The 144,179-nt window shown below is 41.2% G+C and overlaps 3 protein-coding genes across 10 annotated transcripts; 2 read left to right on the top strand and 1 right to left on the bottom strand.

Moving 5' to 3' along the window:
* The first annotated feature begins 13,410 nt into the window (after nucleotides 1-13,410).
* Mospd1 (motile sperm domain containing 1) lies at nucleotides 13,411-37,723 on the top strand. Its single transcript, XM_036175414.1, has 6 exons — nucleotides 13,411-13,549; nucleotides 29,091-29,344; nucleotides 29,449-29,524; nucleotides 30,148-30,365; nucleotides 36,201-36,362; nucleotides 37,643-37,723. The coding sequence occupies exons 2-6, from the start codon at nucleotides 29,191-29,193 to the stop codon at nucleotides 37,672-37,674; spliced, it is 642 nt and encodes a 213-aa protein (XP_036031307.1). The 5' UTR covers nucleotides 13,411-13,549; nucleotides 29,091-29,190; the 3' UTR covers nucleotides 37,675-37,723.
* Nucleotides 37,724-62,003: 24,280 nt separating this feature from the next.
* Nucleotides 62,004-103,347, bottom strand: LOC118574596 (protein FAM122A-like). The gene is made up of 8 exons (XM_036175550.1): nucleotides 103,163-103,347; nucleotides 97,112-97,190; nucleotides 94,741-94,743; nucleotides 93,827-93,880; nucleotides 89,988-90,031; nucleotides 89,827-89,881; nucleotides 87,538-87,630; nucleotides 62,004-62,081 (listed from the first exon to the last, which is right to left on the bottom strand). The coding sequence occupies exons 1-8, from the start codon at nucleotides 103,345-103,347 to the stop codon at nucleotides 62,004-62,006; spliced, it is 591 nt and encodes a 196-aa protein (XP_036031443.1).
* An 8,894-nt stretch (nucleotides 103,348-112,241) lies between these two features.
* On the top strand, nucleotides 112,242-136,671 carry Fam122b (family with sequence similarity 122B). 8 transcript variants are annotated; one of them, XM_036174645.1, is made up of 9 exons: nucleotides 112,242-113,215; nucleotides 115,753-115,831; nucleotides 120,925-120,968; nucleotides 121,046-121,100; nucleotides 121,341-121,442; nucleotides 121,728-121,810; nucleotides 122,825-122,886; nucleotides 126,484-126,580; nucleotides 134,778-136,671. In XM_036174645.1, the coding sequence occupies exons 1-9, from the start codon at nucleotides 113,118-113,120 to the stop codon at nucleotides 134,845-134,847; spliced, it is 690 nt and encodes a 229-aa protein (XP_036030538.1). In that variant the 5' UTR covers nucleotides 112,242-113,117; the 3' UTR covers nucleotides 134,848-136,671. The 8 variants fall into 8 exon arrangements, with proteins under 8 accessions (XP_036030538.1, XP_036030536.1, XP_036030537.1 ...); XM_036174643.1 differs by having other exon boundaries at nucleotides 122,822-122,886; XM_036174644.1 differs by having other exon boundaries at nucleotides 121,725-121,810.
* Nucleotides 136,672-144,179: the final 7,508 nt, after the last annotated feature.

The following is a 144,179-nucleotide window of genomic DNA, read 5'->3' as shown; positions in this document are numbered from 1 at the left end:
GATGAAGAAATCAGGAGGATCTCTGAATTATAGAACTATGTTCTTTATTCAAAAGGCGATGAGAATTTATTGAAGGGGTTTAAACAAAGCTGTGCCATATTGGAGCCAGATGTGGTAGTACAGGCTTGTATTTTAGCATTCCAAAGACTGAAGCAGAAGAATTGTAGTGACCTTGAGGCCAGGCTGGGGAAAAAAATGAGTTCTGTGTCATGTGCCAAACTTGGGCTTTGCTATAGAGTAAGAGCCCTTCTCATAAAATTAAAAAAAAAAAAAAATGGGCTGGATAAATGGCTAAGGGGTCCTTGCTGAGTTCAGGTGGCTCACAACTGCCTATAACTCTAGCTCCATAGGATCCAATGCTCCTTTCTGGCCTTTGTAGGGGTGTGTGTGTGTGTGTGTGTGTGTGTGTGTGTGTGTGTGTGTAAGAGAGAGAGAGAGGGAGGGAGGGAGAGAGAGAGAGAGAGAGAGAGAGAGAGAGAGAGAGAGAGAGAGAGAGAATTGTGACATAATTTTTTTCTGAAAAGGATCTCACAGGGCTGGCCCTGCATTTGATCTCTAATGATTAAAAAATACAGGAGATCTTCAGTGGCCTGGAGAGATGGCTCAGTTGGTAAATTGTCTGCCATGGAAACATGAAGATCTGTTTATATCTCCACTGTCCACGTGAAAATGTGTGAGGTGGTGTGTGCTTGTCAATCCAGAAATGGGGGAAGGTGGCCAAGAGGATTCCTAGGGCTTGCTGACTAACTGGTCTAGCCAGTCAGTGGGCTCTAAGTTCCTTAAGAGAACCTGCGTCAATAAAAACAACAGAGGCACACATCCGACATCTTTGGCTTCTACACATATACCCACATGTACACATATGCCACATTACCCCCCCCCCACAGAGAGAGACAGAGACAGAGACAGAGACAGAGAAATGTCTTTAAACTACTATGAAAAATAAAATCATAGGTAGGAGAAGGAGAGAAAAGGGTATAACAGTAGTCCAGATAAAATATAATCTGAAAAGATCAGCATTGGGCAACAAATTTAAGATGGACTGAAGAAATACATGAATAGGACTGGTGATTGATTGTATCTAGAGTGTAGAGAAAAATGGACAAGTAAAGCATGACTCCTAGGGCACTGCCTTGAATAATGAGCTAGGTGGTGGCATCATTCCCTAAGGAACACTAAGGGAGGACCTGGTTTTAAAAAACCATGAGTTTGATTTGAGATGTGATGAGTGAAATGTGTTTGTGATGCCCAAGGGGAGGCATCCAATGACTAGATGTGAATCTGGAGGTCAGAAGAAATATGTAGGCTGGAGGATCAGATTTGGGTAACAGCAATTTATCAATGATAGAAACAATGAGAATGGATGAGGTCAACAGTGCCTGGAAAGACCATTTTGTTTCTCCAGTGTGTTTGATCTCCAATTTATATCCTGCAAGGTATGGGAGTTTAGACCTAGAGCCTTGCCCAGGCTAAGCAAGTGTCCTACATCCTCAGTCCTCTTTTTCTTTTTATTTTGAGACCAGTTCTCACTAATTTGTCCAACCTGGCCTTGAACTCACTCTCTAGCCCAGGCTGGTCTTCAACTTGAGATCTTCCTGCCTCCACCTCCTGAGCAGGTGGAATTATAGGTGCTGGGATTCCAGGTATGTGTTGCCATATCTGACAAGAAACAGGGTCTTAAACTCAGCCTCAAGGTACAGGCTGAGTACATTAGAATGAAAAGTACTCAGGGATGGGAGGGAAGGAAATGTATAACTACTGAAGCTTTCTCTCTTCCAGTTTAGTCCTGACAGGCTTTAAGGGGCAGACTTGGGCCTACCTCTAGATTGCAATGAAGGTTTCAAAAACAAACAAACAAACAAAATCCATGAAGCCAGGGATGGCAGTGTATGACTTTAATCCCAATACTCAGGAGACAGTGGCAGGCAGATCTTTGTGAATCCCAGGTCTATAGAGAGAGAGACCCTATTTCAATGAAAAAGGTCACAAAAGTATCATGTCCTCTGGTCCTGTGAACAGCAGGGGCAGGATGAGGCGAGTAGGAGCTTTGGTAATTGTTAGACTACAGGACACTTCAGTTAACTCATTCATATCAAAGGAACCATTCCTAAAAGGAGCGTGAAGATCTATATTTTCTTCAGTTGGTCCTAGTGATGACCCTGGGGCTTGACCATGCTGGGCAAAGTGTTGAGCTACTGAGGTATACAACTGAGCTACATGGTCCCTGTCCAATTCATACCTCCTTTTTTTTGTTTTAGGGTTTTGTTTGATTGTTTTAAAACAGCTTCTCATTGTACAGGCCTGGATGGCTGGGAAGTCACTACATTGAACAGGCAGGTTTCAAGGTTCCAAAGATCTTCCTGCCCTTGATTCCCAAGTGCTAAAACCATAGGTGTGAGCCAACATACCCAGCTAGATTTTTGTTCTTTGGTTGGTTTGGTTTGAGACAAGTCTCATATAGCCCAGGCTGGCTTTGAACTTTCTATGTAGCCAAGAATGAACTTGAAGTCTTAATCCTCCTATCTCTACCTCCTAAGTTCTAGGATTGTAGGTGTGCACTAATATGCTTGCCTAGCCTTTCATACTTCTTAAGAGATGGACACAGGGCTGGAGAGATGGTTCAGCATGCTTGGCATTTACTTTTATCTGTTTTAGAATTTTAATTGTTTTTTTTTAATTTGTTACATTTATGTGTGTGTATTGTGAGGTACAGAAGACATGACGAGAGTGTGGAAATCAGAAGACAGCTTTTGGAAGTTGGTTTTCTCCTTTCATCACATGGATCCATGGATCCTGGGCATCCAACCCAGGTTGTCAGGCTTGGTGAAAACCCATTTATCTGCTGTAAGGTTCCCTGGGCTGAACTTTAGCTTGCCTCAGCTTCTCAAGTGTGGGATTACACATAAGGGCATAAGGGCACCATACCAGGCTCATCTCCATTTTATAAATAAGAAAACCAGGGCTACCGTGGGCAAACTTGATTAAAGTCACACCCAGCCAGGAAGTGTCAATGACAAAGTGGTAACCCAGGGCTGAATGTGTCTTCTCCAAGCTCTTCATCAGTACACTGCAGTTCAGGACTCCTGCTTCCTGCCATGCACTTTTGGAAACAATGCAACTGGATTACAGGGCCGGTTACTTTGAAGTATGAAATAACATGGGGTGAAGTGGGGTATAATTATACACAAGCTACATCTTAAGTATGTGTTACTGAAGGATCTCCCTGCCTGGCTTACTCATCCCAGTCAGCAAAATCAGCTGTGCCTCTGGGAAAAAACATTCCAGATATGCTATGCCATCTGCGCTGTCCTTTAAAATACATTGCCTTGTAGTTCTCCCCCCAGATATGAGTTCTGATTGTCTTCCAAGTTTGCTTATGGCGAAAACTGGGAGGTGGGTAAATGTGATATATCCCAGATTATGGATGCCCCCCACCCCTGTGTGTGTGTGTGTGTGTGTGTGTGTGTGTGTGTGTGTGTGTGTGTATGTACACGCATGACATGCTCATGCACAGGGATTAAAGACATGCACAGTTTTGTCTTTAAGAATACTCATTTTTATCATTTTTAAGTTGGTTTATGCACCCATGAATGCATGAGTCCTTAGAGGCCAGAGATGTTGAGTCCTCCTGGATCTCAAGTTACAGGCATTTGTGAGCTGCACAACATGAGTGCTGGGAACTTGGGTCCTTTGTAAAAGCAGGATGTACTCCATCCCCCAAGCCATCTCTTCAGACCCCACAGTCTGAACTACTGTCTTGGCATCTCTCCCATTTCACTCTGTTCCTTTATAAAGCCTCTGTCACCTGGGACCTTGCTCTTCACATTTACCGCATTGACTGTTCTCCTATTTGGCAGGCTGTCAGGCTAACCAGGAATTTTCTACCTAGAAATTTAGATGGAATTCAATAAATGCATTTATCTTTAAGACTCCCATTTGTACTTAGCCTTTTGGGACATAGTGTAGAGAACATATCAAAGGGCAACACTAAAATTTCATGGTACATCCAAAATATAAAGCTGGGTAAAGTGGCTAACCCTGGAATCTTTGCACTTGAAAGGCTGATATAGGGACTCTCAAGTTTAAGGCCAGCCTGGAATCTCCCTACCCTTCAAAAAAACAAAAATGGTAGAAAGCTTTTCAGAACACAAAGTGAGACCTTATAATAACTAATTGCACATTGAGGTAAAAGTAACCTGATACAATGGTATACACCTTTAATCCCAGAGGCAGGTGGATCTCTGTGAGTTTGTGGCCAGGTTGGTCTGTATATCAATTTCCAGGGCATCCAGAGATACATAATGAGACCCTGTCTCAAAAAAAAATGTTGAGATAGTTACCTGATATAGAAAATAGAGTATCTTTGGATTTCTTGTAGAAAATGGTAAAACTTAGGATCTGATATATAACAGAACCAAAATGACATTTACAAAGAGCAGGAAGACACAGAAATATGAGGAAGTATAACCTGGACCCTCTGTGTTGAGTATTGAGATATAAACTAGATTTTGGAGTTGAACTAAGACAGTATTTGGGTTGTAGTCTAATTATTATTGTAGACTCCACTTAACTTTTTTTTTATTTTGAGACAGGGTCTCCAAAGACCTTGAACTCATTCTGTAGCCCTAGCTTGAAGTGGTCCATATAGTTCAGGCCCCCAAGTTTGAGAATTTCAGACATGCAGTAACCATAGCATGCCTACTTTATGTAGTACTGGGGATTGAACGCAGGGCCTCATGCAAGCACTCTACCAAACTGAGCTACATCCCCAGCACCCCCACCCCCTGATGCTGTACAACAAAGTTAGCCAGTTTCTGTAACCCTTGACCTCTCTTTCAAGCCCTGGATTCTGTGTAGTGGTATAATGGACTGAAGGTCTTCTATGTTCTAGTCTCTGTACAAACATACATTATTCCCTCAGCTCAGCTCAGTTAAACAATTTACCCTAGTTTCCAGAGGTCATTAGTCCATGTTTTTCAGAAAGTCCATGTGCTTCAGATGCTTCATTTCACAGCTATCTTATACAGTCAGCAAGAATTCCAAACTAGGTGAGGTGGTGCTCACCTGCAATTGCAGCACTTGGGACCTGGAAGCAAGAGAAGCAGGAGTTTAAGGCCATGGGTGATACAGTCAGGATGATTGCCCATGAGTCTGAAGCCAGCTTGGGTCACAGAGTGAAACTCTGCCTTAAAAGACAAAAACAGAAACAAAAGCAACGGTTGGGTGGAGTGGTGCTCATCTTTAATCCGAGTGAGTACCCAGAAGGCAGAGGCTAGTCTGGCCTACTAGCAAGTGAAATGTTATCTCAATAAACAAACAAACAAACAAATAAAAAGTTTTGGGTTTGAGAGATGGATCACTGGCTAAGAATACTTGTCATAGAGCCTGGCACACCAAGTCCCTTCTCACTGCATCAAGGCAGCGCAAGGCACCACACCACAGGCACCAGATTCACAAAAGCCTGCCCATGTACCAGGGACAGATCCCGATCCCCCTGCCTGGCTCTGCTGACTCCCCACGGGAGACCTCGATTTGGGGGATGTGGGGATGCGGGGTGGCTTGGGAGAGGAGGGCTAAAGCGTGGGAGGAGGAAGGAGGGGGGATCTGTGGGTGGTATGTGGAGTGAGTAGAAAATTTATTAATAAAGAAAAATTTAAAAAAAAAGAATATTTGTTTCTTGTGCAGAGGACCCAGGTTTGATTTCCAGCTCACAACTGCCCACAACTCCAGTTCTAAGGGATCCAATGCCCTCTTCTGACCTGCATGGGAACCAAGCATGAACACACACACACACACACACAGAGAGAGAGAGAGAGAGAGAGAGAGAGAGAGAGAGAGAGAGAGAGAGAGAGAGAGAAAATAAAATAATTTTTTAAACAAACAGATGAAAACTAATTCCTATCTCTTTTATCTCAGCACTGTGCCCAAGATATTCTTGTCTTAGTCAACTTTATTTAACAACATGACTTGAAAGCCTGTGTAAATAGTGTTGTAATTTGATGTAATTTGATGGATACAAACAGCACAGGTGCCATTATTGCCACAACAGAAGGTGAAAACACAGGCTCTAAGTAACCCACAGTTCAAGTATGGGGCCCCCCTGCCATCTATAAGCTACCCGCAACTCCTGGAGCATGGAAAATGTTTCTATTCTTTACACAACAAAACAAACTTTAAAAAGTCATATATACATAGTGTGAACATATAGCAGATAATAAGAATTAAAAAAACTGATAATTGTTAAAATGGATAAAGATGTGGAGTGGCTATAAAATACAGGACAATTTCTCCTGTGGTTTGATTCTACAAGTTTAGACAAAGAATCAGGCAGGAGATTCAGATGGTTATGGCCATGCTATATGGGTGGATATTCCACAACAACTGGGCATGGAGCTCTCTCTCTCTCTCTCTCTCTCTCTCTCACACACACACACACACACACACACACACACACACACACACACACACACAGCATCATGGAATGATAACATGAACATGGTATGTGCTTGACATTAAGCTAAGACATGAAGGTTCAAAGTTGAACTGTGGCTGCCCCTAATAAGTTCCTAGTCCTAAAGGGTCCAGGAATATAAGAATAAGATAGGAATATAGAAATAAAATGTTGTAAGCTTAAGAGATGGAAACTGACAGCCATCAGCTTTGCAAGCAAATAGGAATTAACCTTTAACTAGGCCTTTCTTTGTTTTAGATGGGCAGCTCTGTCAGCACCCCAAATGTTAGTTTTTTTTATGATTGCTCTCTGCAGCCCTGGGGTTAGCATTCTTGATAACCCCACCACTCACTACTGAAACCATATTCACTTTTAATGAGTGAGACGTGACAACCCGCTTTGCATTGTTTTGTATTCTCCCTGCTATGGGAACCCAGATAGGTCAGGAAAAGTTGCAGGCTTTGGGAAAACATCAATTAGTGGTCAGGAAGAGTGCAAGGATATACAAATACCAATTAGCTGAAATCCTCTAAAAACTTGTTAATGGGAAATTGTAAATTCAAGAAAGCGATTTGTCTTTACAAGTTTAACTTTGGGGTTGGGGATTTAGCTCAGTGGTAGAGCACTTGCCTAGCAAACACAAGGCCCTGGGTTTGGTTCTCAGTCCCGGGGGGGGGGGGGGGGGACTAAAAGTTTAACTTCGAAATTGTAAAAATTCATTTGTCCATGCCTAATGCTTTCCCCTTCCTATAAATAGGGGCTCATAACCCCCTCCAATTGCCACAGTCCAGTTGGTGAAGTAGATGATGAGCTGGCACTTTGACCAGTCAGCCCTGTGTGAGCCCCACACTGTATAAGGCATAGTGTAACCACCAGCTGTGACAGCCAGTGTGGGTAAGACTAGGTCTAGCTCTTGTCACCCGAGACAAACAGAGACAAACAGGAGAACAATGGCAGCACTTAAACACCAGCAGAGAAGGCTGGGGACTGCGAGAACTCTGGAGAAAAGATCGAAGAACAACACTAGTTGGTCAGAGCCGTTGTAGCACTAAGAAAATTGTGCAATATCATCATCAATTAGTTTGAGGCAGTAAAGATCCTATTTCATCATTTGAGTTCCCTAGTAAGTTAGAGTAGCTGCAATTCTTATGTCCCCTGGAGTCGGGTTCTAGAACATTAGGAGCGAAAATGAGGAAGTGCAAGGAGGTTTTATCCAGATTGGCTGTTGGCATAACTTGCCTGTTTGCAGACTCCTTCCAAGCTGTTGCACGCACCCCCCCTTATCTAAAAGGAATTTTGTTTGTTTGTTTGTTTTTGTTTTTTGAGACAGGTTTTCTCTATGTAGCTTTGGAGCCTGCCGTGGAATTCACTTTGTAGACCAGGCTGGCCTTGAACTCACAGAGATTCACCTGGCTCTATCTCCCAACTGCTAGGATTAAAGGCGTGCACCACCACTGCCTGGCCTAAAAGGACTTTTTCAGAATGAATTCTAAATGAGCTTGTATTGATATATGACTAACTGCTCATAGCAGAATCTCCCACACTTGCCTGAGGATAAGATCTACCTAGTGTCATTCTCAACTGTCTGGTTAGCCTTGCTTTTCTCTTAGTTAGTGGCATTTGGTGGGTCTGGTGTAGGGTCTGGAATCTGCTTTTTAAAAAGTCATTCTTACCCTTAGGCAAATTTGGAAAGTCATGGTCCAAATACACTGTCCTGAAAAATAGAAACCCATATACCATATAACCTAGCTAGACCACTCTTGGATAAGGAGTTTTACTCAGCAACCAAGAAAAATGCAATTACAACTGTGGAAAAATAGATGCACTTGGAGATCATTATATTAAGTGAAATAAGCCAGACTCAGAAAGAGAAATACTGTATGGTTTCTGTCTTCTGTTGATCTTAGATTTAAAAGTGTGTGTGTGTGTGTGTGTGTGTGGAGTGGGAGAGAACAGAGAAGATGATCAGGTGTGTGTGTCATGAAATTAGAAAGGGGATCATGAGAAGGGAAGAAACAGTAAATAGAATACCTGACATGAAAGCAGTGGGGAGACTGCTTACAAGGACAAAGGGAACCAGCCACAGGAGGAGAGAGCAGGAAGGGGGATGAACTAGAACAAAGAATGACACAAATGTACGAAAAAGCCATAAGGAAACCCTTTATTTGTATGCTTACTTAAAAAAACAAATGTAGACATTAAAGTATTGTCCCCAAGATTTGTTATAAAACACTTTGATGCCTAAGCACATATGGTTAAGTTGTAGAACATTAAGAATTTTAATAACAGTGCTAGAGGGATAGCTCAGTGGTTGGGAGCAGTTGACACTCTTCCAGGGGACCTGGGTATATACTCAGCACCCACATAGTGGCTCACAATCACCTGTAACTCCAGTTACAGGGGCTCTGACACCCTTTTCTAGCCTCTGTAGCATGCATACAGCACACAAAACCTCACACGGACACACATATACACACATAAATAAAAATAAATCTTTTTAAAAATTTAAGAATTAAGAAATTAAATAACAAAACAGACCTTATGTTTGAAAAGCATTATATAGTTTATGATATCATATACACCATGCATTTTACCATAATAGAACCTCCTAAGAGCCTGTAAGTCATGTAGGCCAGGATCTTCGTGTTTCAGGGTTAAGGAAATCTTGCTGTTGTAGAATATGATCTTCAGAACAAAACAGCTGCTATCTTCATCAGATCAACTGAACTTGTTGGAAGAGACCATCGCAACCAGGTCTGTAGCCTTACTAGAGGTTCCAGCCATTCTGCCCAGCCATTGCATTTGTGTGCAATTTTGTCTTAATTCTTCTGGCCTCTGTGGTCTCTAGACATGTTAGAATCCATAGGCTGGGAAAGGTTAACTAAGGGATGCTCCCTCCCTTATGCAGCTAAAAAGAAGCCATTGTCCATGTTGTGTAAAGACTTTCCAGAGTGGCTGCTTTGGAGCCACCCACGTATATACTTGTAGGCAACCCTTCAGTCATGCTCTATAACTAAGCCTCATACTTCTTGATTTCCCAGGTCGAACTTCAGTAGAATCATACTTTCGTTTGTTATTGGGGCCTTATAAGGAAATTTCAGGGAAGGAATTTTCTCAACATCTACCATAATATAGTCTATAATACAATTAGAAAGCAACCACACCTTAAATGATGGGAGAACCTATTGTTAGATCACAAAGGCTGCCCCTGGAGAGGGGATCAGCCATGCTTTACATCCTATACAGTATTGTTTCCTAGCTGTGAAGCCTACATGGGACTGGACTAGGCCCTCTGCATGTGGGAGACAGTTGTGTAGCTTGGTCTGTTTGAGAAGCCCCAGACAGTAGGATCAGGGTCTATCCCTGGTACATGAGCTGGCTTTTTGAAGCCCATTCTCTATGGTGGGATACCTTACTCAGTCTTGGTGCAGCTGGGGGGGAGGGGCTTAGTCCTGCCACAACTGAATGTACCAGGCTTTCTTGACTCCACATGAGAGGCTTTACCCTTTTGGAGGAGTGGATGGGTGTGGTGATATATTGTGTCCCTCAATAAAGTTTATTTGAAGATCAGAGGAAAAAGCCAGCCACTATATTGGACATAGAAGTCAGGCAATGGCAGCACATGCCTTTAATCCTATTATTTGGGAGGTAGGGATCTGTCTGGATCTCTGTGAGTTCAAGGCCACATGGGAACAGAACCAGGCATGGTGGCACATGCCTTAAATTCCAACACTAGTTAACTATGGAGGTATGGAGGTCTGTACAGATAGACAGGAAGTGACAGAGCTGGGCAGGAAGAGGAAGTGATAGAACTGGACAGAGAGCAAATGAGATGGCAGAACAGAAAGGCATATAAGTGTGGGTACACAGGACCAAGGTGTTGGTGAGGTGAGGTTAGCTTGTGGCTTTTCCTATTTCTCTGAACTCTCATGTTTTCACCCCTATATCTGGCTCTGGGTTTTTATTTAGTAAGGCCTTTTGAGATTCATCTACAGATGGGGGGTAGTAAGGGGGAGAGGTGAAGGGAGGAGCGGGAGAAGGGATGGCAGGGAAACTGTGGTTGGTATGTAAAATGAAAAAAATTAAGTAAACAAAAAAGACATTGTATCCTATCTAGTACCTTCATTAATCTGCTAGACTTAGAGATCCCTACACCCTAAGCTCAAAGACCACTTGCCTTCAGAAGTCTACACCTGTAAGGTCTTTTCCTTTGTTCTATGGGTGGCTGCTGGGTTGTCACCATATTCCAGCTTCCCCTCAGCACAGCTCTCTATTACACCTGGAAAGAACGCTTTTTATTTTAATGCCCACTTTTGCAAAATACTTTATGTCACAGACAATTCACATACAGTTTGACATGATATGGAGCCCAAGGATAGCCTGAACCAACAGGAATCAAAAAGCCTCCAAACACTAGGTAGTATATTTCTATGGAAACGCCATTATTTTCTATGGCACCATATACTTTTCTACACTGGACTCCGATGTGAGCTGCACCAGTTATGTCTTCCCCAACCACATACTGTACCACAAACCAGTCTGACCTGCAAGAGGAGTACAAGCTTTGGTCCTTTTGCAATGCTCTGCTGCCTAACCAGTTTGTGTTTGCAAAAGTGACACCTGGTCAGGTCAAGATGGAGAGACGTCCTAGTGAAGAAAGAGTGACTAGCATACTAAAGCCTTGCTTGGAATCCTTTCTGGGCCTACTTAGGCTTTCTGGTGCAGTAGAGATGAAGTATCAGAATGAATTAAATTGGGTGCATCTGTGTTGTAGAAGGGGCATTGTGCTGGCAGCTGTGATCTCTTCTGAGGTACTCTTGTCCTAGGCAGAGTAGAAAGAAAGATATAAACATGATTATGTTACCTATGTCACAAATAATTACAAAACAGAATAAGCAGTGTTCTTTGGTGACAGAGTCGGAGTCAATGGTTCTTATGGAAGAATATGCTGGACTTGGTGCATGCTTGTAATCCCAGCATGGCAGAGACCGGAGGATCACTGTAAGTTAGAACTATCTTGCTCTATATAGTGAGCATCAGGCCAGGGCTACATAGTCAGGCCATGTTTCAGACAAATAAGAAACAAGGTTCTTATGGAAGATTCTGAAAGGTTAGTTGCGAAAGTGACATTTCCCCTAGATCCTGAAAGCTAGGTATTCAAAAGACAGATAAGAACATTACACCCTGAATCTGTGAGTAAAGGGATCACTTAGGCTCTAGCCTCTGCTAGCTACTGGATAGCTATCTGGTGGCTACCCATTGCTTGGGTAGGACAAACAGGAAGAAATCTTTGGGTTTTATACTTGTGGGGAGGAGACCTGTGACCATTGTACCCTACTTTTCCTTTTTGACTGCAATTAAGTTTCAATTTATTTTTGAGACAGGCTCTCTCTATGTAGTCCTGGATCTCGCTCTATAAACCAGGCTGTCCTCAAACTCACAGAGCCACCCACCTCTGCCTTCCAAGTGTTAGGATTAAAGGTTCACCACTGGCCCAGCAAACTGTTTTTTTAAACACAGGGTGACCTAGTTAAGCCCAGAAGCTATTGTTGCAGTAAAACACCATAACCAAAGCAAGTTGGGGAGGAAAAAATTTATTTGGCTTATATTCCATATCACAGTTCATCATCGAAGGAAGTCAGGACAGGAACTTAAATAGGGTAGGAACCTGGAGTCAGGAGTTGATATGGAGGCCATGGAGAGGTGCTGCTTACTGGCTTGCTCTCCATGGCTTGCTCAGCCTGCTTTCTTTCTTTTTTTCCCTCATTTTTCTTTATTAAAAAATTTTCTACTCACTCTATATACCACCCACAGATCCCCTCTCCTCCCTCCTCCTACCCCCAGCCCTCTTTCCCAAGCCACCCCATATCCCCACATCCCCCAAATCAAGGCCTCCCATCGGGAGTCAGCAGAGTCCGACACACTGAGCCTAGGAAGGTCCAGTTCCCTTCCCACTGCACCAAGGCTGTGCAAACCACAGTCACTGGGCTCTCAAAAGCCTGCCCATGCACCAGGAACAGATCCCGATCCCCCTGCCTGGGTGCCCCCCAAACAGTTTGAGCCAAACAACCATCTTCCATATCCACAGGGCCTAGTCCAGTCCAATGGGGGCTCCACAGCCCCTAGTCTGCAGTTCATGGTCAGCCTGCTTTCTTATAAAAGCCAGGAACACTAGCCCAGGGACGGCACCACCCACAGTGAGCTGTGCCCTCCCCCATCAACCACTAAGAAAATGCCCTAAAGGCTTGCCTACAGCCTGAGCTTTTAGAAGCATTTTCTTAATTGAGGTTCCCTCCTCTCAGATGACTTTAGCTTGTGCCAAATTGTCATAAACCAGCCAGCACACTACCACACCACACAGGGTCTTGCTATGCAGACTAGACTGGTTTGGAATGCAGTCCTTGGGATCTTGTTGACTTGCCTCTTGAGTGATGGGATTACAACTGTGTTCCACCATGCCTAGGTGAAAAATCTATGTCTGATTGGCTTTGAGACAAGGTCTCACATGTAGCTGGCTGTACTGGAACCTGCTATGTAGACCAGGCTATGTAGAACTTTAGACAAAAGTAACAGTGGAAGGAATGAATCCAAATTGGAGGCTACTGTAGCAGCATGAACAAACAGTCCCAGAGCCTAGAGGGTTGGTCATCAAGACTTGTCTCAAACAAGAGACAAGTGTTGGGTATTCGTTGAGTGTATTCTGCGTTGGGGAGAGGAGTGAATGAGACAGATGTCAATGGTCACCACCAAATGAGTGCAAAGAGACTGCTCTCTGAGACAGCCTCTAATCCTTTCACGGGTTAGAGGAAGAGGAGGGGCAGCCACAGGGCAAAGAAGGAAGTAGTTTGAAGCATCGAGAAGGCAGAAAGCCTAGAAGCCAGGTGGCAACACCGAAGCCCCGCCCTCGGTTAGACCCCGCCCCCGGGTCCGCCTTCTCGTCCTCTTCTCATCCACCCTCCAGTTGCGACTCATCCTCCTGGGCGGGGAGAGGTGGCAGTTGAGTCCTCCCGTATCCCAGCAGGCAGTGCAGTCTGGAGACGCTGACAAAGGAGCAAGGAGCAGTCGCAGCTGCTTTGCGAGGAAGCCTCTGTTACTGAGGTGAGAGTCCCCCAATGTCCCGTCACCCACTTCCTCTGACTTGGGAGGAAACGTGGAACTTACGTAGCCGAGGCCCCCCGTGTAGACAATGCCCAGGACCCGCAGCCAGAGCTTGGCTCCGTGACTGACAGTGAGGCTTTGCGGTGCCTGGCTGCGGTGGGTAGCTGGGACCGGGGAGCGGGTCCACTGCTCTCTGACTGCTGGTGGCCCTTCCGCAGGGTCGGGCCAGCAGATGTGTAGCTGCCCCTGCCTGGGCGAAGGCAGCCTCCCAAGCTTCCCGCTGCCTGCCTGGCAGAGTTCAGTTGCCCTGGGGATGCGGCTCTAGGGACAACTCTTTGGCGGACATTGCCTGGAGGGCTGCGGGAGGGAAGTCAGTCGACTACCCTGTTCGGGGTGACACTGTCCTCGCCCTTCCTGCAGTTCAGCCGGTCCCCCAGGCAAGGAAATGGAGGTGGGGGTGGGGGCTGGAGTCAAGCGTCCCGGGATGGCTTTGCCTGAAGGGACATGAAAGGAAGTGGAGAAACTGGGAGGGTTGTGGTGGAAGCAAACATCTTGGAATTATAGGGGAGAAAGGGGGTACGTGGCCTGTATCCTTACCCCTCCCTGGACCTCTGCACGGATCCTGATGGTTGCACCAGCTGCTCAGCTGTAAACAGGCTCACATGACCAGTTTCACATGGAGCCGGGCAGCGTGGGGAAAGAGCTGTGAAGGCTGGGCCCCAAGCAGGTGGGGCTGATGTCTTAAGGAGGATTTTAGTCTCACCCTAGACCTCAGCCTTTAAAGTTCTGTGGTTCCCCTTTGAGGAAAGACATTTGTCTTTCTCCTGCTGGAGTAGCATTGCTGTCCCAGTAGAATTGAAGGAAATTTCACTTGGGAGAGCCACAGGGCACATATAAAGTGAAATGGGTCCTAGCATTTTGTCCTTCAAGGAAATGAAGAGAAAGTAATCCTGAAAAATTCAAGTTTCCGAATTTTGCCTGTTCTTTTGGAACACATTTTGTTCTTAATGTGAATTCCAGACAGAAGGAGAAAGTCTACTCTTTCGGGAAAGGCACACATGGGATTTAACACATTCATAATGATGAAAATCTTGTCCACACTTCCTGTAAGTATTGGGAAATCTCTTTGCCCATTAAATACTCCATTCAGGAAATTGAGTAAAGGGTAGGTAGACACCCAGCTTTTCGATCACACATATATTTGGTACAGATCATTGGTGAGTTTGGAAAACAGGAAATGGCCAAATGTGTCTTTAAAGTTGTACAGTCTATACACTCAAACAGGATATGAGATTAAACTGGTTTCTGAATTTCCTGACATGCCAGAGTACTTGAAATTTTAGAATTTTTCAAATCTATGAGAAATGGTTGTAATAGATTCCCTTTGCATGTAGTATGTAATCAAGTGTAATAAGCAGTATTTCAGTGTAGAGTAGGAAACCCTTAATAGGCAAAGACAGAAAATAGATACTACACCTATCTCCCTTAAATTGTTCATGTCTATTCTTCTCAAATACTATATACATATATTTTTTTTTCTTATAAGGAATTTACATTCAAGCCCACTGTTTGAAAACATGAAATAAGAAACTACAAAACCCATCCCATTCCTTACTAAGCCCAATAAAGAAATTATGAGCTGAGTGTGCTGGCACATGCCTTTAATCCCAGTACTTAGGTGGCAGAGGCAGGCAGATGGATCTCTGTGAGTTGGAGGCCAGCTCAGTCTTATAGAGAGTTCCAGGCAGCCAGGGCTACATATGGGATGTCTCAAAATATTGCTACTCTTCCATTTTGTGTTTATTTTTGGTGGTTGAGACAGGGTTTCTCTGTGTATCCCTGGCTGTCCTGGAATTCACTCTGTTGCTCAGGCTGGCCTCGAACTCACAGAGATCTGCCTGCCTCCCGAGTGCTGGAATTAAAGGTGTGTGCAGCCACCGCCACCCACCACCATCCTACTCCCTTTTTTGTTTTGAAAAAAGATTTAAGATAAGCTGGGTAGTCTCCTGAGTTCAAGGCCAGCCTGGTCTACATAGTAGAGAGAATTTGTGTCAAAACACATAACAAAGCCAGGTGGTGGTGGTGGTGGTGGTGGTGGTGGTGGTGGTGGTGGTGGTGGTGGTGGTGGTGGTGCACGCCTTTAATCCCAGCACTCAGGAGCCAGGCAGATCTCTGTGAGTTCCAGGCCAGCCTGGGCAACAGAGTGAGATCCAGGACAGCCACAAAAGCTACAGAGAAACCCTGTCTCGAAAAAACAAAACAAAAACAAAAACACACAAAACAAAAACCCCAAACCAAACCAAAAAACAAAACAAAACAAAAAAAAAACTAAACAAATACCCTAACAAAGCTAAAAAGGGGGCTTAAGATAAAAAATAGAGAACATTTTAATCTCTCCTAAAAGCTAGAAATGAAGATTACCAATGATGTTCTAAAGGCTGTCTTAATCCCCTTTTGCTGTCTGGAGTATCTGTTTGTTTGTTTGTTTTCGATACAGTTTCTCTCTGTAGCTTTGGAGCCTGTCCTGGATCTCACTCTGTAGACCAGGCTGGCCTCGAACTCACAGATCCGCCTCCTGAGTGCTGGGATTAATGGTGTGCGCCACTGCTGCCCAGCTTGGGAGTATCTTTACTTGGAATAAATATATTAAGTGATTTATTCTTTGAGTTCTCTATTTCTTCATCTCCATTACAAGGCTTTCGTTTTAATTTCTGTGGACCCCTCTAGGTCTCAAGTTACCTAAAAGTGTACAGTTTGAGGTGGAGAGGTTGAGACAGTCTTGCTGTGAATCTCTATCTAGCCTGGAGGTCATGTAATCCAGGTCAGCCTCAAAGTCTAGACAGTCTGTCTGCCATAGGCTCCCAAATATGGGGAGGACAGGTGTGAGGCACAAGATATTGGTAACAACTAAAAAGCATGAAATAGCAAGAGGGATCCAGAACCATGAGGAAAATAGGAATTGTATCCTGCAAGAGTCTTGAGGCAGGTGGGTCTATGTGAGTTTGAGGCCAGCCTAATCTACACTACCAGCTGAGTTACATAGTGACACTCTGTCTCAAAAACGCAAAAGCCTTTTAGGAGGTAAATTAGCCATATAGGTTGACCTGTACCTGACTTGCTTTTCATCAGGTAATTGAAGATGGCCCCAGCTAAATCATGCCTCCCAAATTAGAAATAACAGCTCTGCTTGGCTTTCTTGACCTTCAGGGTGTATGTAGCCCAAAAGCTAATTCTTTCACTCAGTTCAGTTTAAACTTCCTGCTGAATGAACCGGGTCCTATGAGTTTAGTGCAGTGTTAAGAAATGAGGAGGTCAACAGCTTCCCTTTGACAGTACCTGACTTTGATCAGCTGAACCAGTGCCTGCTCACTAGCCTTCTCAGCACATCCTAATATTACCAGTCTCAAAGATTAGTTCATACCAACTAAATGCACAGAACATACAAATATGTTAATACGTCAACATACTAGCTTACAGTGAGAATCAGGATAACCAAGTAGACTAGAAGGCTCCTTTACAAACCAGGACACCCTTGCTCTTTTTTTGTTTGTTTTTGTTTGTTTTTTTTGAGACAGGGTTTCTCTGTGTAGCTTTGAAGCCTGTCCTGGGACTCACTCTGTAGACCAGGCCGGCCTCTGCCTCTGAGTGCTGTGATTAAAAGTGTGCGCCACTACCGCCTGGCCTTGCTCTCGACTATAAAGAAACACATAGGAACTGCTCTCAGCCTCCCTTTTTCTGGGGTCTATAAATTGACAGATTCAGCAAGACTACAGTTTTTATGTAAAAGCCACTTCAGTGACACATCTGTATGACTGTCCTTTAGTCACCTGATTGACCTTTGGTCACTTGAAACATCTCTTAAATCTGATTCCATTCCTACTGCCTTAGCCGCAGCTTACATCACCTCCTCATGGCATACACATCCAACAGTTTTTTTTTTTTCTTGTATCTACACTGCAGTAGGTGTTGGAGTTGGGTAGTCAATGGCTACCACTCACCCACCTCCAAACTCATCAGGTCACTTCCTGTGGCTTCAAGCTCCTTCAAAGGTCTCCTACTGCCCACAGCAGTGGTTCTCTATGTTGCTGAATCTGACGGCTACCCACACAGCTCGTTAAAAATTTGACTCCCATCATTCCCGATTCAGTAGGTCTCAGGTGGGGACTAAGAATTTCCATTTCTGACAAGCTCCAAACATAGGAAAGATAATGATCTTCTACAGTCCACCTCCAGCTTACCTTCCTAGTTTTCCCTCTGCTTGTTACTATGTCTATACATATTTTTCTTCCTTCCTTCCTTCCTTCCTTCCTTCTTTCCTTCCTTCCTTTCTTTTTTTTTTTTTTGTTGTTGTTTTTTCGAGACGGGGTTTCTCTGTGTTTTGGTGCCTGTCCTGGATCTCACTCTGTAGACCAGGCTGGTCTCGATCTGCCTGCCTCTGTCTCCAGAGTACTGGGATTAAAGGCGTGCACCACCACCTCCTGGCCACCCATACATATTTAAATCATATGCAGTGTGCTCACTGTGAAGTACCCCCTGTCCCTTTTATGCCTCTGCACATTTTTCTTGCCATTCATTCTTTTCACTCCGGATATAGGCCATCATTTTTGGCTCAGAGCACACTGTGTCAACTGGCATTTAAATATATGTCCTAATATCGCAATAGCATCATATTCTAACACCTGTTGTATGTTTTTCTTGCTAGTCTGGGGTTTATGAAGGATGAAAGTATTGTTTTCGTCTTTCCTTCATGTTCCCTACCATAATTTCTGATAAATAATAAGGCTGAGTATATGGTGAAGAAATTAAAGATATTGTTATTTCGTTTTGTTTTGAGACAGGTTCTCACTATGTAGCCTTGGCTAGCCTGGCACTAGCTATGTAGATCAGGCTGGCCTCCAATTCAGAACTCCTTTTGCTTCTGCCTCCTGAGTGTTAGGCTCAATGATGTGCTCCCCCAAGCCTGGAATTAAAGATCTTAAAACTCCATGTGCCACATGTAGCAGCCTACATATTCTATAAACTGAATTAATATAGATTTTTCTTTGCACATCTTGTAATAACCAAAGATACAACAATGTTGTAAATTGTGGAAATAATGCATTTATTAAAATGGAGAAATAAAGCTGTCTTTGGTTTAGAGGGGTATTTTATCGTGTGTGTGTGTGTGTGTGTGTGTGTGTGTGTGTGTGTGTGTGTGTGTGGTTTGTTGTTGTTGCTTGAGATAGGGTCTCACTATACTATGTAGGCTTAGCTGACCTAGAACTTACTATGTAGACCAGGCTGCCCTAAAAGTAGTAGAGAGCTGCCTATCTGTCTCATGAGTTCTGGAATTAGAGTAGTATACCGTCACACCCAGCTTTGTTTTCTTTTTGAGACAGGATCTTGCTATGTAACTCTAGCTGGTCTGGAACTCGCTATGTAGACCAGGCTGACCACAAACTTGTAGTAACCCTTCTGTATCTATATGCCAAGTGCTGGCGTTGCAGGCTTGTGCCACCATACCCAGCCATATATTTACAAAAAGACATTTATTTTTGTGAGGTACTTGAGATCAATTCCAGTGTTTTATGCATACTAGGTAAGGTCTCTACTATCAAGCCACACTCCCAGCCCTTTTAAGTTTTGTTTGCCTATATATTTATTTATTCATTTGCTTTTTTTTGAGACAGGGTTTCACTCTAGCCCAAGCTGACTTGAAACTCACTATGTAGCCCAGGTTAGCCTTGAATGTACCATTCTTCACTAATTTTACTTATTTTTGTAGCCCAGGTTGGCCTGAATATGCTAGGTAGACCAGACTAACCTTGAACTCTCAGAGTTCTATTTGCCTGTGCATCTCAAGTGCTAGGATTATAGGCATTATGCCACTAATTTTATTTTGATATGGGGTCTTGCTGTGTGGCTCAGGCTGCCTTGAACTTGTGATCTTCCTATCCCAGCGTCCTAAGATGCTGAAATTTATAGACCTGTCCCACTGCTGACTAGGGTGTTCTTTTAAAGTCTTTTATATATACTACTCAGCTTCTATTTTTTAATGTGGATTAGTTCATGACTCTATGATTTGTAGTAGTCAGCTCCACAAGGAAGATAACATGTTATACCAAAGCCCTAAAAAATATGCTCTTGAATAACGGGCGTGAAGATATAAAATGAGCATTATGATTTCATTTCTGGCATTAAAACTCTGGTAGGTGATGCTGGAGTTCATATTTCATTGCTGAGTTTATAACATGGAGGAGAAAGGGCCTAAAGTAGTACAACCTATTGCTCTGACCTAATTTGCATTTTTCTCATATTTTGGCAAAGACTACCCAGTGTGGAGGACTAAGATAGCCCCTGCACTCAGATAAAAGGGGCCTGACTTAAAGGTGGAGCTGAAAAACAGAATAAATGTCTAGAGGCAGAGACATGTAGTTTAAGTAGGTGGCCCTCTGTGGCTAAGCAGATAGCTCCTTAATTCCTGCTGCGTGGAGGCTAGACTTTGAATAATACTGAACTTTTTTTAAACTTTTTTTTTTTTTTTTTTGCGGAGCTGAGGAGGGCCTTGCGCTTGCTAGGCAAGCATTCTACCACTGAGCTAAATCCCCAACCCCTAAACTTTGTTTTATGTGTATTTGTGTGTGTCTGAGTGTATGTATGTGCACTACATGTGTGCTGGTATCTAGAGAAGCCAGAAGAGGACATTGGATCTCATGTTGACTGTGGAATTACAGGTTGTTATGAGCCACCAAATGTGGGTGCTGGCAACTGAACTGGGGTCCTCTGCAAGAGCAACAAGTGCTCTTAACATCTTTGTCATCTCCTTAACTGGTTTTAAATTGGAACAATAGTAGTACAAGAATCCAGAAGGACTGCTTGTGCCCTTCTGAGAGGCTCCATTTTCCCAAAAGCAGAGGGATGAGAAGATACTTTTACTATAGTTTGAATGCTTGCCAATGGTCTCAGTGTTTGAAGTCTACAGTTTTGAAGTCTTCTGAAACTCCCCTGTCTGTCCCTGCCTCTAATTTTTCCATTCCTCTGCTCAATGCAAAGAGAAGAAGACAGCAAATGATTGGAACTGTGGGCAATAGTTTGGACCAACAGCAAAGAGTGGGAAATTTCCATGTTGCCAGAAATGGTGGCATCCACCTGGGATCCCAGCATTCAGGAGGCAGAAGTAGGTGACCTCTAGTGTGAAGCTAGCGTGGGCTGCATGGCAAGACCCTGCCTCAAACAATCAGGAGAAACCATTCAGGGTTGACATTGCTTCCCATGGAGAGTAGTTTGTAAATTGGTCACAAGGTAGTGTGCACACATAAGGTTCTCTTTCTAATTTTATTCAAGAATGTTCTGTACTTTTAGGAGAGGGTCAAGGACAAGCCTTTATGGTCAGGACCATGTGGGAGCGTCATGATTTATAAACACTGCTGGTGCAGATTGACTCTGAGGAGATGAAAGGAAAGCAGAAGGCAGGGGGAGAAGAGAGGCAGCTGAGAATGTGGATTCCTTCTTCTTTCCTCTCACCCTAGTCTGTGGTCAGTAGCCACCTAGCTGTATGTAGTGCTGTCTTAGTCAGGGTTTCTATTGCTGTGAAGAGACACCATGATCACTGCAACTCTTATAAAGGAAAACATTTAATTGAGGTGGCAGCTTACAGTTCAGAGGTTCATTCCATTACCATCATGGCAGGGAACATGGCGGCATGTAGGCAGATATGGTTCTGGAGAGGTAGCTGAGAGGTCTATATCTTGCAGGCAACAGGAATTGGTCTGGGATACTGGGAGGTATCAAAGCCCCCATAGTGGCATACTTCCTCCAACAAGACCACACCTATTCCAACAAGACCATACCTCCTATTAGTGACCTTTGGGTGCCATTTTCTTTCAAACCACCACAAATGCCTTTAACTAATAACCTTTGCCTGCCTTCTATGTAAACAGCACATTCCATGCATGCTCACAGATGGAAGAACAGATTGTTAGTAGACACCTGTAGGAAAACCTCAGTGTCTTCCAAGTGCCTGCACTGAACTTGGGTTTTTCATGAACTTAGAACAAGATAAAAATAATGTGATATTAGAACTAATATATAACTGAAGAGACCAAATATCAAAATACTGGATCCATACAAGTAAGAGCATTAAAAATACAACATTGGTCCCAGGCATGGTAGCACAGACCTGTAATTGTAGCACTTGAGAGGTAGAGGAAAGAGGATTAGGACTTAAAGGCTAGCCTGGGCTGTGTGAGACCCTGTTTCAAATACAGTCCTTATACAATGCCCTGGGTTCAATATCTGGAATAGGAAAAGGAAAAAGAAATGATAACGCAGTGATCATTTAAATTTCATTTGGGTCCATATAACAGAGTCATGACGGTAGGACCTTCCAGTTGAGATGCAGAGGAGATAAATACTATAAAGAGAGTAAGTGGACCATATAACTGTGCCTTTAATAACCTGTGCAACTCTGGAAAAAATGTCTTAACCATCCTGGGCTTTTTTTTTTTTTAAATCTGTGAGGCGCTATAACACACTTTGACTTGGTGTACACTAGACTTTCAGACAACACCTTCATAAACTGATCTGCAGGAAGGCTTTTGCCAGTTTAGTATATAATCTTCCCCCTGGATTTTTGCACTTTATCATTTTGTAATATGGAGTAGGGCAAAGAGAAAGTGTTACTCTTCCCAGAAAACCATCCATCAAAGGTAAGTGTTGTGCTTCGTGATGCTTGTTGGCAATGCTAATGCTACTCTGCTGACCTGGTGCTAATTCGTCCCTATCACCCCAGCTTGGAGTTGAGGAGGCAACTTCTATCTTATCCAAGATAAGTGATGGATGGGAAAAGAGATATGAGAAGAAACACTAAACTGCTCAAAAGCAATTAAACACTTCTTTAATGTTGACAAGGAGATAGCCTGTGTGTGACTCATGGGGAAACGAGGAAGGGCATCTTTAACTCACAAAGAGAAAGCCTCAAGATACAAAGGATAAACATTTGTAAGCCTTTATTCCAAGCTAATAATTCTTCCTCTGACCTGTGCCAACTAAATTCTCCTTAAAATTACAACAGCAGCTTAGCGCTTATCTGTTCGGTTATTTTTGACTTCACAGTAAGAATCCTCTCATGCTCCTCTTTTTGTTGTTGTTGTTGGGGATAGTCTCATTCTATAGTCCTCCTGCCTCAATTTCCCTACTAGGGTGGATTTTGACACCACACCTGGCTTCAAAGACTTGAAAAGTACATATTTTGTTATTTATTTACTTGTTTGGGATGGGATCTCATGTAGTCCATGCTGGTATGGAACTCCCTGTGTACCTGAGGCTGCCCTTGAACGCCTGATCTTCTTGCTTTAGACTACAAAATGCTGGGATTACAGGCATGTGTCATCAAAGCCCAATTTAATCACTCATTCTTTTATCTTTCCTTACATACAAATGATAGCATGTACTTCACAAGGCACTCCTGGCTTTTCTCATTCAACTCTATATCTTTTGGTGGGGCAAAGCATGCTGGGAATTGAATCTAGGCCCTACCACTGAGCTTTAATTTGGTACTGGGGATTGAACCTGGGACTTCATACATGTTAGGCAAGTGTTCTACCACTAAGTTATAGACCAACCCACTTTTTGTTTTGATACAGAGTCCCATTAAGAATCCAGGCAAATCTTGAATTTGATATCCTTCTTTTTTAACTTCCTGAGTAGCTGAGATTACAGTTCTATGTTAGCAGGTCCAGCTTTATCTTACATTGTGAGGCTTGATTCATGTCCAGCTACACAAAGAACTTTCTCTATTTTGACAGGTATCTTGTATCTCAATGAGTGGATATATATATAGCACACTTTAATAAATCCCCTACTAATGGATAGCTGGGATGTTTCCAGTCTTTTGCTGTGAACAACTAGTTTATATTGAGTACCAAGGTCTTTTCACCAAGCTTCACATAAATCATTTCCTTTAATCCTTAACTCATCATATAAATGCTTTCACGTATGTAACTTTCCATAAGTTGGTGGCGGTGGTGGTGGTGGATATATGTTCCAGAAATATTCTGAAAGTAAAGTTAGTGGCTCTGAGGATGTGAGTATTTCATTATAGCAGGATAGTAGTTGTTGCAGTTTATATCCCCATCATTAATATAAGAGTGTGCCTGATTGCTGATTTTTCTCATCATGTGCTAACAAGGTTCCCCCCCCCCAATCTGATATCTTTTTAAAAATGTATCAAAGCATGGCTTTAGTTTGTTTCTCTTGTGAGGTTAAATTAAATAGCCTTTTGTAAGATAAGTCCTTTTCCTATAAAATAATTTGCTTTTGTGTGTGTGACAGGCTTGCTCTCATGTTGTTCAGGCCGGTCTCAAAAATTGCTGTACAAGTAAGGCTGACTTTGAACTTCTAATCTTCCTGCCTCCACTGCCCAAGTGCTGGGATTATAGGCCAGCCATGTGTACTTGTAAAAAGTTTATATAATTAAATTTGTCAATATGTCTGGGTTTAGTTTTATGCCATTGCTAGCCTGAGAGTTTCTTTTTTAATTTTCTATGGTTTCTTCTAGTACTTTGGCTTTTCTTTCCCTTTTTAACACTTAAAGTCTTAATCTGTTTGGAATTGGCCATGGTATTAAGCAAAGGCTTATTTCAACTTTATTGGTTTCTAGATGGCTCTGCCTGGTTATGTCTTCTGTAAGTCAAAGCTGCTACCTTTTAATCCTAAACTCTTTCCCTCAGAACTGAGTTTTAGAATGAGTCAGAGCATATTACTGAGTCATGTCAAATTTGGCTCTTCCTAATAGCCAAGTTTTTCAAGAGTCAACTTACAGAGCTCATTGTTGTATTAACAATATGTAGCAAACTTCTGAGAGTGAATTATCCAGATAGCCATGTGTGTGACTTAGCGTGAAAGAGGAATGCAGAGCCCTGTGTGGCTGCTGCCTGCAGGCCCAGAACTTGGGGAGCTGGTGCAGGAGCATGGCTGTGCAATTGAGAAAGAAGGTGGGAGTAGGATGGAAAGGAAAGAAAAATAGATTCCAAGAAAATATGTATAACCACTTGAGTCAGATGCTTTTCAAATATTCTTTCTCTTGTGAAAATATTTTAGTATAGTGCAAAGAATACTGGACTAGAAGGCAGGAAGCCTGCTGATATTGGATTTTCTGTTTGTTTGTTTCAGGCTGGTCTATTCATAATTAAATATATCACTATGACCAATAATAGTAGGAAATACTTAGCACTTAGTATAGTCCAAGCAACACTCTATCTAAGAGCTTATTAATCATTCAGTCTATGTAATTAATAAAAGTCTGGGTAATCTGTTATGAATTATACAAACATTAGATATTGTTACTCATAAAAATGTCAACAGGCTCAGTCAGCTTACTGAAAACCAAACTTAGGAACAAAGCCAACATTGCCATGAACTATGTACATGCTCTGAAGTAGTGGAGAGAGCTGGAGGATTATCTGAGACAGCCTGGGGCTCGCTGCCTCCCCTCCTGCCTTCGGGTTTCCATGCCTTTGCATATGGTCTCAATGTTGCCCTCCCAGTGCTCTTGTGTACACTTTCCTGGGATTTTTTTTTTTTTTTTTTTTGGTTTTTGAGACAAGGTTTCTCCGTATAGTTTTGGAGCCTGTCCTGGATCTCGCTCTGTAGACCAGGCTGGCCTCGAACTCACAGAGATCCGCCTGCCTCTGCCTCCTGAGTGCTGGCATTAAAGGCGTGAGCCACCACAGCCCGGCTCTGGTTTTCTTTCTTTCTTTCTTTCTTTCTTTCTTTCTTTCTTTCTTTCTTTCTTTCTTTCTTTTCTTTTCTTTTCTTTTCTTTCTTTCTTTTCTTTCCTTCTTTCCTTCTTTCTTTTTTTTCTCTCTCTCTCTCCCACACACACACACCTCTCTCTGTCTCTCTTTTTTGAGACCAGGTCTCACTTGGTAGCCTAGAATAGCTTTGAATTGTGGGTCCTCTTATTTCAGCCTCCCAAAAGCCTGAGACTACAGGGTACACCACAATATCTCACCTCCAGGGTTGAAATTCCTTTTTCCTTGTTTTCTTTTATTCTATTTTTGGGTTTTTGTGTTTGTTTGTTTGTTTGTTTTGTTTTTGAGACGGGATCTTACTTATGTGCCCCACCTGGCCTAGAACTTGCTATGTAGTCCAGGCTAGCCTCAAAATCAGAGAGGCCCGTCTGTCTAGGCCCCCTGAATGCTGAGATAAAAGGTGTGAATCACTAAGCCCTAGTTTAGAGTGTCTTGATGGCAGGGCCTGTGTATGACATCCATCTACGTTTTTATATATGATGGTATCATACCCTGTCTTAGTGAAAGTTCAGAAAGCCTCATGAAGGATCAGAGCCCTGGCAGCTGATAAAGCTAAATAATGTGTTCATTGGTTGTAGTCCTCTTTGAATGTAATGGCTTAGAGCCTGTTTAAAAAGTATGTTCTACAGAATGAAAACTGGACGTTTTCTTTTCTTTCTTTTATTTAAAAATATTTTTATTCATTTTACATACCAACCACAGATCCCCTCTCATCCTTCATCCTACTCCCCCTGAGCCTTACCCCCCCACCCCTACCCACTCCCCATCCCTTCTTCCAAAAGGGTAGGTAGAGCCTCCTATGGGGGGACAGAAAAGCCCTGGTACATTCAGTTGAGGCAGGACCAACACTACCACCCCCCCCCCCCCCCCCCCTCACCCCCCCCACCCCCACGCGCACCCCAGCATCAAGGGTGAGCAAGGCACTGGATGTTTTCTGAGTGTTAGCTTTTCCACTTTGTTGGGTTGATTGGTTTTAGAGAGAGGGCTTCAGTGTGTTGCCCAGAAACATGAGCTTCAAATTTACAAGCAGTCCTCTTCCCTCAGTCTCCCAAGTGCTAGAGAACAAATATGCATCACCATGCCTGGCCCAATTTTGCACTGGGTGGGGTTCTGGGAGCCTTGAATCTTTTTTATTACTTTTTCTTGAGACAGAGTCTTCTCATGTCATTCAGGCTGGTCTCAAACTTTCTATGTAGCCATGGAGGACTTTGAAATTTAATTTTCCTGCCTCTGCTTCTTTTTTTAAAAACTTTCATTCTTTTCTGATAGATTACATCCTCACTTCAGTTTCCCCTCCCTGCACTCTTCCTAGTCCCTTCCCCCCCTTCACCTCTCCCCCAGATCAATCCCTCCTCCATCCCCCCCCCAAAAAAAGAGCAGCCCAGGGATATCAACTGAACATGGCCTAACAAGATACAGTAAGAGTAAGCACAAACCCTTATGTTGAGACTGGATGAGGCAACCCAGTAGGAGGAAAAGGGTCCCAAGAGCAGGTAAAAGAGTCAGAGATACACCCAACTCCCACAGTTAGGAACCCACAAGAACACCAAGCTGTGCAACCATAGAGTACATGCAGAGGACCTAGCCCATACCAATATAGGGTCCATGTTTGTCACGGTGGTCTCTGAGCCACTATGAGCCCTGCTTAGTTGATTCTGTGGGCTCTGTTCTCCTGCTGTCCTTGATCCACTCTGATTCCTACAATCCTTCCTTCACCTCTTCTTCAGGGTTCCCCTGGCTCCTCCTAGTGTTTGGCTCTGCATCTGTCTCTGCATCTGTCCCACAAGTTGCTGGATAACAATTGGACTAGGCACTGATATACAAGTGCGTGCAGCACAATATCATTAGGAATCATTTCACTGATTTTTTTTTTTTTGCCAGTCATGTTTGGTTCTATCCTGGGTCTCTCTGGACTGTCCTGCCTCTGGGTCCTAGCCTTCCCAGCAGTGTCAGGCATGGGCTCCCTCTCATGGCATGGGCCTCAAGTTGCACCAGTCATGGGTTGGCCACTCCCACAAGATTGCCTGAGCACATCTTGTAGGCAGGACAGATTGTAGGTTGAAGGTTTTTGTGACTAGGTTGATGTCCCTGTCTTATTGCAAGGATCCTTTCCTGATTATAGAAGAGGGTACTGGGAGAGATGAATGGAATTGGGGGCATTTGGGCTGTGTGTGTGTAGAAACCTAGTGATGTGGAAACTCCCTGTCTCTGCTTCTTCAGTGCTGGGATTGTAGGCATGTGTCTCCACAGCTGGCTTTATGCAATCCTGGCGATTGAAGCCAGTGTTCTGTGCATGCCAGGTAGACACTCTACCAACTGAGCCACAGCCTCAGACCGTGTATTTTTATGTTACTTTTAGGAGGTTTGCTAAATAAGAGTATTGATTACAATGAGATTAGAAAATAGAAGCAGAAGCATGACATTTGACAGACGGCCTTCTGCCAGCTCCAGCTACCTGGAGCACATTCAAACACAGCCCAGAAGGAGTCCTGAAGTGCCTCTGCAACTAACTGCAAGACAGCAGCACTCCTGATGCCTGTGTAACTTGACATACAAGTGGAAGAACCGAGCCACGTGGGCCAAAGAGCACTTACTCACTCTGAATTTTCAAAGGAAACGCCAAGGACTGCTTAGCGAGGACAGTCATTCAGCTCCCAGACAGCTTGGGTGTCTTGGTTTCAGTAGGAAAAAAAGATGAAGAGAACCATCTTCCCCATCCTTCTACACAGCACTATATAAATCATTGTTAATGTCAGTGTAAAAGTGATTCTTAAGTTTTCTACAAGAAATAATGGAAAGTTTTAGTTTTTTTAAAAAGAGACTATATTTTTTTAGTGTATGTGTGTGGGTATGTCCATGTGTATGGGGGTGTCTGAGGAGGCCAAAAGAGGACATCAGATACTCTAGAGCTAGAGTTACAGGTAGTTGTGAGTCATCTGAGGTGGGGTCTGGAAACTAAACTCTAGTCCTCTAAAAGAGCAGGAAGTACTCTAAACAACTGAGCCATCTCTCCAGACCCAAATTGGTTCCCAGCACCCACATAGACCACCTATAACTCCAGCTTCAGGACAGAGAAGCAGACACACACACACACACACACACACACACACACACACACACACACTCACACACTCACACACAAATACACACAAATAAATAAAAATCAAATCAATCTTTAGGGGCTAGAGAGATGTCTGCTCTTCCAGGGCATCCTGGTTTAATCCCAGCACCCACAGCATCTCATAACTATGTAGCCCTGGATGGCCTGGAACTCACTATGTAGACAAGGCTGACCTGGAACTCACACAAGATTTACCTGCCTCTGCCTCCTGAGTTCTGGATTAAAGGCATGCACCACCACACCCAGCCTGCTGTAACTTTTTTCTTTTCTTGCCTTCCTTCCTTCCTTCCTTCCTTCCTTCCTTCCTCCCCTCCTCCCCTCCCCTCCCCTCCCCTCCCCTCTTCTCTCTCTCTCTCTTTCTCCCCCCCTACGTGTGCACGCGCACGCGAGAGGGAGAGGGAGAGGGGGAGAGAGAGAGAGAGAGAGAGAGAATTGGGAAGTTGGGACAGCTTACCTGACTTGGTTCTCTCTGGGACTTGTGGATGGAATGTGGACCATCAGGCCTGGTATGGCATCAAGTATCTTCACCCACTGAGCCATCTTGCTGTTTCCTAAATATGCTATTTTTGCAGAGTGACTGTAGATTGCTGAAAATTGGTATCATGCAGTTTCTTTTTCTCATTTCTAGATTGCCAAAATGGTTTGGAGTTTTTAACTGAATCTAAGAAAGTCCGAAATAGCTTTGAGACTGTAAAGACAGAGGCCGCAGCAAGGGGGATTCAGTGCCAATGCATCAACAAAAAAGACAGCCAGAGTTAGTGGAAGGAAACCTTCCTGTTTTTGTGTTTCCCACGGAGCTGATATTTTATGCAGATGATCAGTCAACACATAAGCAAGTGTTGACGCTGTACAATCCCTATGAGTTTGCCTTAAAGTTCAAAGGTGAGTCTCCTAGTCTCTGAATTTTAACCAGGTCCTACTAAATTTTTACTTGTAAAAATGAATTGATTTAATCACACTAATGGCATTGTGACTTTTTCTTTCAGTTTTGTGTACGACTCCAAATAAATATGTTGTTGTTGACGCTGCAGGTGCAGTGAAGCCTCAGTGCTGTGTGGATATGTAAGTCAGACTCATGTAACATGCTCTCAGTGTGTGGATATGTGTGTTTGAACTTTAAAACGGTCTTCTCAAAGTGATTCTCAAGTTTGTATTTCTACTCTTTTTTATTTGGGGCTGAAAGTTTATCAAAATTTAAGACGTTGCTGGAGAAGTCTATATAAAGTAATCAGATACTTAAACAATTTGGGCCAGCATTTTCTTTAATAATTCCTCATTGTTTTGGTTGAGGCAATGAAGTTTATGGTCAAGTTCTGGCTTATTCCTTTAAATTTCTCCAGCTATAATAGAGAATTTAGCTTTCTTTGAGACATCCTGCCTTCATTTGCACACACACACACACACACACACACACACACTCAAGACTCTTATTCTGTGTTTTGGACTGTATACTTTCATCTAATAGTTCACAATTGCCCATTTTCTTCCTTAGACTGTATGATTAGTATTTTTCAGCATCATTAGCAAATTTTGAGTATTTAGTTATAGTCAGAAAGATTATTTTTTACCCTATTGAAATTTCTGATGCCTTCTGTTTGATAGGTCCCATACACCTAAACAGACTTTGTAATTATTTATTATTATTATTATTATTATTATTATTATTATTGTTTTGCTGTTTTCAGTGTGATTCGCCATAGAGATGTTCGATCCTGTCACTATGGTGTGATAGACAAATTCCGCCTCCAAGTTTCTGAGCAAAGCCAGAGGAAGGCTTTAGGAAGGAAAGAGGTTATTGCTACTCTCCTCCCATCTGCGAAAGAACAACAAAAGGAAGAAGAAGAGAAAAGAATAAAGGAACATTTAACCGAAAGTGTATTTTTTGAGCAGTCATGTCAACCAGGTAGTATTGTTCTTAAAGCCCCTTAAAGCCTTGTAGACTTCCAACTGTAATTGTGCAGCTAAGACTACTAGCAAGATAACCACTTTCAACCTAGCCAGCAAATGGAGCTCCAAGGAAGAGCAGAGTGCCTGCTACAGTAGGTAGAAGGAGTAGACGATTGCCGTCGTAGGCTTTGAAATGTATGAAATGCCATATATCTCCAATACATATAAACTTAAAGAAGGCTGGTACCAACTTTATAATACCAGTACAATTTAGCAATTATATACTATTGTTTCTATGACTTTCCTATATCCTTTTTCATTTAATTAGTTTAAAAGAGGAGAGAGGTTCATATTGGCAATAGGCCAAGCTTAGTATGCTGTTCATATTATTTTGAAAAAAATCTCATTAAAGTTGAAGTTAATTAAACTAAGTAGATTATAATATCCCCTGTGGGCTATTAATTGAATCCCTCTCCATTCCTCATTTCCTTCCAGCTTAGATACTCAGAATCGCTATGATATATATTTTCAACAATGGCACTCTCCTCATATCCAACTTTCAGACAGCATTCCCCATTTCTTCCGACGTCTAATTATTGTCCTCCAATCCTGGTAGAAAAGTAGGGCGAGAAAAGTTTCCATAGGAAAACAAAGGTCTTTTCAGAGAATGATACATGAATGTGGTACTAGCTGTCTGTCAAACTGAAATGTAAAAGTCAGGAGTGGTGGCACATGCTGGTAATCCTAGCCTGATAGGGGCTGAAGCAGGAGGATTGCCATGAGGTAGGGAGACTCTATCCAGACAGAGAAAGGGCTCGGGATGTGACTCAGTGGTAGAGCATGTGCCCATCTTGAGCAAGGCCCTAGGTTCCATCCCCAACAAAAACAAAGAAAAAGCACACACCTTTAATCCCAGCACTCGGGAGGCAGAGGCAGGCAGATCTCTGTGAGTTTAAGGCCAGCCTGGGCTACCAAGTGAGTTCCAGGAAAGGTGCAAAGCTACACAGAGAAACCCTGTCTTGAAAAAAACCAAAAAAAAAAAAAAAGAAAAGAAAAAAACATTTTGTAAATATAGTACATGTATATGAAGTTAAAAGATTAAAACTAAAAAGTAAATTAAAACAAAGACAAAAAGGAAAGAAACTGAAGCTTATGTTGGGGATATTTTATAAATGTCTTTGTCATTATATCAACCGTGTATCAGTATGTTCATCTTCAAATATTTGTTTTAGAAGACAGGAAGTACTATCTTTTTTGGTGTGGCTCTGCAGTTTTTCCATTCTGCACAGGGAGTGCCTAGACTTTCTGCTTAATACCAGAACTATGGACTAGGAATTAGCTTCCTAGCAGTAAGTGTTCATCGATAGGACCATCTTTTTATCTTTGGATGAAAGAGAACATTTGACTGGTATGGCGCTCCTAGGCCTTTTAATCTCAGCCCTTCCTTGGTAGGTGATGGAAGGTAGAGTCAATAGGATTAGGAGTTTAGAGTGGTCCTTTGTCGGGGACAACTTGTAGGAATAGGGTCTTCCCTTTTACCATGTAAATCCCAAGGATGGAATGCAGGTCATCGGACTTGGCGGCCATCTTACTGATGGTCATCCTCTGTTAGAGAGTTTAAGGCCAGCCTGGGTCCCATGAGAACCTGCTTACCTCAAATAACAAACTACACAGCACTAATAAATTTTCAAAAGAAAAAAGCCACCTACAGTTTCATACACTTAACAAGTTTGCTTATGTAAGTGTTGCCTGCATAATAAAAATACAGTTTTATATTTTATGGATCTTTTCATGTAATAAAAATAAACTGTAAAATTAAGAGAAATACATAAAATATGCTTTCATAAAATACCAGCCAAGGCTATTAAGGACATTTTTAAAGCATAGAGCTGAATATTGGTAGATTTTTCTTAATTACAAACATTAATAATGAACTGCAAAGGCTTCGTCACACACATCGGAGTCTGCACCTTCTGGCTTCAGAAAGTGATGTTCTTTATTATTGTTTGTAATAATCAAAAGCTAATAGTGACCTGAAAGGCCATCAGTTGAGAACTGATTATGGTATGACTGAGGAAAAGGAACGTCAGGCAGGCATTCGCAAGGATCTGTTAGAATGAAGTGCAAAAAGCCTCATCAAATATGGGACTGGGGAGGTGGCTCAGCAGTTAAGAGCACTTGCTGCTCTTCTAGAGAACCCAGGCTGGATGCCAAGCACCCACACGGTGGCTCACAACTGCCTATAGCTCCAGTTCAGGGGATCTGACACCCTCTTCTGGCTACCATACTCACCAGGCACACATGTGGTGCACAGACATATATACAGATGAAACACTCATATACATAAAATAAAGGTAATTAAGTCTTTTTCGAGTACCTTAGTAAAGGTTTTATATATATATACACACACACATATGCATATACATATATATGTATATATATATATATATATATATATATATATATATCATGCTATTTATATAAAATTGTATAGTTTTGTCTCTGCATGTGTCAGATGTGTATATGTGGGTGGTTCTTCTGTGTGGATGCAGGACTATGTATGACGTAGTATATGTAGAGTCAACCTCAGGTGTCAGTCTACCCTGTTTGAGGCAGGATCTCTGCTCTTGTTCACAGCCGTGTTCAGCAGGTCTCAGCCTCCCATCATGCTGTTGGAATTACAGACAAATTTCCTGTAGGTTCTAGGAATTCAAACTCAAAATCTTCATATTGATACAGCAAGCACTTTATCCATGGAGCATCTTTCCAGCCCCTATTTTACATGTTTATGTGGGCATTTATAAAATCTGGAAGTTGTCAGTAGTGCTATCTATAGGAAGTGATGATGGAAAACATTATTTTGTCTTTATTATTTTTCTCTAAGACAGGGTTTTACTCTGTAGACCCAAGTTACTCCTGATCTTCTCACCTCTGTCTCTCAAGTACAATTATAGCTGTGTGCTACCACACCCAGCTTAGAATTTCAAGGCTAGCCTCAAACTCACTGAGTCTTGCCATGTAACCCAAACTGCCTGCAATCTGCTATGTTGAGCAGGCTTGCCTTGAACGTACAATCTTCCTGCCTCTGTCTCCCAAGTGCTTGGATGACAAGTGTTTGCTACCACACCCAGCTCTTTGAAATCATCTTTATTTTAATTTGTAGTCAATGGTATAGTTTATATTTCCCTTAAAATCAGTCTTGCAATAGATGTAAATACAAAGTTTTTTGCTTATGAACTAAGGGTTTTTAAAGTTATTTATGCTATTGTTTCATCCCAAGCAATCATTACTATGAAATTTGACTTTGTTTTACTTATTTAGCTTTGGTGAAGTTCAATTAAATTTCACAATAGCTAAGGTATTAATAATTTAGAAAAGTTCCACTTAATAATAGAATGAACAGCATTATTTCATTAATAAAACACAAATTGTGTTGCTCTTGGCTATTCCTTTTAATGAAAGGAAGATTAGTGGGGAAAGGTACATGGTGGAAAAATGCTGTTACTGGGTTATTAGTCAGGGTTCTCTAAGGAACAGAACTGATAGAATGAACTAATATATATAAAATCTTCTATATATTATAGTGTATGTATACATATATGTATGCTTGTATGTATATGGATTAATCCAGGTGGCTTGCTGTGGTCCAAGTAGTCTGACAAAGGCTGTTTCTTGATAGAAGGGCCAAGGATCCAGTAGACATCCTTGAAACTGGATGTCTCAGCTGTCATAATCGGGCTGGAGTACCGGGGTCATCATAGAAAGCTGCCAGTTTTCAGTCAGTGTTGGAATCCTGAACAAGTAGGTTAGAACACCATCGAAAGACTGGGTCAGGCAGGATACGTGAGCTTACCAATGAGCGGGAGGACAAGCAGACAGAAAGCATGCTCTTCCTTCTTCCAAGTCCTTTTATGTGGGATGCCCCCAAAATGTCTGGCCCAGATTTAGGGTGGATCTTCTGGCTTCAAATGATCTGGAATTAGGGTGGATCTCCCACCTCAAATAATCCAACCAAGAAAATTAACTCAACAGTATACTTAGCTGCTTGGATTTTAGTTACTTTCAGATGTAGTCAAGTTGGCAACCAAGATTAGCCATCACACTAGGTTTCTTTAAAAGATAGATATAATAAAAGATGGATATATACTATAGATATACACTCAGAATGTGTCACATCAGGCTTGACAGCAGGGGTGTGTGTGTGTGTGTGTGTGTGTGTGTGTGTGTGTGATTGGTGATTTTGCATAGGTTCTGGGTCAAATTCAGATCCTCATGCTTGTACAGCAAGCACTTTTCCCAATGAGTCATCTTTTTAGCCCTGTGTTTATTTTTGAGACAGAGCCTCACTAAGTTGTCCAAGCTAGCCTTATAGTTTCTAACCTTCTGCCTCAGCATCTGAAGTAGATGGGATCACCAACTTGTGCAGCCATTTCCTCTGGAGTACATAGGATTACAGGTGTGAGCCACCATGTTTGGTCATATTTCATTTTTTATTTTAAGAATATTCAACATGAGATTAAAGTATGCTATCTATCATAGGCTGGCCTTGAACTTGTGATCATCTGACCTCATCCTTTTGAGTGCTAGGATGATAGGCCTACACCACTACATAGGGCTCTCAACTAATTTTTTGTACAAAAGAGTATTGCATGTTTTGTTGTTTGAGACAGGGTCTTACTAGGTAGTCTTGACCATCCTGGAATTTGGTCTGTTGACTAGGCTGGCCTCAAACTCACAGAGATCCACCTGCCTCTGCCTTCTGAGTGCTGGGACTAAAGGCGTGCACCACCATGGCTACCCCAAATATAGTGTTGTTAAATATAGGTCCTATGTGACAGAGTGTGTCTTTAGACATGTAAATCTCATAGGATTGAGACTTGTGTCAACTGAATTACAGCTCCCATTAGTCTCTTCTCCCAAGTCCTAGGAAGCCACAATTCTCTCGATTCTATGAGTTTGACTAGTTAAAATCCCCAATTTGTCCCAGTTAGCCCATTACAGACTGAACATGTTATCTGTGGAAAAAGCATTGAATACACAATCCATTGCAGGGTGTTGGTGTTTTCCTCTTGGGATGGCTATGATGACGGAATGCTGTAGCTCACTGCCAAAGCCCAGTATCCTAACTGTCATACCATATGCCAGTAAGCCTGAAAACAATCAAAAGTCACAATTTGGGGTGTTGTTTCTGTTATGCCTACTGCATGCCCACCAGTGTCAAGTTGAGCCATCTTAAATCAGGACTTCCTGGGATAGCCAAGTAATCTCCTGGTGTACAGGAAGAAAATGTTGAATGTCCATTCATTTCTAGCACATTCTTTTAGAACTATCTGCTTTCTCTTTGGTGTACATAATAGTACAGTAGTCATCCATACAGTTGAAAACCATTCTTGGTTTGGTGGCATATGCCTTTAATCCCAGCACTGGGCAAACAGAGGCAGATGGATTTTGGTGAGTTTGAGGCCATCCTGGTCCACATATTGAGTTCCAGGACAGCCAGGACTACATAGAGAGACAAAACAAACAAAGGAAATCATAAAGGTATTTATGATACACACAGTCAGGGGTTGGGGAATTTGTAATTGTTCCTGTTGTAACTGTTCTTTTCACTACTTCCCTTTGCCATTTAAGCAAGCCAATGCATAATGACTAAGTGTTAAATTATAGACTTCTATATCAGCGCAACATGGAGGTCTCCATGGGATTAGAGTGGTGAATGGTTGACAGAAATAGCTGAAACACAGTCATGATGCATGCTGGACACTATCTGTGGAGGGACTTTTGACTTTCATCTTATATTGGTTTTAGGAGCAAGCTCAGAGATTATCATCTTCTTCTTTTTTTAATACAGAAAACAGAACAGTCTCTTCAGGACCTAGTTTGCTAACTGTCTTCCTGGGTGTGATATGTATTGCGGCCCTGATGCTGCCTACTCTGGGGGATATGGAATCGCTGGTGCCTCTCTACCTCCACTTAAGTGTGAATCAAAAATTAGTGGCTGCTTATATCTTAGGTAAGGGTTCTACAGATGCTTTGGTACTGATCTGAGGGGTTACTGATTTCCAATGTTATCAAATAGTTATAAAGTCCATCCATTCAAGTTGGGCATGTGTAATTGGGAGGTGGAGGAAGAGAATGAGGAGTTCAGAGTCACCTCACCTCACAGTTTGAGGCCAGCCTCCGCTAGCGGAGAAAAAGTCTTTAAAAAGTCTCTCTCTCCTTCCCTCATATTCTCCTGACACCTCTACTTGCATGCCATTTTTTCATTGTATTTGCACTCAGTGTTCCCTGGAGTGCTCTTTTGTTCCACTTTTCTTTTCCTGAGACAAGGTCTCATGTAGCCCAGGCTTTCCATGACCTCCTGACCTTCCTCACCCTACTCCCCAGTTCTGGGATTGCAAGCATACACCACCACACTGGGCTTTCTTTTTTGACTTTTAATTGTTTGTATGTGTTTCATTTTTTTTATTTGTTCTGAAACAGGGTCTCACTTCAGTCCATGCTGCCCTGGAGCTTACTGTGTCTCCCAGTCATTGATTCTAGAAAAATCTCATCTGGAATTCTGGGCCTCTTGATCATGCTCGTTTCTTGAAATGTCCGCCTTTGTTCTGTATCTTCTTTCCTGTCCATCTTCTGAGATTTAGCTGGTGTTCTGTTTGGAGACAGTGTTTCTGACTGCTTCAGTCCTAGGCAGTCATCTTCCTTCACTGTGCCCCTCTTTATTATTTCCAGACATTCATATAAGACTGAGCATGTAAGCCAGTGTACTGATGCACACCTTTAATCCCAGCACTCGGGAGGCAGAGGCAGGCAGAGCTCTGTGAGTTCAAGGCCAGCCTGGTCGACAGAGTGAGTTCCATGAGAGACTTTGTCTCAAAAAAAAAAAAAAATGAGAGAGAGAGGATGGAAAGACACTGCTGTGTCTTTGTGGCCCTAAAGCCCTGCCATAAATAGGCTGTTGAAGTCTGTTTGGTTTTACAGACACTTTTAAATGGCATGTCTGCTGTTATTACAGCTGATGTGACTAGATAAAGTAGGAGGTATGTTTGATAGTGAAATTAGCTATGACCAGACGTAAGTGATTTCATTAAATCTATACAGTGACTGCCTATTGTTGCAAATTGGATTTCTTCTGTATAATATCAACTAAATTCAAGTCGACGTTGAGTTCTTGGTAGAGTGCCTGCTGTGGCACTATATTTTATTTGCTTGCCGAGCTCCAAACAATTGTTATTGAATGGTAGATTTGGTAAAATGCATTTCTCTAACTGTCCTCCATTTTTTCCCTTCCAGGTCTTATCACAATGGCTATACTTAGAACATGAGCAAGGATTACAACTGACTGTTCTGAAGTAAATTTATCTTAAATATGAATGTGGACTGCCTTTTATCTCTATTTCACTCCATTAACACACTACAAATTATGAATGATTTGAAGTAATTGCAAATGTATAATATATATTTTCAACTAGTCTCTAATTTTATTTGAAGGACTCTAGCACTTTATGTTACAGACAACGAAAAATATTTCTGAGTGGTACATAGGGAATTATTGGAAGACATTCTTTTAAAAATCTATGCCTATTGTGCAAATAATTTTAAATGTTATTTTTTCATCTTTTTTTTTCTAAATCACTTTGATAAGGGTCATGGGTCCTTCAAAGTTTAAGAAAGACCTAAATGAGCAACTGCGCAGCTTGAAAATGAAATGACATTCATTGCTGGACACATGCATCAACATTACTATGTAAATCATGTCTCCCTCTGTCATTGCACAGAGTTGCTGTAGTGGTTTTCAAGCAAAAATGCTCCAAGCAGTGTGTGAGAGGCTTGAGAAAGCAAGGGACTTACTGGGGGGGGGCACACTTACCTTAGAGTCTCACAGAAGACAAGATGGATTTAAGTCATCTTGTGAACTACAGAACAGGTTGTGGTCCAGACACCAGGCACCTCATACAATTAGACTGGCTTCTCTGTTTGGCCTGAGAGTTTTAAAGGAAGGTAGACAGTTTTTAAAATTACTTTGTTCACCAGGCAGTAGTGGTGGCGCACGCCTTTAATCCCAGCACTCGGGAGGCAGAGCCAGGTGGATCTCTGTGAGTTCAAGGCCAGCCTGGTCTACAGAGCGAGATCCAGGAAAGGCGCAAAGCTACACAGAGAAACCCTGTCTCGAAAAAAAAAAAATTACTTTGTTCCTTCTGGCTTTACCTCTGGTTACCCCTTCATGTTATTAAGGGGGAAATCACCTTTTGGTTTTCTCCCAAGTCTCTTGCTTGCCTGAGTGTAAGTGACTTGCCCGGATGAGGAATGTCAGATGAGTTTCCAAGGACATGATTTTTTTCAACTTCAAACTCTAAGCCAAGTAGAGAAAGCCCTAGATACCTGTGTCTGTTTTGTATCCGTCACTGAGACATTTTTTAAGTTTGTATTTATTAAAATAATTTACCAAAAAAGTCCCCTAAGCACAACTATTTTCATTTCTTTATAGCATTTTCTGACCTCTGACATCTGTGCAGTTTTAACTGTTCTTGTCACAGCAACTGATCTTTTTTGTCTTAGGATTTTTATCTGAAAGCACAATGCATTGAGTCTCTTGAAAATCCATTTCTCTTTCAGCTCTTTTTAATAAACTTTATGCACTGCTAATGTAGCATTCTCAAGGATTATATGTAAACACAAATGTATGCCTGGAGTTGATTTTTTGCAGGAAACAGTACTCTGCTTCTAGAAGCTTTTTGTCTAGTATTTCATAGGGAATCATTGTTTAACCATTTATGGAGCATAAATCATTCAGTGGATCATGTCTGTACATTGTATAATGACTAAAAAGCACATAAGTGTAATCAACTTTGAACTCATAAAAACATGTTTGTGAGGCTCTATCTTGTTTCTCTATTCATTTCTTGAAGTGTGTGTGTATGTGTATGTGTGTGAGAGAGAGATAACACATCAGAAAGAACAGACATTACTTTCAAAAAGAAAAGAAAATGGAGACCCGAGTTTTACTGATTTAAATATTTTATTTGCCGCACTTCTGAGGAATGCTAAAGTATTACCTGACCTCTTTCTTCAAGTTGACTCATACTTCTGTGAGTTAACATGGAAATAATAACAGGGAAATAGCTGTAACTTAGCAGTGGAGCAGTTCTTGCTTAGAATGTATAAGGTTCAATTGCCAGTATCATCCCAAAGAAGAAAAACATACTGAAATAAATGATAGAAATATCTTGAGTTTCTAGACATCCCAAGACAGTTGTCTGTCTTTTAAAAGAATTTTTATTTTCTTTTATGTGTATCAGTTTTCATGTATGTATATGCATACAAATATGCTTGATACTCACACAGGCCAGAAGAGTATGTCACTTCCCCTGAAACTGGAATTACAGATGGTTGGGAGCTGCTATGTGAGTGCTGGGAATTGAACCTGTGTCCTCTGGAAGAGCAGCCATTTTATTTGTGTGTGTGTGTGTGTGTGTGTGTGTGTGTGTGTGTGCGCGTGCGCGCGCGCGCGCGCGCGCGTGCATGTGAAAGAGAAAGAGAGAACTGAATGAGTGTATACCATTAGAAGCCAGAAGAGGGGGTTGGATCCCCTGGAGCTGGAGATAGGGATTTGTGAGCCACACTCAGTATGAATGCTGAAAGCTTAAACAGCAGTGCTCTTAAGCCTTGAGCCATCTTTCCAGTGCTTATGTTTCTTGGTTTCATTTGCTTGTTTTTGAGACATGCCCTCACTGGTTCGTGCCCCTAACTCACAGCCATCTTCCTGCCCCAGTCTCCCAAATGCTTGGATTACAGGTGTCATACCCAGCTAGGTTTTTTTAATCAATCATGTTTTACCTCACTTGTTTTTCTATTTCTAGCTCTCTTTGTTCAGGCTGGCCTTGAACTGGCTATGTAACTGAAGATGACTCAAACTGATCTTCCTGCCTCCTACATTCCTAGTGCTACGGCTATAGACCTGTACCCCTATACCTGGTTCAATTTATTTTTAACTTCTTAGGTAACTTAACAGTCGTGTTTCAAAACCTAAAACCTAGCCAGGCATGGTGTTATATGTGTATGAACCCAGCAATTGCAAGTCTGAGTCCAGAGGATCAGAAGTTCAAGGATAGCCTGGGTTACATAATGAGACCCTGTGTCCATAATAAACAAGTAAACACATTAAAAATATTACAAAGTGCACAGTGAAAACATCCATCCTACTCAAATGACTACTTTCGGTAGTTTAAATATACTTTCAGGGGCTGAGAAATGGCTCAGATGGTTCAGGAGTTAGGATCACTGTTGCTTTTTCAGAGGCTACAAGTTTGGTTTCCCACATGGCAGCTGGAAACCATTTGTAGCTCTAGTTCCAGGGAATCCGATGCCCTCTTCTGGCCTCTGTGTGTACTGCATTCTTGTGCACAGACGGACATGCAGACAAAGCAATCCTACACAAAGTAAAAATATACTTTAAGAATAAAACATGTGCCGAGCAGTGGTAGCACACACCTTTAATCCCAGCACTCAGGAGGCAGAGGCAGGTGGATTTCTGTGAGTTCACGGCCTACCTGGTCTACAGAGTGAGATCTAGGACAGGCTCCAAAGCTACACAGAGAAACCCCTGTCTCGAAAAACCTCGATAAATAAGTAAATAAAATAAAGTATTCCTTTATATAAAACCTAAGAATTGTGAGTGTTCAAAGAAGTGGGAGTTAAGCCAGTCCTGTTTTGGTAAATTTGGTTACTGTAGAGAGACAAGTTCACAGAAAGGGCAAGGCTGAGCACAAGGCAAGAGTGGTATGAAACAATGTCTGGGCAGATACTTGAGACTGATGCGCGAGCCATTAGTTCCAGTCCACTCTGAAAGAAACTTCACTCTCAGTGACATCAAGGACTGAACGTGGACTAGTGAAGAAAGGACCCAGGTAGACAAGGGGCTGCTATGTGTATTCCAAAGTGTGGTGCTGTCACTGGAGAAACAAGTATGACTCCTCCTGAAAGCAGCTACCAAACAGGAAACTTGCAACAACAGACAGGGCGATGGTTGTAATTATCTGTCACAGAAGGTGTGTCTGGCACCTCAATATTGTTGGGCCAGCATCATCCTGTCATCCCAGTTCAGTTCAGAAGGAGCTGTGCAAGTCAGTATATAAAGTCTGGGCTTTCTAGAGGAATTCTGGGAAGAAGTTCTAGACAGTTCCATTCGGCAAGCGATTAAGTGGGAGGGCTGTGACAGCTTCTCAGAGATAGCTACGGTAGCCTGTGCACACACGGAAGCCGACTCTGGGATTTAGAGAGTGCTGCTATGGAAAAGATTGAAGATTGCTCTGACATTTATAGAGAGCATGCCTAGAAAGAGCAATTTAGACCTGAAGGAAGTTGGAGATTCTGTGACTGTTCGCCCGTGATAAAAGATTCAAAATGGAGGAGTCCACCAGAGCCTTGCTGCATTATTCTAGCTGCAGAATGTAAGTTAGGATTATTGCTTTGAGAAAATATTTGCTGCACCTATAATCTGGAGGTGATAAACAACATGCCGGAGCAGAACATTAGTCTGTACGAACCAGGGTAACGAAAGTGGACCCAGCTACAGGCGTTAAGGTCCCACTTACTACATCAAAGGCAGTTGAAGTCGGTCCCAGAGAAAGGAGGCATGAACCACAACACTGTCCTCGAGGCTGTCTAGGCCCAAGCTCACTAACTCTGGCTCTTTTCCTCATTTTGTTCATTTAGTTTTTGGCTGATCAATTGGTTAGTCCAAAGATTTTTCAACACATTAAAGAGACACCTACTCTGAGTTCTGACAGAGAAGGGGAGGTGGCTGTGGGGAATGTCCAGCTCACTAAATGCATTTTCTAATTAGCTGGGTAATTGCTTTGTGAATCACTGACTTCATGAATACATGAGGTGGTGGTGATTCAGGCTGCAATCAACACAGACAGCAGACAAACTTGTTTCAGTAAAGTAAAACGAAATGATTTCTTGGGGAGGTGGGCCGATTTTAGTCTATCAAGGGAGAGAAAAACAATATAATTCTGTCTTGAATCAACAAATTGTAAATTGTGCCAATGTTGAGAAAACTGATTAATCCTGACATGAAAGGTAGCTGGCAAAATTGGCACACACACACACACACACACACACACACACACACACACGTGCAAATGAAACTCAACAGTAAATTACTTGTATACAATTGTAAGTCTTGGGAGTCAAAGTTAGGAATTAATTTACTTGGATATTGAAACAGAATTTGAAATAATTTATTTTTGGAGCCAGGCACAGCGGCATACATATGTAAACAACCAGTATTTGGTGGGTAGAAGCAAGAAGATCAAGAATTTGAGAGTTCAATAACATCCTTGGCTATAGTCAATTTAAGGCCAGTGAGTTACATATGACTTCTGTCTCAAAAACTCAAACCAAACAACACAATGTGTATTGGATTTTTTTAAAATTTTATTTATTTATTTATTCATTCATTCATTCATTTATTCATCTATTTATTTATTTATTCATTCATTCACTCACTCATTCATTCATTTATTTGTTTATTTATTTATTTTGAGATGGGAATTCTCACTATGCTAGCCAAGCCAATCTTGAACTCCTGGGCTCTTATCTCTCTTCTTGGTACTTTTTAAATGAGTGATTTAGCCTTGAGCTGTTGCTTGCACCTACCATTCCAGGATGGAGAGGCAAAGGCAACTGAGGGCTGGAGAGATGGTCTAGTCATTCACAGCACTGGCTGCTCTTCAGAGGACCAAGTTCAATTCTCAGCACCCATATAGTGGCCAACAATTCATCTGTGGCTTCAGTTTCAGGGAATCTACCGCCCTCTTCTGGCCTCTGTGGGTACTGCATGTGGTGCACAGGCAGACATACATGCAGGCAAAATAATTATACCCATAAAATATTTTTAAGAGAGAATCAAAGACAGGAGGATTAAAGGAAATTTAAGGTGAACCTAACGTATATGGTAAGTTCCTAGTTAGCCTAGGAGACACAGAGAGACGCTGTCTGAAGAAATAAACAAAATGAATGCTTGAAATATTTTGTGGTAACTGTTATTAAGCACTAACTATGACAAGCTCTTTCAAATGATAACAAGCCCTTTCGTAGGGTTTGGAGTGCTTGTGCATGCCTATATAGCCTAGCACCTGGGAAGTAGAGGCAGAAGGTGGGAGACTAGGGTCATCCTCCTATATACCAAGTTCAGGCCAGCCTAGACTATAAGATTAGCCTATCTCAAAGCAAGGAAGGAAGGAAGGGAGGGAGGAAGCGAGCGAACAAGAAGACTCTTGCTATTCCAAGTGTGGTACCAGCAGCATATACATCACCTAAGAACTTAGCAATAGAGACCTCGAGCTTCACCCTAAATCAGCTCATTCGGGGTCAGAATCTCACCAAGATCTCCAAGATAAAAAGTTGTGTTAAAAGTTGAGAAGTAGCCAGGCAGTGGTGGAGCACGCCTTTAATCCCAGCACTCAGGAGGCAGAGGCAGGCGGATCTTTGTGAGTTCAAGGCCAGCCTGGTCTACAGAGCAAGACCCAGGAAAGGCACAAAGCTACACAGAGACACCCTGTCTCAAAAAAAAAAAAAATTAAGTTGAGAAGCACCGTCTGCCTGTCACAGTGTAGACACTGCATAGCCTTCCAAAAAAAAAAAATCTTGCAACAATTCTACAGTGCAGATATTTGCCCAGTTACAGATGAGATGCCTAGTATTGAGACATAGCATTTGATTTTTCCAAGATCCCACAGCTAACAAATTTAGATCTGTCCAGCTTACTTGTGTATGATTTATAGCATGTCTCTACCAGTTAAAGAGTTCAATTCGATGGCAACTCTGTGCAAAGCAAGCAAGCAAGCGCTCTGCATTCCTGCAACAGGCAGTCCTATCAGGCCACGGCAGAACACCAAGGCCTCTGCTACTGCGCTAGCAATCTTGTGCTCCACTGAAAATCCTTTTCACTGGCAGCCACTTAGTATGTATCTTGTAGACAGCCAAGTATTTCAGTGGCCAGGGGGAAAAAAAACCGGAGCAGTTGTCAAAGTTATTCCCTCTTACCAGTTACTGTTGACCGAACATGCATCAGACTGCAAACTACAAGCTCTTTCAGAAGAAACCGAAGATTTGCTGTAGACCCAAATAACTGGTAAATGCATTCCAAAGCTGTCAGACCAGTTTGGCATCAGGCAGGCAGGAAGGGTAGATGGTTGACTGACGGCTGTTTCCAACCAGTTGAAAATTGTGTACAGGGAGATGGATATTTGAAAGGCTTGGATCTGGCTGGCCAATACAATGGGCCTTTGTATTTCTGGGTAGCTTTTTTTTTTTTTTTTTTTTTTAAATATGACTTGAAAAGGTAGAAAAAGTACGGTGTCAGGAGCATACTTCCAGGTTACCAGGAACTCATTACATCTCAGGAACTTCTATCTGCTAATCCTAGAAGGAGATTAGGTTGTTTCCTTCTCTTTCGATGCCCTAATGATTTGGGAGGCCTGCATTAGTGGATCAGCATGGCCACTTGGTTTTGCAATGAGCTGATGTGATGATTAATTAGCCTGTAGCAGGAGTCTGATGATGATCTCAGCTCAAAGCCCCAGGGATCTAGTACAGGCAGTCAGCCCTCACAAGCATGCACACACACACACACACACACACACACACACACACACACACACATACACACACACACACACAGAGCTGGGTGATGAACTATGAAAATTGAATTAGATTGGTGATAGGCTACCACTGGATTTCTGACTGACTTTTACAATCAAATAATCTGGACATAATTTATGGTTGTGAAACCACAATCCTACTTTGTTTGAGACATAGGAGTCTCACTATGTAGTGCAAATTCACAGATACTCCCCTGTCTCTTCAGTGCCGGAATTACAAGTGTGTACCATCATGCCTTGCTTAGGTGTCCTTACTAAGGAGATAAAATTTTATTGTTATTATATTTTTCTTTTGAGATAGGGTCACATGTAGTCTAAGCTGGCCTTTAACTTGCTCTATATTAAGGATGATCTGGAACTCCTTAACCTCCTGCCTCTATTTCCCTAGTGCTGAGATTACAGACCTGAGCCACACCTGGTTCATGCATTGCTGGGGATGGAACGCAGTCCTGTGTGAATTCTACCCATTATATCCCCAGCACGGGATCAAATTCTATTGGTAAATTATATTTATTCTGTATGTGTACAGAGGTCAGAGGCCAACTTGCAGGAATCGGTTCTCTCCTTCCACCATGTGGGGCCTGGGCATGGAACTTTGGTTGTTAGGCTTGGCAGCAAGCACCTTTACTTGCTGAGCCAAACCCTTCCTGTATCTTTTTTTGCCATTTAAATGGCTATTAGTTTAATTTGATGCCACATTTTAATTGATTTATTAATATCCCATGGCCTTTTCCTTGTACCTGAAAATATAGTGAACAATGCTAAAAGTCAACATAAGAGAAAAAGGACACCAAAGAAACAAACCAAATCTACAACAAAAAACCCCTTAAGGTAAAACATGGAAGCCTTTGTAAGAGTTGTGGTGCAAACCGATATTCCCAGAAGCGCTTGGGAGGCTTAATCGGAAGAGCTTTGCTAGTTTGGAGTCTTGCTTACATAGTGAATTCCAGGTGGGCTTAGGCTGGAATGAGACTTTGTCTCAGAGACAAACAAAACAAAATAGTGTCAGCTCTTTATGATAAGACGTTATTATCTAAATTGTGTCGGGCCTCATTCAAAGCTATCCTGGAATGCATGTGGCCCATGGGCCTCAGGTCAGAGGTGCCTGCAAGTTACTTTAGCAGTGTTTTCTTAATGCTGGAGAGATGACTCAGCAGTTAGGCCAAGTCGGGTTCAGTTCCCAGCAACCATATGGTGGCTCACAACCTTCTATAACTCCAGTTCCAGGGGATCTGATACCTTCTCATGGCCTTTGCAGGCACCAGGCATGCACGTGCTCCACAGTCATATGCAGACAAAACACCATATACATAAAAATAAGTAAGTGAAAACTTAAAAACAAATAAAAAGTCCAGGCTGGGTATAATAACTAATACCTTTAATGCCAGCAATCTGGAGGCAGAGGCAGGTGGAAATCTGTGAGTTCAAAGCCAGCCTGTTTTACAGAGCAAGTTCCAGGCCAGTCAGGGCCACACAATGAGACTTTGTCTCAAAAAAAATTAATTAAAAAAATCTAAGAAGCCAAGGATGGAGGGGGAAAACAAAAGAAAAACAAACAAAAAAACGAGCACTTACTGTTCTTGGTACAGGACCTGATTGTCTCCCAGCCCCCCACATTGGGCAGTTCACAATTGCATGTCATTCCAGTTCCATGGAATCCAATACCTTTTTGGATACCCTTGGTGTGAGCACATGCAGACACACACACACACACACACACATACACACACACTTAAAAATAAAATAAATCTTTGAAAAATAGAGTACTGGGAACATTGTATTTTAATAATGCCTTGATCACTGTATTTTCTCTCCCAAACCTTTTTTTTTTTTTTGAGCTGAGGATCAAACCCAGGGCCTTGCGTTTGCTAGACAAGCGCTCTACCACTGAGCTAAATCCCCAACCCTCTCCCAAAACTTCACACTGATGTTGCAGTTCCCCTTCAACCTCAACATTTATCTTTGGAAAGGCAGAAGAGCTGTTGGTGTCTGGCCCTATTTTGTAGGCAAGGAAAGCAAGGCTCTAAGTGTTCAGATCCCTTGCTCTTCGCAGTAGGGTCTCACAGCAAGTAAGCAGCAGAGGGGACAGCAACATGCTACCCAGTATTGCTGCACTTTCCTACCCCCCAGAAACTGGAGACAGCACAGGACGAGCCACTCAGAGTGATCCCCAAAGAAACCAAAGCAGCTGAGAAAGTGGGAAGTGATGATAGTTCTGGGAGGCAATGGAGTCCTTCCTGAGAAAGCAGGGGACTGGGCCTGATTGCCAGGACTGGAAGTCTCCTCTGAGGTAGATACTAGCCTCTCTGTCTCTGGCCCTGGCTGTGGAGGAAGCCACTAGTCTAAAGCCATTTCTTCTTAAGGGTGCCACATACTTTGTTGTTTTTAATGTTTAAAGTTATGTGTATGGCCACTATCTCTGCAAATGTGTCTGTCTGTGCACATGCATGCAGCACCAGCAAATGCCGGAAGATAGAGTCAGATCCACTGGAACTGGGGGTACGGACAGCTGTGAGCCTCCATGTTTGTGCTAGTATTTAACCCAGATCCTCTGGAAGAGCAGCCAGTACTCTTAACTACTGAGCCATCTCTCCAGCCCAGGACACCACATCTTGAAGGTTCTGAGCCTGGCTTTGTGTATGTACTACTGGTAAGGTAAGGAGACCTTGGAGTTCTTTGTGATGAGAAAGGTGAATTATGCCCAAGTATAAAGATTTAAAAAACAAAAAACAAAAAATCAGCCCAAGAGAGAAGGCTGATCCAACCATGGGACAGTCAGGACTTCCCTTTGGCCTTATTCTTCCAGCCTTTGCATGACTTGGAGTCCTTTCTTGACGTCATTTCAGTGGGCTAGAGTGTCTTGAAGAGATGCTCTGCTCACACAAGTCCTTTTGAGGTGCTGTTCCATTTAGATTATCTCAGAGAATGAGCCTTGTAGATACCGATCAGGTAGATGACATGCACACAGTCCACCTTGGAATTCAAGTCATCCCAGGTACCACAGTCAGTCACTCTGGAAAACTTCAGTTGCTGGAGGCCAGATTATTTGACCTGTTGTTAAAAGAATTCTGGGATTTCCTGTGAGCCTTCCAGGCTTCCTGAGACTCAAACCTTTCCACTAGGTAAAAGGAATGGAAAAAGATGATGCTTGTTTGAGATAGCAGACACTTAAAAAATTGCTTGTGCTGAAAAACACCCACTCTGAAACCCACCATATTGGTTCCCACATCATTCCAGCACTTGGGAAGTAGAGGCAGGAGGATCAACGGTTCAAGGTCATCCTTGGCTACATAGTAAGTTCCAGGCTAACCTGGCCTACATGAAACTCAGTTTCAAACAAGCAATTCATTCCTCAGAGAGCTTCAAAGGAACCAAATATGGGATAAATGGCTGACATCTCTGCTTTATTTTGTGTTTATCCCCTTTACTCAGGCCGAAGGCACAGTGATAAAGCATTTTCCTGAACCTCCAGCCATCTTGGATTCCAGGAAGAAGAAAGCCTCACTGAACGGGCCTTTTCCCAGTTAGGGGCAATTCCGATGACGAGACCACGTAGTTACTGGAGCAGAAGCAACTGTCATGTAAGGACCAGATAGCTGCCCTCAAGCCAAGACTGCAATAAGACTTTGAGCACCTTGGAGAACCAGAACTAAGACAGCCATCAACCAGGCTTCAGCTCATTTCCACATGCCTCTTGTGGCCGCCCACTTCATTCCCTCCTCAAACTGGAAACCCATGCTTTCACCCCAAACATAGACTCAGGAAGCACAAGACACCTTCACTTTACCCTCTTTCCAATCCACCCTGATAAACAGCCTGTCTTTATTTTCGCCATTTGTGGCTGATTGGCTGAATCTGGATTTTTTTCAGGTTGGGGGATTGCCCAGGCTTTTGTCCCCTCTAAACTCCAGCTACAACAGGAATCTGTGATGAGGACATGAGAGTGCAAGAGGGCATCTCTAAAGTTAAGCTAAATAAAGATAAGAGTTTGCTAATCACAGAATGGATTGACAGGAGGACTATCCTTGCTCTAAACATTAACGTTAAAGTCAATACCTCTCGAATGGCAGAGCAGGCTTTAGATTTGTAAAGGGAGCTTTTAGGTTAAAAGTCTAGGCACTGCTAACCCCCGAACACTAGGCTTGACCACCCTCCCCAACATACTAACCTAAGGTGTGAACAATATTGAAAAGCAGGGGAAGATTTATTCAGTATGACCACATTGGAAAAGGAACAAAAGGGGGCAAAATTTCCCCCCTTTTGACAGGAGATTATGTTTAACCATAGGCAAGGCATATTGACAAGTAAGCAGTCCTGGTCAAGGTGTGGTCCTTGTCAACACTGACTCATTGTCTTAGGTGGCTCTCTTCAGTCTGTCTTACCAGGTGGTGTGCTGAGTTGTCAGAACTGTGTGAAGTCCCTTCCTGTGAGCACCTGAGTCTCATGCTTAACTTGCCCCCAGAGTGAAATTTCTGGGAAAATCTCAGTTCTGATAGCTAGAGGTATAATTGTCTCTCTTCAGAGCATTTCCCTTCTTGACAGGACAGCTGCAATTTGCGTGCGGTTTACAGCTGCCTGTACATTCAGCATGGACATTGCAGAAGGGTTGGGTGCATGCCTGAGATTCTATTAAAACTAGAGATGTTGATCTATTTTCTTGAGTAAATTACCTTTTGGGGCTGTTGGTTTTTGAAACAGGATATCACTGTGCATCACATCCATGCTGGCCCTGAATGTATTATACTCCAGTCTCAGCCTGAGTGCTGGGGTTATAGGCCTGTATTACCACACTCGGAAATTGTACTTTAAAGTATCGGAAGAATAGAATGGAGAATATAGTAATAGCAGGGGTCGGGCTGGTGGAGGAGAGTGGGGGAAGACTGTAGTAGTATAGGAGGGAGGTCTTTGTGGTGAGGGAATAGTTCAATAGTTTGATTGCATTGGTAGGTCCACAAATCTATACATGTAATAAGATAGGATAGAAGTGGACACACACTGTGCCTGTGTCAAATGTTCTAGTATATATCCTTTCTAGTATATATTGTGTGCGATATATATTTGTTGAGGGAGATTGGGTAAAGGGCAACTTCTTGTAAATCTATACATTATTTCAAGATACAAAATAAAGAAGAGGGCCCAGGGAGATGGCTCAATGGAAAAAATCCTTCCTGTGCAAGCAAGCATAAGGACCCGAGTTCCAGTTTCCAACACCCAATTCAAAACAAGCATGGTGCCATACGTGCATAACCAAAGCAACAGGTAACAAAGACACAAGACACGTAGCTACTGGGAGCATGCTGGCTGGACACGTTAGCCGAAATGACTCATTCTGGGTCCAGTCACAAGCCCTGTCTCAAAATCTAAGGTGAAAGGCTAGAGGGATGAATCAGCAATTAGAGAGCAGAGGTCCTGAGTTCAGGTCCCAGAAGCCATTCTGAGTGGCTCACAGGCTATTGTAATTCCAGCTCCAAGGGATCCAGTGCTGCTCCCTTTTTTGCTCTCATATGAACACACATGATTAAAATATAGAAATAGATATTTAAGGCAAACAGTGCGATGAAGAAGTGATTGAGGAGGAATTTCTTTTTAGTGGCCTACAAAACCCTTCATTTTCCAATTTCCCCTTTGTGAGAAGTCTTTTCCCCAAATACTCCATAAATTCCTTGCCTCTTTTTGTTGTTGTTATTGTTGAAGCCCAGGCTGACCATAAACTCACAGTGATTCTCCTGTCTCAGTCTCCAAATACTGGGATTACAGGCATGTGCCACCAAGTCTGGCCACTCCTTGACTCAGTGTGTGTTGGGTGGTAGGAGTACCATGGGAGAAACCATGGCTTCAAACATGCTAGGCAATGCTCTACCAATGAGCAACATCCACAGCCTCAAACACTGAAGTGGAAAATGAAAGTTTGTTTCGAAGTCTGTACTTCTGTTTGTCCATTTTCTCAACTTGACACAACTGAGAATCACTCAGAAAAAGAGTTTCAATGAAGGATTTTCTACATTAAGTAGAATTACAGGCATGTGGGTGTGTGTGTGGAGGGGGAGGCTGTTTTACTTAATGGGTGTGGGAAGAACCAGCCCACTGTGGGCAGCACCATCCCTAGGCAGGGGGTCCTGAACTGTGTGAGAGTGGAGAAATTGAGCCCAGTGCAGGCTCATGAACGTTTATGCATTCATTCTTCTTTGCTTTTGACTTGTGGATATGTGACCAGCTGCCTCACCTTCCTGCCACAGAGACTTCTCTGCTATGATGGACTGTAACCTAGAATTAATTGTAAGCTAAAACAAAGCCACTTTTCTCTTAGTTGTTTTTGTATTTCAGTTGGAGATAGAATCTTACCATGTAGCCCTGGCTGGCCTGAAAGTCACAACATAGACCAGGCTGGCTTTTGCTTCCTGGGTGCTAGAATGAAAGACATATGCCACCATGCCCTTGTTAAGTTACTTTCTGTGAGGTATTTTCATGACAGCAAGAGGCAAACAGAAATGTGATGCAAGGAAGTGGGGCCATTGCTGCGATAACCCTGACTGTGTAACTTTTTCTTGTGAGAGCTTTGAAGACAGAGGATCCTGACAGATGTGCAGACCGTGGAGCCTGAGCTCATGGAGTTTTGGAGAGAAACACAGACTCTGTCAAGAACAGAGGCTTCTCTCTTTCTCTCTCTCTCTCTCTCTCTCTCTCTCTCTCTCTCTCTCTCTCTCTCTCTCTCTGTGTGTGTATGTGTATGTGTGTCTGTCTGCCTGTCTGTCTGTGTGTGGGAGAGGCTTAAACAGTATCTCTCTATATGTCCCTGGCTGTCCTGGAACTTGCTCTGTAGACCAGGCTGGCTTCAAACTCAGAGACCTACCTGCCTCTACCTCCTGAATGCTGTGTTTAAAGATATGTGCTACCATGCCTGGAAAGAACAAGGGCTATCTCTGTGATAATTTAGCCAATATTGTCTGTGTGTGCTCATCATGCTAGGGATGAATAAGCAGCTGTAATAATCACGGACATCAGCATCCCTAAGAGAAGCCTCTAGTGCCGCACTGGGACAACAGGAAAGTGTGGTCTCAGAAGCTGGGTTACATGTCGAGCCTGCAGCAGAACTTAGCAATGGAAGCACTGTCCACATGCTACTGGTTTTGAGGGCATGAAAGATGCAAGATTGAGGAAGTTGTGGAGAACATCTAAGGTCTTGTACCCTGTGACTTTCTCGGAGTCCTTGTGGAGAGAGACCTTAAGAAGCCTTTGCAGGGGGCTGTGAAGATAAAACCTAAGTTGCAATGGAGAAATGAGGATACTGGAGATGATACAGTCGGGTCATAGGATGTCTACTAAGGGTAGTAGAAGGTGTAAGGTGGAGCTGGGCTAAGCCCAAGAGAGAAGCTTGTGTGCACAGCAGATAGTGTATATGGAGGGATGGGGCTACCCAAGCCCTTTGGTGACAAAATTACATTAGGAGCCCCAGATGCTGGACATTAGAGATACAGGATTTGGTATTTCCCTTGCTGAATTATGGTTTTGTTTTGATTTGACCATTCCTTGCATTGCCCCAGCTTTTCATTTTTTAAAACAAGAATGATTGCTCTGTGCTATTATATGTTGGAAGTCTATGGCTTAATTTTTATTTTATAGGAGCTCACAAGTTAAGAGACTTGCGGCTTTTAAAGAGACTTGTGGCTTTTAAAGAGACTTGGGACTTTTAATGTTGGATTGTATTTTACACTATGAGAAAGAGACTCTGGGGACAAGGAATGGAAGGCTATGGCTTAAAAGTAAAGTATTGGTGTGTTGTTGACAAGAGGTAGGGTGTGATAGTTAGCTTAGAATCATCTGGAAAGGGAATCTTGGTTGGCAGTGGCTATGTCTGTTGGAGGTTGTCTTAATTCAGTTCATTGATTTGGGAAGACTCAGACCACCATAGGTGGCACCACTCCCTGGGCAGGGAATTTTGAAATGCATGAGTGTAGGTGTATTCATTTCTCTGTGTTCTCCACTATGGGTGTGATATGACTAGCTAAAGTTCCTGCCCTAACTTCCCTACAGTGATGGACTATGACCTGGAAGTGTAAGGTAGATTAAACCTTTTCCTCCCTTAGTTGCTTTGGTCAGAGTATTTTTGGTTTATTTTTAAAGGTCTATTTTTTTTTTGGTATAGTATGGGTGATTTGCTTACTTGTATGTCTGTTCCCTGCACCCGTGGAGGTCAGAAAGGGATGCTGGATCCCTGGACCTGGAGTTATGGATGGTTGTAAGCCACCATGTGGGTGCTGAGAATCTAACCTAGGTCCTCCAGAAGGGTAGCCAGGATTCATAACCAGCACTAAGCATCTCTTCACCCCTTGTCGGAGTATCTTATCACAGCCACAGCAATGAAAGGGGGCCAGTTCGAGAGTGCTTGTATGTTGTGCATGAGGCCTTGTGTTCAGTCCCTAACAGCACAAAAACAAGCAAAACCCCTGAACCAGAGGACAGGGGAGTCAGAGAATGCATGCAACCCTTCTTTTATTGTAAGCTACAGATCAGTTGTTTCCATTGGAGCTATTCGGTGCTGGAGACATGAACAGACTGGGAAGGTTCCATATCTGATTAAGACAACTCTTCTCCCTGCATGAAAAGAACACAGAAATGGGTCAAAGTCTTTCAACAACTCCAATGTGAAAAGAAGCATAAGGTAGGAAGAAGACAGGGAGGCCAGGAGGCTGTGAAGCCAGGCCATGGTTCTGAGATGGTAGGCACCAGGTTACCACGTAATTAGCCTAGAGGTCCCCTGGACTCAGAGGCAGCTGTGCTCTGGAGGTAGAGATGCCGGAGAGACTGCCTCCCAAAGTAAAGCACTTGGAGGAGTAGCAGTTCAGCCAGCCTCCTGAGTGTTGGGATTAAAGGCATGTACCACCATACCTGGCTGGGCATAATTGTTTAATTGTGAAAAAGCCTTTAAATATATTGTTTATACCATCATACTTCAGCATATAAGCATCATATTAATGCATTTTTGGATTGTATCATGTTAGAATGCTTGACTTTTTAAAAAATTGCTGTTTGAGGAACAGGAGAAATGGTTCACCGGCTAAGAGTGCTTGTTGCTCTTTTGGAGGACCCGAGTTCAGTTCCCAGAACCCAGTCAGGTAGCTCACAACTGACTATAACTCCAGCTCCAGGGGGATCCAGTACAATTCTGGCTTCTGTGGGCATCCCTGCACATACACACACAAATATTGAATAAACAATAATAAAAAGTGCTGTTTGAGTTACTGACTTGAGCTATATATTTTGAAAAGTTAAATGAATTTTGACTTGGGATTTTGACCTTTGAAAATTAAAACATCTTGAAAATGTGTGTGTGTGTGTGTGTGTGTGTGTGTGTGTGTGTGTGCATGTGTATGATGTGAATTTGTGGGTTATGTGTATGTATGCTACGGTGCATCTGTGCAGGTCAGAGGACTACTTTATGGAGTTAGCTCTCTCCTTCCACCTCTATGTAGATTCTGGGGATTGGACTCAGGTTGCCATGCTTACGTGGCAAGTGCTTTAATCCACTGAGCCATCTTGTTGGCCCTGGGATAGAATTTTCCACAACTTCTGAAATGGCCCTGAGCATTCATCTGCCACTTTGCTCTATGTATTTGTGGGAAGCTGTTCTCTGAGGACTGATGATTATAAAGTCAAAACATCTATTCACCAAAGATGCTCCATGCCTTAACATATTAAATATTGAGGCAAGATTTAATTCTTTATGTAAAAATAAACAAAGGCATCCATCTTATCAGTATGCAAATTTGCCTTCTTCTTTAATAAATGGTAAAATGATATATTTACCAAGGAATTGTTTAAAACTCTTTATGATTTATTATTGGTAAATGTTGAATTTGTATACTTATTTTTTATACCTAGGTTCCTGTGAACATTTTTCAGATGAAAAAGGGTCCTACATGGTAAAAAAAACAAAAAAAAACAAACAAAAAACAAGAAGCTCTGGTTTAAAATTCTCTGCCCCTCAGTTTGCTTATATGTTAAATGGGGTAACTCCTGCCCTCATAGGATTTACAAAGTGTTTAGCACCGAATAGTTGCTCACACCTGTTACCCTATTTCTTGCTCTGCTCATTTTTTTTTTCCTGAATGTTATAGCACTCATTGCTCTGGAAGCTTCTGTTCTTTGTCTTCCAGTTACCTACATTCGTGCCTGAGACAGTAGGTTGTTAACGTGGCCTTGTTGGCAAGGTTAAATGCACTAGACCATCTAGTGTTGCCGATGGAGACCTGGAACATGCAGGAAGGGATGCTGTGGTAGTTTGAATAAAATGTCTCCCATACTCTCATATTCATTCATGGGAGTTTGAACACTTAGTCCACAATTGGTGGCACTGTTTGGGAAGACTTAGGAGGTGTGACCTTGCGGGAGGGAGTATGTCACTGAAGGCAGGCTTTGAGTTTAAAGACTTACACCACTCACTCTCAATTTTCTCTCTGCTTCCTGTTTGTGGTTTAAGATGTGAGCTCTTAGCATGCTGCTCCAGTCTCCCTGCCTACCTGCCACCATGCTTCCTCACCATGATAGTGATGAACTCTAGTCCTGTGGGACTGGAAGCCCAAATGAACCCTTCTTGGTCATTAATGTCTCATCACAGCAATAGAAAAGGAGCTAACAGAGATGCCAATGTTCCACCCCAGACATATGAAAGGAACATACTGATTTTTTTTATTTTAATATTGAATATTTGCTGTTCTAGGAATTGAATGCAAGGCATCCTAGGCAAGCTGTCTATCTCTGATTCATATCTCCAGCCACAGACTAAATTCTTTGCTTCCTTAATATACTGTTACAGCAAAAATGTTCATGTGATAAAGCCTGCCTTTTGTCCAAACATAATTTTAGACAAATTTATATGACTTAAGTAAAACCATAAGCCGGAGGATTTTTAATATCTTGACAACAATGGCTTCTTGCTCAGCTCAACAGGCACAAGAATCAACTCCAGACTATCATGGTGGAGGTTATCAAATAGAGCACGAGAATCTGAAATGGACCCAGTTGCATCCATGTCCCAGTCTCTGCCTTGGTCCCATACTTCAGCCTGTGGTTAATCATGAGCTACAACGTCACGAGGAATGGATCAGGAAATGAAGGCAAGAGGTGTAGATGAGGTTTTAATCATCCACTCATTAACCAGTAGTGGCACATATTCTTGTTTGAATGAGTGAATGACTATACTATATTTGATAACCTTCAGACATGACTTTTCTCTTGCATGAAATTTACTGTAAGTAGCTGTGTAACCTACAGGAAGTCAGCCTGCCTCTCTGGGACTCATGCTCCCCATATGTCAAAAGGTGACATATTTATTTATATTCTAAAGTAATTATGAAATTTATAAGAATACAGGGGTGAAACTTCTGTAGACTGTGAATGTTCTCTATGATTGCCCTCTATGTAATAGGTATGCAAATAGCTGGTATTGTCATTTGAAATTTATGTCCTAAGTCTATTTCAAGGACACCAGGCATATTCTGACTATCTTGTTTTCCTTCCTTACCTACCGGAAAGCCAACCAAAACTGGAAGGAGTGAGGACGAGAAAATTCTGCTATACTAGACTAAGTATTACATAGAGTTTTCTGCTAGACTGGGGTAAGTATTATAGAGAACAAAGCTGTGCTCTGTGTTCTCAAATGGGTTGGATTTCAAATATGATTCCTGTTGTGCACTGAATAAGATTTCCCAAGTACCTGGGAGGCTGAGGCAGGAGGACACAAGATTAGTGGCTTCCTCAGATATATAGAGTTTGAGGCCAGCCTAGGCAATGTAATGAGACTCTCTCTTAAAATAAAAACAAGGGGTTTTGGGGGATTAGCTCAATGTTAGAGTGCTTGCCTAGCAAGGGCAAGGCCCTGGGTTCGGTCCTCAGCTCCAGAAAAAAACAAGCAAGCAAGCAAACAAACAAACAAACCAAAACAAAAAATAAAAGAAAAACAAAGAGTTGGGGATATAGGTCAATGGTAGACAGCTTGTTTGGCATATACCAGGGCTTGGGTTCAGTTTCCAATGCTACAGAGAAAGACAGTATGAGAAAACAAGAAAAGGTCATTAGGTAGGTCTTTATCTAATAGCTGGCCTGTGATAGTTTGGATGCCTTCATGCGCGCGTGCGCGCGCGCGCACACACACACACACACACACACACACAAGGTGGTGGTGGTAGTGGTGTGGAGAGCACCATGTGATGACACAAACAGAGAAGGGATGAAGGTCACATGAAAATGTAGCCACAGACTGGAATTGTGCAGCTTCTGGTGAATGACCATCTGGAGCAAGCTGCAGCTGGAAGAGGATGCTCCACTATAATCCACAGACTATGCCCTGCCAACATGTTGATTTCATATCCTAGCTTCTGAAAATAAGAAACAATGTCTGTTCTTTATAGTGCTATGTTACAGCAATTTCAGGAAAGAACATAATCCCTACCACAAGCTTCCTCTGCCTTCCCTGTTGTTATTGTGACTTTTCCTATTCTACCCATAAGTACACATGAAAATTGTGCCTTGATCTAATGTGAGTGTTTAGAATGGTGGAGATGCTTAGATACGATACTGAACACCAATTTTTCTGAGATAGGGTCCCACTATGTAGCCCAGACTACTCTAGATTCTCCTGTTTCCACATCTCAAGCACTAAGATTACAGACATGTGACTCCACACTCAGCTTATATTCTTCAAACACATAAAAAGGAAAGGCAAGAGTGTCTTACATTTCCTTCTCTGCTCTCAAATTTGATAGAAAATAGCAAGAGCAGGGGCTAGAGAGCTGCCCCAGCAGTTAATAACACCTGCTGTATAATCGTGAGGCTCAGAGTTTAGATCCCAACACCCAAATAACAAGCTGGGCATCCTTGCAAATGCCTGTAAGCCCAACTCAAAGAGGGCCGGAGACGGGGGTTGCTGCCCTTGCAGGCTTAGAGGCTAGATGAAAAAATGCAAGTCCCATGTTCCAGAAGAGACTCTGCTTCTTCTGGTCTAGAAGGCATGATTTTGAGCAAGGAATCAAAGTCAATATCAACAGCATTGTAGTGTGTCATTCCTGCCAAATGTGCATAAGCTGACTCTCCTGAGGAGGACATACAGGACACCCCCAAACTGAAGGACAGTCTACAAAAGAATTTGACTAGACTCATCCAAAACTGCAACATCATTCCAGGTTTAAGGAGCATTAAGAAAAGAATCATGACAAGTAAATATAATATGTGATTTTAGACCAGATCGTGGATGATTAAAAGCAGTGATAGAGGTCACTGGACAATTAAAATCTGAATATGAAGTGTAAGTTGTATAGCAACATTATATTTCTTTCCTTTTTACTTTTCTTTCTTTGTTGTTTTTGAGATACGTCATTGCTATGTTTGTTCAGAATAGCCTCAAATGTTTTTTAATAATTTATTGAATTTTATTTACATTGGTGTGAGGGTGTCAGATCCCCTGAAATTGGAGTTACAATTTTGAGCTGCCATGTGGGTGCTGGGAATTGAACTCGGGTCCTCTGGAAGATCAGCCAGTGCTCTTAACTGCTGAACCATCACTCCAGTCCCATAGCCTCAAACTTGATATTCTCCTGCCTAACTTCCTGAGTGCTGGGATTACAGCCTAGCTTCTTTTGGCTATGTATCCAATTTTCTATAAATCCAATGTATTTCAAATTGATATTTTAAATACATAACTTAGAGGGCTGAAGTGATGGCTCAGCAGTTAAGAGTATGTAATGCTCTTGCAGGGGACCTGAATTTGGTTCCCAGCATCTACATTGGGTAGTTCTCAACTGCCTATAAATCCAGCTTCAGGGATCTGATATCTTTGGGACCTGCATTCATGTGCACATAACACCTCTGGCACACATACACATAATTAAAAATAATAAACATAAACCATATATTCATATATATATAAAACTTTGGGGACTTAGGGTGCAGCTGAATCACAGAGCATTTAGGTGGCATGTATAAGGCCTTGTGTTTGATCCTCAGTACCTAAAAGAAACATACATATGTGTGTAGACACACACATATAGAGTTTTTACATACATATGTGTGTAGACACACATATATAGTTTTACATACGTGTGTGTGTATCTACACATGTATGTATAGATTATAATTTTGAGCTGTTAATCATGTGTTTGGTGTACTAGGTATTAGATATTCAAGCAAGAACATGATATGGTGTGTATCTTCAAGTGGCAGTCCAGGGCAGGAGGGAACATATAGAAGCAAGTACATGTGATAAAGGCCTATGTGAGAGCTTGAGGATGTATGCTGACCTCAGACTTCGGGGAAAGGAGTCAGAGGAGCTCTTTACAGAGTATACAAAGAGGGCGCTTGGGCTGGGCATTGTGGCACACACCTGTAATCCCAGCACACAGGAGGTAGAGGCAACGAGGATCTCTGAAAGTTCAAGGAAAATCTGGGCTGCACCATAGGACCCTGTCTCCAAAAAAAACAAAAAACAAAAAACCCAGAAGAACTGACAAAATAAGGGAGGAAATAAGAGAGGAGGTTCAGTTGGAGCATTAGTCATTTTTGCTTCTCAGTAAGCGTGTCCCGAGAGAAGCGATATGAGACAGGATTTGCATTAGGCACAGTGAGGAAAGCCAGCGGGATCTGTACCACGTGTGAGGGTAGGGGCATGATGCAGAGGTTCTTCACATCATGGTGAGACAGGGACCAAGGACCAGGCTATCACCTTTAAGGGCCCACCCCTACTGACCTATTTTTGCTAGGTGATTCCACTTCCTAAAATGTCCACAGCCTCCTCCCAAAATAGTGCCACCAGCTGGGAAACAAGCATTCAAAATATGAGCCTTGGTGGGGGGGCACTCCAGATTGAAAACGTTACAGTTAGGAAACCTTGTGAAGCTTTTGGGTGCTGGTGAGACATGCATGCAGAAATGACAGACAGATTTGGATATAGGGAAGACACTTGAGCCTGTAGCAGAAGAAAACCACCGACCTCCTGAGGACAGACAACAAGGCAAAGATTAGTAGTTAGCAGCAGCCAGGCTGAGGCCACTATGGCCTCTTAGGTAATAGAAGAAGAGCAGACATAAGCAAACAACTTGAGGTTGAAAGGTTGAACACGAGTGTGCTCACCTATGACCTTTGCTGTGTTGTGTAACTGAATGTCTAAGAGACATCAACCCCTAGACTGATAAGTATAAGTAACCAAGTTAAAGGAATGGCTACAAATTAGTTAGGGTAGCTAATAATAAACTAGGGTAGAAAGAGAATGTCAAGTGGTCATTAAAACAAAAAAATCTAATGAAGTAATTTTTCAAGAACAAGATGAGCTTTGCAAGCAATAAGAATAAGGTAGTAGCCAATTAACACCCAACAGGACAGGGAGAGATTGTCATTAGTAGGAAAAATCCTGAGAACAGTACCAGGCCCCATAATAAAGGAAAATCAGTGAGGTAATGATGCTGTTTCAGAAGTCAATGGGGAATGGGAATTTCCATTCAATTATGAGATACAAGATCCAGGATGAGAAAGTACCTGAATGTTCTTAGCAAAAGCCTGATAGGAAAAAAGCCTGATAGGAATTGTTTTTTCTTTTCTTTTTTTTAGCTTGTGTGTGTGTGTGTGTGTGTGTGTGTGTGTGTGTGTGTGTGTGTGTGTGTACATGAAGGCACCATGGTGCACTTACAGAGGCCAAAGGACAACTTTGGGGAGTAGATTCTCTTCTACCATGTGGGTTCTGGGGCAGAACTCAGATTCGCAGGCTTAGCACCAGGAATCCTTAGCTGCTGAACCATTTTGGTGGCCCTCTTTCATTGGCTTCTCACACTTGGGAGATAGGGGCAGCAGATCTCAGTGAGTTCCGGGTCATCTAGGACTGTGTAGTGAGACTCTGTCTCTCTCCAAAGATGGCAATTTCAGTAGAGCATGGCAGGTCACACCTGCTGTCCAAGCACTTGACAGGCAACTTTGAGGCCACCTCTGAGTCCCAGTCTGGGCTACAGAGTGATACTTTGTCTCAAAAAAAAGCAATTTCATATTTCAAATGAAAATAAATCCCCATATATCATCACTTAACTTCAACACATGGTCAGTTTCATTTCATCTATACCCTGACCAAATATCCTGGCAAACTGACTGGTGTGAAGCAAAATTCTATTGGAAGTTTTTGTTGTACTTTTATTCTAATGATTTATATCTATAAAGTAGATACAAATTACATACATACCGAAAACTGAGGTTGAGAGATTAAATTCATATATTTTAAATTACTTTCTTAGCAAGTAATATATTCACATGGCTCAAAACACAAAAGGTAGGAGAAAGAGAGGAAAGGAATGGTTACGCAGTGGCTGCATGAATCAAAACGCTTGCTCACAAGCCGGATGACCTGAGTTTGATCTTCAGGACCCATATAATGGAAGAAGAAAACCAACTCCCACAAGATAGCCTCTAACTTCCACATGTATACCATGGTATACACTTGAAAGTGTGCATGCTTCTCATACACACACACACACACACACACACACACACACACACACACACATACACGTTTTAAAACTATACAAAAAGAGCCAGAAATGACAGCGTTCTAACTCCAGCACTCAAGAGGCAGATGCAGGCAGATCTCTGAGTTTGAGGCTAGTCTTGTCTATATAGTGAGTCCTAGGCTAGCTAGTGTAACCCTCAGTTGTTGTTGTTGTTGTTTTAAGAGTGTGTGTGTAGGGGAGGTCCTGTCTTACCTTTTTCCCCAAGCAAAAGTTCCCAGCTGCAGTTCATTTGCCAATAGCTGTCTTCGGAGAAACCAATATCAATGTTTGTGTCTCCTTCTAGAACTATTTTATGCCTATAATGTCAAGTGCACCGCACACTGTTGACACTCTTCTTCGCCTTGCTTCTCCCATTTACTATACAATGATTATTTCACATCAGCACATGAAATGCACCTTCTTGCACAACCATGCAGCCTTCCACTTTATGGACTCTAACTTAACTGGCTATGATTGAGCTTCAGGGTGTTTCTCATGAGCAGCGCTCACAGGTGACACTGCAGTGTCTGCTCGCTCACAATCATCCTGCACAAAAGCACACATATAGGTAAGACAAAGCTCCTTAAGGCAGGGTTGCCGAACAGAAGGGAATGTGTGTGATTCTGAAAGATGATACTAAGTTAGCCTCACTCGGGTAAGTGCTGGCTGAATTCTGCCTATGCTCTTCCCTCACATCTTAGCTGCTTCTTCACACTTCCTTCCAGTGTCCCATAGTGAACTGCTTCAACAGCTCCAACTCAAAGACACGTCTGTGACCTTAGCCTCCTATTGCTGGTCTTTTCTCCTCCCCTCCCCCTGCTCTGTGTCTGTCTCTGTCGCTCTCTCCTGATCTTTGACCTTCACAACTAGCACTCTGCCATTCTTTAGCTTCCTATTGCTAGGCTTCTCTCTCTCTCTCTCTCTCTCTCTCTCTCTCTCTCTCTCTCTCTCTCTCTCTCTGTGTGTGTCTCTCTCCTTCTCTCTGTCTCCCTCTCTCTGTCTCCCTCTCTCTGTCTCCCCTGCTCTTTGGCCCTCACAGCTAGCACTCTGCCCTTCTTGCCCTCTCTTTTCCCAGAAGCCATTAGTAACCTCCTGGCTTCCCTTCAGCTCCTTCCAATGCAGTTCCATGCCTAGCCATTTTAGCTCTGCCTGTGTTGATCTACTCAAGTCCCTCTCCCAGCGACCTTTGGCAGCACCTGCTCTGCCAATGCCCAGCCTTGTGAAAACCCTAGCACAGTGCACATTCTCTCCATCACCCTCTCCTAGGCAGCCTGCTATTGCTGGAGAAGGTCAGAAAGTTGGCTCCACTACAAAGCCTGGCCAGCCAGCCCCCGCTGGGCCCCAAGGGTTATGAGGCACTCCTTTTATATATTGATATCATATTTCTCTCAGTGATTGTTCCAAATCCTTTCCATCTCCTCATATCCCCTACCTGACTCTTGCCTCAGACCCCTCTGTCCAGCACCTCGCTTTGGATTTTAATGAACAGACATAGGTCACCGGGCAATACTCACATATTAGATCCTCCTTTACCTGCCGTCCCCACTTCTCTGCCCCCTCAGTCATGCCTTTCACCTTGCCACCCCCAGCTTCCCCGAAGCCAATAGTTCCTGCTCAGGTTGACCCTTTCCACTTACGCCTTTGGTACTGGGTTCCCTCGCCCTCCCCTCACTTGACCCCAGAATCTATCTCCCTTCCCTTTAGGCTAGCTTTTCCTTTTCGTTAATTTCCCCCTCTTTACTTAAGAGCAATTCTATGTGTGCCATTGTTCCATATCGCCATCTTACCACCAGACTTTTCATATTTAGTAATCTTTAAAATTACACAAGTATCTCAACTGCCTCCTGGCTTCACTTCCTCTTCCTCTGTTTGCCACAAACACAGAGAGCACACCAGCATGGCGGTGCTCATTAGTAACCTCAGCACTAGTGAGGTGTGCAGGGAGGGCTAAGAGCTGAAGGTCAGCGTGGGCCATGTGGAAAGATCCCATCTCAGAAAAATAATAAGCAAATAAATAAAGTAGAAGAAAATAACAAAATCACAATGACATCATCCAACTATCAACATCTTATGTTTTCACACACACACACATGTTTACAAAATTGGATCATATATGCAAAGTTTATGTACAATTTAGAATATTGAAGCCTTGATATTTATTGTCTGGCCCAAATTAAGAAAATTAACTTCTCTGACTGAGTCCAGTAGTAACTTCTTCACCTGGTTTGATGAGAATTAGATGAGAAAAAATATCTTAAGGTATATGTTACAGTGTCTGACATGTAACAAGTCAAATTAATGTTAGCTACATGGTCTTCCACAGCAAATCCTACATCTCTACATAATCATGAGTCCTGCCCTCCTCATGCCTAACAGAAGCAACAACTACTGCAGCAACTCTCCGGCACATACTCACTTGGCACATGGGTAAGCATATGAGGCCTGAGGAGTGCTGAAACATTACAAAAAGCAATGTGTATTTGTGGCTTTGATGTTATCCAGACACTATTTCACTTGTAGCCCAGGCTTTCCTGGAGTTCACTGTGTACCTCAGGCTAGACTCAAATTCATGGCAATTCTTCTGGCTCAATTTTCCAAGCTCCATGATGATAAGTGTGAGCCGCCACATCATTTTTCTTCTCTCTCCCTCTCTCCCTTCCTCCCCATCACCCCTCACGTGTGTGTGTGTGTGTGTGTGTGTGTGTGTGTGTGTGTGTGTGTGTGTTTGTGTGTGTGTGTGTGTGTGTGATGCTGGAGGCTAAACTCAGGGCCTCACACATGCTAGTCAAGCACTCTTGTCATGGAACTGTAACCCTAGCCCTGTGGATTAGCAATTTTGATAGACATTGGCAAAATGAGTGAAAGCTATCACGACCTCCTTCTTGCCTCCATTCCTTCTTTCCTTCCTTGTTCTTAGTAGCCAACGACGGCCTGGAACTCTCTATGTATGAGGATAACCTAGAACTTTTGATCTCCCTGCCTCTCTTCCCAAGTGTCAGGATCATAGGCACGAACCATGCCCAGTTTATTTGGTGATAACTGAACCCAGTGCATGCTAGGCAAGTACTCTATTCACTGGGCTCATCCCTGGCCCTACCATGATTTCTTCAAGTTATAAATTATTGATGGGTGCCTTGGCTGTTTCACATTTTGTCACTTTCACAAGCTCGGGCTGTGAAGCACATTCTCATAACTGAATATCTGCAAATATGCCTGATTATTTACAGGGCAGAGGGAAGAGTATGAGTAAATACAGAGGTGGGGATATAAGTGTTGCATCTGGGAAAATGTTCAATCAAAAGATGCACAGAGGAGAAGATGGCAAAGGGTGGAAGTGGAAGACAGAGGGACCAAATCATAAAGGACTGTGAAGGCCACAGTCCTTCAGTCAGCCGGCTGCCGATAATTATTGATCACTTCTTACAAGTCACATAGTATTTTAGGTATTTTGTTCACTTCCTGGAACAAAACAAGGAAATAGTGCTACTGGAGGAGGTTTATGTTGTAGCAAAGAGAGGCAAACGATCAAAAGGATAGGGGCTGGGTAGATGCTTCAGTGGGAAAATCTCTTACTCTACAATCATGACGACCTAAGTTTGGATCCTCAGCACTCATGTAAAAAGCTGGGTGTGGTGACAGACATCTATAGCCCCATGTTGGGGGGTTCTGTGCAGAGACAAGTGGATTCCTGGAGCCTGTTGTCCAGCCAGCTTAGTGAAATGGATGAGCTTTCCTGTTCACTAAGAGGCCCTGTCCAAAAAAAGCTAAGTTGAGAGCAATTAACTGTGACACCTGATACCCCCTTCTGGCTTCCACGTGTACAGGGAGGGCCTGACATAAGTTTGAGGCCAGCTCTACATAGAATTCCAGACAAGTTTGGGATGTAGACTCTGTCTCAAAACAAACAGAACAAACATACAATAACACCAGTAACAAAACCAAACAAAGCCGAATGGGAATAGAGACAGGCATAAAAGTGCGGACAGGTAAATAGTAATTTGCAGAAGTAATTTTTTATAATTTACAGTAGTAAATACAGTGCCTATCAGGATCATTGTGAGATTTCACCTTATTCTAGTGTGTGTGTATTGTGCGGGGGATGCTGGGACTCAAGCAAGGATTTTGTCTATGTTAGGCAAGTCTGTATCACTGAGCAACACCCATAATGAGCTTATTTTGTAAGAAGGACACAGATAATGATTCTCCTTATATTTATCACCATCTCTAACATATTTACATGTGACCTGATACCCAGTATCTAATGATTTCAATTCTCTACTGTAATTTATTTTAAAGAGAACTTCCCAACACTCACATGAATGAAAACCTAGTATTATAAGCCATAAAGGTCTAGGAAGGGACTCTAGGAGAGATACTTAGCAGCTGTCTGTTTTCTTCCTTTCAGAGACCACTTTGTAAATCACAAATGCTTCCTAAATTGCATGCTTATTATTTCCCGGGCAGCCTACTGTTTTATACACAGAAGATGAATCCCTCTTTACAATAACCCCACAAAATAGGTAACATCATTGCATTGTTCCCATTTTCTTAGGAGGAAACCGGGGTTGTCTTTCAGCCTCCTTTGCCACTGTTTCCAGCAGACAAATAGAAACAGTAATGGGGACCTAGGAGAGAAGGCAGTGTCTGCCCCATTTCCAAGCTCTGGGGAGGATTTCCAGGGCGGGGTGGGGGGTGGGGAAGGAAGATGACGGAGACTCTTGACAACAGCCACCACTGACTCTCCCAGTGACTGAGAGCTGAGCCAGAACATGGCTTCAGAACACTCATGCCTCCCCACAGAGTTCCATTTATTGGTCATTTTAATTGTCCTGTGACTAGCCTAATTTGAATGTTCAAATTGATGTAGGCCTTGTTAGGATGGCAGTTTTGATTAGAAGAAGGAAGACAGTGTGCTGCTGGAACGCTGGCTCCTTTGGGAAGAAGCCAGATCAGGGTAAACACAGTTGAGGAGGATGCTGAGTGACTGGAAGGGAAGAAATAACAAAGAGTAAGGGAGAGAGAAGCTGAAGAGAAGCTGCTGGGCTCCTTTGTCTCTAATTCAAGTTCTTGGGGGGAGAATTAACTGACAGTAACATGTCAGAAGAGAGAGGCAGGAATGAGGCCCTGTTTACCTCTTGAGTCTCACAAAGCATTATGTCCTTCTATTCAGTTTCCTGAGAAATCAGCCTGGTAGCTTAAAAAGAAAAAGTTTTTTGGGGAGGGAGTTGTTTGTTTATTGATAGGTTTCATGTAGTCCAAGCTGGCTTTGAATTCTCTATTTTGCCGAAGCTGTTCTTGAACTCCTGATGTTCCTGTCTCTACCTCTCAAATTTGCTTTTTGAGATAGGAGTTCACCATTTAGCCCTGGATGGCCTTGAACTTACAGAGATCTGCCTGACTCTGTTTCCTGAAATGCCGAGATTAAAGGTGTGCATCACCACACCAGCATTTTTGTAAGGGTTGCTTTATTTTTTTAAGGCTACATGAGTACCTATGCAGCCAAGGCCAGTCCTGATCTTCTCTCAACTCCTGATCTTCCTGTTTCTACCCCCTCCCCCAAGTGCTGAGATTACAAGCATGGCTACTACATCCAACAAAAGTCATTTTCATTCATGCAATTAACACTAGATCTTGCCTTACTAAAGCAAAGACTCTGAACTAGAGGTACATCTTTCTCTGGTTCCGTTTATTATTGCATAATGAGAATTCCAGAGTCACTCGCTGGCAGTCTATAGGCTACCAGCAGTTGCCCAGGGTCCATTAAAGGCTTACAACCAAAGCTCACTGTAATGCAAGAAGCCTGGAATGTGACTTTCAGTGCAGTCCTCAACACTCAGTTTATAAAGGAAAGTTTCCTTTACAGAGAGTACATATTTTTAAATTTCTCAGAGGAAACTGGAGACTAAACAAAAGCTTCTCATTGAAATAGAAAAGCGAAGAGTAGAAGGGGTTAATCTCTGGTACAGAGGAGGCATTACCTAAGAGCCCCAGATGTTATGTGTTATCTAGACCCTATATCACGACAGGAAAGAAAAAAAGACTGTTTATGATCAAATTCCCCAAAGACTGATCCACTAAGTAAGGATATTCCAAGGTTCCTTTTGCTAACAGTCCAGTGAGAGCATGACCACACTAGAGCACAAATGGCTTCTTCGTCCTACTCAACATTTGGGAGGTCCCAGACGAGACTCAGCCAATCCTGGCACTTATGCTATCATTTCTATTTGTAAATCAGGATTAGAAGAGGCTTGTCACTTGGTAACATGTGCTCTATGTAAACCCTTAGATCTTCACTATGGTAAAAACAGAGCAAGTGCGTCTACTGTTTTATTTAGCTTTGTGTTTTCATTTCTTTCTTGTCACTGAGATCCAAAGGGTAATACCATGCTTGGTAGCTTTCCAGATGACCAACAGGATACTGGCAATATCTATGAGGTCAGATTCTTTTCCTGTCAGTAAGTTAGAGTTCAGAAAGCCATGTGCATGTTGAATATGTTACTGGGACTTAAACAAGACACAACTCCTCTTTAATTGGGTCTGATCTACCTTGATTTTCATTTTTGTTTTGAGATAAGGTTTCATGTAGCAGACTAGTCTTAAGTTTACAATCCCCCTGTCTCAGCCTCCCAAGTGCTAGAATTACAAGTATGCCCTACAGTCCCCAGCTTGGATTTTCACTGTAGAAGTATGCCCTCACCAGCAATGGTGGCATATATCTATAATGACAGCATTTGTGAGGTATGAGCCAACCTAGCCTATATAGCAAAATCTGTGTAAAAAACAAAAATACAACAAGGTGTAGGTATGGCACATGCCTGTCTTCTTAATCCTGGAAGGCTGAGGCAGGAGAATCAACAATTTGAGGCCTGCCTGAGATACTAGTAAGACTGTGTCTTATAAAACCAAAACCCCAAACCAAACTAAATAAACTTCAAAATCCCTTTAGCCAGTCATTTTGAGCAGCAATGGATAATTGTGTTTAACCAAATACTAAAATCCAACGCATGCAAGTTAAATTATTTGACCAAAAATATAATTGAATTAGCAATTTTGATAAACATTGAAACATGTTTTGCTGCCATCATTGACAGTTTTCTTATCTCAAGTAACATTAGACACAACATCTTTTAAAATGTAAACCTCAAAACAAAAGCACTGTTTAGTCAGAACATGCATGTGATTCTAAGTCAAGCGACAAAGACAAGATTGCTCTGGAATTTGAGGCTAGTCTGTAATTGCAGGCAAGCCGTGGATACATATGAAGACTGTCACTAAAATACCCATACAAAATAAAACAACATCAAAACAAGTGAACTAAAACCTAAAATAAAATCTGCTTTTTAATTATTTACATAGGAACTATATTAAAGAGCATTCACTGTCGGTGGGAAATAGAATGGTGAATTCATATTGGAAAAAATAGACTGTCTATTCCTTGTAAGGTTAAACATGTATTCATATAATATAACCATTTGTAATAGACTGCCTATTCCTTATAAAGTTGAACATACATTCATCATATAATATAACCATTTGTTGTAAGGCATTTGATTAAACTGTGTAAAGATATGCCACTCTGATTGATTTAATAAAAAGCTGAATGGTCAATAGCTAGTCAGGTTTTCCAGGCAAAGAGGATGCTGGGAAGAAGGGGAGACACCAGGAGATGCAGAGTAAGCAGGATGGGCACTACACAGATGAGATAACAAAGCCACGAGATAGAAAGTAAATTAATAGAAATGGGTTAAATTAAGTTATAAGAACTAGTTAGAAACAAGCCTAAGGTATAAGCCAAGCTTTCATAATTAACAAAAAAGTCTCTGTGTCATTATTGGGGAGCTGGCTGGTGGGACAGAGAAAGAATCACTACAACTATTCTGCTACATTTTTACTCAAGAGAAAGTAAAAGACACATTCATGGGCTGGCATGCTGGCTCAGTAAGGAAAGGCACTTGCTCTCATGTTTGACTGGAGTTAGATTCCTGGGGCCACACAGTGGAAAGAGGGGAATGACTTCTGCGTGTTGTCCTCTGACCTCCCCACACATGCCATGGAACAGAAATGCTCTGCCCCTCACACCCAAGCATATGCACAAAAATAAGTGTGGTTTTAAGTAAGATTAATTCATATAAAGGCTTAAACACAAATGTTCATAGCAGCTTTACTAGTAATATCTCTGAAGTGAATGAGGAGACCCATTGTACCCCACATAGATTCAGTAATAAAAAAATAATGAGCAACTGATACAGGAAACAACACAGGTGGATTCCAAAGATATGATCCCAAGTAAAAATAACCAGATACAAAATTGCACAATTATGATTACATATATCAGATGCTACGTGATAAAAATGAGGTAAGTAAGTGGGGTTGCTTAAAGCCAGTGGAGGGCAACCAGGAGGATAAACTCCAAAGGATGCTTTATGCAGCAATGGAAATGGTATGAATCTTGATTGTAAGCTTAAAGTTGGTGCAGGTGTTTTGTTGTGTTGTTTGAGGCAGCATCTCTTGTAGTCCAGGCTGGCCTCAAACTCACTATGTAGCCTAAGCTGACTTTGAACTCCTGATGCTCCTGCCTCTACCTCCCAGGCATCGGTTTTGCAAACAAGTGCCACTATACATGGTGGGAAATCCTTAAAGAGTTGAAGTTTTCACCTTATTTCCTTTAAGGAAGCCTTATGTACTAAGCATTCTGTATATGCTGTGCATCTGCACCATATATGATGTGACAACCGCAGAGAAGCAGCTACTCTGGAAAACCGCAGGGTACAGGCATATAGGCTTGGTAGAAAGAACTAAGTTGCGTGCTGTTTAGAGCAAGGTGGCATAGTTAAATCAGGCTTTTCAGGAAAAAAAGTAGCTACTGTATGGGAGGACTGATAACAGAAATCAAAAACAAAGTCTTCATTAAGCTAAAAAGACTAACATTAGATAAGTTAAGGACAAGAAATAACAATTCGGAGTACTGTGAACCATGACAGTGCCATCTTAGGGAGTACATCTCAAGGACGAAGACAGCCTGTCTTTATGAACCTTGACTTTATCTAACTGAGCCTCATGGGAATGACTTTTGATTCAAAAGTCAAAAACAACAACAATAACTGATAGCAATGACTGGAGCAAAGAGTAAAAAGTAGTGTATTGCAAAAGGTACTCCATATTCTACGGCTAAGCTGCAAGGAGGCCCTTGCCTTCCTCATCAGTATGGAAGCTCTTCTTCCAGTGTTGGGTAAGCAGTTCTAATAACACAGGGCTGGGCATGGGAGTGCACTCATTTAAATCTAGCACTGTGGAAGCAGAGAGGGGTGGATCACCAAATCAGCCAAAGCTGCACAGTGAGGCTCTGTCTCAAAAACTAAGTTCTAATAACACTTTAATAAATGTAGGCAATTGAATTGGGAATATGTTAGGATCTGGAACATGTTATTCACCTTTAGAAATAAAAGATAGTGGATAATAGGCATGGTGGGATATGCCTTTAACCCCAGTAATATGGAAGCTGAGGTAAGAGGATCCTGAGTTTAGATCCATGGGATACATGGCAAGATTATGTCTCTAGAAAAAAATAAGGTGAATAAAATAAATTTCTTTCAAATACTTACAGGGTAGAATTCAGAATAGTTATACTCAAGTAGGTAATAAAGAAAATGTTGAATTAGATTGTACTAAATCTTTAAGGGGCTAGATATGTAGCAGTTATAAAATCCAAATACAATTCAGAAATCAGTACGAAATTAGACATGGTTTCCAAGATTTGATTAAGACAATTGGTATCCAATTGTCATATATATATATATATATATATATATATATATATATATATATATAAAATTTTATATGTAACTGGAATTATTTAGTAATAAGGATAATACTTTCTTTCAAAAAGAATGGAGTGTTATGGTAATTTCTGGGTGCTACACATTAAGAATAAAGTAGCTACTAGAAAAGACATCTCAAAGAAAAATGACAGGGAACTGGAGAGATAGCTCAGTGCTTAAGAGCACATAGCGACCTTGCAGAGGACAGGATCTTAGCACCCATGTGAGACAACTCACACTACTGTAGCTTCATCTCTGGGGAATCTGACACCCACTATGGGGCCACTATGGCACCTGAACTCACACACACACACACACACACACACACACACACACACACACACGAAAAATGGTGGGAATGGTAAACCCAACAGAGAACAGATTTGTAGAAAGTTGCTACAGATGGCTGGAAGTCTAAAAGTCTATCTGTGGCAGTTCAAGAAAGGGCATCTCCCCATCCACAAAATATATTCATATACAATCTGTCTATATACAATATAGCCAAATATAGAATATCCATATACTTTAAAAAACAAAAACAAGACTCTATTAACTACAGGGTTTTGTAACATTGCAGTCACAAACATCTTGTCATGTCAAAACTTCTTTCCACATCAAGTGATACAGATAGCATCATCATTCTTAGAATGTGTGGCGGTTTCTACAAAATGATGGTGCTGCAATTTATTTAGCCCAGCAATTCCCAAAGGGTATTCTACATAGCACCAATGCCACAAAATGAGTGCTCAGGAACGAGGACATGGGTTAAACAGTTTGAACATGCTCCATACCACATCCCCTTTCTTGTGCTTTCCCAATGACATGGAGTGGAGGCTGCAGGCAGTACCCTATTCCTGCCCAGCTGCCATTTCTGTTGAAAAAACAGAAGCAGGTTTAACTGAGCTGACCGAACTGACTTGTCCCTGGACTCTTCCTAGGTGACCTCTTCTTAATTTGCCAGAATGCTGACTTACATTTTATAAAATACCTAGAGAAATGCTAAACTAATTGATGACAGTGTTAGACACCAGTTCTCATTTTGTTGTTGTTTTTTAACCTAAAACTTACTAACCATTTTAAATATGATACTAATTACATTTACAACATTGTATGACCACCAGTACTGTTTATTTCTGAATCCTTTTTGTTATCCCCAAATGAGAAACTATACTCATTGAGAGTAACTTCCTGTATCCCCTTCCCAGCCACTGGTAAACTCTAATCTACTTTCTACTATTATTAATTTGTTTATTTGAATTATTTAATGTAAGTAAAATTATATAACATTTGACCTTTATGTCTGATTTATTTGACTTAATATACTGTTTCAAGATCCATCCATGTTGTCATTTGTATCAAGACTCAATTGGTTTTCATGGCCAATCACCATTATTTGAATATAGATTTTTCAGCTTCTCCAGCACACCACTTGTTTCTTGTTTAGTTTAATTTTGGTTTGTTTGAGGTTTTTTGGGTTTTTTTTGCTGGGGATCAGAAACCCCAACCTGGCCTCAAATTTGCTGTGTAGCAAGGATAATCTTGGACTCCTAACCTTCCTACCTCCGAACTGCTACCTGTGCTACCATAGCCAGCTAAAAGATCTCCAGGAGGCACTGTTTTTAGTGAACCCACAAGAATATTGGCAGAAAGGAATGCTGCTATCTGCGAGTAACCTCCAGCCACCAACTTTTTTTTAAACAGTCCAACACATTGTACAACAGAGATCCGACATCTTACCTTGAAGGCAATAATCTTTCATTTATTTCACATTTACAAATAATAATAGTATAATGGACTGGACTTGTTGGCCCATGCCTTTAATCCCAGCACTCAGGAGGCAGAGGCAAATGGATCTTTGTGAGTTCGAGGCCAGCCTGGTCTACAGAGCTAGTTCCAGGACAGCCAGGGCTACACAGATAAACCCTGTCTTGAAAAAACAAACAAACAAAAAACAAAAACAAATAATATAATGAATATGATTTTTAAACTTACTATATTTTTGTTTTTTGAGACAGCTTCTCATGTATCCCAGGATGGCCTCAAACTCAACACATAGCCAAGGACAACCTTGAATTTCTGATTCTCTTATATCACCTTCCAAGTGCTAGAATTAGAGGGATGCACCACTGCACGCTGTTTATATAGTGCTGGGGATTGAACTCAAGACTTCTGTATGCCAGGCAAGTACTCTGCCAACTGAGCTACATCCTAAGCCTCAGCGTCAGCCTCATATTTTCCCCTAGAGAAATCTAGATTTGCTGTATTGGAGAATGAAGAGTAGAAATAGTGTGCAGTGCTTAGAATACCTTCCCAGTGTGTGAGAATCCCTGGGTTTTCCTGTCAGTACCAGCAGGAGAAGCATAGAGATGGAGAGGAGGAGGAATGGAGCATGGAGAGGGAGGGGGATGGAGAAGGAGGAAGAGAAAGTGTAAAAAAAATTCACTGCTTGAGTAGTTTTGAGCAATATCAAACTTCCACCAGAAAGAGCATTAGGAATCCAACATAGTGAATTTGAATGCTACTTTCCCCATATTCCCAACAGTTTTGCGTTTTATTAACATTTGAAAAAAAAACCCTGGTAATAATACGGTGTGGGAATGGATTCCAAAGCAAGCTGAAGGGCGGTGTAGTTTGAACTGTCTTTGACATGCTGCCCCTAATCCTTTCATTTCCCAAGCTCTCACCCTTACAGGAAGATAACCCGAGAATAGGGCTTGATGTAAACCCCAGAGGAGCTTCCTACAAGTCTAGTTAAAGAAGCCAACTAAACCCTTCCTTACTGAAAAGCAAGACTAGAAAAGGAAAGTATAATTAGGTTCCTCTGCTGGATAATGACATTTTAAAGTATTTCCTTCCTCAGCACAGTCACAAGCCAGCTGTTTGCAACTTTCAAATGTGTCTTTTTTTTTATTTGTGTTTAATAGAGACTTACCAAGCAAAGGCCCATGCCAAGAAATAAGCTAAATTGACCTTAGAGGGCTTTTCTTCTAGCCATACAGTAATTATTGAAGAAAAAGAAAAGGCTCATTTGCTGGTAGCGTCCTCTTTAGTGCTAGACAAGTGCTTCCCAATGCATAGCAGGACAGCATTTTTATAGCAAACGGCACTTTGGGCCATGTCTTTCTTGATTCTCTGGAACAAACACACCAAGCATAACTCTTATTTTGTTTTGCTCAAGCTGTAGTTACAGTACAAAGAAAATGTTATGGTGAGTGCTCTGTCCATCGGAACTTGTTATTAATAAGGAGAGCCTGAGAGGATCATTTTTTTCACACAAAACAAGAAACCAGGGGGAAATTAGCTTTCTGCATTTCATCATAAATCATGCATAATTTAGGGAATAGAGGAGACTATTGATGAGGCTGAACAAAATTAGTTTCTTGTTGCCGAGAAGAATAAAAATATTTGCAACAACCCTGTCTAATTTCCTGAATGTTCTGAAGTGTTCTGAAATCTTATGCTACCACAACTTTTACTGTCAGTCTTCACTAGACTCCATAAAAATTTAGGAGGCACAAGGGACCTGATAAACGTCCAGTCTGACTCGATTTTACAGACCAAACACCTGAAGTCCAGACAGCTGAAGTGTCCTATTCAAAGTCACTCAGAACCAGGGACAAAACTTGAGCTACAAAACTCAGGACTCTTGTGTTCATTAAGAATACAGTATGACCCTGCCCCTTGCTCATAGAATCCTCCTCCCTCTCTTCAACTGGACTCCTGGAGCTCGGCCTGGTGCTTGCCTATGGATCTCTGCATCTGCTTCCATCAGCTCCTGGATGAAGGGTCTATGTTGACCGAGTATTCACCAATCTGGTTACCAGGGTAGGTCAGTTCAGGCACCCTCTCCACTATTGCTAGTAGTCTAGACTGGAGTCCTCCTTGTGGGTTCCTGGGAATTTCCCTAGCTCCAGGATTTGGGGAAATCTACAGAGACAACTGAACCAAGCTCAAAGGAACTCACAAACTTTAGACTGACAGCTGTGGAACCTGCATGGGACCAAACGAGACCTTCTGCACATGGGAGACAATTGTGTAGCTGGGTCTGTTTGAAGGACCCCTGGCAGTGTGCTCAGGATAAATCCCTGGTACATGAGCTGGCTTTCTGAATACCGTTACCTATGGTCAGACACCTTGCTCACCCTTGATGCAGCAGGGAGGGGCTTGGTCCTGCCTCAACTGAATGTACCAGGCTAAGCTGTCCTTCCATGGGAGAACTTACCCTGTTGAAGGAGGGGATAAGGGATGGGTTGGGTGAGGGAGAGGCAGGGAGGAGTGGGAGGAGGGATGAGAGGGGGATCTGTAGTTGGTATGTACAATGAATTAAAAAGATGAGAGAGGAAGGAGGGAGGGAGGGAGGGAGAGAGAGAGAGAGAGAATACAGTTTGGAGGCAAGAGCTGGCTCAGAGGTTAAGAGCACTTGCTTCTCTTGCAGAAGACCTGGGTTCAGTTCCTAGCACCTACATGGTCGGCTCACAACCACTTGTAATTCCAGTTCCAGGAAATACAATGCCTTCTGGCCTCCTTAGGCACCAAGCATGCATTTAGTGCATGTACATACATGCAGGCAAAACACAAATAAACATGAAATAAGAAGTAAAGACCACAGTCTGGGCTGGGTGTGAAGATGCATGCTTTTAATCCAAGCACACAGGAAGCAGAAGAAGCAGGTGGATCTCTATGAGTTCAAGGTCAGCCTGGTCTACAAAGCAAGTTTTAGGTTAGCCAGGGCTAGATACATATTGAGATCTTGTCTCAAAAAGATACAGGCCGGTATTTTCCCTCAAAAGGCTTATGTAATCTTTGGTACTAGTTTCCTTTAATATCAGTAAAGCCACAGAGATTTCCAAATTGCATTACGAGTAGCTATTGGTCAATTCATTAAGGATCTGCCTAATAAGATCATTCACTTAATGCTTTATTTCTGAGAGACCATGGTCATTAAGTTTCCTGTTATTAAATGTTGAGCATATTTCCAAGATTCCTATGTGATAGATGATGAATCTCTACATCTACATATTGCAGGCTTTTGCAAATCAATTCAGTTTACTTTGTCTGAGACACAATCTCACTATGTGGTCCAGGGTGTCCTGGAATCAGTGTGTGGGGCAAGCTAACCCTGATCTTGAAGAGTCTCCTGCCTCAGCCTCCTTAGGGCTGGGTTTACAGATCTGCACTAGCATCCCTGGCTTTGTTTTAAATCATAGGCTGTCAAGGAAATAAGCTGTATTTGGGGGCATTCATATGGCTTCCTGGTCTTTTCTAAATGCACAATTTCAACTATCTGACAACAAAATTTATCTATATAATAGAATTTTCAAGCACAACTTTTGAGATTTTAAAGTAATTTAAAACACTCGAGGTGAGTCATAATTAGTTTCCCCCCCATAGATATCCAATGCCATAGATGCATTTTCATCATTCATTTATATATAGTTGCTTCGAGGTGAATTAAAATTTTTCATTTAGGCGATGAGATTAAATATATCCTGTTGTGGGAGTACTAATAATTCAAGGAGCAGGGACAAAGATTAATGCAGATTAGAATCTTAACTCATGTGCTTTTAATAGCTTACTTGATTTACCTCCATTCTCAGGAGCCAATGAAACAAGCCGCCCAGCTGAAACTCCAGACCTAAACCGGTCCTCAGTTCTTAAGGGAGGAGATTGCTAATCCTAAGAGATACTTGATAAGAGAGCTGTGCTCACAGCTGCCTCATCATGAGATTGCCAACTGCAGCTGAAAGATTACCTGTCTAGAATCCACTGGAGTTTGGTTATTGTTGTTTGGTACAGTGTTCCTCTCTGGTTTCATCTCTGGTTTGAAGACCCAGGATCGAGAGGAGGGCTCTCTCTTGGTTCTGGGACCCGGGACGCTGGAGGTAGACCCAGCAGAGTTCTCCAGAGAGCACCGCCAGACTGCGCCTACAACCTACCTACCCCTTCATTTGTAAGTTACCCCACAAAATAAACCTCCTTTTTAACTACATGGAGTGGCCTTAATAATTTCACCAATATCTGGCGCCCAACCCCTGCAAGACTCCCAAAAGTTACTTGCATCCTTCTCCCGGTTCTCAGGTAATATTATATCCTTCTGAGGTCTTTGATGTGGTTGAAGACTAGATAGTTATAATTTCCTCAGTTATGATACAAGATAAGTTAGATATAAAACCTTAGACTCACAAATATAAGATAGATAGGATATCTTCTTTAATATTGTAACTGTAATTCTTGCTTGGTAATTGTTTTGTTATATGTAATTGTACTATGTAAAAGTTAAAACATTCCTTTAAAGAAAAAGAAAATGGGAAGTGCTGTGGATATCGCTCTGTAAAATAAAATGCTGTTTGGCCAGTGGCCAGGCAGGAAGTATAGGCGGGACAAGAGAGAAGAGAATTCTGGGAAGTGGAAGGCTGGGGGAGAGACACACGGCCAGCTGCCGCCATGACAAGAAAGAAATAAGGTACTGGTAAGCCATGAGCCACATGGCAAAGTATGGATTAATAGAAATGGGTTAATTTAAGATAGAAGAAGTAGATAACAAGAACCCTGCCACAGCCATACAGTTTATAAGTAATATAAATTTCTGTGTGTTTACTTGGTTGGTTCTGAGCATCTATGGGCCTGGCAGGTGAGAGAGATTTGTCCTGACTGTGGGCCAGGCAGGAAAATTCTAACTACACTGTTTCCTACATCTTCAGAAAGAAATATGGCAACCACACTGAAAATATTTTAGTTCACTTGTCCTTCACCAATTTATAGACTACTGTCTCATTTCAGGGAACTATCACATCACGCAGCTCATACATATTCAATTTAAGGGCTAGAGATGTAGTCCAGTGGTAAAGCGCTTGCCTAGTTTGTGCAAGGCTCTGGGTTCAAGTTTCAATACTACTCAACAAAAATTCAGTTGCATCACATATGAGCATAATCATATGTATCAGGGCACTGTTTAAAAAATCTTAACAGCAGAGGATGGTGGCCCATTCCTGTAATCCTAACCCTTGGGAAGCTAAGACCAGTAGTTCAAGGCCATCCTGTACGTACAACAAAGTGAGAAGGTGTCTCAAATAACAATAAACAAACAAAAGTAAAAGCACAATCATTTCCTCATACCTACATCAGATTCCTATCCTTCAATTATATTCGAAGGTAAAACGTGTTTCATTAATGTTTTAGGTTTCTATTGCATTGACTGAAGCACTTTAAACAAATTCTCAGCTTCATTTCATGATGGCACATTTCCATTGCTCAAAGTGCTAATATTAATACCAAGTTACTTAAAGCATTTACTTTAGATTTAAAACTTTGAACATGATTTTCTCCTATTTAAAATCCTTGAGATTAAAAAGAAAAACAATTGGGGTTTAAAAAAATACAAAACCTTCAGTGAACGTCTATAAACATGATGTTCTTTTGTTGTTGTTGCATAAAAAAAGTCCAAATAAACCTGTATTTAATTAAGTCAGGCAATAGTCATGAAGATGAGCAAAATAATTCATAAAAATAAAAAAGGTTATATTTGCTGACATCCCCCCCCACTTTAATTAGAACGTAACGTTGATGAGGCCTAATTAGGATGAGTACAAATTCAGTGAAGCCCCAATTACTTATTTTCTTTTTATTCAATTAGCTTTTATTCATCTTGCTGTTTCTCTTCCTACACCTTCCCAACAAATTAAACACCCAAGGATTCCTGTGCAAAACAATAAGGATCTGTGGTGTAACTAGCTGCATTGATTTTCAAAATTGCTTTCATAGATGACGTGGTTTCCCTCCTCAGTGGAAACTAGCAATTACTGACTGTTATTTAAAAACTAGTACGGCCATTAGGACCTAATTTGTTATAGTACTAGAGATCAAACACAGGTCCTCAAGCATGCTAGGCAAGCGCTTTACTACTGAGCTGCCCTTCTAGATCTAAGCACATCATTTTAAAAAATTGTTTGCCTGGTGGCTAATTGAATAATTACACTTCATTAAAATCTATACTTTTATGTGTCTAATAATTTCATTTTGTTGTTCCTATAAGAAAATCCAGAACTCAGTGTGGTGCAAATCCTATTTTTAAGAGGTGGCTGTGGCTTGCTCCTTTGTCTCTCTGATCTTTCAGCATTTATCCTGATATCTGGCTCCAGGTTTTTATTATCAAGACCAATTAGGATTCGTGCTACATCTCAGGTCTTAAACAAAATCAAGGGACTAGGAATGGGACTCGGGAGTGAGTAGAGTTACGCATGTGCAAAAACATGGATTCTGTTTCTAATCACACAAAAATCAAATAAAACAAGCAAAAATCAAGGGACAGCCTGAGTATGTTGGAGCATACCTGTAATCACAGCAACTGGGAGGTGGAGGCAAGAGGCATGAAGGCCATCTGGCTAAATGAAACCTTGCCTCAAACAAACAAACAAAAAATTAAGGAGAAAATTTTTCTAGGCATTAACACCTTTGAGGTATATGACTAGATCTTCAACATAGTTTTTATTTGCAAAACCCATAAAGTATTACTGCAATGAATTTAAGAGCACAAGAATCAAGCATGCAAGCTCTATAGATAAACAGAATATTCAGAAACTGAAAAAAATGACAAATAGGAGATAATCTAAACTCTACTATACCGTCCGTTATTGATCTAACTTGCTCTACTCCTCCCTCACCACATGTGAGAAAATCTTGAACTATATGAATCACTTAGTAGAAATCTACTAGAATAAACTAGAGAGCCAGTATCAGAAAATGATGGATGGTGAGTGCTTCTTTTAGAGGGTGAGTTAGAAGAAGATGCAATTAGCCAAGCAGTAGTGGTGCACACATTTGATCCCAGCACTCAGGAAGCAGAGGCAGGCGGATCTCTGTGAGTTCAAGGCCAGCCTGGTCTACAGAGTGAGTTCCAGGACAGCCAGGCCTGTTACGAAGATTAATCCTGTCTCAAAAAAAAAAAAAAAAAAAAAAAACACAAAGAGAAGAAAATGAAGGAGGAGGAGGAGGGAAGGAGGAGGAAGATCCAGTCCTGCTGCTATTTCCATCAAGAGTACAAGAGTGTCTAGATTAGGAGAAGTACATGCTACTTATCTGTTACAACATTCAAGAAACACTGTTTTGTGTACACAGAACATGAAATCCATGATGCAAACATCTAGCATTTAGTCATAAAAATAGTTTCACAAGAGCAGAATGAGAAAAATCAGCACATCTCTTCTATTTCTCTTTATGCAATTAAAGCACGCTTTGTGAAGTATGCTTTTTAATAAAACTCCCTACCAACTTTAGTTTTTGTTTTGGTAATTTTGAGTCAGACTTTTCCTGGTAATTTGGTAATTTTGATTACAGACTTTTCCAGGCTTGCCTTAAACTTTCTATGTAGTTGAGGATTATCTTGAAGTACTGGGATCACAGGTGTGTACCACTAAAGCTGATTTATGTGGTTCAGGGGATCATGCATGCTAGGCAAGCACTCTTCCAACTGAACTATCCTACCAGCTCAACTTTTTTGTGTGGTACTGGGCATTGAACCTGAGGCCTCATGCAAACTCACCATGCTCAGCCACTGAACTATGTATAGTCCCAGATCCAAGTATACATTCTTATGTGTTTCTCTAAACTTTTTAACCAAATGCCTAAACATCCCTTCTAAAAGTGTATCCATCAAACATTAATAATACACGTGCTAGGGAAATGAACAAAAGTTGATAGAGCCCATTTGGAATAGTACTTTGTAACTTTTCCAGATAGTAATGTACCATATTTCTGAATATATATAGTAGTCACAGTATACCCTAAAACAAAGTGGAAAATGGCCAATAATTGTTTTTTATAATTCCCATGTTAATACTCACCAAACATTTTGTTGACAGTTGAGAAGATTAGGGAGGTCATAAGATGGTAACACGTGCAAATTTTACTTGGCTGATCTTCAAGCTCCATTTTACCTATGACAAAATAGTAGGCCAGGACAGACATGTCTTATTTAACCAAATCTGAATTGTGAAAGTAATGCTTATTCACTGCTATTGATGTGTAAATCATAGAACACGTTAATAGAAAAGCAAATTTGAAGCCAGTCATGGCGGCTTACACCAGAGGTTGCAGCAGAAACACTGCCATGAGTTTCAGGCCAGCATGGGCTTTAGAATGAAATATTTCATTACATTTAAAAATAACCGCCATTTTCATGGATAATGAAACTATGGTGTATATTCAATACTATGTATTATTCAGCTGTAAATGAAAGTGAAATCACGGTATGTGCATTAAAATGGATGGACTTGGGAAGTATATTAAGTGAGATGACTGAAACTCAGGTACAAACAAACAAAAACATGTTTTCCCTTATATATGTCTCCTTGTCTATAATCTACAGATGGATAAATTAAAGCAGGTGTAAGTGTGGGTATGTTATACTATGTAGAAAGAAGTCCAGGAGCAGACACTATTAGGTGATGGGAAGAATGGAGAACCAGCAAACTCTGGATACATGATTTATGAAAGCAGATACAGAGCTAGATTTTAAAGTTTCAACTCCATCATAGTTTTCTTTTTTGTGATAGATAGGGAATAAAAATATAATTAATAGTGAAAGTGTAAATCCTAAAGCACAGCACCATTGCTTCAGAATGGCCATTTTACTATGTTTAGAGTTTGAGACTTGGCAAGTGTGTGAGTGCTGCGGTGGTTTGAAAGACAATGGTCCCCAAAGGGAGTGGCACTATTAGGAAGTGTGGCCTTGTTGGAGGAAGTGTGTCACGTGGAGGCAGGCTTTAAGGTCTTTTTCTCAAGATTAACTCAGTGTGACAGTCAGTCAATTGATTTCCTGCTGTCTTCTGGTCAAGATTTAGCCAGCACCAAGTCTGCCTGCACGCCACCACGCTCCTTGGCATGATGATAATGGACTGAACCTCTGAAACTGTAAGCCACCACCTCAATTAAATGTTTTCTTTCTAGGAGTTGCTGTGGTCATGGTATCTCTTCATAGCAATAGAAACCCAAACCAAGGCAAGTGCCTTCTTTAAACCAGCTATGTGATGTTTTTATTTGTGGTTTTGTTTATTTTATATAGTGAGTTAATTAGAACAAAGTGATTTATTCTTAAGAAAATATCATTTTTAGTATTAACCAAGACATGACTATTTACTTATTCATTCATTTATTTGTTTTAAGACTGGGTTTCACTCTGTAGCCCAATATAGCCAGAACTCACTCTGTGGGCCAGGCTACCTGTGATTATAAAGATGTGTCATACTTAGCTTGATTTTCTAGACATACACTGTAATTAAATAGATAAATTCTTCTATAGCACACAATGAACAGTATAAACACATTTTCAAATACTGACCAGAAACATTTGACTGTAAAAAAACAACACTACTAGGCCAGGGGATGGAGGGCTAACTCTGTGGCAGAGCCCTTGCCTGTGTTTAATCCTACTTAGACATATGTAAAAGCAGAATTGCTGCACTCATTACCTTGATGGAAGTGTTCATTTTTGCAGTTTCATTCTTAGTATCTGCCCACGAGAAAAACTGATCCTCAAGTCCATACCATCTCATGTAGGGTATATGTGAATGATAAATCATTAAAGCTACCACTTAAAAATGACCCAAGAAGGGGTGTAGTTCAGTGATAGAATATTTGCCTAGCATGTGAAAGACCCTGGACTCAATTCTCAGCAACACAACAACGAAAGTGCCCATGAGATATTCAATAGACCTTCTTACCATAAACCCACAGCTTGTTCAGTGCTAAAGAAGCCCCATCCTGTTCCTTGCTAGATTATGCTTATATTGCTATAGAAAAATGACCCGTTTCTCCTTTTTCACTTAAATGTGAAACATGGAAAATGAAAATGTATTCCTCATAAAATCAAATTTGAAATGTGCTTTGGTAATCTTAGCATTAGTTTAAAAGTAGTATTTTACATCTGTCTAGTTTCTTCAAATTTCGTGGACTTGCCAATTGAAGCCTTATCAGGTCTTGATTACCCTCCGAGAATGAATTGCTGCTCATCACATACACTTGAGAGCCTAATTTTTATCTCATGTTCTTGTACTTTCCAATGTCCTCAATCTTTTTAACAGTTTCCTCAACCAGAGCCTTCTTTTTTATTTTATTTCCTCTTTCCCTGTATTTCATTTGTGTTGATGGGCTCCAAATAGGACAAAGGTTGTTTCCCAGGTGAATATTAATATTCCAAAATATTTCAATGAGATTAGATTTCAACACACTTGCTATTGAGTTTGATCACTAATGACTAAATGAATTTTTATCGTATTTGTGTAGGGCATGCCTGGGAGAGTCTGACTTAGCATACAGACTCTGTGGCATACACAGAATTCACTTTGGAATTGCCTTAGGGATACACAAACAAATAAGACAGTTGCCCTCTAGAGCAGCTGAAACTCAGACACATGATATGGGTGTGTGTGAGAGAGATGACATAGCATTGGGAGGAGACCAAGTGTAGTATGCCAAAACTAAATGATACAGACAATTTTATGCATGAATCCAGGGCCTCATGCATGCTAGGCCAGGATTCTACACCTCAGCAATACTACTAAACCCAAAGAAAAATTTTAATCAATAAATTCTAAGAAAATGTCACCACGTAATAAAGTATTTTGTGTATAACTGTAGCAAAAGGAAAACAACTCCAATGTGGTATTTATGCTCTAATTTAAGCACATTACTGGTTTATTTATTTATTTGTTTAATGTAGCCCAGGGTGGCCTTAAATTCTCTGTATATCCAAGGACCACCTTAAGCGTCTGACCTTCTTGCTTCACCTCCATCATGCTGGGATTCCAGGCATGCAATGCCATAGCTAGTTTAGGTTGTGCGAGGGATTGAACTCAGGGTTGCTTGCGTGCTAGGCAAGCAGTCCACCAAATTATCTACATTCCCCTATCCGATACTTTTAAATATGCAAATGACTTCCACTTCCTAAGAGCTCTTAGACTGCTAGTATATTTGCAAATATATCATATTAGACTTCTTATATATTTTTCAAAATTTATTTAGCCATTTTTTTTGAGACAAAGTCTCATTCAATAGTCAAGGCTAGCATCAAATTTGCTATCTAGCTAAGGATGACCTTGAAATCCAGATCCTCCTGCTTCTACCTCCCAAAGGCTGGGATTAGAGATATGCTGGCACCATACACAGCCAGCTTTTACCGTGTTCACACAACTGAGTTAGGTACATTGTCGGGAATGTACCTAATTAATTAATTAATCTAAAATACATAAACCATTGTGACATATACCAAACTTTTCCCTATATTTTTTTCTTCTCTTTCTTTAACATAATTGATTTTCACAAACACAATTTTAATTTCCTTCCTGTTTACCCTTTCTTTCATCAGCAGTAGTTAAACTTTGTACTAAACATGTAATTCAGTAGTTGTATTTACAAAGGAGGAAGAACATAGCTTAGTGAGGTAACACTGGAAAGAAAGTTTGTTGTATGCTGAGCTGAATACTAAATACATTCTCCAACTCATATAGAATTTTATAGTTTTCAATATGTCTTTAAATATATTTCTGTTGGGATAAAATGAAAGGCCTAGTGACTTATCAAATATATTTTAAAAAGTAAATGCTTTAAAAACAATTTTTTGAAGGCTAGAGAGATGATCGGCATTTAAGAGCACACCCTGCTCTTGAAAAGGGCCAGAGGTCAGTTCCAGCACCCAAACCAGGACACTCACAAGCACCTTTAACTCCGCTCCAAGAAACATGACATTCTCTTCTTGCCTCTGAGGACAGCAGTCACACGCACATACCCACACACAGATACATATACATACACACAATGAGAGGGAGAAGTGGGAAGTATGCAAACATAGTGCTCTTGTGCATGAATTTCTGAAAAAAATTAAACATTTAAAAATTTTTTAAAGTTTTTAGTCAGGTGTGGTGGCAAACACTTTTAATTCCAGCATTTGGGAAAGGTAGGTGGATCTCCATGAGTCTGAAGCCAGCCTGATCTATATAGCAAGTTCCAGGCCAGCCAGGGCTACTTAGTGAGACTCAGTCTAAAAGAACAAAAACAATAACCAAATTAAAACAAAAAATTTTGAATAATATTTGATATTAGCTTATTTTACAACACAATTCAAAATTACATTCATTTCTACCAGAATGTAAAGGTACCTTTTCTTTTTGATGTTTGCAGAATCCTGATCTAAAAGTCCTGTGAATTATAAAATAAAGCCATCATGATTATTACAAGAAAACTTAGAAACAAAATCAGTTGTGATTTCATTATAAACACTTGAGTCTATGTACTAATGAGAAATCTGTATACTATGTAACATCACATCATTGCATTGCCTTTCTCTAAATATTAATATACGATAAAAAACAAAGATGAAAAAGTTCTTGCAATGCTAGGGATTGAACCCATGACCTCACCCACGCTAGGCAAGTACTGTGGAGTACTACCACTAAACTGCAGATCCCCAGAGATATTTTCTTTTAAGTTCTTTAGAAAGCTGGTGGTGTCTGTCAGTTGGTAGAGTGTTTTAGCTAGCATGTTAGATGCTCTGGGTTTGATCCCCAGCACTGTGTAAACTAGATATGGTGCTGCCTGGAATTCCACTACTTAGGATGTGGAGGCTAGAGGATCAGAAATTTAAGGTTATCCCCTGCTACAAATTGAATTTGAGGATAGCCTGAAGTACATGAGCTTGTGTTTGAAGTAAATAAAGTGCTATAGATACTTATGAACAAATTCAAACTTGGTCAGAGAAAGACTATGGTCACACTAGGGTTAGTGAATTGCCGAATTTATCCCTTGGTCACTTGAGTTTTTTCTTTACAGTATATAAAATGATAAACTGAAACAAATGATATTCAATCTCACTAAAGCAAAATAACTTCATTTTCATAGAATTTGAAAGTCTACTCTCTTTGAAGCTCCTGGAATACTTCCTTGGGGGCCAGATTAGTTCAGTGATGGAGTGTTTGCCCTGCATGCATGAGACCCTGAGTTTTATTCCCAGCATTGCAAGAGGAATTTATTTTACAAGCAATTTAGTATTTTCAGACAACATAAACTTAAAGGAAAATTGTCACTTAACCTGATAGGGTAAGCTTACATACAATCTTAGTTATTCAGGAGCTAAGGCAGGAGGATGTCAAATTCAAGGCCAGTCTGACACACACAGTGAGTTGAAGGCTATCCTGGGCAATTTATCAGCATCCCGTCTCAAAAAGTAAAATAAGGCCAAGGATATAGTTTACTGGTAGATTGTTGGACTACTATGCACAAGACCCTGAGTTCCATCTCCAGGAATGAAAGAAAGGAAGGAAGGGAGGGAGGGAGGGAAGGAAAAAGGAAGGAAGGAAGGAAGGAAGGAAGGAAGGAAGGAAGGAAGGAAGGAAGGAAGAAAGGAAGGAAGGAATTGAAAAAGAGAGTGACGTGAAAAAAAAAAGTGGTCACATATGAGTTAGCCATGGTAGTTCACACCTGTAATCCCAGCACTTGGGAGGCTGAGGCAGAAGGGTCATCACAAGTTCAAGTCCAACCTGAGCTACAGAGAAAGAACTTGTCTAAACAAACACAACAAACAGAAACAATGAAAAGCTGAAACTATCACATGGACTTGTGAATAGGGCTTGAAGGCAAACCACTGCAATTCACATACATTTGTAAGGATGGGGGAAAAATCACTGTTAAAAACATATTGGAATAGAGACTTTAAAAACACTGCTTTTCTCAGTGGCTTCCTGGGGCATGTAGGGGTGATGGGATAAGGCTGAGTACAAAGCATCAAGAGGGAATTAGACTGAAGGCTTCTTCGACTTCCCTATGGCTGTAGTTATAGAAATGTATGTGATTCCAAAACTGTTCAACTATACATTAAAAAGCTGCTGAATTTAGTTGGGAGCAGATAACATGTTTAAGAAAGGAAAAAGAAGGGAAAAGTATTTCACAGGTCATTTTAGGTTTGTGTTTGAAACTGTCTCACTCTGTAACCCAAGCTGGCCTCATACTCGAGATCCTCCTGCTTCAGCCTTGTGAGTGCTGAGATTATATGCAGGCGTCACCATGCTTGACAGGAAAACAATCACACAGAATTGGGTATATACAGTTAAATATATTCCCCTAAAGACTTGAGTGAGTGACGATTAATATCCATCACCATTTCAAGAGATACAGACTTTTAAGCACTCCTTTCTTACCTTCCTAGGTTTCTTGGTGAGAGAAGCCATTGGGGAGACTGGAATCAGTTGGATGTTCCTTATAGTTAATTGCTTCACAGTATTGTTGCCGTTCTGTGTAAAAAGAAAAAAGTGTACAATTGCAGCACCAGCTGCTTACTATTGAAGCCCTTGGCAGAAATAGCTGTTGATAAGCAGGGGTGTTCTTAGGATAGGATCACAGTGCAAAAGTGAGGATCTCTTACTACAAAGCAAGTGGAGAACCCAAGAATCATGTTGATAAAGCAATGGCACCCTTGATCTTTTGGAGGAGAGAACTACATGGTCATTGAGGTGCTTACCCAGTACACCAGAAAGGCATTGTGAACACTCAATATTGAGCTATTACACAATATACTCAGGCCCTAAAATTAATATTTTCCTTGTGGTTGGATCTATTTTTGTGCTATTAAAAACTATAAACTAATATACATATTTATGCCTGATATTTCATTTGTATTGTAATTCTCACTAAATCATTTTTGGTCCTTTCTTGCACAGTATTACTCTCATAACTCAGGATTTTAAAATGCATTCTTTTCCAAAACTGTAGTCAAATTATACTTGTATAGTATGTATTCTCTTCCACCTCCCAACATCCAGGTTCTCTTATTCACTCATGCTAACACCTAAAGTGATGAAATGAATCTGCTCAGTTAAGGAACTCCAACAGCATCTACAAACTAAACCACTATGAAGTCTGAAAAGGTCCACGGCTCTCTGGAGTACTCAGTACTCACCTAGCCAGTACCTTCAAAAGCTATTCTCAAATGAGGGCCAGGTGCCCATCTGAGGCATCTTTCAAAGGAAAAGATGTCTTCCTCCAAGAACCCATTCCCTCATCTAGTGACTTCTCAGTCTGGAGGTTGACATTATCCGGAATCTCTCTTGTTTTGTCATGGATGTTCAGAAAGAAGAGTAAAAGCCATGGAACAACCACAGCTTAGGAACTACAATGTATACAGACATTTAAAAACATAAATAGATATATACCTATAGCCTAAAAGTTGAAATTAAAGGCTGTATGTCAAACTGTCCATGGAAATACTATAAATTATTGAAATAAAGGCCATATTAGCTCAGTAAATCTACCCCTAACAATCTAACCTACAGCTGCTGAATTGTATAGATGGGAAGAAAATTATTTTGTCATCTAAACATTTCAGCACAAATGAACTTTGTGTGTGTGTGTGTGTGTGTGTGTGTGTGTGTGTATGCATGCAAGTGCATGCCAGTGCATGTACCCCCATGGAGCCAGAAGTCAAAGTCAGATGTTTTCTTCAATCACTTTCCACATTATTTCTCTTGTAAATCTGAAGTTCACGAATTCATTTAGACTGACTGACCAGTAAGCTCGAAGGAACTTCCTGTCTTTGTTCTCAGCTCCTGCCAGTACTGATGTTACAGGCACACACTACCAGGTCTGGGTTTTTCACATGGGCAATGGGATTCAAACTCGGGTTCCCACGCTTGTGTGACAAGTACTTGACTAATTAAGCCATGTCCTTAGTCCTCAACCTTTTGTTAAAAACCAGGGTCTCATGTAGTCAGGCTGGCTTCAAACTTGCAGCCAAAGATGGCTTTGAACTTCTGGTCCTCCTGCCTCTACCTACCCAGTGCTAGCAACAACTGAACTTTTCTTGGGCTAATCAGGAAAGAGCAAGTTGGTCCATTGGTACACAACAGAATCAACCTCAATCAGTATCTCTCTGTCTCTATGTGTGTGTCTCTCTGTCTCTGTTTCTTTCTCTGTATGTCTCCCAATGTCTCTTTCCTCTCTGTGTCTCTGTCTCTCTCTGTTTTTCTGTCTCCCGCCTGTGTCTGTCTGTCTCTGTTTCTGTCTCCTGCCCCCACCCCCACTATATTGTCCAGACTGGCCTGATATTTCTAGGTTGGAAGAGTCCTCCTGTTTCTGCTTTTCCAGTATTATATCTATAGAGAGACTTCACAACTCCCAGCTACATCTACAGTTTGGGTCAGAAAACTCTGTTATTTCAGCTCCTCTTTCAAATAATGACATTTATTCTTATGGGTGAAACTGTAAAATGTTTCTTTGTAAGAGTCTTTTTTAATTGTTGTGTGTATGTGTGAGCCTGAGTCAGTTTGTGGGCATCACATGTGTGGAGGAACCCACAGAGGTCACAAGAGGGTGGCAGGTCTGCTGGAACTGGAGTGACGGGAGGTTGTAAGCTGCAATGTGGATGCCGTCAACACAACACTGTATTAGTGAAAACAGAAATTTTCTACAAAATTCAAATGTGAATCTTGTACCAGATGTAGAGTTTCTCCCCAAGTCTGACTTACCTGCATAGCAGTATGCATTTTCCTGCAAAAGAAAAGAAATTATTAGTGCTGTAGCCAACCCATCTGAAGGAAACGATGTAACCAAATATGCAAATGATCAAAATAGTAACTCAAAGCATGGCACTCACCGTTCGTGCATTGCTTCTCGGCTTGCTAAATCCATCCCTTCTTCCTGGAAGGGAAGGAAATAAGAATAAACTGAGGGCCCAACTCCTACTGATTTACTAAATTTCATTTATGTTGGGAGTTTCAAATTTCCCTAAGCTGTACTTCATTGTTATCCACTAGGTTATGGAAGAGCTACATTGTTTCATTAGAAACAAATCTCGAACAAGTGTCTGGCTCTCTACTCGGTTATCCCACAAATCACCACAGCAGGGTCTATTACTTCTGCATTGCAACATATCAAATACACAGAAACTGACTGTATGAGAAACTGTGCCTTTCAGCAGTCAAGGGAGAGAACACCAAGATTCACAAGTCAACGCTTTTCTCTACTAGTAGTACTATGATGATCTTAGTCTATATCAGTATGGATTTTTTAAAATAAATGATAGGATTTAAAGATGATTTAGACCAAACCACTGAAGTTCAAAATATGCATTACAGGGCTGGTGGGATGTCTTAGGAGGGAAAGGTACTTGCCATCAACCATGATGACCTGGTTCTGTTCTATTCTATTCTGTTCTGTTCTGTTCTATTCCACATGATGGAAAGGGGAGAACCAGTGTAGTTTTTTCACTCTTTTTCTCTTTTGACTCTTTCAGGGGGCCCGCCACCCAGCTCCCAAATAAATACACATAGAGGTTTATTCTTACTTATAAGTGCCCAGTCTTAGCTTGGCTTGTTTCTAGCCAGCTTTTCTTAACTTAAATTATTACATCTACCTTTTGCCCCTGGCCTTTTATCTTTCTCTATTTCTGTATGCCTTTCTTTACTTCTTACTCTGTGGCTTGCCTTGTAGCTGGGTGGCTGGCCCCTGGTATTCTCCTCCTTTTCTTGCTCCTGATCTCCTCCTCCCAGATTCTTCCTCCTATTCATTCTCTCTGCCTGCCAGCCCACCTATCCTTTTTCCTGCCTTTCTATTGATAATTCAGCTCTTTATTAGACCAATCAGGTGTTTTAGACAGGTAAAGTAACACAGCTTCACAGAGTTAAACATATGCAACATAAAAGAATGCAACCCATCTTTGCATCTTTAAACAAATGTTCCACAGCATAAACAAGTGTAACACATCCCAAACTAATATTCCACAACAAATCAGCTTCCCAGAGTTGTTCTCTGACCTCCACAATTGCACCCTTGAATGCTTTCATCACATGAGCACACAATAAAATAAATATAATAAAATTTTAAAGCATGCATTACCTAAGTAAGGAAATGGATTGCTTTTATAAAATTGTAAGAGAGGCACTTAGAATATTTATCAAAGAAGTAACAAGTATTAGTGAAAATACGGAAAAACTATAATCTTGGGATATCGCTGGTGGTAATAAAAATGACACAGATTATGTAGGAAAGTCCCAAAAGAGATGAAAACGAGGACTCAGATACTTTTACACCAACATTCATAACAGCACCATTCACAAGAAGTAAACAACCAAGTGTCCTTCAAGGAGATGAGGGGTAAAATGTGCTGTGTCCACACAAAAGAATATTATTCACTATATCTAAAGATGAAGGTGTGAGTTCAGTATGTAGTTCAGTGGTAGAGTGTTTGCTTATCATGTACTAGGGCCTGGGTTCAACTAACAGTAGTGCAAAACAATTAAATAAATAAAGTTCTGATATATACTGTAGCATGGATGAATCTTGAAAACATTATGCTAAGTGGAAAAGGCCAGAACAAATACTATATGATTTGATTTATATGTAGTTCCTAGAATAGTCAAAATTCATAGAGCCAGAAAATAGAATGGAGCTTACATGATAGGGCTGGGGTGGTTGTGAGACTTGAAGGTTATCATTTAAATGGATGCATAGTTTCTTTTGGGCATGACAAGAAAGTCCTAGAAATAGAACCTATTATCTAACATTGTGAATGTAATTAGCAACTGTACTCTTAAAAAATGGTTGAAATGGGGCACAGGATACAGTTCAGTGGCAGAGTGCTTGCCTAGCATGTGTGAAGCCTTATAGTGCCAGCTACTTGCGGGAAGCTGAGACAGGTAGATCACCCAAGCTGGGGAGTTCAAGACCAGCCTAGGCAGTACAGTGATGTCCGGTTTCAAAACAAACAAATAAAATCCTACAAACCTCTGCCTCTTTTGCCTGCTCTGGGGACCTCTTTCGTTTTACTGGGTTGCCTCATCCAGCCTTGACATGAGGGTTTGTGCCTAGTCTTATTGTGACTTGCTATGCCAAGTTCGGTGGATATCCCTGGGGGGCCTGTTCTTTTCTGAAGGGAAACAGAGGAGGAGTGGATCTGGAGGAGAAGGGAGATGGGGGAGAGGAACTGGGAAGAGCAGAGGGAGGGGAAACTGTAATGTAATATATGAGAGAGGAATAAATAAAAAAGAAAAAAGAATCCTACAAAGAAATCTTGGACAGGAGATAATACTAGTAATGTAAAGTTGAAGCAAATATTGTGGAAATTATAGAATTTTATAAATAGGAATTCATGTTTACTATCAGTACTGAGCTTTTATTAATAACACTTAAGAATTTCTAAAAATACCATTTCCTTTTTACCTCATTCTTTAGTATTTCTCTGTTTGTGTGGAGGGGGTACATATTGAGACAAAGTCTCCTGTAGGTCAGGCTGTCCTTGAACTCCTGATCTTCTTGCCTCCAACTTCAGAGCATTGGGATCCCAGACATGCACCACCGTGTCCATTGTATCTTTGTATTTCTATTTTTGTTATAGTCAATGATTCGTACAATCTGCTAGCACAGTGGCATATATTCAAAATGTATAAATAAACATGGTTTTATATGTACGTTTTAGGCACGTATACTCACAGTTTTTATTGATGTTCTGTGTGATTAAAAGTTGAAAGGTACACAGGCGGGAGAGTTGGCAAAGTGAAGCACGTGAGTGTGGAGGAAAAAAAAATGTGTAGCCCAGGCAGGCCTTGAACTCGTGATCCTCCTGCCTCTGCCTCCTACAGCAAATCCTACTGGCGGGATGACTCATCCCTAACAGGCTTGAGGCCAGCTGGCCCAAACAAGTAAAAAAAAGATATTTTCTGAGAGCCAACCTGGGTCTGCCTAGAAGCCTTAGCAACAGCAGCTGAGACATAATCTGGAGATGACCTGGACCAATGAGAGGCAGCCACGTCACACCAGCAGACGCATGTTCATCAGACCTCCCCCCAGGGTGGGGTGGAGGGTATATAAGGCTTGCCTCTTTCTGAATAAACTGAGCTTGTTGTTTCAACAACAACAAAAGAAAGTTGAAAGGTTCAGGTATATAGCTCTATGGTAGAGGATATGTTTAACAATCACAAAACCCTGGGTTCAAACCCAAACAGCAAATAAATAAATAAATTTAAAGATTATACTCTATAATGTGGACACTGAATGTCTTGTGGAGCTCAAGGTATCCCTGAACTCATTATGTAACTAACAATGACCTTGAACTCTTTATCTACCTTCTTCCATCTTACAAGCGCTAAGATTCCTGGCAAGTGATACCACACCTGGCAGTTCAGCCATTTTGTTTTAGGAAAACATTCCTTGAATTAAAATTTTAATTGCACATGATGCTTTTAGAATTATAGAAACAGCAGCTCCAATAATAAATAATAATATAGGGGCTGGTGAGGTGGTTCATTGAGCAGAGATGCTTTTTGATTGCCAGGACCTACATAATGGAAGGAGAGAACCAGGCTCCACATGTTGTCTTCTGACAGCCACACACATGTCATGGCACATTCATATACACACCCACAAATAAATAAAATAAATTCAATAAAAACAATTCAATTTAAAATGAGCAGCTGTGAATTTTTAAAAGTCTCTCACTTGTTTGATTTGGAAAATCCGGTTGGCAGATGTACGAGTGCGGGAAGGCAGAAACTGAAAATCAAAACATAATGTTTCTGATTAATAACAGAATATGAAGTTAATGTTATATTGTCTAAAATACCTATTGAATGCCTATTGTACAGTAGCAATGGCATTTGTTAACTTCAATGCTTAAAAAACTAAAATGGGATCTTGACTAAAGCGTTGTGTTATTCAGAAGTCTGTATATGTCAAAACTAAATAATTGCTAACAGAGACATGAGACAAAACATCAGTAAAAATGTTTGTTTAACTTGGAAGTTAGTCTGTTTTTGAGAAAGAGTCTGTTGTAGGCCAGGTTGGCCTCAAACTCCTTATATAGCTGAGCCTGTCCACTTATGGAGTGCTGGGATTTCAGGGTACACAACCACATCCAGCAACATCGCCAACTTTCCTTCCCTAGACACTAGACATCAACGTCATCTCAGTTTTCTTGCTGGTTTTAATCAAGCACTAAAGCTTAGTGTCACCAGGACAAAATGTTCCAACAGTTATTAAACCACCAGCTAAGCTGTCACACACACACAAAGGAAACATGAACAGAACAATTTCATCAAATATCTTAAAATCTTGCTGGTAAAAAGAAATTTTCATAGTATGGGTTGACTTAAGGCAACACTTTCAAGTAGTTTCCAAAATTTTACTCTTCGTTACTAAGGTACTTGTTGCCTAGGTCCTTTCTCTTTTTCAGAACTACTTCCTCCTTTTCTGTCTTGTCTCAAAGCTTAGGAAAACCCACGGAAGAGGAGAATGAAAGAATGAGAGATTCAAGGCTAAGTATGGACATAAAACTTAAATTATCCCCAGAATTTATCTATTCTACCTGTAGCCTGGTTCTTTCCTAAAATGCTTGGTGTGAATTTATCTTTAACTAACTTTCACATTCTGATTTTATTTGCGGTGCTGGGGAATCAAACCTAAGATCTTGTGTAAGACAGGCATGTGTCCTAACACTAGCCAACATACTCAACCTGATTATGTATTAAGAACACCCTGACTGGAGCATTTCAAGAATATCTAACAAGTATCTACTATGGGGGGGGGGAGGCACTTTGCTAGGCCCTAAGGATCCAGAAGTAAAAAGGCAATCTTCCTGACCTTGAGAAAATCAACCTCTGGTCAAGAAAAAACCCCAAGTAACTGCCAAAGCAGAGTTCTGACTATGGAAATTCAAAGAAGACTCATGCCTGAGATGTTACAATAGGCCTCACAGAGTAGATAGGAATTCTGGTCCTGGATCTCGCTCTGTAGACCAGGCTGGCCATCAACTCACAGAGATCTGCCTTCCTCTGCCTCCTGAGTACTGGGGTTAAAGGCATGAACCCCAAAGTGATTTTTTAAAACTGAACATTTGTTCATAGCAACCACTGCCTTAGAACTCTTCAATGACTTCTCATTGAGTGTAAAATAAGACACAGAATCTCTAGCATGACCTGAATACAAAAACATCTGTATTTTTGAATTGTTGGTTGGTTTTTTTTTTGTTTTGAAGGCAAAAGTCTTACAGTGTAGTTCAGCACGGCCTCACTATAGAGCTAGGTTGAGCCCTTAGGCTCCCAATCTTCCTACTTTGCTTTCCCAAGAACTGGACTTACAGGCATGTATACTCATCCATCCTAGCTACAGTGCACTCCTTTCAAATCAGTGCAAACTCTGTTTTCTCCAGCTTATATTTCTTTTTTTCTTCCAGCTCATCAAATATGATAATTTCTTTTTAGATTTTAAATATCATTTTATTTTTTTAATTAAAATGTAATTACATTGTTTTCCTCTTCCCCTTCCCATGCACTCCTATGCTCTCTCTCAAACACGTGGCCTCTATTTCTTTAATGATTGCTTATTTATTAATTTATTATTTGTGCATGGGGGTACTTGTATGCCATTGTACACGAATATTAAGGTCAAAGGAAAACATTCAGGGGTCAGTTCTGCCCTTCCTCCATACATGTTCTAGGAACTGAACTCAGTTCAGTCAGTGTCAGACTGGAGGCAAGCATCGTAGGGAAGTAGAGAGGGAGTGGAGCAGGAAGGGAGGAGACTGAAGGGAGCTAGGACAGAAGAAGGAGGGAAAGGGGAGAGGAAGAAGTGGAGGGAGGAGAGGAAGTGAGGGGGAGAGGAGAGATGAGAATGGGGAGGAGGGGGAGGACAGAGGAAGGGAGAAGATAGGAGCAAGGGAAAGGAGGTAAAGGAAGAGGGTGTGTGTGGAGGGAAGAAGCAGAGGGAAGAGGAGGAGATAGGGGAGGGAAGGTGAGTTAGGGTCCAGGAGAAGGAAAGAAGGATCAATATAGATAGCTTGCCAGTGTTTTATGAGGCTAGTGTTACCCAGATACCCAAGCTAGTAAAAAACGTCACAAGAAAACTGGAGACTAATACTAAAAGAAGATTTATCCCAGGAATCTGAAGGTGATGCAATGCAAGAAAATCTGCATAATACAGCCTATTAATAGAACCAAGGGGAAGAACACACAATTATTTCCACTGATTCAGAAAAAGTACTACAACATTTCCAACAGGTAGAAACAGATGGGAACTTCCTTAGTGTGACAAAGGCCCCTCATAGTTTAGCCAATGGTGGGAGACCGAATGGCCCACCATTCCAACAGTAAGACAAAGATATGCACTTGTTGAAACAAGAGAGGTAGTGATGCAAACGCAGGGTGAATGCACAGAATACAGCCCATTGCATCCTTAAAATAGTTCACTGAGTGTTTATTCTTTTGACTTACTGACCTATAGGAATCTTTCCTATTTTCCTAGCTTTAATTAGCACAAAAGAAGTTATAATTTAGAGATTGCCTGGAAACACCATAAATAGGACATTTTAACTACAATTCCAGATGAACATGAGATAAAAGTTTAACTAAAAAGGGATGAAAACTACTTTTAGGAAAGCCTGAGAATGGAGTGGAAACCAGATGGCTTTACATACAAAAACATATCTTTGTGTTAAATTCATAAGGGATTTAAAAGATAATGAGGTTGCACCTGAAGCAAAAGAATTAGAACTGTATTGGATGTGTTTGTTGTCCATTAGCAATTTTTAGAGTAGCTGTTTCCCAAAGCCAGAACTTTCTAGAAATGTACATTCTCAGGCTCCATTCAAAACCTTGTGAGTCAGAAACTCTGTAAAGTGAGGTCTGTGTTTTAACAAGCCCTCCATGTTCCACACTCAAGTCTGAAAGGTACCAATGAAGACCATGAAGTGTGTCTTACCCAGGGAGGCCACAATAAGCATTTCCTTACCAAAGCATGGCGGTTCAGAAATGGTGAGCTGTTCCTTCTCATTCTCACGGTGTCAGCTTGGAATCCCTGTGAATTATCACTAAGACAAAAGAAAACATTTGACATATAAAATCCATCACCAACTTTTTAAAGAAATAGAACTTAAGAGTTAAAGAGGAACACTATGAATGCAAATGGTGGTGATATCTGTGCAGATGGTTTACACACAGACAGAGACAGAGGCTTACTCATCTAAGTTTAAACAAGTTTCACTGTAAGGTAAGAACTTCTCAGAAATGCCATTTCCCCTCTAATCGTTCTACTGAAAATAAGCATAATTTACTTGGAAATACGCCCTTTTGTGTAAACTTGTAACTGATTTAATTTTATGATCAGAACTATAATGTACAAGCACAAATTCTCAATGTCTGAACTGTTACATAAAGAACCACAACCAATCGAAGGGCTCAAAGGAACTGAGATCATCTGCAGGTAAGTGTTGCCCTACTCTGTTAAAATGGTTTTGACTTCATTGTGTTCTCTAAGAGATTTCACATTTAGAAAAATCCAGACTCAATATTTCCAGCTTCAGTTGAAAATTTGCAAGTTTGTGCAACACTGGACCACATCCCCACACCGCAAATGAGAGCAGACAAGCTCAGCAGCAAACCACTGCACACTGAAAATGGCATCTATGTTCCCAGCTTGACTGTTGCCTACACAGGGGGGCCTCAAGCTTACTTGACCTTATCACCTAGAAGATGTCATCTTTTACTTTTTATGTTTCATTTTATCAGAGCTTCCCAGTTGAACTCCTAAGAAGTCACAAAAAGAATACAGATGGTTCCTATGTACCATTTATCCAGGTTTCTCCACTGACTCTAAAAAACATCTTTAGCCAGGATCAGTAGGTGGTACATGTCTATAATCCCAGCCCTGGGGAAGTGGAGGATGGAGAGTCAGGAATTTAATGCCAGTCCTAGCTACAGAGTGAGTTTGAGACCAACCTGGGCTATATGAAACCTTATTTCTCTCTCAAAAAGAAACATCTCTAACACCTTCTTGCTGCTCGTATCCAATCAAGCGCCAGTCATGTAGGCTGAACCCCTCAGCTCTATTTTCTATCCATCTCATTCTTTTTAGGAGCGTTGCCAAAAACCACTTCAAAGCATGTTTTCCTTATACACAAACTGCACAATAGTCTCTTTGGCCTCCTCACCTCTGTTCTTTCCCTATTCCAAGCTATTTAGCAGACTTGCCAGGGTCACCTTCCTAAAGAACAGCTTGCCCTCTAGCTCACAATTTCCAGTGGCTGTTATCTACCACATTCAGGTCTTTATTATGACAGTCAAAGCCCTCCACAGTCTGGCTACAGACTTTTGGATTTCAGGGACTAGGAAAATTTCAGAACAAAATCTAGACACAAACATAGCTTCTCTGTTTTTCTTTTGTTCAGTACAGCACAGCGAAGGGAGCAGGGTTCACAGCAACCTAGTCTGTAGTTTAAAACTAACGACAAAAGAGGAACTTACAGGCTACAGACACAAGGCAGTCTGAGAGTGGGAACTATTCCTTATTCTTATTTGATCAGTACACATTGTGTGTGTATATATATATATATACAGAGTTTGACAAATGTAATTATAAGGAAATAAGAACAGCAACCACTTATTTGATTATTACACATCACACACATGTATTGAATGATCTTACTGAACTCCACAAATATGTAAATTAATAGTAGTTCATTTAAAATACTATTATTGACCACCATTATTAATTAATTTTATCTGTTACTTTACTATGATAGTGGGGATGGAGCCAATGCCTGGTACATGGTAACCACGTGCTCTAGACTATGTTCTCAGCCCTCCTTTTACTCAATGAGTTGCTCCAGTTGGTTTGAACTCATTTCACAGCTCAGGTGGGACTTGCCCTTCGGGTTCTCCTGCCTCAGTCTTCTAAGTAGCTAAGATTACACCAGGCCCATTTAATATGTTACTTGTGAAAGGGTATAATGTTATGTGGGGGGCAAACAGCCTTAAAGTACAAACTAGTCCTGCCTAGAAAGGAACAATTGGCAACTGCGTTATACATTTATGGTGAAGTTTCAACTAAAAAGACTAGTGGGAGGAAAGGACCTTTACTTGAGATCAACAGGTCAGCAGAAGAGCAGGCAAACATTTAAAGCCAGTGATACACAAAAAATTTGACCATTTAGCTGTCTGTGTATACCTATGCTTGTCTATTTCCAGGATTATTCCACATACTTGAAATGTTACCCAAACTATTCATTCCTTAATTTTCTTTGCCTCCTTTAATTGTGGTTTGTTTCAGGTAGTGTCCTATGAAGCTGAGGCCTGTCTCCACCTCTTTGTGTAGCCAACGTTGACTTTGAACCCCTGATCCTCCTGCATCCACCTCCTAAGTTTTCAAGTGCTAAGATTATAGTTTGCATAATACCCAGCTATTCTTCTCTTTCTGTACTTGTGTGCATTCTCTCTCTCTCTCTCTCTCTCTCTCTCTCTCTCTCTCTCTCTCTCTCTGTATCTATGTCTCTCTCTCTCCCACATACACCACATAAACACACACACACACACACACACACACACACACACACACACACACAGTGTTTTAAAAACAGTCTCCCACTATGTAATCAACACTGGCCTTGAGCTCACTGAACTCTGGAACTCCACTTCCAGAATGCTAGGATTACAGGCATAGGCCACCACACCTTACTGTCCTCTAACTTGGAAAAAAAAAGCAGAGGCAATATAATTGGACCATGCTCATATGTATTACATCAAATATCAGTATGCAGCTTACCGAAGCAGCAGTAGATCTGAATTAATTCTCTTCCTGAAACAATCACTTATTAGGATGAGTATTATTCTTCTAGGTTAGTAAGAATTCAATAATGTAGGTAGCAGGCAGACCTTGAAAGTACCACCCAGTAAATATTAAGGCTTTGGGGACATACAATTTCTGTTGTAACTTCTCATCTATGCCACTGTATGGGCAATTAGGAAGCAAATGGGCGTGGTTAAATTCCAATATAACTTTTTTTCACAAAATCAAACAGCAGTCTGTATTTGGTCAGTAATCTCTTTCTTGATTTAGTAACAGTTTAAATATAGAATGAAGCCAGAGGGCTGTAGAAGGGGAAGCCATTGGCCGGGAGTCCAAAACCTTGATATTTAAAGGTTTGGTTCTGTTTGTTTGAGTAGGGCCTCACCATGTAGTCCTAGCTGACATCAAACTCACTATGTAGTCCAGGCTGGCCTTGAACTCAGCAATTCTGTCAGTCTGCTTAGTCCTGTGATTACAGGTAGATGGCATCAGATTAAGCTAAGGTTGTGTACATGTTTATCTGTATGTGGTGATGGGGATCGATCCCAGGGTCTCATACATGCTAGGCAAACAGTCTACCAGAGAGTTATACCGCTATCTCAATTTCTATTTTTTTAAAGAAGGGCCAGAGAAAAAGGTTTTTAAAAACCTTACTTTTAAATATAGTATTGAAAAACTACCTTAAACATAGTGAGGTGCTTAGTCTTAGTGCAACTTAATATGCCATGTTTTGTTGATATTCATGGGAGACCTGCCCTTTCCTAAACAGAAACAAAGGAGGAGTGTATTGCAGGGTGGGAACCGAGGGGGTAGGGGGAAGGAATGAGGGGAGAGGAGAGAGGAGAGAGGGGAAACTGCACTGGGATAATAAATAAATAAATAAATAAATAAATAAATAAATAAATAAACAAACAAACAAACAAATAAATAAATTTTAAGACTACCTTGAATGTAGTATTGAAGCTAGGTGTGATGGCGTATCTCTCTAATCACAACATTTAGGAGATGGAGGCAAGAGATGACCAGTTAGAACACAGCCCATTCCATAAGACTCTGTCATTAAGTTAACGAACTGCAGATTGAGAGTATAAAGAAAGAATTCATGATGGTCCTTCTGCCCCAGCCTTCAGGTGCCAGGATTATGAGCATGAGCCACCACGCTCAGCTATCAAAACATCTGACATAACGTGGGAATCAGGTCTGACACGCCTGAAGTCAGAAACTTGCCTACGTGAAGGCTTATTTTTGTTTATAGCACACTTAGTGAGGCAGGGTGCAGTCAGAGACTTACTCAGAAAGAAGAATTGGTCTAAAGTAGAACTGCACTGAGCCTTAGTCAAATTCATTTTCCCCTCTTGTATTTCCCTAGTGTCCTGCTACTTTCCAAACTACATGTAGCAGTGAACTGTTCTCTCTGCAGCTTGCTAAACACTACCACATGTCTTTCAAGTAATGTTCTAATTTTGCATTGAATTCTATAAAGAAGTCTATTTTCTTGCATTACTTACAGAAGTGAATTTCCTAAATGTGAACTCTTCAGAAGAGTATTACTGTTAAGTTCCTGGACTGAGGAGAGAGTTCAGTGGTATTGAGCTTCCCTAGTATGCTCGATGATCTAGGTCTAATTCCTGGGACTCTCAAAACAAAAACAAACAAATCCAATGTCCTCTTATGCTTTATGTACATCATGCGTTAGAAAAAGTACCAATGTCAAAAGCTTCGATGAGGTGAAAGGGTAAGATCCAGGTTCAGTGAGACTCCCTGTTTCAGAGGTGGAGAGAATACAGGAAGATGTCCAACACTGATACACAGAGAGAATGACAGAGACAGATATGTTATTCCTCCAGAGTCTCCTTTGTTGTTCACAAGACTGAAGAGTTTTATTTATATTAATATGCAATTTGAGATAAACTCCATAGCTCAAGCTCTTAATGCATGAAGTAATATTTGTACAGAAAATTAAGAGTTAATAGGTATGGAAGATAGAAAGCTTATTTAAGCTAGTCTGGCTGGCTGGCTAGCAAGTCCCTGGGATCTACCTGTCTATGGACCCCAAATGCTAGTGTTACAGACAGGTCTTTACTGCCATGCCTGGCTTTTATTGTGGATTCTGGGGATCTGAACTCAGATCTTCATGCTGGTGTATCAAGCAATTTGCCCACCAAACTATCTTTCGAGCCCCTACAGCAAATTGTAATGCCACTGTGGTAGTTTAAATGAGAATGGCCCCACAGGCTCCTATGTTTGAACACTTGGTATCCAGTTGTTGGAATTGTTTGGGGAGGATTAAGAGGTGTGGCTTTGTTGAAGGAGGTGTGTTACTGGGGGGCAGTTTTGAAGTTTTAAGACTGAAGTCGTTCCCAGTGTGTCTCTTTCATTCTCTCAAGATGGGAGCTCTCAGCTCTGCCTCAGTGCCATGCTTGCCTGCCTGCCATGATCCCGGACTCTGACCCCCTGAAACCATCAGCTCCAAGTGAAATGTTTCTTTTTTAAGTTGCCTTGGTCATGGGGCTTTTTCACAGCAGTAGGAAATAACCCAGACAACCACCTACGCATTACTTCTCTACTCATATATCATATGTATACTTGTGCTTTGCACAAAAAAGAGTAACATACACTTCTGAACCAATTATTTCCTCTTTTTGTGGCTGGGGATATTACCCATTGAGAGTGCATAAAAAAGAGAGCCACTTATTGTAGCACCTCAAATTGTTATTTTTTTACAATATATATTTATAGTTATTTATAGTTATATATGTGTGTATTTGCTTGACAGCCATTTCCATCTTTGGTGTGCAGGAAGTGAAAGTCAACAAAAGGTGACCAGTCTGCTGAGAAAGTGAAGAGACAACAGTTATAACACATCTGGAGGGCAGAGGGATGGTCAGCTTCTTCAAACAGTGGCTAAGAGATAAAGTAAAATCACAAAAATGTCATGCTCCGCACCAACTGGTGGCTGTAGCTGGGTCCACATAGACCCATCAGAAGATAGTGTTCAGATAGGTGTTAACCTGAGATGGGATAGAGTGGGGTGAATGCCGTTCCCTCACTTTGGCCCATCCACTCCCTCTTCTCCACTAGGCTGAAGTGGACTCTTTAGACACCAGAAATATGGAAGATACCTGCAAGACCTTGATAAATAAAAGCAAGGAAATTCTACCAGATGTCGTGTTTTGTCCAACACCCCCCTTGACCCTCAGGTACGTCTACCCTGCTCACCCAAATCCATTGATCAAAGGGATGCTGCTGGATCTTCTAAAGAAGCTGGCATCTACAGCGGTGGAAGTTGCTGGCAGGCCTAATTCCATTTCCCTTTTCTCCTTGGCCATTTTGGTATTGAGGACAAAGCTGCTACTCAGTTGGAAATTTTGAAGGGTATCTGGCACTTGTTGATTTGAGGACATGCTGCTGTCTTGATGCAGAGAATCTGTAAGGAGAAATGCAAAGAGGGAAAGGGGAGAGAAGTGGCAGAAGCCCTTAGATAAGTCGAGGCACTCACCTTTTAAGCCCTAGTGTCCCTAATACCTGTGGCCATAAACCTGGGCAGGACTGGCCTGAAACCTCCTACTCTTGACCTGGACCCCTAATTGCCGAAAAGGTCTAAATCTCTAATACAAATGACTAGGTGAATTCTCCTCCTTTATGTTTTCTAATCCATGGCAACAAGTAACTGTCAAAACAAAAACTATAGATTGACTGTCCTGAGGAAACAAGGGCAGTTACACCTCTGCCAACTTCTTTTGTCTAGTCAGACAATGCACAGTTAACTACGCAAGCAATTAGCATCCTTTATGGATCCAGACTCAGGAGCAGCGGCATAGCACGTGTGCAGTTTAGGAAGGGCCTTTCCGTGGCTCCTTTCCCCTGTGCTCTTCCTAGTGCTGTGCCAAAGTTCTGCTTTATATCTGCTCCTATGCTGACTGTAGCATTCAGGAAAGAGCTGAGAGGAGTCAGTTATTTAGGAATACTTTGCTTTCTGCCCTTTATTTCAGTTTTCCCAGGATTGGTCTGTCATCTTTTATGACTGAAACAAACAAGCTTGCTTAATGGCATGTATGTTTCCTGTAAAAGCAGACAAACTACACCTTTGTAATTGAAAAACACAACTAAAATCCGAAAGGGACAAAAAAGAGCAAAACACCGTGTTTATGGTTTTGGTTTTGATAAATCATGTTCCCAACTGAACCAAATGTGCAGATAAATCTTCATTTCAACTTTTTTTTTTACAATAATCCGATATGAATATTCACAGTATATTAAATGTGGCTGTTAGTCCAAGTCCTCAGCTGATGTACAGACATAACAGTGAAGCTTTTTTTTAAAAAAAAAACAAACATCTCAAAATACATCCAAATCAGTGTTTCCACTTTTGGTAGTATTGGTGTGCTGTGCTCATTTTAACATTGCTTCTATTTTATCTCTGCTTCTGCAACTCACAACACTTAACTTCTCATTTAGAAAGTTTCAGCATCATTGAATGAGTCCTACTCAGTGCTAAAATCTTAACTTCATGCTAATAATATTGGAGGTTCTGTTTGGTTGGTTGGTTTTGTTTTTGCTTTTTCTGAGACAAGGTCTCACGTTGTAGCCCAAGCACAGGCTGGCCTTGAACTTGTAGCAATCCTTCTACCTTAGCCTCTTGAATGTTTATCTTACTCAGTTTTGCGCTTTTGTGTGTGTGGAGGGGGCGGGAGTACTGGGCATTGAACCTAGAGCATGATGCATGCTAGGGGAAATGCCTCACTGCTGAGCTATAACTCCAGCATGTTAGTAATACTGTAAAGTCACACATTTTAGGAAACACACACACACACACACACACACACACACACACACACACATAATTGGCAGAAAAAAGTAATGACCCTAGTGAAATGGGATTTTTTAAATTAAAATAGCCATAATATTCAAATATCACTTTGGAGTTTACAAAATGTTTTCACATGTCTCAATTGGTTCAATCATCAGCCTTGTTCAGCTAATCAGTGATGAGCTTAAACTAATGGAATTGTCTTGAGGTAGTATGTGAAAAGTTATGACATGTAAGATCATAATCACTTATTTTTCATTCATTCTGGGAATAGAAGAAGAAAAACTTGATTATGCTCAGCAGAATTAAATTATCTAAATCCCAGACATGAAGATGATTTGAAGTCTCCATTCCTGATGTAAGACAGGTTAATAATAGCTACCATTTAGTGGGCACTTATGTGCCTGGTACTATCCTAATCACTTTAAATATGTGATCACATTTAAAGCTTACAATAATTCTGTGAGGTAGGCACCATCACAATGCCCACATTTCAAAGGAGGGAGCTAAAGCCCAGAGGGCTTATTCAAATTCCAACTACTAAGTGGCAAAGACAAGGTTCCTCTGCCTTCCTGGTTAGGTAAAAACATAAAAGAGGCACCTCTGAATGTTTCTCTGAACACTATTTCTATACTAATAAACACTCAATACATATTTATTAAATTGCTCTATGAATACATGCAAATTTAAATAACTTATATGTGATAATTTAAATGTTGTTAGTCCCCATAAGCTCATAGGACTGTTGGAGGGTGACTTTGCTAGAGTAGGTATGGCCTTGTCGGAGAAAGTATGTCACTGTGGGGGTGGGTTTTGAGGTCTCAGATATGCCCAAGCCATGCCCAATGCCTCAGTCCACTTCCTGTTGCCTTCTGATCAAGATATAGCCAGCATCATGTCTGTCTGCATGCTGCCATGCTCCCTGCCCTAATAATGGACAGAATCTCTAAAACTATAAGTGAGCCCCCCCATCCCACAATTAAATGTTTTCCTTATGAGTGGCTGTGGTCATGGTGTCTCTTCACAGCAATAGAAACACTATCTAAGATACTATATTTCATAGTTTTCTTGTAAAATATATACATTACTACTACTACTTTACAATGCAAGTGGATCCCCAAAGGTTAATGATACATAACTTGATACCAGTAGAAACCAGTTTACCACCCATGATCTGAAAGGCATTGTTAAAGTTCCCTGGGTATTTGGAAAGTTTGTAAAATGTGGTTGTTAAAGCCGAGGAATGTGGAGTGCGTGAAAAGGGTAGTGCGAGACAAAAATGTGGAGTGTACAAGTGAACAAAAAGCTCTTGCTGCTATCTTAATTTTCACGTAGTACATTAATACTCTTGGGGATAATATGTTTAATGACTATATTTTGAATGAATAGATGATGGTTCACATACCTAAGCATTTCAGATTGTTTTTAAAAAGCTAAATGCGGTAAGAATATGCAATCTAAATGCAATAACTAAGAAATAAGAACAATGTAATGACAAGGAAAGACAATGAGGGACTGTTTCTAGAAAAAGGGTGGCACACATTGCTTCTGATTTCCTACCAGAACTTGATGTTAAGATCCTAGTCGATGAAGACACCACACACTTTGGTCACAGTGCATGGAGGAATCAAGCTGATATTGACTGGGAAGCTTCCTTTCCACTGGGTACCCTTCATAGGAAAGTGCTATATAGGCTGCTGGGGGGAAAGTCACAAGCACTCTTACCTAGCTGTGAATGCTGTGACTCACAGTAATGCTTAGACTGTCAAGATATACCCATGGGTGCAATAGTGGCACGAATGTTATGGGGATAGCCAACCACTTTCTAATTGCATTTAAGGCCCATTCCACAAGAGGAAGTGCGTGCCTAGTATTGTAATTCTGACTAAGAGCCTATGGCTAGGGAGCTCATAGGTCCCAGGCGTGAACTTGCTATTATTTTATTAAATGAACATAGTATCAAACTGCCTTCTAAATACACATTTTAATGTTTATTTAGCACATCTCAGTCCTTATTACAGAAGCTTCTTTGTACAGCAAACAGTGGCTAATGAAGGAACTTGCAACTGGTCAAAGTGCAAAGATTTAAGTGTTTTTAGAATACTCAGCCATGAATGAGCCATCTATATCACACCCTTCCACCCAAGTCTCAGGGAACATTGTGAAAGAGGTGTAGGGAAGGTTTTAAGAGCCAGATTTGGGGAGGGCTTGAGTGACATGTCATTCCTGGACATGACAGAATTGTTGCTTTTATGACCTCACAGCAGCTATGGTTGCCTGCAAGGATCAAGCCAGTCAACATTCCAGCATGGAGTAAGGAGGGGTTCACAAACTCCCATCCCTTACTGAAGAGCTACTGACAATTGATGGCTGCTGATTGAGGGAGAGTCCATTTGCTTTGGCAGTGTACTCCCTGGTAGATTGACCATACTTTAGTGGACTCAGTGGGTTATAAAAAAGAAGCTGTGAAGTGGGAAGGAGTTGAAAGGGGTAGGGTAGACTTGGAAAGAGTTAAGAGGAAAAGTAGGGTCTGAGTATAACCAAAATACATTGTACATATGTATGAAGTTCCCAAATAATTAACACAAACATTATACTTATACATTATACTTAAAATAGACAAAGAAAATGGTGGCACAGAAATATGAAATGACTAACTCTGTGAGATAGCAATGATTCTATTACTCAAAGGGAGGACTTCTATTTCAAAAGAGAAGATTTATATGTCAAAGAATGAAAACCTTTAAAGACACAGACAGGACTCAGTACAGGTGGGAAGATCAGAAGGATCAAGTACTACAAAGGCAGCAGGATTCTGTACACTACAGCGGCAAACATGACATTGAAAGAGATCACTCTTACTTCTTTATGTCTACACCTACACATTAGTATACTCACCATCAGTGTTTTCTCTTCCACAGTAGGCCATGATCTCAGATCAATGGTATGCTTGAACCTTTAGCTTAAAACTTACACTGTCTCTTGCTCTGTATGTCCCAGTCTGCTGCCTACCTGCCAGAAGTCTCCTCTGAAAAAGGTGGCCCACAGGCGTGTCATAATCAGCTCCTTATTGGGCGGGTCGTCACGGCAACCTTAAAGTTACATTTCAACCTTCAGCTCCCACAAGAGCAAGTAAAAAAAAAAAAAAGTTAAATGCCTGCCTACAAACCACAAATAACCCAAAAATCTCAAAAAGAGTCACATGAAAGGCAACAAAAGCTAGGTAGACAACAATGATATAAATAAAACTGGAGATGGGGGCTGTAGAGAAGGAGTTTAAAGTGTGTACTGCTCATAAGTTCAGTTCCTGACATTCAGCTCACAACTAAACTATCTGTAACTCCAGCCGTTATGGAACAGATATCTCTGGCCTGCTTAGGTATATGAACACACACACACACACACACACACACACACACACACACACACACACACAAATAAATAAATAAATAAATAAATAAATAAATAAATAAATAAATAAATAAAATCTCAAACATTACAAGCCATTGCCATTGCTCCTGGTTATCCTCCACAACTTGATGGTAAGACCCTATTGCTGAAAACATCACATACTGGTATCACAGAACATGGGGCAATCAAGCTGGTATTGACTTCATCTTTACTAGTTAGCTTTCATAGTGCTGCAAGGTACTATACATATTACCTGGGAAGAAATGTAATCATCACTCCTACCCAACTCTGTGAAGTATAGTAATGGCCAGCCTGGCAAGATAGGCTTAATGGTACAATAGAAACAAAAATGTTGCAGGAGTTACTGGGCCGGTTTGAATGAGAATGGCCCTCATAGGCTCATATGTTGAATACTTGGTCTCCAGTTCATGGAAGTGTTTGGGAAGGATTAGAAGGTGTGACCTTGTTAGAAATGTGTCACTGGAGGAAAGCTTTGAGGTTTCAAAATACTTGCACTGTCTTAGTTACTTTACTATTGTTGGGATGAAATGCTGTGATCAAGGCAACTTATAAAAGAAAGCATTTAATTGTGCTTATAGTTTCAGAAAGTTAGAGTCCATGATAGTGGAACAAAGACATGACATCAGGAGCAGCTGAAAGCTCACATCTTGATCGGAAAGAAGGAGGCAGAGGACACACTGGGAATGGCTACAGTATTTTGAAAACTCAAAGTCATTCTCATTCTTCAGGGCTGTGGCCCCTGAGAGGCTCCCCATACTCCAGTAGATGGCCCTACACCCATGCACACACTGGCAACACCCAATGAACCACATAGGTTTAAAAATCACAGAAAGAACACATGCCACTGGTAGGGAAAATTGTGGTGGGGATGGGGAGGAATTGGAAAGGAGGGAATGGAGGCAGACTTGATAAAAACACATTTTATGCAAGTATGAAATTCTCAAGCAATAGAGAAAAAAAACCTATAAATGGGCTGGCAAGGTGGCTCGGTGTATAAAGGCACAGCCAAAACTTGAGAACCTTGGTTGGATACCTGGAACCCATGTGATTAAAGGAGAGAACCGACTCCCACAAGTTGTCCTTTGACCTCCACATGTGTTCTATGGCACATGCATGATCACAGAAAGATGACACTAAATAAATAATTGTTTTTAAAAAACTTTAAAAAAAAACAAACAAGTAAACCTGGAAATGATGTCCAACATAGCACTCTTTTTCTCACACACACTTAAACTTTTTCTAATTGTTATGCTCTTAAAAGTTAGAGATTTGGAGCTGGAGAGATGCTCAGTGGTTAAAGAGCACTGGCTGCTCTCCCAGAGGTCCTGGGTTCAGTTTCCAGCATCCACATGGCAGCCTCACACAGACATAAATACAGGCTAAATACCAATGCTCATAAAGTAAAAATAAATAAATTATTTTTTTAAAGTTAGAGATTCAACTAAATTAAGACTATAGTTTCTGAGACCATTTTAACCGTCCAAGAGTCAACTAAATTGTTTGACTTCTCTCAGCTAGAGATAGTGAATGTGCTCAACAAAGGATGTCTTTCTTGGTAGGTACTGGGAAGAAAATTATTACTTATTTAGCAACAATGAGCATTGTTGAGACCTTGAGATATAAATAGATACAAAATTTACTCCGTGCTCTATGACTCTTGTGTCTGGCATCTTCAGCAATAGAATCTTACCATCAAGTTTTAGAGGGTAATGAGGAGCAATAGCATGTAATGTTAGAGATTTTATTTATCTTTGCTTGTGTTGTTTTATTTAAGAGAGGCTCAGATTGTCTCTAAATGTAACTCAAGCAGGCCTGAACTCACAATCCTCCTGCCTTGGCTTCTATTGCTGGGGTCATGTTTTTAATGTAGCTGGCAGATGAAATGGCTGGTAGGGCGGGGTGAGGCGGGGGAGAGAGGATCTCTGAATATTCACCATGTCTGGGTTTTGCACAACCCATGAGTCATTTCTTTGGTTACATAAGCTCCACTAAATTTAATTTGCCTAACGCCTTTAACATTTCAATAAGCTTGACTAAAGAGTAAATACTATTAAACAGTTTTACCAACAAAATAATAAACTATCCAAAAGTTCTTTGTTGGGTGGTGGTGGCTTAATCCCAGCACTCGGGAGGCAGAGGCAGGTGAATCTCTGTGAGTTCGAGGCCAGCCTGGTCTACAGAGCTAGTCCAGGACAGGCACCAAAGCTACACAGAGAAACCCTGTCTTGAAAAAAAGAAAGTTCTTTGTAAGTCTTCATAATAGGGCCATCAAGATGGATCCCATGGGGTAAGGGAACTTGCTGCTAAGCCTGACAATTTGAGTTTAACCCCTGTGACCCACATGGTGAAAAGAGTGGATTGACAGCCTCTGGTTAGCTTCTTAGCATCAAATGTAGGCCATGGCACACATATACACAAAACAAACAAATAAATACATAAACTCTCAAATTATAATCAGAAAGCATAAATGCTGAGGTGTAAAATGACAGTTATGTGTGGTAACTTTAATATGGAGCAACTGAATTGAGGAGACAAGGAAATTATTTTGCTAAATTTAAAAAAAGATTTTATTTATTTATTTAGTTAGTTAGTTGTGTGTGTGTGAGAGAGAGAGAGACAGACAGAGAGACAGAGAGACAGAGACAGAGACAGAGAGAGGTAGAGAGAGATAGAGAGAGATTGTGTGAGTGTGCGCATGTGCCAAAAGAGGACATTGGACTTAGTGGAGCTGAAGTTACAGGTAAGTGAACCACCACCAGACTTGGTTGATGGAAACTGAACTGTTTTTTGCAAGAGCAGAGAATGCTCTTAATCACTAAGCCATTTCTTCAGCTTCTATTTTTCCTAAAATAAGAATACTTAATTTTTAATTGTGTGTATGTGTGTCTATGCCACATCCCTGTGGATTCCCGTGAGACAAGGGTATGGAGTACTCTGGAGCTGGAGTTAAAGGACGTGAAGCTGCTTGAGATGGATGCTGAGAAGCCAACTTGGGTCTTCTGGAAGAGCAGCAAGTGCTCTCAGTCACTCAGCCATCACTCTAGCTCTATTTTGCTATATTTTCAAATTAATTCATAATTATTATATTTCTCATACTTTGTAGCATTGGATGGTTGAAATGATGCAGTATCTTAGAAGGGATTTTCAGTGCTGAAAATGAAATGATTTAATATCATTGCAGTTGTTATAATGCCGCATAGCATGTAGTTAGTGTCATGTAGGTGTTTTTTAAACAATTTCAGCTCTCATATGCATCATATTATGATTGTTAGACTCTCCATAAGCCTCGGGAAGAAAACGAATCTTTTATTTTTGCCTGGTGCAGCTAAAACAGGTTATCTGAAAAAGAAATCAGAGCTGGGCAGTGGTGGCTCAAGCCTTTAATCCCAGCACTCAGGAGGCAGAGGCAGGTGGATCTCTGTTAGTTCGAGGCCAGCCTGGTCTACAGAGTGAGTTTCAGGACAGCCAGGACTATTACACAGAGAAACCTTGTCTCAAAAAAAACAAAAACAAAACAAAAACAAAAAAAACAAAAACAAAAAAAATGAAAAGAAATCAGACCTTGGTAGACAGAAAACCAACAAAACCGAGGGATTTAATAAATGAGTAAGGGAGGCTTAAGAGATGGCTCAGAAGTTAAGGGTCTTGCTGCTATTTCAGAGAACCAGAGTTCCAAACCCAGCAGCTCACAATCACCTTCAGGGGATCCAGCGCCCTCTCTGACCTCCTCGGGAGTGCATGCAGGCATGCACTTGCATATTAGAGAAATGACTGGGGATCACAGAGGTCAGAGTAAAATTTGGAGTGAAATGATGTGAAAATCCCTTTCTCTTGAATATTAGTCTAAAAACTGATACTCCAGTCTCCAAATGATTGGCTCTTTTCGAAATACGGCGCCAGGGTTCCCGGACCAATGCCACGCAGGAAGATTTCGGGCCCCCCTGGAAACGCCCCTCCCTTTTGAAGGCGGGTTGCCTGGCGAGGCTCTTACGCATGCACCTTGACCGCAGGCCCATTGGAGCAGCTGCCAGGCGCATGCGCAACGCCCAATGGGCGACAAGATGCGGAAGAACTGGCCCCGTGGAGGCTCCCATTTCTGAAGCGTGGGAGGCAAAAGAGGCGGCAGAGTGTAGAATTCAGTTTGAGCTCCAGCGAGTCCGCAGGTCATTAGAACCAATAAGAGGAAGAAGCTGCGCTGCGGTGGCGCAGAAAGCCGACCCCTTTTCTGAGTCTTGCAGGCGGGCGGGGGCCAGGGAGCGAAAAGGCGCCATCCCTGCGCTGAGGGGCCCTGGGGGCCGCGTCCCGGAGCATGGCGGACTGGACCGAGACCCTGAGCATGTGGAGGTGGAGCTGCCGAGGCCGCCTGGCCAGCTGTCAAGTCCTTATTGCTACCGCTGCAAAGGCGGCCACAACTGTAGCCGAGCCGCGCTTGCGGTCTTAGGCGGGAAAAATGACAGCATGAGTTCTGCCACTGCCTAGTTTCCTCCCTTTTCTTCTCCTTCTGTGCTTCCCTCTTCCACACATCCCCTCCTCCTCCTTTCCCATCCCTGTGCTCCTCTTGCCCTGACCTTTGTCCTCTTTTCCCACTTCTGTCCTCTTCCATTTATCTTATGCACTGCATTTCCATCTATCCTTTATCAACCTCTGTGCCTTTTTTCCTTCTCCCGTCTTTGTCTTTCCTCCATCCTTTTTTTTTCATCCTGTCCCCCTCCCAACACAAGCTCTCCATCCTCCTCCGCCACCCACCCACCCCCACATCCTGCCTCATCTGCATCCTCCTCTCCCACTTTTCTCCGCCCTCGCGCCCAAGCCTCCGCCCATTAGCCCCCGCCCCCAGCTGCCAGTCCCCAGCAGCTCAGTCCTGCAGTGAGTCCATAGCAAAGCACCAGGAGCTGAACACTACTGGCTGTGCCTGCTAGCAAGTCCCCCCGAATGGCTCAGGAGAAAATGGAGCTGGATTTTGAGGCTGACACATCTGATGGGGGCACCCTGAGACGGTCCAACAGTGCTCCCCTGATCCATGTGCTCAGGTGAGCTGGACTGGGGAGGACGGAGTGTGGGGTTCAGAGGCTTGTCCCTGGGCAAGAAGTCTTCCTTCCCGAAAGTGCCAGTTCGAGTTCATCTGGACTCCAAACTGAGGGGCTGAGGTCTTATTCTCTTCACAGTGACTTGGCTCCGTAGATGGAGGGAAAGTTTGACCTCACACTCTTACTACGTCTGAGAAAAGGGTCCTCTACCTGGGGACCGTGATGTCCAGTTCTGAAAGAGAATGTAGAAACCTTCTGGCTGTGCTGACAGGTTGCTTTTCCTGGCGAATTTCCATCAGGGCAAGTCAAGCTGAACCCCTGAATTAGGCTTGTAACTTGACACCTGTCTCTAAGAGCTGCTGTTTCTATGCCGAGTTTAGGAACCCTGGCATTACCAGAGGTTTGCTTTAAGAAATCATAGTCTATCTAATAACTTGGGATTACATGGGGCGCTCATATCTTATTAAGTGATTTGGATTTATTACAGTGTTTTCAGTTTTTTTAAGCCGCCTGAAATGTGTTTCAGTGACTAAAAGAAACAAAAAAGAGAGATGGTTTGTAACTTAGGTCAGTAAACCACAGGATTGAGAAAATAATGGGAAAAAAATCACTCCTTTAATTTTAGTGACAGGATGTTGTCTTTTCAGTAAACAAGACACCAAGAAGTTTAAAGTAAAATCTTGTGTTAATGAGGGCTGGTTGGCTCACCTAATGAGGCTATCACATTTCACTTTTGTAAGTAGACAATTCATCTGAAGAAAATTTTGAGACCCCCACATAGAGGGCATTAATACAGTACAGAGGAGTAATATTGGCCCAAAACATTTTTTTCAAGCACCGCCAAAGGCTTAATAATGCTTTGCCACCAATTGAACTGATTATAACATTTGTATTTTGCAGAGGGGCAAGTATTTTTTCCCTGGGTTTAAGTGTGGTTTTGAAACTGGGGAAATGATGACGTGACTGTTGCATTTCTGATGTTGTCCTTGGCATTACCAGGTGATTTGGGGGTATTTAAGAGGAAATTGTCTCTTTTGTCTCATCCTCCACCCTACCTTCTCTCTCCTTGTCTTGTGAAAGTCTCCTAAGCAAGCAATTGCTGGGGCCTTGGGCTGTCCCACTGACCTGCATTTAGACAATTCAAGAAACAAGTGCCACTGTTTTGCGAACCACAGTTTAAGTAATTACTTGAAAGATAGCATGATGTGACAGACAAGGGGTGAAGAGTCCAGGCATGGTTTCAGTTGTCACCAGCTAGCTGAACTGAGTGAGTTATTTAACCTTTTCACGTCTGCTTTCTCATTTAAAAACGGGGAAGGCTGAAATAGGTATTGTCAGTGGTCTCTTCGAGCCCAGAACAGTTCAGGTTTGAAAATCTTTGTATTGCTATCATGGGCAGAACAGACTGCTAGGCACTTCAGGGATATCATTCAAAGACCGATACAACGCCTCTCCGGAGAGACTTAATAACCATTTACACTTATTTTCTATTTCATTCCTTTTCTCTTTTCTGCTTTTTTTTTTGTGATGCTGGGGAACCTCTTTTTTAATAGAAGGTAAAATGTGAGCTCTGTATGTAGCTGTTTGGCAGTGCCTGTTAGTTAGCATGTATGAGGCCATGACTTCATCCATAGGAACATACTGTACTGGTATGGTAGTGTGGCTCAGGGTAGAGCTTTTGATGGGGATATACAAGGTTCTTGATTCCATCTCTAGCTCTTCAAACAAAAATAAAAAGAAAGTTTACCCAACTGTGGTGGGATATACTTGAGCCCAGGAGTTCATAGACAACATAGCAACACCATGTCTTTAAAAAGCAAGGCGCTGTCTCAGGAAGCTTGTATCTCCCAGTTTTTTTTTTTTTTGAGTTTGAAGTAGGGGATGGTTACATTATGTTTGTGGAATGAGGAGAATTCCGTGCTGTGCCTTCACGGAAGCAAGGCTTTTGAGATAGGTGTGGAAGGAGAGGAAGGATTTTGACAGATGATTGTAGGGCGTGTGAGGTCAAAGGGGAAACATGAACAACAAGAAAAAAAAAGCAAATCTCTTCAATTATATCTGTTCACTTGGACATCAGGATTCAGCAGTAGAACAGGAGAACGGGGGCAGACGTGTTGATAAGACTTCTTTCAGTCTTAAAACTGGGCTCCCCAGCTCTTCTCAGGCGGTAGGTAACACATGCAAGGCAGTAAGTATTCCCCATGGTTCTCTGGGGTAAAGAGATGAGCTGCTCACATCTGACAGGAACTGGTTTGGGGGTGTAGTTCTGACCTGAAGTAGCTGGAATGAACCAGTCTGGAGCTCCGCCCTAACCCTCTCAGAGCTGTCCCCCATCCACTGAGGAGATAAGTATCTAGCAAAAGCAGAGGCCAAAGCACTCCAGCCTGGCCCTGCCAAGAGGACGGTAAGGAGGTCCTCGTCTGTAGAAAATGATGAGCCATTGAAGATTTCATTGTTAATTACAGATTGGAGGCTGTTGAGCTCAGTTGACAGATAGCTTCCTTTAGAAGACATTAATCCTTTTATTTTTTACTTTTCAGTGACCTTTCACAGGTTTTTGAGCCGTATCCACTTAGAACTCGGAGGAACAGTGCGACAATTATGAGCCATCATAGCTTGGTAAGTATCAAAGTAAGTATCCGCAGTGATTTAGAATGGAGGAGATACTTTCAAATATAGCTCTTTCTGGGAAATTATGTGCTGTGCATAATTTAAAAAAAAAAGACTTATTTTACCCATCTCGTCTACTGGTTTTGCCATGGCCATTCAGGTTTTGGTACACACGCGCACACACACACACACACACACACACACACACAACACACACATACACCCACATACATACACACATACAAGGGGTGGGGGGACTTAAAAATTGCCTTCCTTGCTGTAGGACTTTGTATGTGTAAAAATCATCATCCCTTGTTATTTATTTCTACTTGCGTCACAGTTGTGAGGTAAATCAGGAGTAACTTCCAAATATAGCTGAGAACCATGGTCTTTATTTGTGCTAGGATATAAAAAAAAATCACTTAAATGGTGGCAGAGTGTTTCAGACACTCATCTATCAGCTAACACTGGTTTTCTAAAATAAAAGACCCCTGGAAACTATGTGTTTATATTCCCAGAAGAGTGGATGAGTGTGTATCTTCTCTGTAGCCAGAGCTGTTGGGAATCACTGTATTAGATGGCTGCTCTGGGGAAATTATGAAGAGGTTTTTATATAGTAGCACTTCACATGCAGAGCTCACTCACTTGGCAGCTTTAGACATCTGAGATGTAAGCACACAGACCTCTAAATGGCTGAACTAGATTTCCATAGTCTGTGCACAAAGGTTCATCCATTTATTTATAGGACAGCCTCTCTGACCCCTGAATCATCTAAAATTTATACACAATTATAATAAGCTTCCAACCCAGTGGTGTGTCAGAGGCAGCAAATCAGAAGGGGTCCGTGTGGGTTAAAGGTCTGCTAGTAGTTGCCAGTAGAGAGGAGAGGGAAAAGCAGAACAGCAGACAGGGTTGCCCCTCCCGAGAGTTCGTGGTTTGGCACAAGGGCTCAGAGCCTGTTGATAGTCCCGAGGGTGTCACTAGTCTAGAAGCATATGGCAATGTTCTAGAGGATCCCTGGTCGTTAACCTTCTCTGAATCTCCAGTGACATGTCCACTTGGACTGTATTTTACATGCTACAGAGTCCTTTCAGTCGTTTAGTTCATCTAACAGTCTCCACTTTGTGGTGTTTGTCTCAGGTACAAGCAGCAGCGACCCACTCCGACACAAGTGACTTGCTTAGGATCATACAGTAGTAAGTGGCAGAGCTGGCACTAGACTAGACATCTTCCGGTGCCATTCTGTTTGCTTTAACCAGTCTGAGAAAGGGGGCATTCTAACACAGTTTAGAAAGATTTCCACTGACCTGGCTAAAAATGCTTAAAGAGGGGGTGTTAGCTATCTAGAGGTTTGATTCCCTTCACCTGCTTCCCTGACGGCACTTGAAAATATAACTACTTATTTTTGTTGGGTATATGAAAAATGTTCTTACGTGTTATACAGCTGTGCTTCTGATAAGAGAAGCATAGCAAAGACGGGGAAAACGAATTGGCCTCTCTACACTTCACTTAGCTCTTTTATAAGAGGTGAAGATTCTTATCCACTCTGGTCTAGGCTCATCTGTCCTTACTCCCCATCCTTTGCTCTGGCTGCCTCATTTTCTAAAGGGCCATGGTAATTCACTGATCCTTATGCTACCCATCAACCCCATCCTCCTCCTGTCTCGCGTTTTTGCTCCTTTAAAACCTACTTTAATCCTTATATCTCCTTTGTACATGTTCCCACACCATCATGATATTAATGACACTCTATACTAATATTACAGCACACTGTATAAATCTTAATGTGCTCTTCCGAGTCCCATAGTAACAGGCAAAGAGTAAAATGCTGGCAAATGAAATGGAAAGGATGAGATGGTAAAAAGACAAGCAGAGAGGACGTAGGACCTCCATAATTTGCCGACTGATTAGATATATGTGAATCATGTAAAATTTATACACAATTATAGTAAGCTTCCAACCCAGTGGTGTGTCAGAGGCAGCAAATCAGAAGGGGTCCGTGTGGGTTAAAGGTCTGCTAGTAGTTGGTAGCAGCTGATTTGGAGGCCAAATTACATTCCTTCAAAATAATCATAGTCCTGTCACAAATATAAGATATAATTCAAACGGATGGATTTTACAGGATTGTAACAGTCATAATGTAAATAATTACTATTTTCCATAAGAAATACAAATGAATGTGTAATAGTATAAAACCAAACATGACAATTATTCTGCTTAAGTAGCCTTATGCTATTACAACTTTTTAAAGTAACAATTCTGGGAGAAGGAGGACTCCACCTGACTGAAATTGTGTTTCATTGTGACCAGGGAGTGGTGTTGCTTTGATGACAAGGAGAGAAGTTGAAAAGATGGGTAGGTTGAAAGGAAAGATGAATTCTTTCAGGGGCCGAGGTACCACTGATTCCATGCTGTTCTCCAGCGCCATATTGTGAAGCTTTTTTGTTCTTTAGTCTCTGCTAGCTTCCTGATTTACCACCGTTCACTTCCAGCCAAAGACGCTTCTTATTTCACAGCTACAACAGACCCCATCTTTGAATTTTTTTAATGATTTATTTATTTTTTAATATGTGTTTGAGCCTGCATGAATATATGTGCACCATGTGCATTCAGGAGCCCATGGGAGCCAGAAGAGGGTTTAGATCTCCTGGAATTGGAGTCACAGACAGACGTGAGCTGCCATGTGGCTTCTGGAAATTGAACCCAGGTCCTCTGCAAGAGCAGTAGTAGCTCTTAACCACTGAGCCATCTCTCCAGGCCTGATGCCTGTCTTTTCTAATACCAGTTTTCTTCTCCTTAAACTGCCTTTGTCTTCACATATGGTGCTACTCCCTGGTGGTTAAGACGTTTTCTGATGCCCCTGTCACTTGGTGTAGCTATTGTCCCCTGTCTTACCCCTCAGTCTCTTCCTCTCTAAGTCTTTGGCTCCTACCTTTTCCTGACACATATTCTATGGGACATTGACCTTTGTTCCTGTAGGTCTGTCCTTCCTCCCTTTCTCTTCCCTGGCCTTTTTCAAAGAATGATCTAGCCTTGACTGTATCTGGTGCCTTGTCTCCTAATTTCCTGCTAGCTGGTAATCTTGCTGCTTCTACCACAACTCCATTAAAGGCTGTCCTTGAAAATGTCACTAATGCCCACTTAATTGTCTGTGTCAGGGGGCTCATTTCTTATCCCACTTGAGCTCTTTGCTTTCCTTAACACCATTTACCCAGCATCTCCCTAAAGCTCCTAGAAGATTTTTTTTTCCCGCTGATAAATTATTCTTGTTTCTGGTTCTAGACATAGTTCTGTTTCTCTCTCTCTTTTTCAGAGCCACTTTATAGCTTTGTCTAAGATTGAGGAGGTGTGTGTTTAATCAGTGTTGCGGTGAAATTTCTGACTTCTTCCTCACTGGGGCACTCCTCATGAGGTCACTACCTTTTGGTATGCTTTAGTTCTCTAGATGACACATGTGCTTTCCCACAGCAGCCTGTTAGAGTAACCCTGTCTTATTTCCTTACCAGGCAGATAATTTTTCAACAAACGCATTAAAAGTTAAGTGGTAAACGTGTTGCTTTCACACACACACACACACACACACACACACACACACAAAATGACTTTACAAAGGATTTTTACTTGTAAAGTTTTTCTTGTTTCAAAGCTTGGAAGAGAAAAATACAGGAGGGTGTGGGTAATGGAGGTGTGCCTTTTAAGGGAAAATCATGTCTCAGTGGATAATTTTACTTGAATTTAGCTTTTGCCTAAAAAGCCCATTGTTCTGCTCACATTAGAATTGTTTTTGTTGTTGTTGTTGTAATAGCATAAAGCTTCTTAAGCAGAATAATTGTCTTGTTTGATTTGATACACTTACAAGTTCATTTGTATTTCTTAGGAGAAAATAATAATTATTTACATTACAACTGTTACAATTTTGTCAGATCCACTGGTTTGAATTATATCTTACCTTCTGTGACAAGATTGTGATTGTTTTTGAAGGAACATAATTTGGCCTCCAAATAATTTCAGTTTTGTGATATTAAAAGATGAAGGCTTGAGACCATTGATTGAGTCCTTGCCTGGCATGCATGAAGCCCTGGGTTCATCCCCAGCATTCCATACACAAGATATTCAAGAGGTAGAGATAGGAGGATCAGAAATGCAAGGTCATCATCAGCTAGCTAAGCAGTGAGTTCAAAGTCAGCCTGTGCTATATGCAATCCTGTCTAAAGGAGAAGAAAAGATGATGTAAGGAAAACAGCAATTATTTTGAAAGTTAATCTTGTCTTTTGTTGACCCTCGCTAGGGTGGGCTGTGTGCATGCAAGGCAAATACTCCTTCCCTGAAGCTGATCTTCCTTTAACTGCTATGGTTTGTGGTGATAGCATTAGAAATCAAACCTCAGAGATGGTTTACAACATGGAAGCAGAATGTTCTTCTTGCCATTTTAAAGTATTTTTGAGAACATTAATCATATACAAAATGTTAATTTGGGTTTGTTAGCCTATCTTTACTCATTAGTGCATCAGTAATAAAAATTGATATCATTGGCATTTTTTCTTTCCCATTTCACATAGCTTTCTTATTTTAGATTAGTAGAATAATGAATACTTCCAAGGCCCAGTCTTTTTTCCCTTAAATGTATCCAGCTCTCCATTCATTTGGGAAAAGTGCTAAAGTCAGGGCCTGTCTGGCGACAGATGGTGCTTTGAGGTTGGACACCTGGTATGCTTTCTAAAGACTGCTTGCATTGCCTCTGGTGTATTAATGTTTAGGGGTTTGAAGAGCTCAGTTTCTAAGAATATGAAGAATGATGTAGGAAGAGGTGTACACTAATACTGACAGCAACTGAGGCTTTGTGATGCACAGAGTACTAAGTGTTTACACTTAACTTACTAGCTCAGGTCAGAAACTTAAGGCTAAAATCTTAAAAATTAGTGAGGGTGCCACTCCGGTTAGCTAGAAGCATTATACTTCTTCTGAGTCCGCCGTGAAATACTGGTAAGGTATGGCTGCCAAGCTAAGAAAGGTAGTTCTGGTCATCTGGGATTATTTCAGTGTTATTTGAAATAGACACGTGGCTGAAAACTGTGATTTAGCACATGTGCTTATCCTTGTAGGAAGAAGGCCTGGATATGATGAACAGAGAAACTTCACATGAAAGGTTAGTGGTTAGCAAGGGCAGGGCCTAGCCTACTGTGTCTTGTTTGTAAACTCTGATGGCTTTTGTTTCTGTTTTAGGGAAGTACAAGGAGGAATGCAGATAAGCCAGTCATGGGATGAAAGCCTGAGCCTGGTAAAGTGTTCCCATGTGTGCTTGTTTTATAACTTCCCGGAAATCTCTGTGTTCTTCAACTGAGTTGGTAGTTTTTTTCATAGACTGATAGCCTTCCTGCTTCCAGAGTGATTCTTAGTTTTGATCTCGGCTTTACCAGCAAAATGTTTGAATGTGTCCATTTCTACTCTTCAGAATATAGGTGTGTTACTGTAGTAGTACTGCGGTATGCTGATTGAGGGTAATATTTTATGTTTACAGAGTGATAGTGATTTTGACAAGCCAGAGAAATTATATTCTCCAAAGAGAATTGACTTTACTCCAGTTTCTCCAGCACCTTCCCCAACCAGAGGATTTGGAAAGGTAGGATATTGTCGACAAGATGTTAACTGTCTTTTCCACAGCGAGCTGTTTATTCTAAAATATGTATACACATTTCAACTTGAAAGTCTCCATGGACTTGAAGAAGCAATGAAAACTTATGGTAGTAAACTGGGAAATGTCATATGTATGAGGCACTTGCAGAGCCACGCTGTTTCTGTCATATTTCAATAGAACCTTTTGAAAAACAAAAATCAGAACCAAAGAGCGCCTTTGGAAACTGGAGTGCTGTGACTGTTTTAATTGTACATGTACTTTGTCTAGCAGCGCTTTTCACCGTCCTCGCAAATGTTTATGAGTAGCAGTGACATGCCACCAAGTCCTGTTCCGAATCCAAGACATTTCTCTACGTAAGTGAATTGCAGTGTTGAATGTGGGGACTGGAAAGATGGCTGGGCAGGGAAAAGTGCTTGCAAGTGTGAGGCTCTGAAATTAGACCCCAGAACCCATGTGTAAAGCTTATCATGGCCACTCACATCCGTAACCTCACTGAGACGTTGAGACAGGAGAATAGCTCAGGCTTGCTTAGCCTAGCTCCAGATTTAGTGAGAGACCTTGTCTCACAGGAATAAGGTGGACTGTGATAGACCATCCTTCTTTGGACTCCAAGAACGTTACCACACAGACACATAAACAGGCACATGAACTTGCACATACATGTGCACATACACGCATAACATACACACACAGAGAGAGAGAGACAGAGACAGAGACAGAGACAGAGACAGAGACAGAGAGAAGTGTGTCTGGAGTATCATTCATTACTTTTTTCCCTCAAATTAATTTTATTATGGAATTTTTAGACATACATCAAAATAGTTAGAATTTCATAATGAATAACCATATGCTCACCACTTATATTGAGGCATTAATATTTTACAAGATTCTGTGTTTGAGATTTAATGTTGATTGATGGATTGAGTGTGATACTGAGGCTTGAACCAAGAGCCTTCTGAATGCTAGACAAGCACTATCACTGAGCTACATCCCCAGTGCTTAGTGTTGATTTATATTTAGAGAAAATACACACACACACACACACACACACATACACACACACACACACACACACACACACACACTAGCATACTAACACCCTTTTTAAAGATAAAAGGGGTTATAGATCAAAATCCAAATACATTTCTAGTAAGACACTTTTCTTTAAGCAGTTGTGGGTATTTTGCCTTAGTACTTTTTAAAAGGCTTAAAATGCCATATGCTGACTCAAATCACCCTACAATGTAAGCACTTTGTATTTCTGACTGTATGACTGTCCATGTTACTTATTTGGTGGGTTGCAATGCTGTTAGTCTTTCATCTTGGAAGTACTTCATATCATCCTATTTGTTTGTTTGTCAAAGCAGGAGGATTCAGAGTCCAGTCAAGTGCATTAAGCCCAGTGTTCTCGGTCCTCTTAAGAGAAAAGGTATGTGGCAACTATGGGTGACAGTATTATACTACATGCCTTAAACCTACCAAGAGAGTACATCTTAAATGTTCTTATAACACACCAGAGAAAAAGGTGAGTAGGCATGGTAATAAATGTATTTGTATATATTCCAGATCATGACATTGTACACCTTACTAAATATGTATACATTCATTGTATAATATTGGGGGAAATACTGAGTTTAGCCAACCTTAAATTAGAATTTTTGTCCAAAATGAATTTACAGAATTACTTTTCTTTTTTTTTCTAAAGAAATGTTACAACATATGCTCTACGGGTTCTAAGTTATATAAATTAACTATTTTATGTTGTCTATATTTTTTATAATTCATATCTGAATTATATTCTTATATTCATATTATCAATATATATTCCAAAAATAATTGCCTTTCAATGATCTGAAGAGGCAGGGGGATCTCTGTGAGTTTGAGACCAGCCTGATCTACAAAGTGAGTTCCAGGACAGCCAGCGCTGTTACATAAAGAAACCCTATTTTTAAAAAAACAAAAACAAAAACAAAAACAAAAAAAGGCAATTCAAAATTGATCAAAGACCTTAATATAAAACCTGAAATACTAGAATTGCTAAAGGAAAACACTTTAAGCTACAGGTTTAAGCAGATGTCATTTTAAAGAAGAGTTTTAACAATTGCCTTAAGAAAAAAGCAATGCAGGGTCTAGACAGATGGTTCAGTGGTTAAGGGAGCACAATGCTATTATAAAAGACCTGAGTTCTGTGCCCAACACCCACATTAAGTGGCTTATAGCCACTTGTAACTCCATGTCCAGGGCATCTGACACCTCTGGCTTCTGAAAGACTCCTCCTCTCATGTGCACTTACCAACAGAAATGCAAACACACACAATTAAAAATGATAAAAAGAAATCTTTAAAAACTTAAAAAGAGCAGTTCAGCTAAAGGTTTATGACTGTAATCCTAGCACTTGGAAGGCTAAGACCATAGAATTACCAGGGCCAGCCTGAAGTATAGAGTGAAACTGTCTCAAGAAACAGAAATAGATAGACAGACAGACAGACAGATAGATAGATGATAGATAGATAGATAGATAGATAGATAGATAGATGATAGGTAGATAGATAGATAGATAGATAGATAGAGGCTAAAGAGATGGCTAAGTGAAGAGGACCTGGGTTCAGTTCCAAGCAGGCACATTTCCGGGGGATTTGATACCTTCCTTCTTCTGCTCTTTGCAGGCATCAGGCATGCATGGGTGCACATGTATATATGTAGGCAAAACACTCATATACATAAAAATACGTAAATCTTTTTAAAAACCCTCAAAAATAAATAAAGCAATTCAGATCACCTTTAGGACCAAGAAACTAATACTAGGAAAATGGCTTTGGTGAAATCTTTCTAACCCTAGACTCACACACAAAATTAGAGGTGTTATATTTGATACAACTTAGACTTAAGGATAGCTAGGTATGGTAACACACAACTGGGTAATCACAACACTTGGGTAGTGGAGACAACAGGACAAGTCAATTCAGCTTCACCAGGCTGCTGTCTCAACAGTATCAAACAGGACTGAGGATGTAACACGATTGTGAGAGTACTTGCCTAACATGTATGAAGCCCTGAGTTTGCTCTCTACTGTGGCATAAACAGTTTGGTGATGAATGCCTGTAATTATCATACTTGGCAGGTAGAGGCAGGGGCATCAGGAGGGATCAAGGTCATTCTCTGCTACTTGGGGAGTTCAAAACCAGAAGTCAGAGGCAGGAGTATCGCTATAAGTTTCAAGCCAGGCTGGGTTACACAATGAGTTCTAAACTACCCAGGACTGCACAGAGTTGCAGCCACTGGTAGTTGGCCCATACTCCAGTGGATGGCCCCAAACCCATGCACATATGAACTATACTAATTGGACTTAGTAGGTTATAAACCAAATCATGACGATATGAAATTGGGTGGGGACATGGTGTGTAGAAGACCCAGGGGGTGTAGGAGAGGGAAATTGATGATGAATATGATCAATTAAATTTTTTACACATGTGAAATTATAAAAATATTAAAGATGATATGCTTTGGAAAGTAGATCCTGATATAGTAATAATATTTATATTTAGTAATTCAAGTCCCTTTATTTAATCTTTCAAAGAATCGTTTATAACCTTAGGAATGTTCTCAAGAGTATTAGATGAAAGTACACTTTAAACTAAAGTTATTATTGTTGTTATTATTTAAGTAAAATCTGTTCAGAAACTTAATGGAGTTTAGTGTTTGTTTAGTAGCTATCCCAAAATCTACCAGTAGGTGGAGAAATTCTTTGCTAGAGTTAAAAACCCTACACAGTTTCAAAGCTTCACTCAACAAAGTAAATGAGAAATATAACTTTTGTGAGTTTCAATAACTTTCACAATAGCTCCAGAAGAAAAAGTAATATTTAATTCATAGTAGGGGAAAATGAAGTTTACATGTGTTCTTGTATTTTCTTCTGTCATAAGTAGTTGATACAGTTTTAAGTTCAGTTCCATGGTCCTACTGAGGTACAGCTAGGCTCCTGAATTCAAAAGGTTTGTGTTTTGCTAGCTTTTTTGCTTGTTCGAGACAGGGTTTCACTCTGTAGTACAGGCTGCTGTGGCATTCTGGGGAGCCCAGTTGCTCTGGCCTGCTGGTTATGTTCCTGCCTCTACTTCACAAATGCTGGGATTACAGATGTATTACATTTATCTCAAATTGTCGTTTCCATTCTATTTTTGAGCCCAGATAAAGACCATCAGATCCAAGGAATATGCACATTTGAAATAAAAACAGAGCTCAGGGCAAGGGAGAAGAGACAAACAACCCATACTAGTTAGAGGTACAATGTTAAGCAAGATTCCCATTGGTGCCATGTTTTATGATTACAGGTTCAATGAAAATCTATAGGGTTGAGTAAACCAGTACAGTTCCAAGTTTGTGACCCGAGTTACTGTTATTGCTTTCGAATGTACTTTCAGCTATATTTTTATATTTAGTATATCATCTAACTCAACCTTCTATTTCCACTATCAGAAAATACATTTTGTTGCTGTCTCAAGATCTGTTAAGATACTAAAAGATATATACTAAGTAATCTTTGCTAGCCATAAAATAGCCACTGTGAGCTTTAACTGTTTGGGAATACCTAATTTATTTCCACATTTGGTAAGCTTTGATTCAGGCTGTCTGATAAAATCAGTATACCCTTTTGAGAGAGAGAGAGAGAGAGAGAGAGAGAGAGAGAGAGAGAGAGAGAGAGATGCTATACATAATGCATGAAAAATTTAAAGCTCTTACTTTTTTGGTCAATGTATAAAAAAGCATATTTCTTTATATTCAAGCACAGAAGAAGGTGACTGTTTTAAGGGGGAGGTATTTTAAGAGAAGGTCTTACGTAGTGTAGGCTGACCTGGAAGTAGCTGTGTAGCCCAGGCTGGAACCTTGTTCTTCCTGCATTCGTCTCTGGAACTTTTATGCAATAACTTGGAATATTCTGAGCTTTGGCTAAACAAATATCCCCCTCATTTTAGCAGTGGTCCTGCATTTGTAAAATTGTTTTATGGTAGCTATGTTTCTTGTGTTGTAGGGGAGATGGAGACAGAAAGCCAGCCTAAGAGAATCTTCCAAGGCACTACCAGCACGCTGTCTGCAGAAGCTCCGCAACTGTCTGATCTCAGTTCATGGTAAAAAATGAAATGAAAAAAAAAATCTATTAGGGTATGACTCACATTAAAAAGAACCACATTGAATGAATATTGAGATAATGTAAAATATAATGCACACTCACATAGGGTGAGTCTTCACAGAGGTGTTGATGGTTTGGACTGACCAGGTCCTCTGAAAGTCCCAAGTACTTCTTTGGAAGTATGTGTATCCTTTTTGCACATTTATTTGTTTGTTTGTTTGTTTATTTATTTATTTATTTTCTCAGCCTCTGTTAGGTCAGACTTTCTCAATAGATGGGGATGGGATAGTACTGTGTAGTGTCATCAGCTGACTGGTGTGAGAAAGCCTGTGGGTTGCTGTGGGGAAAATGCATAGTAATTATCACTGCTCTGTTTGCATTTCATGCTCCATGCTTCTGACTTCGGAGAGATGGCTGCATCCACTTAACTACGTGTATCACTAGGACAAAATCCTTGGCATGAGCTAGGGGAGGAGGATTTCTCTCAGCTCATGGTTTCAGAAGGTCCAGTCTATAGTTCTCAGGCTCTCTTGATTCTGGGCCGATGCTGATGCAGGTCATCATGGCAGTAGGAATATCTATCAGGGGCTACTGCCCTCATGGAAGCCAGGAAGCAGAAAAGGACTAGGGATATGGTTATGACTTTCATGTTCGTGCTCCTAATAGCTTCCTTGCTTCAGATGGGTTCCTCCTCCTAAAGTTTCTGCCACCAGCCAAAATAGTGCCACTACCCAGGCAACCAAGCATTCAATATATGAGCTGGTAGGGGACATTTCATATTCAGAACATTATACCTGTGGTATTTGCTAGGTAATGTGATCTCTTGTGATGAAATCTTTTCAGAAAAGTTATAGTAGTCAATCACAATGCTAATTAAGATTGCAGTTTCTCATTTCATTTTGAAAGATAGTCTTACTATATAGTCCAGGCTTACCTCAAGCTCACTATGTAATCCAGACTGACCCAGAACTTACACCTCTCCTGCTTAAGCCTCCTGAGAACTGGGACCATGGGCATGTACCATCAACCCCAGCTTAAATGTGCAGTTCTTTTTTATAGTAGTAGTTACTAATTCTTACGATCCAGGTCACATGACTGATAATCATTTTCATTCTAGTTTAGGTCTGTAATGTAAGGGTTTTCAGTGTTTTATTAGAGAATTGACTTCTTTTCCTATTCTTGAAGTTGAGCAATTGGATGCCGACAGACATCTGGGAGGAAGGCATAGTAGCAGTTCCTAGATAATATTTTGAAATCTTTCAGGATATTCCAGTCAACTTGCTGAGTACCCATATTCTATATACAGTTGTGTAACACCTAGTAGAACTTTTCGATCCCTGGGTTAATAGCTGAGAGTCCTTTTATTAAAAAAAAAAACAACTCACAACTCACAAGGCATTCACTTTAACAATAGAATAAAATGGAACCCTCTAAATGGAAAAAGCCACTCACTGATCTAAGGGTTGACAATTTCTCCTTCCCAAATTGCATGTGTATCATTTTGTTTAAGATAACTTGCACTTCTGGGTGAGTAAGTCCTAGCTTATTGTCATTCATGAGGCTTGCTGACTGGTACTGTTGGAATGCCTTTTAGATTGCTCCTATTTGTATCTTCCACGGTCTCTGTGTGTTCTTGGTAGTTCAATTGCTAATTTTCGTGCAGTGTCTCTTCCCAGGTATATAGAGATTGCAAAGAGTAAGTCATAAAGCTTGTCAAGAGGATTAGTGGATGAAACTATATACATGGTGCAAACTGCATGTGGCTTTTTTGGTAAAGTGTGAGTATAGGCACATGACTATAAATAGATTTGCTTACCCAGTTATTTATCAAGTGATCTGATGAGGAAAACATTCACAACATTTTGCCAAGCAGAAAACAAGGAGAATGAGGAGCTGGGTGTGTAGCTCAGTGGTAGAGAGCATGTCTAGCTTGTATAACGCTCTGTGTTCCACTTCCAGCATGGCAAACAAAATGTATGGAGATATATATATATATCCTTTTTTTTTTACATTGCCACAAAATAGCAAAAGACATTCATGCAAATTAGAAAGCAAGGATAGGGAGCAGATTGTGGTAGAATATTCCTGTATTCCTAGCACAATGAAGCCTGAGGCAGATTGCCATGGTGGAGGCCAGGTAGGCTACATAGTGAAACAGGTTAGACTGAACTATATAGTAATGCTGTATCAAGCAAAAGAAAACCAGAAGGAGGTATAGCCCAGTGATAGAGCACTTCTCTAGCATGCTCATGGCCCTGGGTTTTATCCACAGCAATATCAAAATCCGAAGCAAAACAAAAGAAGAAAACAGGAAATGGTACAGTATGTATTTGTGGTTCTCTTTTCTTGTCTGGCACTCATCTTTTACCAGCACAGCCTTAGCTGGCTATGAGTGCTGTAGTGGGACTTGAGTTGCTCTTCTAAGCCATGAGTGAGCCTGTAGTTGCTATGAGAGTCCTGGAGCCACAGATATTAATGCTAAATGGACCTCAAACTGATTGGATGCTGAGTTGAAAGGATCAAAGAGTCTAGGAGTTTGGGGTCAGTCTGAACTACAGTGTGATACCCTTTCCCCCAGACAAAACAAAACCAATAACTGGGACAATGGCATTTGCTGTGCAAACATGAGGACAAAAGTTCAGATCTGCAGCACCTACATAAAAGCCAGGCATGGCCACACACACACCTATAACTTCAGTACTGGGGCTTGAAGGAAGAAATAGGTGTATCACTGGAGCTTACTGATGAGATGGCGTAACTAAGAAGTAGGTTCAGGGAAAGATCCTGTCTCAAAAGATAAGGCCAAGAGAGACCCAACATCCTCCTCTGGCCTCCTCTGGTCTCTACATGAGCAATGACAGACATGAATAGTCACATGCACACACATTCATGCACTACACACACAAGCCTTTCAAAAGGTAGTTAATTAGCCAGAGGTGGGGGGTGGCGGCGCATGCCTTAACTCCAGCACTAAGGAGGCGGAGTCAGGCAGATCTCTGTGAGTTCGAAGCTAGCCTGGTCTATAGCACAAGATCCAGGACAGACACAAAAACTACATGGAGAAATCCTGTCTCGGGGGTGGGGGGGGGGGAAGGTTACTTATTTAACTTTCATGTAACATTTTTAGATGAATTTGTGGCATCTCAAAGGATCTTAAAGCTTGAAATTGTGTTAAGATCTGTAGGACACAGTATATACTAAGGATGCTGACACTTATGTCTACAGGGAAGAATTTTTGTGAGTTAACTCTTAATAATGAATCTGGATTCTGCTTTGACAGAAACTTCTGTCTCTTAATGCAGTTCCATTGGTCAAAATCATACATCCATATTCTTGGGCCAGACATAGGAACCACCTGTGTCCTGGTTTCTGTTACTAAAGATGGAAAGGAAACAAACTTTCTTTTGCTACCTGTTAGAGAGAGGCTCAAAGATCTGATAGCTAGCAGATATGATCTCATCTTTTTAAACTTTTCTTTTTACCTGTCCCATCCCACAAAGAGAAGGAAAAGATACATTTTATAGTTCCTAAAGTTTATGTGCTAGCTAATAATCTTTCAAATCTGACATCTTTGAAGTATAAATTAAGTTAGAACATTTATGTGAACCCATTTAGGGTTTGTATCCATTTGAGCATACATTTTATTTCCTTTTTCCCCTAAAAAAAAAAAATCCTGAAATCACTGTCAACAGAATGTGGAGGCCATTGCCACTGCAAAGCTGGAATTGTGTCATTTTATATTTAGTATTTGTGAACCTCCAGAGTTTGGGCATAATTCAGAAGTATGCCTTAGTTGTACTTCAGTGCTTTGTTTGTTTGCTTTGGGTTTTGGTTTTCATATTAGGAACTTCCCTTCTGTGCTGGGGGATGCTGCCCTTGTGTTCCTTATTCAGCTGGGAATAGGACTGTATGGGTCTGCAGCACCGCAAAGCAAACAAAGATACTTTCAGGGTCCCTAACCCTGGACGGAAGAAAAATTCTCGTTTTCCTGCCCAGTGCATCACTGTTTAATGTGATGGTTAATTTTAATATTTTGAGTTAGATTTATAGTTTACGTCTTCTCATTATATAGTCTAGACTGGCCTAAAATTCAGTATGTATCCCAGTGTAGCATCATGATTTCTGGGTCTACAGGCATGTGCTATCACACTTTAGCTATCATTATTATTTTTAATGTTTTTCTTTTGCTTATTGAGGCAGAATTCTTATTCTGTATCCAAAGCTAGCCTTAAACTCATGATGTAGCCAAGGATGACCTTGAACTCCTGATGCTCCTGCTTCTGCCTCTGAAATGGTGGGATTACAGGCATGTGTCACCATGCCTAGAGGTTTTTCTATAATTGTTTATGTATTTGTGTGAGGGCATGCACATGTGGAGATCAGAGGACAACTTTCAGGAGTTGCTTCTGTTCTTTGAACTCAGGTCATCAGGCTTGGCAGCAAGTGCCCTTACCCACTGCGCCATCTCAGCAGTCCCCCTAGCTTATTTTTAATATATATGTATATAACAGTGGCATGTATGCATCATTTGACTTTCAATTCAGACAGTCCTGTGTCTAGTCTCAGTTATCTTTGCTTTCCTATGATTGTCTGGCTTCTGGCCTCTAGTTATCTTTCACACTCTCATCAGACGTTATATGAGAAAAAAAAGAACTCAAATTGGACTGGACTCTGTTGCTTTTAGAAGCTCTGGTATAAGATGTGATGGTGATCAATAAAATTACTTTCACACAGTAATCTCTGTGGATTATACAGTTACACAAATGCCGTTCTTCATCGATGGGGGGATAGGACATGTGCCCTCTGTGTAATGATGAAGAAGACATTTTGAAATGTTCACTTTCCTTTTTTTCCTAATCGATAATGTCTCTGTCATCTTTTTTTCTTACATAATCAACAATGTTTAGAACAACATTTCACTGCACAGTCTGACTTCAAGAGCCACCTAAGCCAGCAGGTCTTGTTACAGATGAAATCTTCTAATCCTGGCCTCCCTGTCATTCTGGTGCTTACAATAAAGAATCCTTTATTTATCTTCAGATTATCTGCATGGTGGCCAAATTGTAATCTAAGTCTCTTTCTTCCTGCCAAATGGCACAGAGCATGCCCCTGTGCTGCCCAGCCAATATGTGCTTTAGGAAAGTCAATTCATTTTAATATTAGTCTAGGCAAAAAGCTGCAGAGGAAAATTCATGTATGTTCCAAAGGCAAATAGAAAGGTCCTTTTGATTTTCCAGTGTCTTGGATTATCTGTGTAACTTTTTTTTAGTTGTTGAATAATTCATATTTTTGGACCATTTGCCATGTGGTTGAACAAATATCAGAGCCAACTAAGTTTTCCAGACCTGTTCCTTAAAAGTGGTATTATTAATGATGCATTTGACGGCAATGTGCATACTGTAGAAGCAATGTGGAATATACTGTTTCCATTTTTCATTTTTGCTTTTCCAAAACCTATTTGTAATCTGTCTCCACCTAAAAACAACCTACAGGCAATAGAAAGAGATGACAGAGGGGACTGTGGTGTAGCTCCAGTGGTAACATGTTTGCCCAGCCGTGTGTGAGGGCCTGGGTCCCATCCCTAAATGAGATTTAAAAAAAAAAAAATAGGAGTAGAACGGTGGGAGAGGATGCCCTTCAGAGGGGACAGTGGAGGCCTGAGACTTACAAATATATTATAAACTGCCCTGCAATGGAAACACATCAGCTTGGAGACTTACAAAAATAATATTAAAGACATAACATTTCAATTGCCTGTATTAGAACAAAATGGGGTTTTGCAAAGGAGCCCGTGACAGACTAGTACCTGTATTTCCTTGAGTCATAATTTCCTCTCTAATTGTGTTTTTCTTCCATTTCAAAAAATCAAAAAGTGCCTATGTAAACTTAAACTGCTAGACTACTCCTACAGTTTGGCTCTTACTATGTTCTCTGGACTACTGTCTGTTCTCTGCTTTGAATTCCCAGAAGTGTCCTTGCTTCTTCCTACACCTTCCTGAGTTAATGCCTACTGATCTTTCCCATCAAGATCAAATCTCACCTCTGAGAATCCTTTCACAGTTCCTCCAGGTTAGATCAGGTTACCCATGTGTCAGCCTCTTATAGTGCCCCCTTCCTTTATTACTCACATCACAAAGTGTAATTATTGTTTTATGAGCCTGATTATTTAAATCTCTGTCTCCTCCACTCTCCTGTATATTCAGTGAGGCTGAGCACCTTGTCTGTTCTTCATACCATTGTCCTTCAAATAGCTACATACTTGCTATACTTGGCAGGCACTTAGTAAATATTAGAAGAAGTGAATGAGTAAATTCAAGGCAAATATAGAGCATAGATCCATGACCTCTGGGAACTGAAGCAAGAAAGGTGGCTCGATGTCAAGCAGAGATTGTCGGTTCCGTGTAAAGTATGAAGAAGCCAGGCTTTTGAAGCAGGCCAGATTGATTTCTGGCAACACTGAGCATCTGAGCTGGGTAGAAAATGTATCTTTGGGCTGGCTTATAGAGGTGCTCGGTATCCAAATCAGTTTAAGTGGGAGGGTGAGAACAGAGACCAGTTGTTTGGATTAGAGAGATGTGATGGGGCCATGAGGAGAGAGCGTTTTAGAAGCTTAACTGGGGAATGACTGAAGGATGTGAGAACAGGAGTCTTAGAGATAGCAGGGAGACCTTTGGGTCTGAAAGGAAACAGTATTAAGATTTCATAAACTGAGAAGAATAGGAAAGGCATGTAATTAGAGGAGGAAATGATTTTAATATTTGCACTGAAGCCTCTTGGGAGTGGGCAAACAAAATGGTGAGTTTTAGGACAGTTGAAAGACTGTCCTTAAGGGTAGGAGTAATATGTCTGAAGACACACTTAAGCTAGTTTAAGAAATGATACCTTGATAAACCTCAGTTATTTTTGCTCTAAGTCTCTGGAAAAGTAAGAAGATAAATATGAGGACAGAAATCTTTTATGCAGAAGGTCAGGGAACCACCCCCCATCCCAATAACCATGGCATGTCAAGAGGAACACTTATCATATGTTACATAGTCAGGTGCCTCCAAGGGGATGATCAAATTAGCCAGAATGTTGCGAGTCTTATTGTTGGTTTCCATGGTTTTATACATTTCATAGGTCCCGCAACATAGTCCATTATGCATTTCATTGCTGTGGCCTTTGTGCTTCTTATTATTTACCAATGCTGTACTGATGTGTGCGTCCTTGAAATCATGTCATTGCATGTTATGTTGACCCTGATACATGCATTCGCTTATACTTCTTTTTGCTTTGTCCTCAGTTCAGATATTTTGGATGGCAGTAGTGTCAGCAGTGGCTTGTCCTCAGACTCACTGGCTACAGGCAGCGCTCCTGCAGAGTCTCCAGTAGCATGCTCCAATTCATGCTCTTCGTTCATCTTGATGGATGATCTCTCACCCAAGTGACTTAACCATTTCTGATTCAGTGTTTTAACGATTTCCCACATAAAACATTCAGTGAGGAATGCAGAGAACTTTGATCCACGATGGGGATTAAAGTTTGGCAGATTGCAACCATTCCGATGCTCCTATTTCTGGGCATCTCTGTCCTCTAAAGTTCAATTTGCAAGCATAGTCACCTTACTAACATCTGTTTGGGCTGATCTCATTTTGCGTTTGATGACTAAATCTCAAATACACACTTTTGATTGCTTGGGGGATTTTTTTTCTTAGTGCCTCAAAGAGCACCTACTTTTAAGCATTTAAGGGGGGCACTAATTTGTATCTTCTGATTGTTCTTTCCCCAGCAGTGACATATTAGAGGTGATCAGAAATTCTCTTGCTTGAGAGATTTATAAAAATTCTCTGTTGACTACATACTTTCCCATCTCTTTCTTTCACAGTAATATTCAAATTGCTTTGGATTCTATCAAACTTTTGTTTTTCTGCATCAGCTTAAAGTACATCATTTCGTTTCCCTTCCCTGTCTGAGCTGCTTCCTTGCCATTTCTCACCGAGGGAAGAAACTCATAGTCGCTTCCATCACTCCCTCATTGCTTCTTTGCTGTTGGAATGTATGCAGTAAAGACTGATTTAAAGTGGAGGATGTGAACGGACTTACAGGATGCCTGCATTAATCACCTCAGGTTCTTAGGACTGTTGCTACCACAGTTGCTGTTTCTCCCCCAACCCTGGTGCCCTAAGGAATATATAAAATATTGTTGATATTTCTAGGTGGTGTTATCAAGGAGAAGAAATTCCTGCCTTGACCAGATGTGTGGAGCATCTCCAAATGAACGAGTAGTTATTTACACAAAGCACTGTACAAAGCAAGCGTCCATGAAGCTGTCAGTGTCTCGGGTAGTGTTATGAGGCCTTAGGTGCCTTGGGGTACCTTGCCGTGCTGTAGGGGACGTATGTCATAAGGTCTTGTGGAAATGGAAGCTTTCTATATGTGAGTGCTAGTTTGACTTTTCCCTGATTCCTTCTTGTCATTCAGTTTGTTTTGTCATGTGGTGACTAGTGGGGTTTTTCTTCCTTCCTTTCTTTCTTTTTTGGTTACTGTGTTGTGCTAGAGTCAGAACCCAGTTCTTGTTCTTGGTGCCCTATAGAGGGCAGTTGAGTGTCTGTAAGGAAGCTTTGCGGCACTGGAAGGGTCAATGCTACTGTGCCCTCTGCTCCCAGCTCTAAGCAGTGTATCTGCAGTGTGACGTAACATATGATCTGTCATTTTCACAGGAAGAAACGCCTGGTTAAATAGTTAAGAAATTCAAGTGTGATCTATTGTGACATTATTTATTGCTTATTACACTACGTAGGATGTCTGTGTTGTTAATGTTCAATACAGTGGGTAGACTATTTGTTTAATATTCACATGTACCTGCTAGAATTGTGATATTCTATTCCTAAGTGGATATAAGAAACAAACAGAAAATGATTAAACTTAAGTCTTTTGAAATCTAAAATCCTTGGAGGTGGTTTGAAGGCATTCACAGACTAGAAATTAGCGTGCTTGAAGCAAAACCTCTCTTCTAATCATTAAAGAGCATCACTTAGCTTGCCACAGATCCATTATAGACTTGGGTCTGCTCTTAAGTTTACATTGTAATCACTGTCATACTGGCTCTTAATGGAGGCTTTAGTTCCCATGTTGCTTTAGCCTGTGAAAGGCTCATAATCCTTCAAACCTAACATAAATGTGCTGTTAGAAGAATCGTCCCCTCGTGTGCCATTTTAAAGAAATGTTTCTTTGATGGCACTTGGTATATCCACTCTGTTAATGAACCGTGTTCAAAGGCTTTTGCCTTCATAATCATAAGAGATGGCTTTGTCTCTCAGATTTGTCTGCCCTCCCTCTTCTGTCTTATTTCCTTAAAGGGGCACTTTTGAGTTCAAATTTAGAGTCTAAATTTAGGACTTTTAAGAAATAATCTTTGAAATGTGATGATATTTAAACATGTTAAAAATTCAGTGGTAAGGTAAAGCTGGAGCAGAAAATTAAAATTCTCCCTATGGTATGATGAGATCAAAGAGGCAGGGGGATTCACTTTCCTGTTTCAAGCCAACTCTTTTATTAATGAATGTAATGAAATGTTTTAAATTTGTCCATTTCATACATGTATACAGTTTATTCTGATTACTCTCACTCCCGCCCTTCCTTGTTAGCCCCCCTTCTCCCTACAAACACTTTTCCACAGTCTTTTCCTTTGTAAACTAATCTTTTGTTATTGGTCACCTCTATATTGTTTAAATGGACTAGAAAGCTAAGTTTGTGCAGAGATTGTTTGGAAATAAGAGATAGGTAAGATGCTGATTCACAGAGGAGCTTGTTGACAACAGTACCCCTTTATTTTTATATAAAGTCTAATATTTGCAGTGTAGTTATTGTTACAAAGTAAAATGCTTTCTTCCTATTCTCATATTATATCATATATTTTAAGCTTCTATTTGAAAACTAGTACAAGAAATGAAACCATAATAAAATCCTAGAGATACTGGTTTTGCTTGAATGACTTATAAATCACTGTTTTCTGATAACTGCTTTTGGAATAATAGAAAGTTTTGTGAAATGTTGACCTCGTGTATCTCTTAAGAATGTGAATTTAATAAAGCATATATACATGTATAAAAAGACAATACTTTACAAGTCTGCCTCTCTTATTCCTGTTGATGATTAGTTTCTGTCGCCATATCCCAGGAGCTTGTTCTCTGTTTCTGAGAGTAGGTCAAGTTTTGAGTAAAAGGGTTTTCTGCACACAGAAGAACTAATAGATAGCTGTAGTCGAGTTCAAGCTGGCAGCCCAGCAGAGAAGAAACCTCTCCACATGGTCTGTTGGTTTTTCAAGATTATTTCGTCACATTTAACTGGTTAGATGGCTTTTGCCATGGTTACATAGTTCTTGCTTGCTTTCAGTTTATTTTATCGTTTAAAAAACCTATTTATAAACTTCTATAAACAGGCAAAAATAAAGACTTTAGTTCATGATTCATATTATAAACACTTGATTTTATTTTCAGTATTTTTGAAGAGATAGATGACTTACTTTTAAAAGACTTTACATTTTGAAATAATTTCATAAGTCCAGAAAAATTGCAAGAACGCCCAAAGATGTTCCATATACTCTTCACCTCCGTTCCCAGTTTGTGACGTTGAACCACACTTGTTTTACCACTCTTTCTAAATGGATGTCTCTTCAGCCTCCCCCAGCCTCCCCCCCCCTCTCTCTCTCTGTGTGTGTGTGTGTGTGTGTGTGTGTGTGTGTGTGTGTGTGTGTGTAACTTCTGAGCTGTGCAGGAATAAGTTATAGACATGCTACTCCATTACCATTAAATGCTTCAAAGTAACTCTCCTAAAAATAAAAACCTACCCATTCACTCCCAAGTTACGGCTAACAAAAAGACCATTAAAATCTGAGGACCTGTTCCAATTTTGCCTGTTGGAGTATCCATGTTCTTTCTGGCCTGATGGCATAGTGGCTACCTATGAGTGGCTGGTTCTGTTGTTCCTCCAATATTAGTTAGCTGGTATTGCACTATGAAAGAGAATTCCCCATCCACAGTTTATTCGTGTGGATTCACTGGCTCCTGTTTTACTTGGTGTATTTTCAGCCATCACCATTACTTTGGTTGTTGATTTGGACAGAGCAAACACTCTGAGCATGTTTCTGTGTCCCTTAAATAAAAGATTTATTTACGTGTGTGTGTGTGTGTGTGTGTGTGTGTGTGTATATACCAAATGTGTGTGGGTGCCTGCAGAGACCAAAGGCAAACATTGGATCCCCTGGAGCTGAAGTTATAGGTTGTTGTAAGCTGCCCAGTGTAGGTGCTGGCAACGAGACTTGGGTCCTTTGGAAGAACAGCAAGTACTCTTAGGCATTCAGCCATCTCTCTAGCCTCTCCTATGGCCTTTTGCCATACACTGTTATTGAGTGGTATTGCTGTTTTTAAATGTTGGTTACAAGATATCCCAGATTCATACTTTTTTTGTCCTAGCCCCTGGGATCAGCTATTTATTCAAGGAGCTCTGATTCATTTAGAGAATGATGTTTAAAAACTAAGGTAAGGACACTAGGTATCATGGTTGCCACCAGGGCATAATTGTTCAGGGGCCTGAGAACACATAATACATGCATAAGTATGCCACATAAATAGACATGTACAGACACATATATCTGTCTACTCAAAATCATGAGTTCTCCTGTTGTGGAGCACACTTCAAGGGACTAAGGTGGAGGATTTTGAATTCCAGGCCAGCCTAGGCTATTTAGAACCTGTCTCAAAAGAAAAAAAATCCTGAGTTCATACTAGTACCTCTGATTCCAATTCACCATCACAAGAGTCATTCCAAGGTCCTCACTGAACATCTCTAACTCCATTTTCTGGCAGCTAGACAAAAGAATTTACTCCTTCCTACTGCATGTAACAAGTTTCCTCACTTGAACTTCTTCAGGAAGAATGCCCTCCTAGAAGTAACCATTTGTGGCTCCCTGCATTGATGTCCCTACAGAAGGAAGAAAAAGGGAAGAGGGGCTGGAAAAAAACCCAATTCATTTTAAATTCTGGTGATCAACCCTGCAAGTTCCTTTTAATTTATCTCTGACTGTTTACAGCTCAAATTTTCTTTCTGTTGTTTGTTAGTTTCTTTTGAGATACATTTTTTTTTTCTGGCCAGAGCCCAAGCTGGCCCAGAATTGAGTTCCTGCTGTCTCAGCCTCCCAAGTGCTGAGATTACAGGTTTGTGCTACCAGGCCCAAATATAGACCTTATCTAATTAAAAAAAAAAACAATAAGGCAAAGAGACCAAGTAGATGTGAGTAGATGTGTTAGGGCATAAAAAGCAAGGACTGTGGTTCCAGAAGGCTTCTGAGACAGTGCCCAGAAGGCTGCAGCTGAATCTTCAGTCTACTGCTCCCCCAAATGACATATCTTGGTGGCTTGAGACTGAATCTGGAACAAACTTGGAACAGAAACAGGACTCAGGTAGATGGAGCTAGACACAGGCTGAACAAAACTCCGTTACAGAAATAGAAAAAAATGCTATCATGCTGAAAATGAGACTGGAGAGGGCCAGCTTGTGTGTTTAGGATCTGGGACTCTAACTTACTATGTAGACGCAAGCTATGTGCACAGACTTCAGCAGGGGAGGTCAGGAGGAGAAGGCGGGGTGAAAAATCCTGGCAATCATCAACATTTAGGCGTCTGGTTAAAGAGAAGAGAGGGTGGCAGGGAGGCAAGAGAAAAAAGTGCAGCCGACTGCTTCTGTGAAGCAGAGAAGAGAGTGACTAGCGCGGTCAATTAACATTTGGACTGATCATTTCCCATTGTATCTGCTAATTTGGAGGTCCCTGAGACACTTCTGCCAGTGTGGGTTTGGTCATCGTTTAAATACATGGGCCCAGAAAACGGAGACTGTGATGGTAGTCTGTGTTGGGTATCTCCTAATGGCGCCCATCTCACCTTTCTCGAGCTGTGATGGATTACAATTTGTTTCCCCTTTTCTCCTGTATCCCAAGCAGTTAGCGCTGTGTCTGAAAAAGAATAGTCACTCAATAAAACTGTGCTGGCTAATAATCCCACACTCTAACCTATAGAGGGAGCTGAAAGAATGTCACTCTCACTTATAGGCGGAGCTAAAAGAAAATCACAGGGGAATGTTAACCTATAGGAGAAGCTGAAACAAAATCTCCTGGAAAGTATTTCCCAGACTTTATAACCCCTAGGAGGAGCATTGGTGGCCCGCCTTCCAGACATCTCTGAGGAGAACTTGCACGAGGAGGCTTTGTCAAGGAGTTCCATCTTAGGTAATATTTATGAATATTCTCTTTCTCTCTCTGGTATGTGATACTGATTTTCCATTTATGTGAATGATATGGTTTTCTACTGAAATAAATGTAGAAAATAAGATTTCTAAAGAACTGTGTTTTAAAAATAAATAGCAGAGAAAAAGCTGATCTAAAGAAACGTGCTAGGGAAGCAATGGTTCTAAGCGATATTCAGATATGGCCAAAATCGTACGGATAGATATCCATAAGAGCTTTGATACAGGAACACAGTGGATCATGTTGGTATCTGGAAATGTGAGGAGTTGTTTAATCTGCGTGGAATGCTCTTTTTGGGGTAATTTCTTTGGATTTTCTTTTGGGGACTCCACTCTTTCCTCTGTAAAGTATGGTTAAAAAAAAAAAAAAAAGGTCTGGTTGCCTCACCTTTAACTTCTTGGAAAACAACCCCATCTTGTCTTCAAGGACAAGTGAGAACTTGCAGGAGGCTTAGGGGATAGGGGCCTGAAAAGCCCTTGGGGGCTTTGCTTACTTATCTCTCTGACTGAAGGAGAGCTAAGGTCAGAATGGATTCCTCAGAGGAAAAAAATCTGATGAAGTTCCTGAGGCCTGCCTGATGCTCTGGGCCCAAAGAATTTTCACCCTAACTCCTCTGATGACTAGGGTCACTGAAATCTAAGTGGGGTGAACCTGCCCTCTAGGAACTTGTCTCCCTTTGGGACCCGAGGAGTTCTGAAAAGACAGGGGACTGTGTTTGTTGGTGAAGGAATTGGAATTCCAGGATTTCTGCCACTTGTGGTGGCATGTACTTGTAATCCAGCACGTGGGAAGCTGAGGCAGGAGGATTGGGAGTTTAAGGTCAGTCTGGCTTATATAACAAGACTCTGTCTCAAAACATTATTTTATTCTATATTCATTTTAATTCATTTTTTAATTAAGGGAGGAAAACAAGAGAAAAAGTTCAAATCATAAAAATGTTGAAGTTAAGCTTCCCTCCGTTCACATTTTTTTACAAACAGTATGATAGTTTGATTTATGTACATAATTTCTTTGTTCTATACATATATCAACACATTTGAGATGGTTCCTCATGCACATTTTAAATCATTTTTTGAAGTTTTTAAGACAGAGTCTTGGTACATAGACCAGGCTACTCACAAATTTGCGGTATAGCCCAGGCTGGCTTTACACTGAAAATCTTCCTGCTTCATCTTCCTATGTACTGAAATGACAGGGCTGAGCACCATGCCTAGCTTCAAGTTTTTTGAAGTGTTTGTTCTAAAGGGTCAAGAATTCTAGGATTTCTGCCATGTATGGTGGCATGTACTTGTAATCCCAGCATGTGGGAAGCTGATGCAGGAGGATTTATTCAGTTTGCAATCATTCCTAGAGAATAAATAACTAGAAGGCTGTTCAATGAGAGTTCAAGAATATTCTGTGTTAGCCAGATGTGGTGGCATACACCTTTATTCCCAGCATTCTGGAGGCAGAGGTAGTGAGTTCCAGGCCAGCCTGGTCTACATATTGAGTTCCACAACAGCCAGGGCAAAACAAAAATATTTTTTAGGTTGAGCAAGGTGGTGGATTATGGATTCATTTTCCACATTTTCCATATAGTATTCTCTTTTTATGAACATTCCACATTTTTAGTAAATCCTAAATTGATAGTCGTTTAGATTTTTTACATTTATTTCCTATTTTTTCATGTGTGTGTGCATAGTTGAGAATGCCACAGTATCTATGGAGGTCAAAGGACAGCCTGAGAGAGTTGGTTCTCTCCTTACACCATGTGGTCTTGAGGATTTACTGAGGTCATCAGCCTTGGTGGTAAATGTCCTTACCCACTGAGCCATCTCACTTGCCCCCTTAAATGTTTATTTTTTAAACAATGTATTAGTGTATATAACTAAAGTATCTTATATCTTTTTTCTTTGTTTCTTTCTGTATTTCCCTCTGAAACATTTGGGGGATCATATACTCTCACTGTGTCTCAGAGGCTGGACCCCAACTTCTGATTCTCCTGCCTCAGCTCAAGTAGCTATGTACTAACATGTCTAGGAGAGATTCTAAATTGCTAGGTCAAAAGGTGTGCATTTTTCACTCATTTTCCTTTTTGGAAAAGTAACACAAGTTCAGGGCATATTTAAAAATTCCTGTGCTTAGCTGCACAGAACTTGCACAACAAACCAGTGAATTTGCATCAGCTGCCTGGGAGGGGGGGTTGCTTGTGAGCCCCCACCCCTAGCCGAGGTACTATTGACAACTGATGGCTTCTGGGGGAGGGAGACTCAATTTTCTTTAAGGGTGTGGCCCCTGCTAGGTCGACTGCACCCTAGTGGACACCCGACACTCCGAGCTGTAGGAGAAGCACAAATTGGACCTAGTGGGTGATAAGATCGGAGAAAGAAGAGGGCACAAAGTGGGGTGTGGGAAGTGTGGAAAGGTAGATCTGAGAGGAGTTTAAGGGGAAGATTAGAGGTGAATATGATTGAAATGCATTGTTTGCATGTATGAAATTCTGAAGGAATTAATAAACATATATTTAAATTTTAAAATTAAAATCAAACTGGGGAAAGGGTGTAATATATCTTTCCTCGGAAGCAACCAACGCTAACAGCTTCTGGCAGATTCTCAGAGGGATAGTCTGTGAATTTGCATATGTATTTACATAATTTTATAGGCACTGCTTAAACCATGCCTCCAACCTACAAAGATCATACCAGTTTATGAGTTCCTATTTTCCCCCAGAAATTATTCGAGGATTCTAGAAGGACCTGGATACCATTCATTCATTGGATATAAATTGAGATGCTTTAAGATTCTCAATGAACTCCCTGCCACTCCCCCATCTACCATAGCGCCTTTCTCCCCAAGCAATTGCTTTCTGTTTCTTGCGCATGCTTACAGAGAGAGCTTGCATGTACAAAAAAAGGGGATCCTTATATTCTTTTTCTCCCCAAAATTTTACATAATGACTTACATATTTATTTGGGCATGGGGGAGAGTGTTGTTTTTGAAAAAGAATCTCATTCCCGTAGTCCCATCTAGTCTGCAACGTAGCTCAGGCTGGCCTCTAAAAAATCCTGTTGTCTCCCATCCAAGTACTAACCAAGCCCAAGCCTGCTTGGCTTCGGAGACCAGGCGCATTCAGGGTGATATGGCTTCTGGCAGGGGTGGGGGTGGGGAAGGACTCAGGTATCTTTAAGCAGCTGGCCACTGGGAGTTTGACCATGCCCCAGTGAGTATACAGGCAACACAAATTGGAATTGGTATATTTTTTCTTCTTTTTTTGCGGGGGAGGCACGGAGGAGTGGGGAGCAGACATGGGAGGACTGCAAAGTGAATATGATTGAGGTTTATTATGTGAAATTCCCAAACAATCAATAAAAATATGTTGAAAAAAAGAAGTAAAAATAAAAAAAAATCTCTCAAGTGATCATAGTGGAAGATGGACTTTTAAAAATGATGCACAATAAAATATTATTCAATCCTGTTGTCTCAGCCTCCCAAAAGACAGGGATTACAGGTCTGAACCATCATGCACAGCTTGTATGCGCTATTATAAAATAGCTTATGTTGCCCCCCCCCCAACGCCCCACAAAGTGGGAGAGACTTAAAAATAACAATTGTTCATTTTCTTCCTTACTCTGTGTTGAAGCAGGATGGTTCTTTTGTTCAGGGCCCCAACAACTGATCTTATCAGTAAGTCAGTTGGGGAGCTGTTGCTCTGTCCTGGCTTTAGCTGGTGTTATCAGGCCCTACCTCCACTGTGTGTTAGTCTCCAGACGGCTAGTCTAAGCTATTTCTTATTGTGATGCGGAGGCAATCCGAGATCTGGCTTCCCCTTTTATGACACTTACCTTACTTGCTCTTCTCTTTTTTCTTCTTTAATTGTGTGTGTGTGGTTTAGACAGGACCTTATGTAGCGAAGGCTGTGCTTGAACTCCTGATCCATTTGCGTCCACTTCTCAAGAGCTGGGATTACATTACAGGCTTGTGCTTCCATGCCTGGCTCCCCCGGACCCGGATTTATTTTCCTTTGTTTTGAAGATGTGGTTTTGCCCTGTAGCCCAGACTGTGCTCAACACTTTTTAAAACCAGATTCTTACTGTGTAGCCCTAGCCGGTTTAAATCTCACTACATAATCCATGCAGGCTTTTAATTTGTTTTATGGTAATCCTTCTGCCTCAACCTCCCAAGGACCTGGAGTTTCAAGTGTCAGTTTTGGTTTATTTGCTTGGTTTTCTTTTTCCTTGTTGTTTTTTCAGTTCTCCAACTCCATGTAGCCAGGAAGAGATTTGAACTTGTTTGTTTCCACACTGGATGACCAGATATGTGAGGAGAGTGACCAGGCCTA

The sequence above is a fragment of the Onychomys torridus genome, chromosome X, assembly GCF_903995425.1.
Source record: "Onychomys torridus chromosome X, mOncTor1.1, whole genome shotgun sequence".
NCBI classification, from domain to species: domain Eukaryota; kingdom Metazoa; phylum Chordata; class Mammalia; order Rodentia; family Cricetidae; genus Onychomys; species Onychomys torridus.
This window is presented reverse-complemented; position numbering and strand designations above follow the sequence as displayed.

Excerpts from the sequence above, each read along its gene's own strand:
- Mospd1 (XM_036175414.1), top strand. The coding sequence starts at position 29,191 with ATGCATCAACAAAAAAGACAGCCAGAGTTAGTGGAAGGAAACCTTCCT. Across the intron at positions 30,366-36,200 it reads TGAGCAGTCATGTCAACCAG|AAAACAGAACAGTCTCTTCA; the intron begins GTAGTATTGTTC and ends TTTTTAATACAG. Across the intron at positions 36,363-37,642 it reads AGTGGCTGCTTATATCTTAG|GTCTTATCACAATGGCTATA; the intron begins GTAAGGGTTCTA and ends TTTCCCTTCCAG.
- LOC118574596 (XM_036175550.1), bottom strand. The coding sequence starts at position 103,347 with ATGTCCTCAAATCAACAAGTGCCAGATACCCTTCAAAATTTCCAACTG. Across the intron at positions 97,191-103,162 it reads CCTTTGATCAATGGATTTGG|TGATAATTCACAGGGATTCC; the intron begins GTGAGCAGGGTA and ends CTTTTGTCTTAG. Across the intron at positions 87,631-89,826 it reads GGGGAGAAACTCTACATCTG|AACGGCAACAATACTGTGAA; the intron begins GTACAAGATTCA and ends CTTTTTACACAG.
- Fam122b (XM_036174638.1), top strand. The coding sequence starts at position 113,118 with ATGGCTCAGGAGAAAATGGAGCTGGATTTTGAGGCTGACACATCTGAT. Across the intron at positions 120,969-121,045 it reads AGAGAAACTTCACATGAAAG|GGAAGTACAAGGAGGAATGC; the intron begins GTTAGTGGTTAG and ends TTTCTGTTTTAG. Across the intron at positions 126,581-133,864 it reads CTGTCTGATCTCAGTTCATG|TTCAGATATTTTGGATGGCA; the intron begins GTAAAAAATGAA and ends CTTTGTCCTCAG.